A 144,179-nucleotide genomic window follows, 5' to 3' on the forward strand; every position below is an offset into this window, starting at 1 on the left:
GGTTTATGTGGTGAGGTTAGGGGAGCGGGCTGTGTGAACACCCAACCTATGCTCTCTCTGGCCTTGGATTTCCCTCCAGCCCCAGCAGGACTCCAACTCCCATGAGATCTCCCTCCAAATCTCCCTCCAGGACACATGGAGCATTAATAGCAGTAAACATTCAACAAACGGTCTTTATTAAATTGGAATACAATAGCAATAGTAATAAAGTACTGTACAGTATTACTGCATGAGAAAGAAGCATTAGTCCAACATCTTTGCCTTGTAATAACAACAAAGGAACCACAACAACTTGGATTTATATAGTGCCCTCCACGCCGGACGGTGTCTCAGAGCCCTTTACAGTAACGGATCCCGCCGAGCCAGGGGGAGGGGGAGGAAGGTGACCAAAGGCGCGGTCAAGGAGAAAGGTCTTCAGCAGTGACCTGAAAATAGGAAGAGAAGGGAGCGAGGCGAAGGGAGTGAGGAAGGGAATTCCAGAGCCTCGGGACATAGTGGCTGAAGACACGGCCGCCGAGGGTGGAGCGGAGGACTCGAGGGATGAGGAGGAGGCCAGACCCGGAGGAACGAAGGCAATGGGTATTGTTTTGAGGAGAGAGGAGGTCAGAGAGGTAGGGGGCTGCAGTGGAGTGGAGGGATTTGAATACAAGGGTGAGGATCTTGAAGTTGAACAATAAACATAAGAAGTCACTTACNAAAAAATTATCAAGTGTTGACTGCTTTAGTCAGTTTGTGCTCAAAAAGTGTTGTCAATTTTATTAATTAGTCCAAACTATTCTTCTGTATTTTGGAATGCTTGTAGCTCTAATGTAAACATATATTATTTCACAAATCATCTCTGTTATGCACTGTAGAAGTAATTTAATTTACTTTGATCGTGTAGAAACTGACTCAGACAATTTTTTTTATGATCTTCATTGATCTATCATTTGCATTTCTTGTGCTCCACTCAGTCTGCAGAAATATCTCAGAAAAATAAATATTGCAGTAAGTTCTCACAAGTCCAGTCCAAATGGTGTATCACAGTTGACACATCACTATTTAATTGGTAATTTCAGAAGTACTGAATGTATCTTTGGTGCATTATTTTGAACTATATCAAGTCTAGGATCGACAAATCCTACATATATTTTGCCTTATCCTACCAAATACTGTGGAACTATAGTATTTCATCAATCGGATATTGGAATACAGAAGAATCAAGGAACAGAAGGGTACGACATAGTACACGCTCTAGCATAGTGTACTCTTACCATAGAGTAAAACACAGCAAACTATTTGGTTTCCAAGGAGAAACATACAAATCTAATGAACAATAGAATTTATAAATTTAGCATTTTTTAAACTAGACTTATCAGTATCACAGCCTGTCTGCAATATCTTCACCTTAGATAAGGATTAAAATTGTGGTTCCACACCTTTTTCTTTAGGCCTGACTGAATCATGTTATCTCAATATAAAGGAGCTTTGTACCTTCTAATCCAAAATTTGTTTGTAGAATTGCACTTCAATACTTTATTTTCAAACTGATTTGCATCAGTGAAAATGGAGTGACTTCGAGCATTGCAATTTGGGTTGAAAAATGGGGATACCTGCATTTTGATTTTATTTTATTGCATTTTTATAATAATAATAATAATAATCCTTGCATTTGATATAGCGCTTTTCACGTTGGAAGGACGTCCCAAAGCGCTTCACAGAACACACTGTAAAGTGAATTGACTGTAAATTTGTGGGCGAACGCGGTAGCCAATTGCGCACAGCAATGTCCCACAAACAGTCGTAGATTGAAAATGACCAATTTTATTATTGTTTTTGGTTTTGGAGGGATTATTATTAGGCGTGTGGAGTAAGGAAACTTGCCCAAGGTTTCGCCCTGACTGGAATTGAACTCAGGTCTCTCGCTTGCAAAGCGAGTGGTCTAACCACTGAGCTACAGGGCTCCACATTATGAAAATTCACAAACTAACTATTTGTCCTTGATCATTCCCAGTATGTCAGATGTGGCATTAAAAGCATTATGAAGACACAAAAAATCAACAAACCTACTTCTTTTAAATAAGAAGAGCTATTCATTTAATGGTAATTTGAGGCATTAGAGGTTATCTTTCCATTGTGAGCAAAGGTAATTTTTTTTGCTTCTAGTCCTATGTGGAGACCATTCTGTATGCACTGTTATCCTGAGTGACTTAGATGCAAGAATGACTAATTTATCTTCTGACCTCACCAAATATGTTACCATAATATGACTTAAATAACACACTGTCTAGTACAACAGTACTTGATTTTAGAAACCTTCCTCCATATCAGTAAATCCATCAAAGCTGTTAGTTCTTGCTATTTTACAACAACAACAACTTGCACTTATAACGCGTCCTCCACACAGGGTAGCTTCTCAGAGCGCTTAAGATTGGTGGTGCCTGACTCCGAGCCGCAGGGGAGATGACCGTGAGCATGGTCGAAAAGGAAGGTTTTCAGGTGGTACTTGATAAAGGGGAGAGAGGGGGCAAGGCAGAGGGATTGAGGGAGAGTTTCTTTTACAACAACAGCAAATTGCATTTATGTAGTGCCTTCCACATCAGGAGTTGTTCCCAAGGCGCTGGACAGTGAATGGTTTGTACCCGAGCTACAGGTTGGGTTCAGTGATGAGTGGAGGCCAAGGGCGGTGGAGGAGGAAAGTTGACCGAAGGCACAGTCAAAAAGAAAGTCTTGGGATGGAGCTTGAAAGAGTCAAGGGAGGGGGTGAGGTGGAGGGCTCCGGGAAGGAATTCCCAAGAGTGGGAGCAGAAATCTGAAGGCCAAACACTCAGTGCTGCAGTGAGCAGGGTAGGGGACATGGAGCAGGTGCGTGCCCACCAAGCAGAGGGAGCAGACAGGTTGGTAAAGGTTTATTAGGTTGCAGAGATAGGAGGAAAATCTTGGAGGGCTTTAAATGTGATGTCGAGGATCTTGAACTCCATAATCTGTGGGATGGGGAGTCAGTGAAGTCGGGCAAGGAATCAATCACCCCTCCCCCATTCTTGCCTGAATATCCCATACACTGAAATACACTGGAAGAAATATCTTATCCTGACTTATAGCCTGGCCATGAAAACCAATTGTAAACTCAAACCATTTTCTGATAGTATGCTCTTGAATCTCCTAGGGCTTGCTTCCTAGAGAATATTTTTCCATTGGTATAAAAGCAGTGTTTATTTTTTCACTCTGTGCTACAATGCAGCACTGTTATTTTATAGTTCCTCCTGCTGCAATTCAGCCCGAGGTTAATATTTAAATGGCTTCATCCACAACATCAGTGCTGGTTTCTTTGCTGAATAGCTGTAGACCACAACAGTATAGATCCAAATGGCAGGAAAAGTTAAGAAATTCCACTGAGTCTAGCTTTATTCTATTTTTGCAGCATTTCAGACCATCCAGAATTAAGCAAGTTCTTAAATTCTAAAATTATTTTCAGAACAACAGGAAACCTGCTTCAAAGTTAATACTGATGTCAATAATAATTGCCTCATCACATTGTTGAGATGTCTCGAAGCGCTTCAAAGGTGTTTACTGTGAAGTGGGTGACTATGTATTTGTGGGCAAACAGTTTATAAATCAACACAGCATAATAGTTTATTAATGCTCTAAAAGTAATTACTTTTTATCCCTTTGAGAAAACAATTTTGTCTCATCACAATTATTCACAAACACGATGGCACCTGACTTGGTTGAACAATTAAAATCTGGCAATGACAAACAATGGCACTTCAGATTTGTTGTAAGAAGACCTCAATCAGGTGCTAAAACTGACACTTCAAAAGATAAAATAGTTTCTTTCATCTTCACCTTCGTCTGTTAATTTATGAGTTGTAAGAGCGCATAAAGATTTATAATCTGTAATTCTGGATTCACTTCGTTCATGATTCTTTTTGATATTCTCTAGGTGACTGCTAAATAAAGTTTTTTCTCCATTTCTCAAATAATAAATAGTTCTAGAATATGCAAAAGCAAGATACCATCTTAAGCTTTCTTCCACGATAATAATTTAAGTTTCATAATGCTGGGTAACGCCCAAGGCTACACCCGATCTAAGTAGTTCAGCTGGAGGACAGATAATTAGATTGACAGGCTAATAAAAATACACTGCCACCTTCTAGATAAGTATCACAGCTGTTACTATTGGCTGTTTTGCCTGCAGACAAAGAGCCTATAGTATGCCAGATAATATCTCTCATATGCAGTGTTACTGACCTATTTTCACTGCTACTCAAATGAGGCATGAGAGTACTGCAAAATGGACTGTTTTCCATGTACGTGACATTGGCTGCGTGTTCCCACCAGCTCAAGAACAATGTTAACCATGTTAGCTTCTCACACAGTAAAGATTAGAACACTTCTCGGATATAAATTGTTCTTTAAGAGGTAAATGCTTTTATGTGTCCCTCAGTGGAATTTTGAAGGAAATTCATCAAAGTTGGATCAATATAGATTTGGATTCCAGTGCAGTTTTTTACATTTGTTCTCCAAACTGCCTGTGTGGTCAAAACGTTTGCTCAGATCCATGTCTTGCATTTTGTCAGCTGGGCTCATTTGGTAGCATTCTCACCTCCATGCTGTGGACTCATGCTTCACTTAAAGACCTGAACTCCTAATCTAGGCTGACGCAAAGTGGAGTGCTGAAGGAACACTACATTTTTGGTGGTGCCATCCTTTGTAAGAGACAACATGATAACGCACTATATCAAATGCAAGCATTATTATTATTAGATAGAATCTGTAGCTCGACAGCTACAGTGTGGAGTCCTGTAGCTCAGTGGTTAGAGCATTCGCTTAGCAAGCGAGAGACCTGAGTTCGATCCCCGGCAGGGCAAAACCTTGGGCAAGTTTACTTACTCCACACAAACACCTGATAATAATCCCTCAAGAAAAAAATAAATAAAAATAATTTGGTCATTTCAATCCACGACTGTTCATGGACCACTGCTGTGTGCAATTGGCTGCCGTATTTCGCCTAAAAATATACAATCAATTCACTTTACAGTATATTCTGTGAAGTGCTTTGAGTTGTCTAGAAGACGTGAAAAGCGCTATATCAAATGCAAGGATTATTATTATTATAATTTGAGTCCTAAAAATAGTATAATTTACCACATAAAGGGACATTTTCTGAGGGTAAATGGGTCTTGTTTGTGATTGGAGGAATCATATTTTCATCGACAAATACATTTGAACTAATACAAACTACATTGGGCAAGTTGGCACCTCAGTAGACATAGCATAAAGTGTGACACAAACATGTCACTGTGTCTGAACCAGGGATTGGTTGGTGTCAAACTACAATGCAGCACTGTGTCTCTGTTTAATTTGTAGCATTTCCTAAAAGGATTCCTTAATAAGTTTATTTCAGTTTTCCTGACCAAAAATCCACCGATTAAAAAAAAATGAGCATTCATTTCATATGTTTATGGGACATTGTTGTGCACAAATTGGCTGCAGCATTCACCTACAAATAGTCACTGCACTTTACATAAACCTGAAGTGCAGAGAGATAAGAAATTACATTAAATGTAAGTTATTGTACAGAAACAATTATAATCTCAGCATTTTCAAAATGCTTCAGGCTGTCTCATATCTATGCCATGTTGAACCTTTTGACTTAATTATGCAGCATATTCAGGGCATGGTTTAAAGCACTGAAACATGTGGCTCAAGGAGAACTGGACAATTCTGGCGTCCAGAAGTTCAATATCTTGACAAGTTGCAAGTAGGTTCAAATAAATACAGTAGTAAAATGTCTCATTATTAATGATCTGAATTCCAATTTTTCTCAGTACTTAATATCTTTATGTACAGGATGTTTATTTGGTGCTGGTATGTCTGGAGTCAGCACAGTGTCGTGTAACTACTGGAGAGAATCTGAATCAGCAGCAGTTAAATGTCACCTTTGACATCTATCTTTACTCCGATGGGCCGTGAATGTGACTTTCAGCTCTTACCTCAGATTGTTTGTTCAGCTTCAATTTGTTTCTCTAGGACATTCGGTCTGAGAATAGCTAGTTGTGTATATCACACATAAGAAGTACAAACTGCATTAGCATTAAAAGAGTATCTAATAATAATAATCCTTGCATTTAATATTGTGCCTTATTACGTCATTAGGATGTGTAAAAGTGTTTCACAGAAGGTACTGTAAACTGAACTGAATGTATATTTTGTGGGTGAAACGTGGCAGTCAATTGCGCACAGCAGTGTCTCACAGACAGTTGTAGATTGAGGGACCAAATTATTATTTTGAAGGGATTGTTTCCGCCGGAAACCGATCCACCAAGTGACTAACACCTGGGATTCTAGTTACTGCTAGGCAAATACAGGGGTATGGTGTAAGGAAACTTGTCTACAATTTCATCCTGCCTAGCAATCGAACCCTGGTCCTCTCGCTTGCAAGTCGAGTGCTCTAAACGGTATGCTACAGGACTCCAAATAGCTAACAGTTAGCTAACATTACTGTATTTTTTCTGGAGCTTATTGAATCTACAGGGTGAAAAATGCAGTATGTAATCTGCTAAATATCACACTATAAGTGGTAGTAATGATGATGATCATATTGTGGAACTCTCTATGTCTAATGAAAGCTACCGTTGGGGGAAGATAGTTATACTTTTTTCACAAGATCACAAAATCACAAAATTGGTCTGGATGAAGAAAGCCCTTCGGTCTATCCAATCTCATCCCTCCAGAAGACTCACCCTGCTGCCCCCTATCTCTCTTCCTCACATCACTACATGAAGCTGCTTTTTAAATGAATCTAGTATCCTGGCCTCTATCACCTTTCCTGGCAACTTGTTCCAGTTGTTGATTACCCTCTGCATACATAAAAAAATTCCTGCTATCTGTCCTGAAGAAATTTCCCTTTGCAACTCTAAATCTATGTCCTCTTGTTCTACGGACATGATCCATCCTAAAGTATGGATCTAGGTTTACTTTTCAATTCCATTTAAAATTCTGTGCACCTCTATGAGGTCCCTTCTGAGCTTGTCTTCTCTCAAGACTGAACAACCCTAGCTTGTCTAATGGGAACACTCAGCAGGTCAGGCAGCATCTATGGAAAAAGGAAAGTGAGTCAAAGTTTAGGGTCCATGAGCCTGTGTCAGAACAGGCCTTTCTCCACAGATGCTGCCTGACCTGCTGAGTGTTCCCAGCGACTTCTGTTTTTGTTTTAGATTTCCAGCATCTGCAGTATTTTGCGTTTTGTCTAGCTTGCCTAATCATTACTCACAGTTCATCCCTCTCACATTGGGGATCTAATAGCTTTGAGACATCTCAACGACATGATAATGCACTATATCAATTGCAAGGATTATTATTATTATTATGTTCTAAATTGTTGTTATATTATCATCCTTGTTGCTCTCCTCTACACTGCCTCTAGATCCTAGATAGCTCCCTTATTTCACGGTGAACAGAATTGTATGTAGCATTCAAGGTTCGATCTTATTAGAGCACAGTATAGCCTGAGAATATCTGGGAATCTAAACTCAACTGATATAACAATATAGCCAGTATCCTGTTTACTTTGTTAATTACTGCTCATGCTGTTTTGATAGAGTGAGCAGTGAGTCAACTAACACCCCAGATCTCTTTCAGCTTCCCGCTTGGCAAGTTCAGTTCCATCCATGGAGTATTTGTGTTTCCTATTCTTGGATCCTATATCTAGTACCTTGCATTTATCAGTATTAAACTTCATTTGCCAATTCTGAATCCACATCCATATCTTGCCCTTGATACCCAGTAACCACAGATTGTGGAGTGGTGTTTCACAAGATATTTTGTCAAATACCTTTTGGAAGTCTATGTATACTAGATATATCATATGGCTTCCCACAATCGATTTGGGCTATTGTCTCCTCAAAACTGTCTATGAATTTGGTCAGACAAAACCTATCCTTTCTAAACCTGTGTTGGCTGTCAATTATTAGATTACTTTCATATAGGTAACCTTCCACTTCCTTTCTGATGATTGACTCCATAATTGTCCTGTTATTGAGGTCAGGTTACTGGGCCTATAGTTGCCAGGTTCAATTTTGACACCCTGGTTACGATATTTGTAAATCTGTTAATAAATACCGTATCACAATTTAGCCCCTAGTGCAATACTCTCTAACCCAGTATCACAGTACTGACTGTATATTCATTGACCTTACCTGGCAAATGTGAGTGACTTAACCATTGCTTGACTGCTGGCATTTTCCACCAACTGTTGCCATTATGTAATGGAAGAAAGTGAGTCAGCCAATTGTCTTTCTTAACTAATTGCTTTTGCAAAAGAAACAGGTTGTTATGGAAGGCAAAAAGGCCCTAGAAAAATCGATAATTAGTTCAAGAGGGCTGGATTGTACAATTACTTTATTAAAGTACAATGAAGGTGTTTGTGGGCAGCAAAGGTGTAAATATCTGTTGAATGTCATCTCTGTCTGTTGATCTGCATTCTAAAAAGCAAACCTCTCACTGACCTTTCAAAGCTTCTGTGGATTGGACTGCCATTGCGTGCTTGTAGAGATTTTTAAACAGCCTGCGGGATGAAAGCCTGGAAGACATTCTTAACACCCACACATTCCTGAGTACACAGAGAATAATTTATACAAATCAATGCATTTCTATTTTGGAAAAGTATTCCACTCCAAACACAAGTGTATATTCTGCCTAATAGAATCATAGAACAGAATTGTATAGAATTACATATGCTGTTACAGCATGGAAACAGGCAATCCAGTCTAACTACACCTTACCAGTGTTTATAGTCAAGAAGAGTCAAGACACCCTTCCTAATCTCCTCCCCTATACAACTCTCCTATACCCTGCTCCCTCGTTTATGCATCAAGTTTCTTCTTAAATACATTTTGATGCTTTTTGCTTCAGCCACAGCTTCTGGAAGTGAATTTCACATTCTCACATTCTCTTTGCATAAAGAGATTCTGATTAAATGCCCTTTTAGATCTGCTATTTTAGCTATTTTGTATATATGCTCCCTGAAAGTGGAAACAGGATGTCATTCTACTTTAATTTGATAGTGGCATCTGGAAGTAATCCTAACAGTACTAGCCACCAGGTTGTGTTTTTAAAATAGATCCTGCCTGCTTATACTCTCTGTCAAGGCATTCTATTATTTCCATGTAATTCTCACTCAAACTTAACCTGACTTTCCTTCCTCCCTTACGAAAAGCTTTTCCACCCATAAGTCTACAATTACTGTCACTGCACTAACTGACAATTGAGATATGTTGATGTTTAATTGTTTATAGGGGCTATGTCAAAAGCAAAGATCATTATTCTTATTACAGTATTATTAGTAGTATTATTGTCTCAATCCATGACTGTTTGTGAGACAATGCTGGGCACAATTGGCTGCCAGATTTCGCCCACAAAATATGCAGTCAATTTACTTTACAGTATATTCTGTGAAGCGCTTTAAGTTTCAATGATCCGATAATAATATAATAAAATAATCCTTGCATTTGATATAACGCTTTTCACGTCTTCTCAACGTCTCAAAGCGCTTCACAGAATAGACTGTAAAGTGAATTGACTGTATATTTGTGGGCAAAAGGCACTATATGAGGCACTATATCAAATGCAAAGATTATTATTATTATTATCATGTCCGTTATCATGAGACAATATATTTATATGGAATTTCTGGTTGTAGAATCTCCAACATTACCACATGTTTGATCTCCTGATTGCCTTTGAATATTTGCACATGGGGAACAGTTGTGCCGTGGTCTGTTTGTGTTATTGCTCATGGTTATTCTGATCAGTTTGTAAGAACCAGCTGTTAATAATGTACTTTTCATGTAAAATAAGCATTTGTGCTGCTCAAGTAATGCATCTCCGGCTGTTATAAATATCATTTGGCAGAGCTGCCCTCAGACCGAGAAAGAGCAAAAACACAATTTCAAATTTCTTACCAAATGTCAGAGGAGAGTGAAAAAATATATATTTTTGTACTAAAATAGAAATACTGGAAATGAACAACAGGTGAATCAGTGTCTGATTGAGAAAAATAGGCTAGCTTCTCGGAGTGACCTTTCATCAGAGTGTAATTGCTTCTGATGGAGGATCATATACAGAGCGTCATCTTAATTTTCTCTAAGATACTGACTGCCCTGCTATAGATTTCTAGCATTTCTGGTTTGAGTCTTGTCTGGTCTCATCTATGCACAATACAAATCTCATTACATTAAGCAATCTGAATGGGACTCGGTCTGAGTTATTCACTCAGCACAGTTCCTGATAACATCTAGTGCATCTAATGCTGGAGATATAATAATAATAATAATAATAAGAATAATCCTTGCATTTGATATAGCGCTTTTCACGTCTTCACAGAATATACTGTAAAGTGAATTGACTGTGTATATGTGGGCGAACCGGCAGCCAATTGCGCACCGCAATGTCCCACAAACAGTCATGGATTGAAAATGACCAACTTTATTATTGTTTTGTTCATCTGCCAGATCGTAGACAATTGACGGTACTGTACAAAATGCTAATCTTTGAATAAAGAATAGTACAAATAGTTGTGATCAGCATGCATTTATGAATGTTTATCAGCATTAAGTCTGTAAGAGTTGTATCATTGTTGTATTTTAATGTACACCTATATGTGTAAATGCTTATACTAAAATTGATTATACTTATAACTGTTTATGAAAGGACCTTTCATAGCATGAACATGCTGAGGTTTGATTAGATTATTTCCCAGCACCCAATTTGTTCAGAGGGTACCATCATGCAAGAAACTGACAATACTGTCAGTGCAACAATATGACAGCTGGATGAGGACTGGTAACATTCTATATACTTGTTGCAAACTAAGGCTTGGTTTGGGGAACCTGAACAATTGTGAACTGTTCGAAAGTGTTCGTTCTATTTGCCATAATTCAATACAATGTCTCCTCAAGGTTTTTATGAGTATCCTGAACCCCATGGAAAGCCAAGCCTCTGTGCAGTCAAACGAGACGCACAGAGAATGACAACCTATCCAGGATCACTGGCATTTACACACAAGCCTTTCATGCTGCAGTTGCACATTACCTAGGAAAGAATGAAATCCTTTTGCATTACGGTACTAGATTGCATTAATAAAGGAACTTTTATACCCATGTGAAAACATAACTGTACACCAGGCAAGTGACATTATTGTAAAATCCAATTGGTATCGCTTGTCATCATAACAAATGTACCTGGGCAAAATGGGCAAAACATGACATTGGTCATCTGCTCTCCACTTCTGCTAACTAACTCTGCATATGCTCTCCAGCTGGTCCCTGCAAGGATCCAGGAATATCAGCACAATTGTAATCTGCACTGCAACTGGCAAAACAATAGCAAGCATGAAATAATAATCCTTCCATTTGATATAGTGGATCATCACATCATTGAGATGTCTCAAAGCGTTTCACAGAATATATTGTAAAGTAGATTGACTGTGTATTTTGTATTTTGTGGGTGAAAATACAGCAGTGAAACTTACCTAAGGTTTCATCCTGCCCAGGAATCATGTCTGGGTCCTCTCTGTTCCAAGGTGAGCATGCTAACGATTACGCTAAGGAACTCCATCTACTACAACAACAACAAGATTCCATTTATAGAGCGCCTTTCACGTCGGGAGGACGTCCCAAGGCGCTGTACAGTTGGGTCAGGACCCGAGCAGGGGGGAAATGGTCAGGGTGAGGGGAGGGAAGGGAGGGGGTGAGGAGGGGGTAGAGAGTCGAGAGAGGAGCTGAAGGCACGGTCAAAGAGAAAGGTTTTGAGACCGGCCTTGAAGGAGGAAAGGGAGGAGGCGGAGAAGGCACTGGGGGATAGAGTTCCAGAGTCTAGGGGCTGAGAGGCTGAAGGCCCGACCACCGATGGTAGGGCGGTTGGGGCGGGGGATGTGGAGCAGACCGGAGCCAGAGGAACGTAGGGTACGGGCAGGTAGGTAGGGGGATAGTAGGTCAGAGAGGTAGGAGGGAGCAAGGCCGTGAATGGCCTTGTAGGTGAGGATGAGGATCTTGAAATCGATCCTCTGGGGAAATCGATCCTCTACATAAATATCCTTAGCCACCAGAGTGTAGAGTACCTCACGAGACTTGTAAACCTCGTGCAAACCAGGCATTAAAATATGAAGACATTGCTCCTCAGTCAATCCCAGAAAAGATGCTTTAAACTGATAGATTTGGCAGCTCCCTGACAGCATTCTATATTCTCATACATCAATCTGGATGAACTCTTGAGATGCCAGACACATTCCAAGGAATGAAGGCATAGTGACAAGCATGACTGAGTGTAAATTTAGAAATAATATGATTTTCTGAAGGTTGGTACTTTTACAGACCTTAACAGTTGAGAAAATTGTATTCTTTGCTGATCCATAAATTTACAGACCTTAGTAGTGTTCGTTTATAATAGGAAAGCTATAAAGACCAACAGAGAATGCTGTACTCTCACCTGCCAATCTCTGTAAATGTACCAATTTGGGAAAATTACTTCTTATTTTTTCCTACTCACTGCTCCCAACCATCATTACAGTTAATGATCTGTCCACTCATAAATATCACCTCTGCGGCTGGGTGGAAAATGGACTACAGTAGCACTGGTTGCTACAAGACTACAAGGTAATTTAATATCACACTGCAATTTGTGGATTGGGTTATTTTTGTGCTAACATACATCTATTGTCCTTAAATGTGTAATTAACAACCAAATTCACCAGTATGGCACAGGTGCATGGAATACTTTCCCCCGGATTGTCAATGATATCTTTAATGTCACCTGTATTTCCTTCTGTATGCTGGTGTTTGCCCAGTTTGCATAACCTGCAATTTTTAGCAAATGAGTTGTTAACCTAGCCCACAAAACACCCTGGTATAAACAATATTTAATGGTCTTCATGCTTAATTAAGCTAAAAGTAAATCGACAGGCTATCAACTTTACACTCAGAGTTACACCTCTTAATGTTCTACTCCAGCAACATCATTATTGAGATAAGTGTTCTGCATGGGATTGAAATTTTACTGAGCATTTTAGGGATCTCAAGCCTGGTCCACTTGCTTAAGATGTAAAATATTAATGTTTGGTTGGGGACCAAATTGACTTTGCCTCTCCATGGTAGATTGAAGTTGGAAACAAAATATTCAACAAGAAAAACTTAGAGGAGGTAAAATCCAGAAAATAAAAAGGGCCTGCTGAAACATGAAACAAAATGGTGGCACTGGGATCTGAAAGGTAAAATAAAATACGTACTTAGAGAGGTGTGCTGCCACCTGATGGACAGCAGTTTACACCAGTATTGCGTAAGGTATGCTGCAATTTTAATCTCATTAGGTTTTCTGCTAGCATGCACCATATATAATAATAATCCTTGCATTTGATATAGCACCTTATCACATCTTCAAGACCTCTCAAGGAGCATTGAGTCAAAAGCTAGACTTCATCCACGTTTCCAGTGTTATTCATAGACAGCCTGGGGTTTTATAACTTCAGGACCCTTAATGGGAAGGAAATAAATGTGACTTCTCCTGAATAGATTGTGACTTTGTGATGAACATTTTATTTTTAAAAATATTTTTATTGTGTGACACAACTCAGGATCTCACTTTCTCCCGAGCTTTAGTTGTGATTTTTGGCAAGTGTTTTTTACACGTGTCTGGGGATCGGAGCAGTTGTCATGTCAGTTGTGCAATGATTTTTTTTTAAGGAGTAATGTAATGTGTTGCCACAAAGTGGAGGGAGTTAGCTGGTGGAGTGCTGACCGACCAACTGCTGCTGTGCACCTGTGCACCTAATTGCTATCCCAGTTTGGGAGAAGGGGACTAACTTGGAATAATGTAAGTGGTACAGATCCTCTGAGTGAAACAGACTAAGTAAAATCTCTCAGCCTTGCTAAAACAATGAATCCAATTTATGAACTGAAATGCCCACTGCATCAAGAGTATAGTAGTATAACAACAGATCCTGTTACCACAATCTAAAGATTACGACGACACCACACTGAAGACAGCCCAGCTTAATCATTTTGTTCTCTTCTGTCATGCTACACTGTGGTGGCTGTATTCTATTCTTTTCTATTCAGTGGGATGCCTCGACATGTGGGCAGCAACGACAGCAGCAGTGCTTGGACTTTCAGCCCAAACCATTTTGCTGGAGTGAGGAGGAGGAGGATCGGAGAAAGGAGGGTTCACACCAAAAAAGAGTTGATAAGTAAAGATGACTTTGGACTGCAATTTTCAGTGATGTGATAATTATCGCTGGTGTTAATGATCAACAACAACCACAACTTGTATTTGTACAGAGCCGTTAAGGTGCTTTACAAATGCAATTTTGTTGTTGTTGTTGTTGTTCATGTAGAATAATGTCTCGGAGTGCTTTACAGGATGGGTGTATTATATCAGATTTTTTCACCGTAAAAAAACAACAAAATTACATTTAGATAGCACCTTTCACATTTGGAGGATATCCCAAGGCACTGGATAATCAGTGTTTCAGACCCGAGCTGGGACTCTGGGGAGGATGGAGGGCAGGGGAGGGAAGGAGGGTGATCAAAGGCTTGGTCGAAGAGGAGAGTCTTGAGATGGGTCTTGAAGGAGGCAAGGGAGGGGCCAAGGTGGAGGGACAGCGGGATTGAGTTCCAGAGGGTGGGGGCAGAGTTGCTGAAGCCCCACTCACCAGTGGGGGGATGGGCAAGGTGGGGGACATGAAGCAAGCTGGAGCCCGGTGAGCAGAGGGAGCGGTCAGGTTGATAGAGGGTTAGGTGGTCGCAGAGGTAAGGGGAGCAAGGCCATGGAGGGCTTTGAAAGTAAGGACCAGCATCTTGAACTGTATCCTCCATGTGATGGTAAACCAGTGGAGTCGGGCAAGACTGGGCTGATAGGTCGTGGAACCTGATATGGGAGAGAACATGAGCTGCAGAGTTCTGAATAATCTGCAGTTTACGGAGGGAGGAGTTTGCGAGGCCAACAAGCGGGGAGTTTGCAGTCAAGCCTGGATGATATGAAAGAGTGTATGAGGATTTTGGCAGTTGGCAGTGTGAGACAGTGGCGAAGCCGGGTGTTGTTGCGGAGGTGGGGGAAGGCAGAGCAGGTCATGACATGAATGTGGGATAGAAAGTATAGTTGAGAGTCAAACAAGACACCAAGGTTCCAGACTGGCTCAGTGAGGTGGAGTGTGCATCCTTGGATGGTGATGCTGTCAGCTCCTGAGGTGTGGAGGCACTGTTGGGAGCCAATCATGAGGGCTTTGGTCTTCTGACATTCAACTGAAGAAAATTAGCTCTCATCCAGGACTTGATGTCTGACAGTGGTCCTGGAGTCGAGGGTAGAGACATAGAGATAGAGTTGGGTGTCATGTTGAAGTTGACCCCATATCTGCAGGTTACGTCATCAAGAGGGAGCATATAGATTGAAGAGGAGGAGAGGTGAGAGAGGAGTGGGAGACTGGTTCGAAGGTGTGGAGGGAGAGATGGATAGGGGCCGGGGTTTGAGGGGGAGATGGAGAAGGGATAGTAGATGGAAGGGGAGAAGCAGCTGAATGGCTCCTCTCAACTTTGGTTTCAAGGAAGTCCAGCATCACCTCGCAGTTGGTGTTGGAGGAGAGGATGGGCGAGGCATGAGAAGGTGGGCGGAAGAACCTGTTAATGATGGAGAAAAGGAACCTGGAGATGTCCTTGGCCTCCAAGATTGTCTTGGAGTAGTAAGACGATTTAGCGGAGGTGAGGGCGGAGCAGTAAGTTTTGATAAGGTCTGGCTGATCTGCCGATGGACCGCAAAGTTTGAAGTTCACAGATCCTGAATCACCCTTAAGGTTTTTAATAATAATAATCCTTGCATTTGAAACAGTGTCTTATCATCTCGTTGAGATGTCTCAAAGTGCTCCACTGAAAGTTAATTGACTGTATATGTTAGCAAAGAGCTGATTGGTCTCATCACTGTATACTACTACTAATAATAACAATCCTTGCATTTGATTTAGCGCTTTTCAGGTCTTCTAGACGTCTCAAAGCACTTCACAGAATATACTGTAAAGTGAATTGACTGTATATTTGTGGGCGAAATGCGGCAGCCAATTGCACACAGCAATGACTCACAAACAGTCGTGGATTGAAGTGATTGATTTATTATTGTTTTTTTTTCTTGAGGGATTATTATCAGACGTGTGGAGTAAGGAAACTTGCCCAAGGTTTCATCCTGCTGGGAATTGAACCCAGGTCTCTCACTTGCAAAGCAAGTGCTGTACCCACTGAGCTGCAGGACTCCACTGAATGGCACTTGGACACTAGCTTTGCGCAGTCACCTTTTCAAAATTTAATATACTGCTTGTTTATAATAGAGCCATGCAGCTCAGCAGCTGGCTCCAGGCACTGTATCGAACTACTGTCTGTAGTATAAATGGACCATAAAGTAACTTGAAGAGAGAATGTTTTCCTGCCAAGAAAAATAGCTGTGTTAAGAAGGGACTTGAGTACAGGTCACCTACCTTTTTCTGTTGAATAGAGCTTTGTGTGACACAGCCAAATTAATAGATCGGAAAAATATATAGGGAAATAAATATGTTATCTGATGTGACAATTATCACATCTTGTATTTTGTTTACTTTATATCACAATAATTGCCAGCTGGATAGAGGTGGAGATGGTTCATTCTAATCAGTGATAAAATTTGACAAGGAATCTGTCTTTGTATCCTATCAGTCATTCTTAAAGGTCAGAGCTAAGTAAATCCACAGGAATCAATGTGGGGAGTTTGCCATAATTTGTACTGTGTGCACTAGATATAATAAGAAAGTTTAAGAAATATGTTTATAGCAAATTTTGGCAAGATTTACGTTTCATAATTCAAAGCGGTCTATCAAATCATTGAATAGTCTGACTTACCATGTCATCTGTTACCAATATCAGCATTTAAAATAAAATATAACAATCCTTGCATTTGATACAGCACATTATCACATTGTCAAGAAATCTCAAAGTCACTTCACAGGTTATACAGTAAAGTGGTGGGGCTGTGTGTATTTTGTAATGAAAGAGGATGATGGGAGTTCACGGTGGAATAAATCTGGGAAGAAATTTGGAATAAGTCTTTTAAAAAACAAATTATATTTGTGTAGTGCATATTGTGATGCACAATGGCAGGGTTGGATGGCGAGCAAGGGAGGACGGGGAGGGTGATAGCCATAGGCACGGTCGAAGAGGTATGTCAAATCATGTTTTGTCATTTTATTCTTGTCTTGGCTTCAGTGCAGAAAGTATATATTGTGTGTGTAGGGTCCACCTTCTCCTTTAGTAGTCAGTAAGAAGAAAACCTTAATTTGGCAGCTGACTTAACCACTTACCAACAACTTTTCATAAAAAACTGGAACTCAAAGCAGAAATGTGCAGTTTTTGCAAAAGAAATGGATCACTGTTAAGAAATCATGTGTATTGCATACTGATGTACGCCCCATTATCAGAGGGCAAGCCTTTGGTTATCTTGCTTACATTGTCTATAACTCTCCCTCGTCCCTCTCAAATAGATCAAATTCAAGATCCTTGTTATCACAATCAAATCTCTCCATGAACTCAACCCACCCTATCTTTGTGACCTCCTGCACTCCTATTGCCCCTGCTAACCCTCTGCTCCACACACACAACTAGATCCATCCTCCCAATGTGAAATGCACAATATAAATGTTGTAGAGTGCTGAAGCTCAGTGGTTAGTGCGCTCGCCTCACAAGCAAAAGACCTGGGTTCGATTCCCAGCAGGGCGAAACCTTGGGGAAATTTCCTTGCTCCACATGCCTGATAATAATCCTTCAAGAAAAAAACACAATAATAAATTGGTCACCAATCCACGACTGTTTGTGGGACACTGCTGTGCGCAATTGGCTGCTGTGTTTCGTCCACAAAATGTACAGACAATTCACTTTAAAGTATATTCTGTGAAGTGCTTTGAGACGTCCAGACGACGTGAAAAGCGCTATATCAAATGCAAGGATTATTATTTATTATAAATGTATGTTGTAGCTTTTGTAAATCCCACGGTGTACCACCCTCCCACTCCACTTTCAAAACTCTTCTAAAAACTATTCTCTTTGACTGTGCCTTACATAATTTCCTCCCGGAACCTCCACTCCCCACTCCCCCCCCTTCCCCCCCCACACACATACACACACAACCCTGCTACCCCACCTCCAGGAACCAACCTTCCCATCCTGCTTGGGCTCCCACTCTATCTTTGTAAAGCACTTTGAGATCTTTAACTACATGAAAAACTCAATGTAAATGCAATTTGTCATTGTTGATGCAATTTGAAAAATGTTTCGCTGAATGTAAAGAAATTGTTTTGGACAATGAGAGGAAAGCGTTTCCGATGCTGATGAGCATAAGATAACAATATTACAGATCTTTTTGTGCACATGTTTCTGTTTATTATGTGGGTTTATTGAAGTTACATAGCCACTCTGTTTGGTACATTAATGAACAATCAGACACAATCAGTTCCCCATGAGGTTTGCTTAACATTACATTATTACCTGCCATTAAATAACTAGGTAAGTGTTGTTTTGTTTTACCCCCTGATTTAACAGCACTTGACTTACAAAAACAATTCATGCATTCATAGGCAAGTGGAATGAAAAATCTAATGTTGTGATGTATTAATTAGCACCTATGGTGTTAAATAGCACATGCAATGGATTGAACAACTGAATGATACTTAACAAATCAAATAAAGAGGCACCCTTCCTCCTTCCCTCTCCCCATAACACTCTCTCAATGGCTGCACCAAGAGGCTAGCCATAAGCAAAAGAAAACAGAGAATCTAATATCCTGTTAATTTACAATTGAATGCTGTGAACCCCGAGCCAAATGTTTATTGAAGGTTGTAGACATTGAGAAAGATTTGAGGGATAAAGATTTTCCTTCAGCATATCCGAACACCGGGCAATGTATTTAAAATTGCTACTGCAATTTACTGCTTGACGTAATTTGTACCATATGTATTAAGTAACACTTCACAACATTGCAAGTGTCATCCATGGCTCCTTAATAGCAAGTAAAACAATTAATATTCTATAGAACATAACGTTATTTACACATATTATCTATCAAAATGTACCAAAGAAACTGGAATCAATTTCTGTAGACATCACATGCAATTGATTGATCTAATAGTGTTTTCATGCTCTTAGGTATAAAGTCACTGCAACAGTAATACTGTTTTACAATATTATCAAAGTGGGAAGTATTTATCATTACAATTAAAGAACTCATTTTTTTATTTGGTCGGCCAGGAGTCAAACACATTTGGAAATCTCTCACTGTGCTTATGATCCTTCAACTTCTGAGACTCAAAACATTTCTGTTTGCTAAATTAGAGTCTGCACTCTTTCCTTAGTGAGAAGAGGATAGTTTGGGAAAAAATTGCATGCACTTTTCTCTCCTTATCTGTTTCTAGCAAACACAAGAACACATTAGCAGAAGCATTAAGGTTCTGAAAGTGCATATTGGAGTTCTACTGGAATTAAACAAACTAAATCAGGTGTCAGCCTGACTCAATTGGTAGCACTCTCACCACTTAGTTGGAAGGCTCAAACCCCATGTCAGGACTTTAAATACACATTGTCCAAGCTGACACTACAATGCAGGGGGCTGTGAAGCGCTTTGAGACGTCCAGAAGACGTGAAATCGCTATATCAAATATATCAAATGCAAGGATTTTTATTATTATTGTTGGAGGTGCTGTCCTTTGTATGGGATGTTAAAACAAGGTCCATCTGCTTGTTCAGTTAGGCATTAGAAACAGAGAAATTAATTTCTCTCGGTTTCCTGGCCAACTATCCCCCAGATATAACTGGTTATTCACTTCGTGGCTGTTTGTGAGACATTGCTATGCACAAGTTGGCTGGTGCATTCATCTGCAAAATAGATTCCCATTGCTTACTCATCCAGCACAACCCTATTTAATATGGATTCCTGTAGCTCAGTGGTTAGAGCACTTGCAAGCGAGAGACGTGCGTTTGACTCCTGGTAGGGCGAATTGTTGGGCAAATTTCCTTACTCCACACACCTCTGTTTACCTAATAGTAAGTAGGAACCTGGTTGTTATTTGATTGGCGGATCGCTTTTCCGAGGTAATAATTCCTTAAAAAAAATTGGTCACTTCAATCCATGACTGTTTGTGGGACACTGCTGTGTGCAATTGACTGCTGCGTTTTGCCCACAAAATACAGTCATTACACTTTACAGTATATTCTGTGAAGCGCTTTGAGAAGTCTCAAAGCCTTGATAAGGCGCTATATCAAATGCAAGGATTATTATTGTTACTAGGATGTTGACTGGCAGTGGGAAGAATCATGTTCCGTCAGTGACATGTCGACCTGACCAGGTATTAACATATTGAGTCAACAAAGGAAGATGACTCAACGCTACTTTCCCAGATCAACTCGAGAAATCCCAGAGAGAAACTATACCAGGGAATTCTTGATTGGAATTGTGGCAGCTGAGACCCACCAGGTTAAAACACCTCAAAGCTGTAATATTTTTTAAAAAAAAGAAAAGTTCACCGAAACAAATGGATTCTTGATACTTCTTGCCAAAAATATTGTTTTTCACCAGGGAAAGGGACAGAGGGTATGTATTAGCAACAATTTTTCTCTTCCCTTGTTTTCTTTGCATCATCTGACAGTAATTGAAGACATGGTGGTGAATTGCTTCCTCTCCGTGAATTCACATTGTGCTGTTCTCCTCAGAGAAGCTGCACGCTTGACTGTTTTCTGGAAGCAGAGTAGTGTGGGCGCATTAAAATTCCGTGTCTTCAGACCAGCCTGTGATTCTTTGTATGCTGTGAACTTGAAGGCAGTTAGGCCAGGAAATAAAATATTTTGAAATAAAGGAGGACACAAAGACATGAGCACATATATTCTGTCGCTATCAGTTCTATTTTGCCCAATGTCATTTTATGCATCCGAATCAGCTTTTATAAATACACATTGTCATGTCACCCATCGCTTTTCTAGCTTCATCATTTCCAACTTTATTTCAATAAAATTTTACAAAAGCTATTATTAAAAATAATGTGATTTGTGCAAGCTTGTAAAAGCCAGGAGGGGTGTTCCTCAGTTTCCTATTGTCTGAAAACTCCTTGTGAATGTAGCAACCCAACTGTGTAGATGTGATACCAGTTATCAGAAGAATTCTTATGTTAACATTATCCGAGGTGGGGTGGGGGGGCGAATCGTAGGCTTAAAAAAGTTAACTTGGACCTTTTGTAAACTCCTGGAGCAGTTACTTCTGGATCAACTACAATATATTTGATTTTTTTAAGAGATTGGATGAAATAACTTTGATATACTTCGCTCACAAAATATAGAATCACTGCATTTTACAGTATATTCTGTGAAGTACTTTGAGACATTTTGACAATGTGATAAGGCAATATATCAAATGCAAGGATTATTATTAATTCTACTTGATATTTGGGACAACAAATCAAGCACAAAAATAACTGCTTAATGCAAAACACCATCAATTAATAATCCTTGCATTTGATATATCCCTCTAAAACCAAAAACAATAATAAATTGGTCATTTTCAATCTACAACTGTTTGTGGGACATTGCTGTGCACAATTGGCTGCCGTGTTCGCCCACAAATATACAGTCAATTCACTTTACAGTGTGTTCTGTGAAGCGCTTTGGGACGTCCTCCCGATGTGAAAAGAGCTATATCAAATGCAAGGATTATTATTATAGGGTTTTATCACATCTTTGAGAGACGTGATTGCAGGACTCTACACTCCAAATAGTGTCGCAAGCTTGTACAAATCCATCCATTTTCACATGATTAGCACATGCACTTGTAAATTAGACCTAATTGCTTTGTCCTATAGAGTGTGGATGGGGGTGGGGGGGTATCATCTCCCTCCTTTGCCTCACAAAAGACCCTCTTTATCTTGCTTACTTATTTCAGTTTGACGATATTGTTTGAGACTACAGTGAGCTCTTTGTTTCTCTAGGAGGTTATTTAAGATACCTGCCACATGACCTAGTAGTGCTGCACATTGCTATTAAATCTAAAACATACTTCCAGTATTTATCTTGATGGACACCAATAATGAAAAAAAAATTACAAGACTCTCAATATATAACCTTGTGAGTCACTTCTTCATTTGACAAGGTATTGAGGCAGAAGTCAATTTGAAGTCAATTGGAAAAATGTTATTTTATATGTGTAGTTTGGTTTCAATATCAGAGTAATACTTCTGAGGTTTATTTCCCAACTCTCTCCTTGCAGAACTCTAAGAAGTGCATAATCCTGCAATATCTGGGACTGTATAATTCTAGCCTGAAGTCACATCATAAAATCAGACATGTTTTCATCTTTAACAGCAGAATCCTGCAAAATTCATTACATGTTAAGAGAAAGACTGCAGTGAAATCATAAAGACTAAAATGCATTTTCCCAGTAAGATATTGCTTTAGTTTCTTTCTGCAGTTTTAAAGACCTTGATAAAATAATAATTTGATTACTGGGTCTCCTTTACAGTATTCTTGCTTTCCGTGTCACTGCACTGTTTTTATAGTCTTTAAATTGTATCAGAAAATAATGTGCACTTAAAGTTACATGGTGTCAGCTGCAGCATAGACCCCTAAAAAATTACAATACAGAAGAAGGCCATTTGATCCATCGTCTCTATGCTTACTCTTTTACAGAGTAATCGTTTTTGAATCCCATTTTACCTGTCCTTTCCCAATACTCTTGTAATTCACTCCTTTTTCGATATCTTATATGGATTCTGTCTCAACCATCGCTCCAAGCAGGCATTCCCAAATCCTAACCATTCCCAGCGCTCAATGCACATGTATAAATAAGATTATTGATTGGTGCACTATGAACTTAAATTTATTTACTGACACTTGTCCTCTTTGTTCTCGTTTACTTTTTACCTCGTGTTCACCTCATTGCACATCTCTTGGATGCCTGGGGACCTCAAAGAGCCAGTTCAGCTCCAAGGAGACCCTGCTATTCCCCCCACACTTCCAGAAGATAGTCACTAGATGTTCACTTGACATACAACAACCGCAGATTTGAACCTGCTGTACAGGTAATCACTTCCAATCTACCTTTTCAGTTTAGAGACAGAACCCTTTCACTATTGAAAGGAACCTGTGTCATAAAAATGCAGAGTGAGCGTGATAGCCAGAGGAAGAGTTGATGCGACAAAATTCCTCAAAAAAATCAGGTGTGGTTACCAAACTCACCTCAGCCATTACATCCTTTCATTATTTTGTCATAATTACATTATTATTTCATAATTACATTATTATTTCAGCCATAAAATACACAATCAATCCATTTTACAATATATTCAGTGAAGTATTTTGAGACAACAACAACAACTTGCACTTATATAGTAGCTTTCACGCAGGGTAGTGACCCATCCCAGAGACATTTCAATGATGTGATGCAAGGATTGTTATTAATACTATTATTACAGAGGGGAAGTATCTAACCACTCTGTTGTTCCGAGTGTTTAGCAAGTTATGCCCTGGTGCTCCTGCGCTCTCCTGAATTGCCAAGTCACACTTTCCTCCTTCAGATGCTTGGACCAATCTGTTCTGGATGCATTAATAAAGACTGGTTGCACTGGGATAGATATCACAGGTGTCATAAAAGCTTATATAAAAGTGAATTGTATCTGCACATAATAACTAGCTGAGTTTGTATTTTATAAGCTATTAGCAGTAATTGCTTACTGTTGAATTAAGCTCATATTGGAAATGCTACTGAGTGTTAAAATTACAAAATTAATATTAATGCCAAGCTTGCTAATTTCCAAATGGCATGAAATACATCTAAAAAATTTTGATACCCTGAAAATAGCTTCCCTTATTACTTGCCATTGACAAATATGTTTTACACTGACCTCAGCTAGATTAAACAATAACAGCAAATCAAAAGAACAAATATCCATTAATTTAATTTTCAACAGAGTTGTTTCATATTTTAAGAATTTGAAAAAAAAGATTATGTTTTCATCTGTATTATTTCAAACCCTGTCTGCTTAGTATAAGTGGGGCACACATCCCGTGTTACAAATTATTCTCAGCATCTTATTAAGAATTTATATTAATGGGATGTGACTCCATTTAGTTTGCTGTCCTGTTATCTTTGGGATTCCATTAACCTTTAAGCTGTTGTCAGGCTTATGGAGACTCAGTCTCATGAGTTCTGTAGATAGGGTATGGGCAAAGGAGAATAATAGGACTAAATGGATTTAGAGAGCCACCACAGGCACAGTGCACCAAATGGTTTCCTTCTATGTTGTCAAATTCTATGGTTCTTTGATTTTTAACTCACTCACTGTTACGCTGAAAAGAGATCATGTTACAATGATAAAGTCATTCAACATCAGAATTACTTTATTTCTGTAATACTGATTTTAAAATACTAAAACAAAATGTTAAAAAACGCATTTTCAAATACAACTTAATCACTTTGTCAGCTACTACAAGAACAGGAAGAACAACTTGCATTTATATAGCATACGTCACGCAAGGTAGCATCCCAGAGTGCTTAACAGTGGTGGAGCACGGCGCCAAGCCAGGGGGAGTGGGGAGGTGACTGTAGGCATGGTTGAAGACGAAAGCTTTCAGGTGTGATCTGAAGATCGGTAAGGAAGGGGCAAGGTCGAGTGATAGAGGTCATTGTCAACTGTCATTGTTCTCTCCCCTTAAATTACCCTTTCTGTCCTGTTTTTACATTCTGTTTCCCTTTTTTTTATCAATTCTAACCATTTTACTAACTTTAAAACCTGTTTCCTCCCTTTCTTTTTCTGCCTTCCGGTTTACAGTATCCATTTCAGAAGGTTGCAGCCACTGGTAAGTTTTCTGCTAGTTTGAAAACTGACTTCAGTTGGTCGAAATGCCAGTAATAGTAGAGCTCAGTAAACTTTCAAAACAGCCTGTAATGGTGTAACTGAGAAAATTCAGCTAAATATCATTCTTAATTTGGTTTGTTAAAAAAAATCAATAATTTTCTCCATTTAGATTTTGAAACATTGTGTATCCGTGAAACTTATTGAATTCTTATTCTATTTGACTCAGCATCAATTAACTTAGGAACTGACTTTCATACTGCATGTGTATAAATAGAATATAAATAAACCAAATATATTGCATTCAATTATACTCCATTACACCTTATACTTATTCCCACACGCAGGTCACAAACACAGATCAGTGAGGAACTCAATGCAATGTGTGTTGCATTATTTTCAAAGAGCATTTTGCTCCCTTGTCAGACATGCCACATCAGTTACAAGTAATAATAATAGTCATTGCATTTATTATAGCGCCTTTCACATCAAGAGGATGTCCTAAAGTGCTGCAGGGAAATATTGTAAAGTGAAATGACTTATGTGTGTTGTAGGCAAACGCTTATCCTGTAGCTCAGTGGTTAGAGCACTCGCTTTGCAAGCGAGAGACCTGAGTTCAATTCCAGGCAGGGCGAAACCTTGGGCAAGTTTCCTTACTCCACACGCCTAATAATAATCCCTCCAAAAAAAAACCCCAAAACAATAATTAAATTGGTCATTTTCAATCTACGACTGTTTGTGGGACATTGCTGTGCGCAATTGGCTGCCGCGTTCGCCCACAAATATACAGTCAATTCACTTTACAGTGTGTTCTGTGAAGCGCTTTGGGACGTCCTCCTGACGTGAAAAGCGCTATATCAAATGCAAGGATTATTATTATTATTATTATCTGTTGAGGTATTTAAAAATATTCTGAGTGACAAGTGTTTCAGAGTCAGTTGAGGAAGACTCCGCATCCACAGGATTTTTTTTTAAACGTAATACTCATTTTATTTAATTTGTAATGGTAAATACTGAGTGTACCAAAGCTACCTGGGATGTTCTGCATCTGTTACAGATATCAGATTTATTGACCTGTATTTTCCAGGTTATTTTTATTCCCCTTTACCAATGTCATTATGTTTTCTTCTCTAATTCTCAGTCCCCAATAGTATGTTATTTTTTAATTATCCCAGTGTGCAGTCCATTCGGCCAGATGTCCCTAGCTCGATTGTCAACTCTATTTGTAATATCTATGATTCCGTGTAGAGTCCGCTCTCCGCTCATCAGGCTCCAGCCTGCTCCACGTCCGCTGCCCGGGCCTCCCCACCATCGGCAGTTGGGCATTCAGCCTCTTTGCCTCCACCCTTTGGAACTCTATCCCACATTCCCTTCACCTCGCTCCCTCCCTTGCCTCCTTCAAGGCACACCTCAAGACTCTCCTCTTTGATTGCACCTTTGGTCACCCTCTCTGCCCTCCACCCTCGCTGATCCCAAACCCCTCCTGCTCGGGTCCAAATCCCTGACTGTCCAACGCCATGGTTTCCTTTGTGATTACTTATTCTGTACGGTGAAAGTTTAGAAGAGAAATAATCTGTCTCTGAATGATCTGTGTTGTGGCATTTGTTTGTGGGGAATTATTTCGTTTGTTGGAACTCTCTATATATATGATAACCTAATAAGTGGCCACCAGAATGTTAGAGGGTCAGATCTTGCCCGATCAGACTTTTAACAGATGACATCCCAAATGGACAGTGAGAAGCCATACGATGATACCAAGATTCCAAAAGGTCTTTAATAAAGTACCTTATGAGAGATTTCTTTACAAACTAATATCAATGAATTTCAAGATACCTTGATGGAAATTCATAACTGACAAAAGGGTAAAGAAATAGAGGGTAGTTGTTAGGGGAACTAAGTCGAAATAATGGACATATTGTAAGCCACCTCAGAAGTCTGACATTAGATGATTAACTGATGGAGTACAGAATATGTTAATGCAACAATATGATAATGAAGCAATAATTTTTAATTTATTTAAATATAGATTGTTTAAAAACTAAATAGTGTTCTAGATATGAAGATCCAGGAATAGAACAGCATATACCCAGCATTTACCTTTAACTAGCCTATAGACTTCATATAGGCCAGATGTGCTTTGCCCTAATAATGGGGTTAAATGTGGTTTGTGATAATTATCACTGATTTGTGTACCAGTACCTCCTCTAAACCCACTTCCCCACCTTACACCATATTACTTAATATTTTTATTAAGTAGCTATCCAACTCTTGGGTCCTTCACCTATCTCATTTATAACTTTCTGGGACAGTGTATTCCAGCTTCTTATTTCTTTGTCTCACAATCCGTCAGATAAACATAGTTGTTTACGCCATGGCTCGTTTGTCCACAAAACACACACAGTCACTTTATAGTATATTCGGTGAAGTATTTTGAGTCGTCTGGACAATTTGTTAAGGTATTGTATCAAATTCAAAGATATTTTTGTTATTATTACAGCAGCTCAGGGGAACCTTGCAATGTACAAATAGATAGGTTTGTCTACAAATACACTTCACAGCAATTTTCTGGCAAATGTTTTTTTGAACATTATAGGCACTATAACAAATACAAGGATTTATTAGCATAATGTAAGAAATGTAGGCCTCTAATAGCTGCCAGGAAGAGGGAATCTCCAAATAAGATTTGAACTCAGAAAACATAGCTGAAGAGACAGTTCACACCATCCGGCATACCCTCAAATATAATACAATTCAGTTCACATTCTTAAAGCCATGTTTACAAAAGTACAGAGTTTTCCACTAATCTGCCCTCTGCCTCTCAGTAAATAGAGCAGCTCCAATCTTTTCTGCAGATGGTACTCAGAGTGACCTGAAGCTGATACTGATGTAAACATAACAGAGAGATCTGAGCCAGCCTGAGCTGGACACAGTGTGCAAAGCAATTTAAGTTCACCTCAGAACAACGCATTTTGCATGAACGTAAATGACACATCCAGTAATGAACAGAAATGGACGCAGCATGTGATTCAGTGGCAATGTGAAAGCAGCATGAGATTTCAATACAACTCGCCTACTGAGAAGTGTCACATATACATGTCAGTTTCAGCGCAATATTGCTATTTACCCATTGTCTGTAGTGTTACGCATCAACTTTCCAACTTTCAGACATGTTGCTAACTTTGTTCTCCTGGGAAGCTGAGAAATCACAGGACCTGTCATTTCGCATTCCACTGGTTTGGGGGGAGTGGCATTCCTTAGCCTGTAGGGTTCGTTCCCTAGTATTGGAGTGTGCTTGCCAAAGAACTGATCATAAAGCAGACACACAGTGTCCACATATAAAACTATGCCTCATTTGGTGCTATTTTGTACCACAACTGAAAGACATCTCTACCTTGACAATTCTGTCGATAAAGATTACACAAACATAGTGTCCAAACTATTTTGGTATAATATTTATGGAAGTTGTCATGATGCAATCTAAAAAGGGAAGTGAAGTCTAGAGAAAATAACTTCTATTTTTGGTACTACAACCAGCAATAAGAGAATATACCTTTATAATTCAAACATTTTCATACAACAGCAATCTTCGCTTTTGATACTATAACTCGGATCTAACTGCCGCACTAGGCTGCTCTTTGTGATGTACATTACATGGAGGAGCTGCAAACATCCTGGAGCCACTGAACTGATATAAATAGATTGGGAGACTTGAACCAGACAAAGAGTAGACCTGAGCTACTGAGCTTCATGACAGTTTAGTTTTGTATCAGCTGTGTATTTATGTATACAGTACTGTGGAGTCATGTAGTGTACAGGTTAGAATACTCACCTCATAAGCAAGACCCGGGTTCGATTTCCTTAGGCAAGTTTCCTTGCTCCACACACCTCTGTTTACCTAGAAGTAAGTAGAAACCCATTTGTTGGTCAATTGGTGGATCCCTTTCCGGGGGTAATAATCATTTAAAAAATAATAATAATTTGGTCAATCAATCCATGACTGCTTGTGGGTCACTGTTGTGCACGATTGGCTGTTGCATTTCACCCACAAAAAGATACCATCAATTCACTTCACAGTATGTTTTGTGAAGGCCCTTGAGATTTTCAAAGCTGTGATAAGGTGCTATATCAAATGCAAGAATTATTATTATTATTGTTTGTACTTTCTGAAGGTTGAGTGGTTCTGAATCAGCCATCAGCCTGATGTGATCCTATCCATAGAACTCTAGAAATTTCAGCACAGAAGGAGGCCATTCGGTTCATCGTGACCATGCTAGTCTTTGCCAACTCAATGGAGCTGTACCAGCTCTTCCTAAAACATATGTCACAGAGCAGTGTAATACAGGAGGACAATATTTGCTTAGATGATAATATCTGCACGTATACCTATAACCAAGAGTAGATTGAGAGGAGCAAGTACTCTATTGGTCACATTATGTTTTGTAGAGCAGGAGTCTGGGAATGGCAGTGTTGTCTGTGGAGTGAAGCGAAAGCTGAATAGTGGAGATATGAGGATGGCTAAATATTTTTCATTTGATCATCTTAATTATCAATAATAATCTTTGGATTTGATCTAGGGCCTTTTACACTGGGATATCTCAAAGCGCTTCACAGGATTTACTGTAAAGTGGAGTGAACTGTGTTTTGTAGGCAAATAACCTTTAGGAGTCAAAGAGAGTTCAGAAAACTCCCAAAGAAATGGAGTGTGTGGGCAGAGTCCATAGTGGGGCTTTATGTTGTCTGTAGAGCAAGCACCAAATGTCTTTTTCTTCAGTGATTCTTGTTTTCACATGACGGGATAAAACTTTGAACATTGCATAACAGATTCAATGAATTCACCCCAATGCTGCCTCTAAGGCAAGGTTCAAAAGCATAAAAGTGACTAAGATAGGCCAGTCTTTCACATCTACCATTCTTTTAACATTTTGAATTTGGTACATTTAAGCAGAATGTATTTCTTTAGTGTTTCAATTGTGAGAAGCTCTCCTAGAAATGTAATCTTCTTGAAAGATATCAATCAGCTAGCTAGCCAGCAAAACACTGTAGTCTGCTAAGGCAATCAATGGGGTCTATTCAATTGTCTAATATTGATCTGTTTAGGATTTGTTTATAGTGGGATGAAATAGCTTTTTAGAAAAGTAGTTGATGACAATAACAACAACATCAAGATTACAATAAGCCCAGTATGAACACAAATTCTCTGTAAGAAAACTGTGAAATAAAGTTATAATAATAATAATCCTTGCATTTGATATAGCGCTTTTCACGTCGGGAGGACGTCCCAAAGCGCTTCACAGAACACACTGTAAAGTGAATTGACTGTATATTTGTGAGCGAACGCGGCAGCGTTCACCCCTATGTGAAATAGGTGCATAGGCTATTGTGACTTAGTTGACTCATGGAAAGAATGTGTCTGCTCCACATGAAAATGAGTCTCCCTATCATCCCAATCTCAAAAAATGGATGGCATGCAGACTTACATTTACAAGACAGGTTTGTACTCCACAAAAAAGGCAAAGCATAAATGCTCTACATGCATTGGTTTAATCTTCAAGACTTAGAATTTAGAGTAAAAGGCAAGCAGACGAGCAGATCTGTTCCTCCAGAAGTATTACATTATTATTTTTATTTGATATAGCACAATTCATTTTGGGACAACATCTCAAAGTGCTTGATAGGATTTATTGTAAAGGCCAATTTGTGCAGAGAAATATCTTGCAAACAGCCATGAAGTGAATGACCACTTTGATCTGGGGGCTTTGTTGGTTAAAACACCAGGAGAAACTCCCTTTATGTGATAATAATAATAATAATCCAGCTGGAAAAAAATTCCCTCCGCTCCATCTCTGCTGCCTTGGACTCATCTGAATTCCTCCCCCTCTGGGCTTCCTCCTGCAATTAACTATCCTCCTCAGTCACTCTCCTCTACAACTCCCTCCACCACTCTTGATGCCCTTGCTCCCCTCACACCCTGAACCACCTCCTACTCACAGAAGTCACCCTGGTTCACCAGCCACTTCCGCTCACTTAAGGCACATGTGTGTGCCACTGAATGCACCTGGCTCAAATCTAACTTAACAATCCATTGACAGATCTGGCTGGATCTTATCAAATCTTACCACTCCGCCCTCGCTTCTGCTAGATCGTCATTCTACTCCAAGACAATCTTTGAGGCCAAGGACAACCCCAGGCTCCTCTGCTCCATCACCAACCGGTTCATCCAGGAGTTCATCCTCTCCTCCAACTCCATCTGGGAGCGATGCTGGACTTCCTCAAACCCAAAGTCGAGGGAATCCGCTCAGTTATCTCAGCCCTTCCGACTACTACCCTTCCCCATCACCACTCACACCACTTCCCCTACCCATCCCTCCCTCCACACCATTGAACCTGTCTCCCCTTCCTCTCTCATCACCACCATAACCCACATGAAACCGACCATCTGCTCCCTTGACGCTATCCCTACCCCTCTCCTTACTTCCCAGCTCCATCTCCTTGTCCCGCTACTCACAGGCATCATAAACCTCTCCCTGTTCATTGCCACCATTCTCACCCCTTCAAAACCAGCCGTCATCACTCCTATACTTAAAAAAAAACACATCCCTGGACCCATTCCTGCTCTCAAACTACCGCCCCATCTCCAACCTCCCTTTCCTCTCCAAGGTCCTAGAATGAGTCATTGCTTCCCAGCTTTGCTCCTTCCTCTCCTGCCGCTCCCATCACAAACCCCTCCAATCGGGCTTCTGTGCCGCCCACAGCACAAAAAACAGCTTTGGTCAAAGTGACAAATGATATTTTGTCCATCTACAACCAGGGCTCCCTCTACCTTCTCGTCCTCTCTTGACCTCTCTGTTGCCTTAGAAACCGTTGACCACTCTATCCTCCTCCACCACCTCCTCCACCACCTCTCCTCTCACCTCAGTGGTCTCCTTCTGTTCCTGTTTTCCTATACTCTTCTATAGAACCATAGAAATTTGCAGCACAAAAGAAAGCATTCAGCTCATTTGTCTGCTGGTTCTTTTACGAGAAATCATTTCAGTCCCATTTACCTGCCCTTTCAACATATCCTCCTGTACATTCCTTAAACTTTGTGGATTTTGCATCAACATATGTACACCTCAAATCTGTCTCTGAGCTTTTGCGTTCCTTTACAATTGCTCGCCCTCTTGATCTATTACTTTAGCTTTCTGACATCCTCTTCTCTTTCTGCAACCTTTGATCCTTTTCACATGATTTCTATCTCATTTTTTTCCACTCCCCTGCCATATTAGTTTAAAACTTTCTCTGCAGCATTTTTAATTTTCCCAGCAAGGAAACAGTTTCTGAAATAAACATTATTGGTGTTTTACCAGCTTTTGTGTGTCAACTTGGCCCAATAGCAGTACTCTTGCCTCTGAGTCAGAAGATTGTGGTTTCAAATCCCATGTCAGGACTTGAACTCACGTAGTCTAAGCTGATATTCCAATGCAGTGTCGGGGGGATTTGTCAGAAGTCCCATCCTTCGGATGAGATTTGTAAAGCCTATTTAGGTGGATATTAAAGATCCCATGGCACTATTCGAAAAAGAGAAGGGAGTTTCTCCTGTTGTCCTGGCAAATAAATACCCTAACTAAAATTGGTGATTCATTCCACGGCTGATTTGGGTACACTGTTGTGCACAACTTGCTGCCACGTTCCCCCACAAAATACACAGTCAATCCACTTTACAGTATGTGCTGTGAAGCGCTTTGAGATGTCTTGATGATGTGATAAGATACTATATCAAATACAAGGATTATTATTTCCAGTGGCACAACATAAATTATGTTGCCATGACTCCAGCATCAATTAATTGGATCATAATATTCTACCTTACAGTAAATTCCTAAAAATAAGACCCTGGTTAAAGTTGTCACTACCACTTAAGGCGACATGCTGTCAATATCCCAGTTTCACATGCAAAATATTAATAAGGAGGCCGCTATACTTGTAACTCTGCTTAACATTTAACTAGTCACATTCTAGAAAATTTTGTAAGTACTTATTTTGGATAACTCATCCTACAAGATCGTATCTTGTATCATAGAGGCTTCCCGCCCTATCAATAACAACCACAACTTGCAATTATATAGCGAGCCTCATGCAAGGTAGCATCCTGGAGTGCTTGACAGTGGCGGAGCACAACAGAAATTAATATGGGTGAATATACGGGCGGCAGAGTTTTGGATCACCTGGATTTTGTGGATGGTGGAGCTGGGGAGACCAGCGAGGAAGGCATTTGAAAAGTTGAGGCGGGAGGTGACAAACCCATGGAAGAGTGTTTCAACTGCATCATCACTCCCACCCTCGCTCGCTTCCACTGGCTTCCCATCCCCCAGAGGATCGAATTCAAGATCCTCATCCTCACCTACAAGGCCATTCACGGCCTTGCTCCCTCCTCCCTCTCCGACCTACTATCCCCCTAATTACCTGTCCGTACCCTCCGTTCCTCTGGCTCCGGTCTGCTCCACATCCCCCGCCCCAACCGCCCTACCATCGATGGCCGGGCCTTCAGCCTCTCAGCCCCTAGGCTCTGGAACTCCATCCCCCAGTGCCTTCACCGTGCTTCCTCCCTTTCCTGCTTCAAGGCTGGTCTCAAGACCTTTCTCTTTGACCGAGCCTTCAGCTCCCCTCTCGACTCTCTACCACCTCCTCGCTCCCTCCCTTCCCTCCCCACACCCTGACCATTTCTCCCCTGCTTGGGTCTTGACCCAACTGTCCAGGGCCTTGGGACGTCGTCCCGACGTGAAAGGCGCTCTATAAATAAAATATTGTTGTTGTTGTTGCATCTGGGGTAAAGTATGGTTGGAGGTGGGCAGAGGTGAAGGAAGACGGTCCTGGTCAGCGACCGGATGTGGGGTAGGAAAGACAGCTGTGAGTTAAACCTGACGCCTAGGTTGCGCCTATCCTGTGACTGGTGCGGACACTCGGTGGAGGTTGTACGCACATGCTCAGATGCATCACAGTGGCCTCCAGTCTAGTCTAGCGCGGTGGTCTCCATGCCATGCCACAGCCCTCCAATAGACCAGAGGCCTCTGAGATGCTTCCGAGCACACTTATTCATCACTGAAAAACACTTAGAAACTACTTCTCCGAGTGATCTAAACTGCAATAAGATCATCATAATTATCATAATCTTTGCATATTGATATAGCAGTATTCAAGTCAAGAGGATATTTCAAAGCGCTTCATAAAATACACTGTAAAGTGTAGTGATTCTGTACTTTGCAGATGCACAAAACAGTCAATTTGTACACAGCCGTATGGTAAAATTATCAATTTTAACTTAGGGATTGTTGTCCAGGACACCGGGAGAAATTACCTTTTCTTTCCAAATAATGCCATGGGATCTTCAACATTCACCTGAACAAGCGACAGGACCTCAGTTTAACATCTCGTCTGAAGGAGGTACCTCCACAATGCAGCCCAGCCCAGCACTGCACTGCACCGGAAGTTAACCATATGACCAAATGTAATGGTTTTGTTATTGGTTTGTTTGAATAAGGGAAGAATATTGACCGGGGCACACTACTCTTTGAGATGCCTTTGGCTCTTTATCATTCACATAATCCATCAGAACTGGCAGATAGATCCCTGTTTAATGTCTCAGGAATATTATAACCTGGTTTTGAGCGCTAATAAGTGTTTTTGAACCACTAACTGCTTAAATTCTTAAAGTAAATATTGTTTTTAAACCACTAGCTGCTTAAATTCTTAAAGTAAATAGTTTTCCAAACTAAATATAAAATGATCTTAAAATACACACGTCACACAGATAAGGAAGAATTTGATCCTTTGGTGCATCCGAATCTCCAGAGACTATCTGATATTTATAACTCTTGAGAGAGATTGTTATCAGACAAAGCACATCTGCCAATAATAACTAATACCTCACCTGGAGACTTTGTATGACATTTGCCAAACACTCAACAGATGTGTAGCAAGTCTGCAGACTTCACAACACCATGATACTTACTTATGACTCTTGTCACCCCACTGCCTGAAGAAATCTCACTTTGCTTTGTCTGGAGTGTGTACTCTCTCTGTGGAGGGACATACCTTGCTATCTAAATGTGTAATGCTTTAGGCACAGATTGGGGAGACCCCAGAGTATGGTTTGGGTATTTCTGAAGTTTAACCAGCTAAAACTATGACTATTAAGGGTAAACAAAAGCCTAGTGGGAAGAATCCCTACCCCATTGACTAATCTGCCATTCCAAGTCCTGCTGATGAGATCAGTTATTAATGCCTTGGAGTTCTGTGGACCCACATGGCTCAGAAACTAACCCTATAAAATTGCCACAGAGAATTAGCTTGATTCTGATATTCTACTTGCTGAGCATCCAACCTGTGTGCAACCTACAGCTTACTTACAGCTGTCCTCCCAAGTTTTAGTGGTTCCTCATGACACATATCTACCTTCAGCATGGTGGAAAGACCTATATAGGATAAAAATTTTTGATGTGTTACCTTTAACATCCTGATTTATATCCTGAATCAACAAAGTAACCCTTCTTTCTTTTTACTTTGTCTGTCTGTTCTGAAAATGTTACATGTAAAAACATTTAACCCTTTAGGTAGTAATGATAATTCTTACATTTGGTAAAGTATCTTTCATGTATGCAGGACATCTCAAAAGGTGCTTCACTGGATTTACTATGAAGTGTAGTGACTGTGTATTTTGCGAGTGAAGTGGGTAAATGTCTTAAAGTACTTCACAGGGATGGAACAGTAATTTGAGTAGGTTGGTAGTTGGAGGAGGAGGAAGAGGATGAGGAGGAGGGGGAGGGAAGGTAGGAGAGAAAATGATCAAAGGTACAGTTTTAAAAGCAGAGAGGAAGTGTATGAGTCCCAGGGATTTCAGGACAGAAATCTAGAGAGTAGAATTTAAGGAAATAAATGCAGTGCAACAAAAGTGTTGAAACTGTTCTAACTGATATAAAACTATTGAGACTGTTGTTCAGTACTTGTTGGCTATTCCTTCCTTTGGCCATGATTTGCTTGCTGCTTATTGTATGGCTCTGGATTCACATATATTTGAGAACACAGTAGTGCCTCACTGTAATGGACTGTCTGGAGAACAGCCAAATGCTGTGTTATGTAGTTGCCCATGTTTGATTCATTTGCTGTGGAAGGTAATGAATCAGGTAGAATGTATTTTCTGTTATAGCATTTACACTGTCAGGCAGTGGTATAAATCAACATACAAAGTTATGTTTTGCTGTGTTATATTTGGTGCTCTTATTACCTTTTAACAAGTCTATATATTTAAAAAATGTGTTGTAAAGGAAAATATTGGCGTGTTGATGAATCTCCCTAACATATTTTTGCTACAGTCTGAATTGGAATGCGAGGTGTTTCCCATTCCCACCAAAGTAAAGCATTTTGCATGACTAATATTGCTTCTCAATCAAGAATGCCAAGTAATTCTAGACTTTTCTGTTGTTGCTTCTACTGGTAACAAACAGGAGGCTGAGAGGGAAGCCATAACTCACTGAATCGATCAACACTGAGATTGAGTTGGTGAGTCTGGCCAGTCAGACAGTAATTCATTCTTTTGTTCCTGTGCACATTTGTTATCTGAAGAGAATCAAAGAAACATAGGGGTGAATGCAAAGTTCAATATGACAGTTATCACATAATCAGAAATTCCAACCGCCCATATCTCAGTTGATGTCTAGCTATGGTAAATATCCCTGATTTTCATCAAAATGTTTGGGCACAAAGCTACCTGCACCGACAATAATTATCACATACAATGTTACAATATTCACCCCCATATGTGTAGGAACTCTTCAAATGCCTTGGATTATTTTATATTTGTGAATAAGATTAGCATTGCAATCTGATTTACAATTATTTTCCCTTTTACTCAAGTAGTCCCATAAGAACATATATAAGTATATATTAATTTCACATCTTCCATTATAGTTATAATGGATGTACATAGTACAGATTATTTAATTAAGTGAGCAGTTTTAAGAAAGATCTGGTTGTAAAAAAACATCTATGTCATTATTGACATTACCATAAAATTTGTTAATTCAAGCAAGGAGATTAATAGGAAAATGGAAGATTTACAAAGTTGATAGTGAGAAGGGAGATGTTCATCATCAGCTTGATAACGGGACTAACCAGATTTAAAAAAAAGAGGAGCCAAGAGAGACGAATACAAGATAACAACACATAAAACCAAAAACATCTTCTGATATTGGGGTCTAATTTTCGATATAATTCATAGAACTTTTAGTAAAGAAACTTATTTCTGAAGTAGATATGTAACATATGTGATATGTCTCTGGTTACCAAAAGGAATATTCACTCAGATTTGGTATTTACGAAATTCAGTAAGGAACACTGGAAATTAGACTCCATTATAATTGCAAGGGAATAGTTAGGGAGGAAATGAAAACCTTAAGGGACCTTAATGGAGAACAAAATAAGAATGAACAGGAGATAATAAACATATTAGAGGAAAATTGTTAGAGTTTTTGAAGGATGTGTATTAACTATATGGGGGCATTACTTAATATGCCTTACAACATCCAACATATGTTGCATAACATTCAATACTTTGAACTTAAAGAGGCAGAGGTTCACTATAGACTTAATAAGCTAAAAATCAATGATCCTTTGGGACAGATAAATCACACCATATGGTACTTAGAGAGACAGATTAAGAGATTTGTAAAGAAGCTTTGACAGATATTTTGAGAGAGTCAATCAATATTGGGGAGGATCAACAGATGTGAAATTAACAATTCCCATTTTCAAGAAAACTAACAGAGCCATAGACACGGCCACAGACCTGTTAACCCAAACTCAATAAGTGGAGTGAAAGGAATGAATTATCAGAAGCTAAACCAGGATAAGTCACCTTATGAAAATAACCGGATAAATGACAACAAACATAGTTTCAGAAAGAGCAGGTCAAGCTTGACTAACCGCATGGATTTTTTTTCTCAGGAGGCAACATCCCAAATTGTGAGTGAGTGAAAGAAAAGTAATACGATTTAATGTATCTAAACTTAAAGGTCTTTAATAAAATGCCACCCATTAACTACTTTCGAAATTATGGTGGAGATCAAGGATAAACATTGTCCAGACTAACGCTGCAGTGCAATAAGTAGAGGTGTTCACTTTAAACCAAATTTCAGATGGATGTTAAAAATCCATGACACACCAGTAAACTCCTGATAACTCAAACTTAACTTGTCGCCACCACTTAGGGCATCATGCTATCAATATCTCAGCCGCATTTAGTTATGTATTTATACACATGCCTACCTTGCCACACTGGATAACTCATCACTGGGTCCCTTTCCCTTAGAGTCACAAGTTATCAGGAGTTTACTGCATTTGAAAAGAGAAGGGAATGTCTCTGAGTGTTTAGCTAGCAATACTCCAAATTAATTGGACTTCCACTTCAATTAGATATTTCCTTTTAGAAGTGACCCTGTGTGGACTACTAAACTTAATGACAAATGTAGAATAAGCACCTAAATGTCGTTACTCCCTGCTCGCCAGACGTCCCAATCCTTCCCTCCACAAGATGCACATTATTCAGAATTCTGCAATTCATGTCCACTGATGCACTGAGCTCTGACACTCGCCTGCTCCATGTCCCCCACCCTGCCCACTCCATCATCGATGGTCAGGCCTTTAGCCTCTCTGCCTCCACTCTCTGGAACCCATCCCAGAGCCCTTCTGCCTTGCCCCCTCCATTGCCTGCGTCAAGGCCCACCTCAAGACCTTCCTCCATGCCTCTTGTCATTTTCCCATCTCCACCTCGCTGGCCTCCACCGCCATCTCCAACCCCCAGCTCGGATGCTAATCCTTCATTATCCAGTGCCTTGAGATGTCCTTCCCAGATGAACAACAACAACAACAACATTACATTTGTATAGCACCTTTCATGTCAGGAGGACATCACAAGGTGCTGGACAATCAGTGTTTCGGACCTGAGCTGGGGTTTGGGATCGGGGAGGGTGGAGGGCAGGGGGGAAGGAGGGTGATCGAAGACATGGTCAAAGAGGAGGATCTTGAGAAAGGTCTTGAAGGAGGCAAGGGAGGGGGCAAGGTGGAGCGGCTACAGGATGGAGTTTCAGAGGGTGGGGGAAGAGTGGCTGAAAACCTGCCCACCAATGGTCCTAGGCGAGGCAGGGGACATGAAGCAGGCTGGAACTCCACTGAGCGGAGGGAGCGGACAGGTTGGCAGGGGTTTAGGAGGTCACAGAGGTAGGGGCAAGCAAGGCTTTGAAGGTGAGGACCAGGATCTTGAACTGTATCCTCCCTGTATTGGAAGCCAGTGGAGTCGGGCGAGGATGGGGGTGACAGGGCCATGGAGCCTGGTGCGGGAGAGGACACAGGCTGCAGAGTTCTGGATGATCTGCAGCCTATGGAGGGAGGCATTTGGGAGGCCAACAAGCAGGGCATTATATGCAATTCATTGTTGTTGTAAATAGGAAGAAAACATTTTTTGACTTAAGTTTACATTTATTAATTAAATTATGACCATTTCTTTCAGTACTCCCTTCCTAGTTTGCAAATAACACAACTAAAGAGATACATAATACATTATCTTTTTCGCTTGGGCTAGAATTATTCCTATTTATGCTTACTTTTCAGTAAACCCAGTTTGAGCTTTCTTGCTCTCTCCAGATCTCTAGTCATCGAAAAAAATTAGGACTATCATTGGTGCCCTGTTGCATTCCTATTACCATTATATCATTATGTAATAATAATAATAATAATCCTGGCATTTGATATAGCGCTTTTCACGTCGGGAGGACGTCCCAAAGCGCTTCACAGAACACATTGTAAAGTGAATTGACTATATTTTTTGTGGGCGAACGCGGCTGCCAATTGCGCACACCAATGTCCCACAAACAGTCGTAGATTGAAAATGACCAATTTATTATTGTTTTTTGTTTTGGAGAGATTATTATTAGGTGTGTGGAGTAAGGAAACTTGCCCAAGGTTTCGCCCTCTGCCTGGAATTGAACTCAGGTCTCTCGCTTGCAAAGCGAGTGCTCTAACCACTGAGCTACAGGACTCCACTGTAAATAGAGTGATTACATAATAGTGTATGATATGCCTCATATTTGCTCTATAATCTTTATAAGAATGGCAATATTCACTTCTTCTTTAAACTACATATATATATATTTTGGTCAGCTCTATCATAATAAACTATAATAATATCTCAACTACAATAATAATTTGATCACTCAATCCACAACTGTTTGTCAAACATTGCTGTGCAAAATAAGCTGCTACGTTTCACTCACAAAATATACAATTCACTTTACAGTAAATTCTGTGAAGCACTTTGAGACGTCTCGACAACGTGATAAGGCACTATATCAAATGCAAGGATTATTATTATTATATTCAATGGATGATGAAGGAAGGATTAATATAGGAATTAAATTGAAGGTTAACTATATTTGGTGGAATTGTGATTTTGGGGCTGTGAGTCTTGTCCACATAATATCACTATTATGCAAGAAACATGGTTATTACAGTGCTGATCAAAGGTCATACCCATTCTGATGAAGAGCCTGAACTGAAATATTAAACTATCTTACTTTTTCAGATGCTGGTTGACCTGTTTTGCATTTCATCATTTTCTATTTTTATTGCAGATATCTAGCATCCTTGTTTTTTGTTTCTTATTTCTTTTTATTTCTGGTTCTCAAACAGCACTGCAGCTCACCTGAGAGACATCAAAGGCTCGACTCAACATTACCATAAAGCTAATGGATTTATAATCAAATGCAGAATATAATCTTTATATAGGCACAGATGACTGGGTAGGTAAACCCAACTTTCAGAATTATAGTGGCACATGCTAAATAATGTTTCATTTCATATTCAAAATATTCTGAAGTATTCAAACAATACTAAGTGTAGTGATGGTCATTAAGCCACAAATGTGGCAGCTGTCCATTGACCGTGCTTATGGTCACCTCTTCCTTCCCCCCCAGCACGGCGTCAGGCTCTACCATTGTTAAGCATTCCGATACCCTGCCCCGTGTGAAGGGCACTATATAAATGCAAGTTGTTGTTCTTGATAGAAAGTGACTATTGTTAGTAACAGTAAAGCAGGCAACAAGAAATATTAGCACTGAGCATTCTTGGTCTCTCCAAATAAATGTGCTTGTCCAGGCAGTCAGATCCCCTCTCGGGTCCCTCCATTTACTAGCTTGAACCACTTTTTTACTGAGTGAACTCAACATATCTGATATGACCACATAAATCATTACAGTCTGGGTTCTTTACTGACTCGAAAAGCAATGTCTAATCCTGAGCTTTACACAATCAAAAGATTAAAAAAATGTTTACTCCCACTTCTGCATATAATGTTTGCATAGAAAAACAATGAATTAAGGCTGGGTGAGAAAAAGAGAAATTAAACTCACATCTCAGAGTACCCTAAAACACAAAGCACGAATTCATTATGGACCAACCATGTACAATTGCATCAGAGGCCTGAAGTTCCATCTAATCTTATCTGAAAGACAATTTTTACTTAAAATTTAAGATCAGACAGAATTGTGGAAAATGTTTAACTCCAGTCTTAATTCAGAATGCTTAAAAAATAAATGGATTCATAGAATCATAGAATCGTACATCACCAAAAGAGGCCATTCGGCCCATCGAGTTTGTGCCGGCTCTTTGAAAAGAGCAATGTAATGTCAATCCCACTCCCCAGCCCTTTCCCCATAACCCTGCAGACCCATCCTCCTCAAATACCCATCCACAGCGTTTTTAAAAATTGTTATCGAATCGGCCTCCACCACCCTTTCAGGCAATGCGTTCCAGGTTCGAACAACGCGCTGTGTGAAAAAATTTCTTCTCACCTCCCCTCTGCTTCTTTTAGAGACTATTTTAAATCTGTGACTCGAGTCACCGACACACCTACCAGTAGAAACAGTTTTTCCCTTTCTAACCTATCAAATCCCCTCAAACTTGGAAATTGTACTTGCTATACCTAAGTCCAGATCATTTATGTATATTAAGAAGAGGAGTGGTCCTAATACCTCATGAATTTGAAGACCTCTATTAGATCTCCTCGTAACCTTCTCTGCTCCAATGAGAATAATCCGAGCCTCACTAGCCTTTCCTCATAATCAAGGTCCCACATTCCTGGTACCATTCGTGTAAATCTCCTCTGCACCCTTTCCAATGCCTTAACATCCTTCCTATAGTGTGGTGCCCAGAACTGGGCGCAGTTTCTAACTGAGGCCTAACCAGTGTTTTATATAGGTCAATCATAACCTCCTGACTCTTGTACTCTATGCCCCTATTTATAAAGTCTAGTATCCCATATGCCCTTTTTACAGCTTTATCTACCTGTCCTGCCACCTTCAAGGATTCATTTACCTGAACTCCCAGGTCTCTCTGTTCTTTTACCCCCCTTAAGATTGTATTACCAGCCTATATTGCCTCCCCTCATTCTTTCTGCCAAAATGCATTACCTCGCATTTCTCCACATTGAAATTCATCTGCCATGTGTCTGCCCATTTTACCATTCTGTCTATGGCTTCCTGCAGTTGCTATCCTTCTCACTGTTTTCCACCCTACCTAACTTTGTGTCATCCGCAAACTTGGAAATGGTACTTGCTATACCCAAGTCCAGATCATTTATGTATATTAAGAAGAGCAGTGGTCCTAATACCGATCCTTGGGGGACGCCACTGTATACTTCCCTTCAGTCAGAAAAGCAGCCGTTCACCACAACTCTCTGCTTTCTGTCTCCCAGCCAGTTCTGGATCCATGCTGCCACTGTCCCTTTATACCATGGGCTTCTATCTTTCTTACAAGTCTTTCATGTGGCACTTTGTCAAATGCCCTTTGAAAGTCCATATACACTTCATCAACTGCACTACCCTTATCCACCTTCTCCGTTACTTCATCGAAAAATTCTATTAGATTTGTTAGACAAGATTTGCCTTTAACAAATCCGTGTTGGCTGTCCCTAATTAACCCATATTCTTCTAAGTGAAGATTTATTCTGTCCTGGATTATAGCCTCCAGGAGTTTCCCCACTACTGATGTTAGGCTGACTGGCCTGTAGTTTCCAGGTTTGTCCTTCTGTCCCTTTTTGTACAGGGGAGTAACATTGGCCACCCTCTAGTCCTTCAGCCAAGTCAACCTTTTCAGTACTTCCTCTCTGTTTATACTTATCCTATCCATTTCCTCTACCCTCTCCTCCAATACTGCTGCATTTGGTGCATCCACTTCTTTTGTGAAGACAGATGCGAAGTATTCATTCAATACATCAGCCATGCTCTCTGCCTCCACAATAAGATTTCCGCCTTAGTCCTTAATTGGCCCCACCCTATCTTTGACTCACCTTTTTTTTTGATATGTTTGTAAAATATTTTAGAATTCCCTTTAATGTTACCCACTAACCTTTATTCGTATAATCTTTATACCCCTCTTTTTTCCTGTTTTACTTGTCTTCTGCGCTTCCTCTATTCTATTTGGTTGTCTTCTATACCTTGGGTTTGACATTTGTCATATGTCTCCTTTTTCTGCTTCATTCTAGATACAATTACCTTCGTCATCCAGGGAGGTTTGGATGCCCTACTTTTCCCTTTTGTGGGAATGTGTTTATTCTGTCCCCGAGCTAGCTCATCCTTGAAGACTTCCCACTGCTCTTTAGTTGTTTTACCTGCCAATCTTTCTTTCCAATCCACTTGGCTAGGTCCCTTTTTAACTCAATGAAATTTGCCCTCTTCCAGTTGAGTGTCTTCACCTTAGATGGTTCCTTGTCCCTTTCCATATGCACTCTCAATCTAATGATATTGTGATCACTATTGCTCAGATACTCTCCCACTGAAACCTGCTCCACTTCCCCTACTAGATCCCCAGAACTAGATCCAACACTGCTTACTTCCTTGTTGGGCTGGAAACGTACTGATCAAAAACGTTGTCCTGTATACATTTTAGGAACCTTTCCCCCTCCTTGCCCTTTGCGCTGTTGTTTTGCCAGTCTATGTTGGGATAATTAAAGTCCCCCATCATCACAACTCTATTGGCCTTGCATCTGTCTGAGATCTGCTTGCAGATCTGCTCATCTATTTCCTTCCCACTATTTGGTGATCTTTAGTATACCCCTACCAGCATAACAGCTCCTTTTTTGTTCCTTAACTCTAACCAGATAGATTCCGTTTTGGGGCCCTCCAGCACCTCAACCCTTTCCACAGCTATAACCATATCCTTGATTAACATTGCCACACACTCCTTTTCTTCCTTCCCTATCCCTCCTGAATACATTATTGCCAGGAATATTCAGCTCCCATTCCTGTCCTTGTTTGAGCCAGGTCTCTGTTACTGCTACTACATTGTATCCCCCTATGACCACTTGAGTCTGCAGCTCACCACTCTTGTTTGCTAAACTCCGTGCATTTAGGCACATGCACTCCAAGAATGACTTGACCTGTTCTGCACATCCCCCCTGTTTTATTTCTCCATTTTCTAGCTTTTTTTTTGCATTCCCTTCCGCCCTCAAAACTGGTTTAAACCCTCCCCAACAGCATTAGTTAGCCTGTCTGCAAGCACATGCGCCCCAGCCCTGTTTAGGTGTAACCCATCCATATGGTGCAGGTCCCACCTGCTCCAGAACTGGTCCCAATGATCCAGAAACCTGAAGTCCTCTTTTCTGGACCATTTCTCCAGCCAAGCATTCATATGTTTGATCCTGCCATTATGGCACTCATTTGCCTGAGGCACAGGGAGTAATCTAGAGATCACCACCTTGGATGTTCTATTCTGTATTTTGTTCCCCAGCTTTTGATATTCACCTTGTAGCATCTCAGCCCNTTTTTTTAACCTGTATCATGGATCCCAACCTGGATCACCACTTCTGGATGTTCCCCTTCCCCCTGAAAAATTTTATCCATTATGTCTAAGACTGTTTCACCAGGGAGGCAACATATCATCCTTGACTCCCGTCTTCTGTTACAGAAACACCTGTCTATACCTCTCACTGTTGTATCCCCTATGACAACAACATTCCTCCTGTTACCTATGTCCCCTTGTTCAACCAATCGTTTTTTACTGTCCTCCCTGGAGATATCAGCACTTTCAATGTTCAGTACAGAGTACTGGTTTGAGAGAGCTACACTATTGGGGGCATTCTGCCCAGCCTTTCCCCCTTCCTACCATTCCGGACAGTCACCCAGTCATGTTCCATCTGAACCCTCGGTGGCTGTGGGGTGACCACCTCCATAAGTGTCTGGTCCATCAAATCCTCACATCCGTTGTGTAAGTTTGAAGCCCAAGGCTCCATCACCCCTCTCTCAGTGGTCCCATTATCTGCAGGACTGATAAAACTATCCTGTCCCTGACCATTAACCAGATGCAAGCATCTCCCGAGTCTCAGGGGAGTGATGGTTTCCTCCATCATACTGTCAAGGAACCTCTCACTGTCCCTGATGGAGCGATGCATCTGCACCTCGGCTTCCAGCTCAGCTACTCTCAGCTGGAGTTTCCTGAGTTGAATTGGAGCTTCCAATTCAAATTGTTTGAATGTCAACAAAGTGCTTAACCTAATTTTACTGTGAAATGTAGTGACTGTGCATTTGTAGACAAATGTGTCAGCTAATTTTGTGCCCAGCAAAATGTCCCACAAATGAAGTGAATGACGAATTTTATCTGCGGGTTTGTTGGCCAGGAGACCTGGAAAAACTCCCTTCTCTTTTGGAATGTGGGACCTTTAATGTCCACCTGCAGATGGGACCATGGTTCATCGTCTGACACCTAAGATTGCTAAAATTGCAATCTCAGCAACTCAAGCATAGGAAGAATAATATGATGACAGGAGAAGCTTAAGTTGGGATGTGTTAGCAAAATATGTTTATTACATTTATTTTCCTAATTTGGGGCAAACATTAAAATAACAAAAGAGTATTGAGAGTAGCTTCACTACTGGGGTACAATATTCTTTTCAAAGTCACTGTGTGTGAGCTGAAAATTTTTAAAACTGCTTAGCCTAGAGGGGAACATGTTTCTAAGTGATAGTCAAAGTGTTGAAGGGACTTTATAACATATATGGGGAGAAATTTCACCTGGCTCTAGATTTACTCTATTTATGCAGCATTTTAGAGAGTCCAGAATTTTGGCAAACTGTTGGATTCAGGCTTAACTTCAAAGTTATTTTTGTAGTTCTTCTCTCTTCCCCCCACCACCCCCTTATCCTCCCACAGCCCCTCACCTTCCCTCAGCTCCCCCCACCCCCAACTCCTCCTCTTGTCCTCAGCTACCCTGCCTTCAGTTCTGGCCCCCTGCCTTCAGATTCTCCCCTGCCCCCACTCTTAACTTCCCCTGTCCTCATCCCCCTGCCCCCACCTTCCCCCCCCCCTCCACCCCGAGTACTTTGAGATGTCCTCCTGAACACAATTGTGTTCTTACAGGAAGCCAGTACCAAAATTAAAGATGTATTTATGAATTTGCCAAAGTCCGATCATTCTGAAGTGCTAAATAAAGTACAGTAAATCTAGATTCATGTGGAATTTCTCCCCCACAGGCTTTTAATCAAATAATCAGATAGTGGATTAAATGAGATGTAGAATGATTCATGTATGCTCTGACCCTTTCCTGGTATTGATTAATGATCAATCATTTGAGTTTGAAGTGCAAATTGAAAAGTATTTTCTGTCCTCTATGATGCAGAACAATCTATTTAGCTGATAAACCTGGAGTACTTCTTCCCTTCTGAAGAGTCTTGCTTTTCTTCTCCTCTGCTTATGTCTCAAGACAAGAGGCAGATACTTGTTCAATTGTAGGCGAAAAATTGGCTTGGATGTGATGGAGTTTGCAAGTGCTTGCTGAGAAACAACTCACAAACATGGGTGCAGCTCTATAACATAATCCGCAGAGGTAGGCTTTCCAAGGTAACTTGTTATTATTTCAGACTTCTACTTTTATACTTGATTTGCAGGAGAGAAACTGAAATAATTGGACATCTGGATGCTCATAATTAGTGATTATTATCTTTTGAGGTTTGAAAATAGACAAAATAAAAAACTATTTTTTGTGTTTTCATGTAATCTCACGTTATTTGTATTCACATGAATAAGGGTATTAATAAGTCATCCAGAAAGTAAAACCTGACCCTCACAATCCACCTTTTATTATTATTATTCTGACCCAAGCCCCCGTTCCCAACCTCCGTTACTCCGAATCAGTTCTTCTCTCCCACCGGCCTCCTTACCTTCTTCCTCACTTGGACCACCTCACTGTCTCCCTCTGTTCCAGTCCAGGCATCCTCCATCAGCCCATCATGGCTCTCGGTGACATTTGTATCAAAGCAGCCACCTTAACTGTCCCATCGCTCACAAGTGCTCTGGGACCCTACATGCATGAGGAGCATTATATTGCAAGTTGTTGTTGTTCTGTTGTTAAAGTGTGAATGTTTAGGTTATTTGTCAACTGTGTTCGAGCTGCGCATTTGGCTTTTTATATTTTTTTTACAACCTGTTCATTGTCTATACAAATGCTTATTTAACACTTGATTTATACTATGTGTAATGGTTAGGTCTTTACCTTTTTCTCTTCTTTTTTACCATCTGTTTCTCTCTTCCTACTTACCAATGCTCTCCTGAAAGCGGTGATTCATACTGGAGCAGGGTTCAATAAGCATTGTCAGCTTTCACTTAAAGATCACAAGATCAAAAGATGAGCTGCGGATGAAGAAAGCCCTTCGGCCACCTGGTCTTATCCTTCCAGAACACCCACCCTACTATCTTCCCATCATATCTTCGAGTTGTGTTTTTAAATTAGTTCACTGTCTGGTAAAACTTTGGCAGTAACCCCGCATTCTGTGGTCCCCTGTTCTTCCCCCAACCTATGTAATTTTGCTTTGTTGTAAATAAATAATAATTCTTGGATTTCAAAGTGCTTCATAGGATCTACTTACTGTAAAGGGTTGTGACAGTGTATTTTGGAGGTGAATGTGGCACCTGATTTCCACAGAAGCAATGCCCCATAAAAAGCCATGAAGTGAATGAGTAAGTTATTCTGCAGAAATGTTGGCCAGGACACTGGGAGAAAACTCCCTTCTCTTTTCGAATGTACCTGAACACAAGACAGGACCTTGGTTTATCATCTCATCCAAAGAACAGTACCTTCAATAATGCATCGCTCTCCGAGCAATGCACTGGCGTGTCAGACCACCTTATGCGACTTCAAAAGTCTCAACATGTGACTTCAACCCACAACCTTCTGCCTCAAAGATTAGAGTGCTATCAACTGAGCCAGGCTGACACCAATAATGTGAAGCCAAAGTAGTGACGGAATGTTTGCATGAGATGATTCACAGCAATTCTCTATATTGATCTGTGGAGCTCACTAAAGTTAGGATATACTACAAGGTTTGCATTGGTTAGTTGGTTGTGAGAACTAACAAAATTGAGAAATATATTTGACCTATTTTCTCGTTTTCTCTCAAGGATATTAGAGAAGAGGGAACATGTGCTGAATCCAAGCGCTGGCAACACCCCAAGGTCAAATAGACTGAGAAGAGTCCAGAAACACACATAAAGTAGAAATCCATTGAGGGGTGGAGGAGAAAGAGAGGTAGGTCACAAGTGGCGTGTGAGTTGAAATGTTTAAACGTTTCATAAATAATGGAAAGGCCAAGAAGCGCAGAATTGTTGAGCTGAATGGATTAAAATATTACTCCACAATACAGTGTTTTAAGGTTTCGGACAGATTGCAAAAATCTGCAACTATTATCTTCAGCCTGAAACCTGTGATACATGCTCACTCCCAACACAGTGCATAGTGTAATAACCTATTCATTATACCTTGGAACTGAATTGAATGGGGTAATTAAATCTTTTCAACTGGATTGGATTTCAGTGTAACCACTGCCTCTCTTGCATTACCCACTGATTCCAGTCTGGGAAATCAAAGACTGGCTGATATTAATCACAGGGAAATAGTTAAACGTATTTTGACTTGGCAGTCAATATGTTTGGTTGTTTGTAGGCAAAGTGCATGTGTGCTCCCCTTCCACTCTTAAGACTGAAGCAACTAAAATGTCCTGTTTGCATTTATTATTTATGTGCAATTTTACACACTATCAATCAATGCTTTGTCAGATGAGACAGCAAGAGAATTAAATCAAGCAACATAAATTATGAATTTGTTTGCTTTTATATTTCTTGATGGTGTGTAAACCACTTCTGTCCATCCATTCTTTACTGATTTATTCTGTGTAACATTGCTGCTTAACTGAATTGTTTATCCATTGCAGACCATTGAGACCAAGAGAGCAAACAAGCAAAAAGGAATCTTGCCCTGATAGGAATAAAAGGCAAAGTTGAGAAAAGTGAGGAATTCAGTTATCCATTTATGGAAATATTAAGACTCATAGAGATGGCAAATCATGATAATTGATTTGTTAATGGTAGGGAAAGAGAACTATTATTTTGTCAATATTACACATTTCAGAGGTTTGTATAAAACAATACTTGGCAACTTTAAGCATAAGAACAATTGTGACTTGGCATGACATCTCTAGTAATCCTTCAAACTCTTTTGATTAGTGATATTTTAAAGAATCTTTGGATCAAATTTTACCACAGCTCAATTCACCTAAACATAACGTATTTAGCTATATCTATGAATACATGTAATAATGATATGTAAAAGTATTTAATGACTTCAAAAATATATCACATTTGTGAAAACCTAGAATTTAAAATGGACCTTGTGTTTATTCCTGAATTTGACAATTTAATGTTAAATGGGTGGGAGGAATAATGACATCAAAATTTCACTTGTACCTTCGTGCAATAACCCACATGAAAATCCCCCCCAAAAACTTGCCAATCTTAATATCTTAAATAGACTGAACTTTAAAAATGCTGTGATCACTTTGAAGCTGCAATAATTTTCAGTGACATTAATGCACATTCCTCAATAGGAGTGATACAGGTTTAACCCTCATGTAGAACTTGGATTTCATCTTCAAGGATACAGAACAATGTACACAATAGTGATAATAGAGCACTTTACCTCTCAAGCAAAGTCACAGGAACACATGGTGTATCTTCACCAACACCTCTTTTCGGCAATTTCAAATACTTTGATCCATGATGTGAACCTTAAAAGTTAGGACAGGGAACATTCAGTGACTATCCCAATGCCCAAAAGATCAAGAATTGATCATTCCCAGGCGCCCACAGAACAGCCACATGTTTCATCCACATTGAGCTTCGCAACTTCTTAAATAAGTATGATGTAAATATCGATCAGGTAAAATAATACTTTATATCTCATACTGATCAGAAATGTTATGTGCATTATTAGGGACCAAGAAGGCTATTTTGTTTTAGAATATATTTAAAATTCCCAGTTTTGAATCAAAAAGCTACATTTGAATCCTTTCATAAAAACTCATACCTTTCATAAAAGCTCATACCTATAGTTATATTAACACCTATTTTTGAACAAACCCAATGATTTACTAATGCATCATTAACCTGACTGGTAACTTACTCCAAATATTTATCACTGAGAAAAATTGTCCCAAATATTGAGGCAAAATTATGATATTCCTTAAAGTGTTCCTTGCCTCAATTGGCACAAGGCAAACTTTAAGGAATGCAACAATTTTTTGCCTCAGTTCATTCCAGACGTTTGCAGTCATGTCCTCTCATCTCATTTTGCCGTCAAGTAAAAGACTGAGTTTACCTTTTCTGTATTATGAAGTAATTTGTGTCAGACTGGCTTAGTTGGTAGCATTCTCACCTCTGATGCTCACTCGCACAAAACTCCATAGCCCATCACACTAGTCCTTGCTAGGCTCCACTAGCTCCTAATTACTGAACAGATTGATTTCAAGATTATCTCATTCATTTTCAAATCCATTCATGCTGTTGGATATCAAGAAAGTTCACCCAGCTTTCCGTTTAGGCAAAATCTGTTAAGCCAAACTTTACTAGTTCCATAAAGTTACACCATGGAGGGATTACAATAAAGCAATACTACCCCGGGTCGGGACGTTCAGCAGCCGAGGTTCCAATCTGTCTTGTCTGGGTATTCAAGCTTTTTGATCTTCCATCAAGTCTTCCCTCATGCTCCTCCGATCTTTTCCTTCTGTTTTTCCTTCTTTGTTCTCCCTGACTTTATACTCTCATCCCACTCCCTCTATACCTTCCTCCAATCTCTTATCAGTCGTTTACAACCTGTTTTTAACATATCCATCATGTTTCCTTCAACCCTCTTTCCTTGTACTGACTCCATATGTTCCATGGCCTCTCATTCCTTTTGACCCATTGTTAGTATGTTAATTCTGCACCCTTATGCTAACAATGCCCTTGCACTTCCCAACCTATCCGACTTGCTTTACCCCCACTCCACCATCCGCTGCCTCTGCTTGGCTGGCTCCGGCCTCCTGTTTGTCCCTCATCCCCTCTACCGTCGGTGGCCATGCCTTCAGTCACTATGTCCCAAAACTCTGGAATTCTCTCCCTCAATCCCTCTGCCTTGCCCTCTCCCTCTCCATTTTCAAATCCTGCCTAAAGATCTTCCTTTTTGATCTTCTTTTTTGACCACCTCCCTCCCTCTCTCCCTGGCTCAGGGTCAGATCTGCCACTGTCAAGTGCTCCGGGATGCTACCTCACGTGAAGGGCACTATATACATGCAAGTTGTTGTTGAATTCCATCCCCCAGTCACTCTGCCTTGCCCCCTCCTTATCCTCCTTCAAGTCCCACCTCAAGACCCTCCTCTTCGACCATGCCATCGGCCACCCCCCTTCCCCTCCCCTCCTCTTCGACCATGCCATCGGCCACCCCTCTTCCCCTCCCCTCCCTTCTCCCCCCTGACCCCAGCTCGGGTCTGAAATGCTGTAGCGCCTTGGGATGTCCTCCTGATGTGAAAGGCGCTATACAAATGTAATCTTGTTGTTGTTGTTCAATCAGAAGGTTGTGGGTTCAAGCCACACGTCGGAATTTAAAACTCATATAGTGTAGGCTGACACTCCATTGCAATTCAGTGCTGTATTGTTGGAGGTACGGTCCTACAGATGTGACGTTAAAATAAGATGCCATCTATCTCAGGTTGACGTAGAATATAATTATTAGGCACTATATAATGGCACTATTTCAAAAGAGAAGAAGGTTTCTCCCGGTATCCTGGCCAACAATCAACCAAATAAAAGTAGTCATTCCCTTCATGGCTGTTTGTATGGCATTGATGTAATGTTATTTCCAAGCCCCTCACTGCAATTCATAATGATGTATTTTAATATATTAATGATGTTCTTTCTGATGAACTATTGCTTTGGATTAATCACTGGAACACAATCTGATCCTATCTACAATTTAATTTGTCTAGTTAACTGGTGGTATTTGAAATTAAGCATATTATCCGTCTGGAAATGAAGTTATTTAGTAACAATGTATTCATTACATTTAAGACATTTCATGAGAACAAAAGGTTACTTAGCTTAATTTGTTAATATCTTACAGAATGCTAAATTTTGTAGTCAATCATTTTCATATCACCCTCCTTTTGCATTTCCGACATATCTCTTCTTCTCCTGTCTAACAGAGCTATTGTTAAACAGGTCCTGTAGATTTTATATTTCATGAAGCATTTGATCTAGCTCCACAACTGATTGATAAAAACAGTGAAAAATAAGAAATAAGTTTGATTTTAAACTGACTCAGCAACGGTGATCTCTACCAAGATAATAATTCAAATCTGTTATCCACCAACAATGTCAGAAAATACCCTCCATCTGGTAGCTGGTGAATTCTTATGGGAGGGAAAGGGAAGTCTCTTCAGTGCACTTAAAGGGAACAAACTCAGAAATGTACTTATAATATGCATTTTAGAGTGGAGTCCTGTACCTCAGTGCTTAGAGCACTCGCCTTCCCAGCAGGGTGAAATGTTGGGCAAGTTTCCTTACTCCACACGTCTCTTTTACATTAGCAGTAAGTAGGAAACCAGTTGTTAGTCGATTGGCAGATTGCTTTCTGAGGGTAACAATCCATCAAAAAATAATAATAATAGTTTGGTCAGTCAATCCATAACTGTTTGTGGGAAACTGCTGTGCTTAATTTACTTTACAGTATATTCTGTGAAGCCTCGAACATGTGATGAAGCGCTATATAATATACATATACATCAAATGCAAGGATTATTATTATTATTTGTTTGTATGGAAGTCATAGTGATACACTCCTGTGTGTGACAGTTTAGGTTGTCACAATGCGATCTATGATGACACATTAATCCAAAATTCACTATGAAATGTATTGTGCATGGCATGATACCAATTAACAAAAATCAAATACCTCCATTAAAACATTGTATGCTAGGATGAGAATTGATTTCTTTCCAAAAAGGAACCCATCCAATTTCTGGAGTACATTTGCACAGCCACCTCAACATTACTCCCCAAATTAGATGTGCTAATTTCAGAATGATAGAATGCAAAATTCACCCAATATGCTTAAAACCCTGAAAGTAATCCCAAAGTAAATGAATATGCAGAAGAAATACTGCAGATGCTGGAAATCTGGTATAGACACAGAAGTCACTGGAAAATGCAGCACCATCCATGGTGAGAGGAAAATGAGTTAATGTTTCAGATCTATGACCTTTTTCTTCAGACCTTTCTAATGAAAGGTCATAAACCTGAAACATTAACTAATTTTCCTCACTTCATGGATGCTGCCAGATATGCAGAAGAACCTGTTTGACAACCTCCTCAATTGATAGGGCTCTTCCCAATATGTCAGAAGATTTTGGTTTCAAACCCCATTTCTGAACTTTGAACTTACAGTCTAGGTTGATACTTCATTATTTTCATCAGCCTGATACATAATAATAATAATAATAATAACCCTAATCCTTGTATTTGATACATTAGCAGTAAGTCACGTCTTCTAGATGTTTCAAAGCACTTCACATAATATTCTGTAGTGAATTGACTCTATATTTGTGGGCGAAACGCAGCAGCCAATTGTGCACAGCAATGTCCCACAAACAGTCGTGGATTGAGTGTCCAAATTATTATTGATTTTTTTTGAGCGAACCGCCAATCAATTAACAACTGGGTTTCTACTTATTGCTAGGTAAACAGAGGTGTGTGGAGTAAGGAAACTTGACCAAACATTTCCCCCTGCCGGGAATAGAACTTGGTATCTCGCTTTCGAGGTGAGTGCTCTAACCACTGAGCTACAGGACTCCACAATGGTTTGACTGTGCATTTTGTGGGTGAAACATGACAGCCAGTTGCACATTTTAATGAAGCACAAATAGCCATGGAGTGAGTGACCAATTTTATTTGAGAGATTGTTGACCAGGACACTGGGAGAAACTCCTTTCTCTTTTTGTATACTGCCATGGGATCTTTAATGTCCACCTGAACAGGCAGACCTGACCTGGGATTAACGACTTATCTGAGGGAGGGCACCTCCAACAATACAATACCACCAGCACTGTATTGCACTGTGAACTTGGAATTTGCGATTCCAAGACCCAATGTGGGAGCTGAATGCACAACCTTCTGACTTAGAGGAAAGACTGCTATCACTGTACCAGGCTGACATAAAGGCTTACACCTTCAAATCTCTCATGGTGTAAGAAAATTATCCAACCCCATTTGTAATAGATAATCATGTATTTACTGTTACTAAGTTTGGTAAGTTGATAGATAATAATGTATTTGCTAAATCAATAGCTATAATGTAGAAAACATCACAAAGCTGAAGAAATAATGACACCCTAATTCCATCTCTTTTAAAGGGACTGGAGAAAGGACTGGACTCCAAGATTTATGATCACCTCCGGCAGTGAATGACTGTCTCTGAATAATGTAATGTTAAGGTCCTTTTATGCAGAGTAGTAATAACAATCCCTCCAAAACCAAAAACAATAATAAATTGGTCATTTTCAATCCACGACTGTTTGTGGGACATTGCTGTGCGCAATTGGCTGCCGCGTTCGCCCACAAATATACAGTCAATTCACTTTACAGTGTGTTCTGTGAAGCGCTTTGGGACGTCCTCCCCACGTGAAAAGCGCTGTATCAAATGCAAGGATTATTATTATTATTATTAATATCTGTGTATAGATTGTGTATGCGCGGCTCAGGATATCGTCACGCAAAAAGCATTGGATCTTAATTGATACCTACGTGGCTCTTGCACTCGCGGCACCTCACACTGACACGAATTCAACTCGTGCTATTTTAAAGGTGTTGCAACCCATTATTTGGACTATCGTGTGAGCGCAAAAGTCGGCGTTTCGTTTCGTTGGTCCCACATGCAGCAGTTTCGATGCAAACGAGAGCTTTAAGGAGTGCGCTGTGCACGCTTTGCCTGTTACAGTAGTCCTGTCTTTCTGATCAGCTTGAAATGAAATCGTTTGCTGCCGCTGTTGGGGGCACTTTTAGTGCCCCCAACAGCGGCAGCAAACGATTTCATTTCAAGCTGATCAGAAAGACAGGACTACTGTAACAGGCAACCATTCAACTCCAAAATCCAAAAACAATAATAAATTGGTCATTTTCAATCTACGACTGTTTGTGGGACATTGCTGTGCGCAATTGGCTGCCGCGTTCGCCCACAAATATACAGTCAATTCACTTTACAGTCTATTCTGTGAAGCGCTTTGGGACGTCCTCCCGACGTGAAAAGCGCTATATCAAATGCAAGGATTATTATTATTATTATTATTATAACTCATGGAAAAGACAACCTGGGCATGAAATGCAGTAAAGGGCGCACACACACACACACACACACACACAGCAGTTACCAGCCGTGCCAAACGTCATGGATGTCATGGAAATCATAATAAGTGAAAATAAACAGAAATGGAAGAGCGTCATCTTGCTTCACGTCAACAGTGATGTCTTTGCAAGAAACTCGAAGGACGCATTTTATTTTAAAAGGTACCAACGACCTCTCTCTCTCTCTCTCTCTCTTCCCCCATCTCTCTCTCTCTCTCTCTCTTCCCCCAACTCTCTCTCTATTCCCCCAACTCTCTCTCTCTCTCTTCCCCCAACTCTCTCTCTCTCTATTCCCCCATCTCTCTCTCTCTCTCTTCCCCCAACTCTCTCTCTCTCTATTCCCCCATCTATCACTCTCTCTCTCTCTCTCTTCCCCCATCTCTCTCTCTCTCTTCCCCATCTCTCTCTGTCTCTCTCTTCCCCCATCTCTCTCTCTCTCTTCCCCCATCTCTCTCTCTCTCTCTCTTCCCCCATCTCTCTCTCTCTCTTTCCCCATCTCTCTCTCTCTCTCTCTCTCTCTCTTCCCCCATCTCTCTCTCTCTCTCTCTTTCCCCATCTCTCTCTCTCTCTCTCTCTCTTCCCCCATCTCTCTCTCTCTCTCTCTTCCCCCATCTCTCTCTCTCTCTCTCTCCCAGCTCGGTGTGATGAGCCTGGATGTGTGTGGTTGGAGTGCGCATGATCCGCTCCGTGTTATTGCTCGGAGCTTGTGATGAAGTGGTGACAATCGGTGTGTGTGTTTCTGGGGGAGATCTTGAGTACCTGTTCCTTCAGTTTCAGCAAAGAGCTGCTGCAAAGAGTCTCTTTCAGAAGAGGTTCTGTTGGTGTGTGTTGGTGTGTGTTTTCGGTGCCAGAGAATCCAGATCTATATTCTATCACGTTGTTGAAGTGATGGATGTTTGAAGCATTCTGACTGGACCGATGGGGCAGTGGGAGAACTGAGCTTGAGCCCCGGGTTTATTCCAGCAGCAGCATCTGTGAGGTTTTTTTTATTTAGGGACTCCGATCTCTTATCTTTCCTGCGCAGCCTTCTTTTCGGTTCCGCAAACCCTGGACAGCTCAGGAGTTTGTAGGGACGCCACGGGAAGAAGAGGAAGGAGAAGAAGAAAAAGAAAAGAAAAACGACTGATCCTGTGGAGTTGCGAGAAATTGAGAAATCATTGAAAAGTATCAGACCCGAGTCAGTCCCGGGAGGTGTTGATGGTCCAATTTAGCCTTTCTCAGGACACAAAGGATGGGCTGTGACTTGCTGGTATAAGGCGACCCTTTGAGATGGACTTGGCAGAAGTTCTCTTGGTGCTGTTCATCGCTGTGGTGCTGATCGTCTCTCTCTTGTCGAACTTGTTGGTGCTGATATGCTTCATCTACAGCTCCGACATCCGCAAGCAAGTCCCAGGCATCTTCATAGTTAACTTGTCTTTCTGCAATCTGCTCATTACAGTTCTGAACATGCCTTCGACTTTGCTGGGGATCGTCAAAAGGCAGCAGCCGTTTGGTGACTGCATTTGCCAAACAGTGGGCTTTTTGGAAACATTTCTGAACACCAACACCATGCTGAGCATGGCAGCGCTGAGCATAGACAAGTGGATCGCTGTGGTGTTCCCCTTAAGCTATGCCAGTAAGATGAGATATAAGGACGCTCTGCTTATGATGGGCTACACTTGGATCCATTCTCTCACTTTCCCCATCGCCTCAGTCTTCTTCACCTGGGTCGGTTACAATAATGTTTACTCAACCTGCACTTTGCATCTCAAAGAAGAGATGGAGAGGAGACGGTTTACAGTGTTCACCATCGTCTTTCACGCCACCAGCTTCATGCTTTCTCTTGTAGTATTGTGTTTTACGTATTTGAAGGTGTTGAAAGTTGCACGCTTTCATTGCAGAAGAATAGACATTATCACCATGCAGACTCTCGTTTTACTAGTGGATATCCATCCCAGGTAACTAACGCCTTTCGCCTTTATATTTGTCGCTCACCATAGTCTCTATAATATGGAAAACGTAACCGTTGGAAAAGAAAACTGCATTACCTCAAGGAGTTGTTTTTGGTGATTTTAAATATGCATTTCATGTGATTCAAGCTTTCGGTGTTGGACTGTCTTAAACAGGACAGTGTGTTAATAGTGGTACAGTTACATTTTCGCATCCACTAGCAAATCATCAGGGTGACTACAATTCGCATGTAGTTGTAGCATAAAGGTTCAACGTTAATACATTTTAGGGAAGTACTTTGATACTGCTGTAACGATTGGCAGTATTAATTATCCTGTAGTTGATACTCATGATTTTTTTAAAAAAAACACTCAGATAAAGGCTGGTTAAAAAGTGCTGTGAGTGATCTGGGAAGGGCATTCTATCAAATAAAGTCATTTAGCTTTGCATAGTGTTCTGCGGCTTCTAAACTCTCCAAGATATTAATTATTAAATACACTCTGTGCTGTTTTGTTTGCAGCCATATTTTCTGTGGAGACCTGTTTACAGATACAGCCGTGCTACATAAATTTAACTTCATTGTGCAGTCATATGATTCAATTACCTGTTTGCTATTTGATTGTTTTTGCCCTTTCTGATGTATTGCTCAAAGCATTTTATAATTATACTTCTCTAACAGATGAGATGTTTTACTTACATGTGACTATTTATGTGCATATCTATTGACCTTCGAGTAACTGATCTATAAGACCATGCTTAACTCCTTTTTTTTGGTTGAATCATTAATTTCTATTCCATCTGCCTTGTCATCCAGGTAGATTAATTCAGGTTAAGGGTTTCTCTGTCTGTGGGGAGTTTCACTTACTGTCCATCTTATATCCTTTCTGGGAATAAATGCATCCCAAAATTTCTAATTAATTGGTTAATCATCTTATTGCTGTTCATGTTATTTCAAATTAATCTCATTCTGTGTGAAATGTGTGATTGAGTCACTATGAGATTTTTTTTATTGTGAAAGGCACTATATAAATATAAGTTGTACTTTATCATACCCATATCCGCACCAGCAAATTAATATTTCTTTTTGTTTCTACACGTTTTTCAGTGTAAAACAGCGTTGCCTTGCAGAGCAAAAAACTAGAAGACAGCGTGCAACAAAGAAAATCAGCATTTTTATAGGGTCATTTATAATCTGCTTTGCTCCTTACGTTATAACCAGGTAAAATATTTCACTTTCAACTTTGTTAGAATTCCTTTTTGTCTGTTGGATCCACTTCAGTTTTGTGAAACAAATATCAGAAATATCACAAGTATGACTGCTTGCCGTTCAAGAAAACAATTCAGTGATGTGTTACACAAAAAAATGCTTCCAAGAAAATGTCCATGCCTTTTCATGATTAATTGTCAAGCTGGTTCTCAAGGGGATGTGTTCACACAGATAATCAATTATAGTTTCTGGTCACATTAGTTACTGCGACTGCAATCTGGGATTCCACTGTGTGCATGTCTTTAAGAAGTCTATTTAATGTAACCCATATTAACTGGAAGATGTCAGCCTGGCTCAGTTGGTAGCACTCTCGCACCTCTGTGAGATGGCAGCACTTCAGAATCAGAAGGTTGTGAGTTCAAGGGACTTTGCACTCGGCTATATCATAGGATTCACACTCCAAAGCAGTCCTGTGGGAGTGCTGCATTGTCAGAGGTGTCATCCTTCAAAAGAAACATTAAACTGAGGTCCCATGTGTCTGTTCAGGTAGACATTAAAGATCCCATGGTTTTATTAGAAAAGACAGGTGTCCTTGGCAACAAAGCCCCAAATAAAACTAGTTATTCACTTCATAGTTGTTTGTCATTGCTGTGTGTAAATTAACCGCTCTGTGTGACAACAAAACACAGTCAGCACACTTTACAGTATTATTATAGTTATTATTATAATATCCTGTGAATTGTTCAGAGACTTCCCCCTGACATAAAATGTGCTAAATCAAAAGCAAGGATTATGTTATTTTAAATGTTGTATTTTCCATATTCACTCAGCAACGGAACATTACATTTGGTTCATTACTTATGGGGGAGTGGAGGCTGGGGGAGGGAACAGGTACTGTTTGAGAAATGAAAAAAATGCTGATTTTTTTAAGCCATTCCACTTTTTTCATCTTCACTAGAAGCACAGACTCCCTTTGTAAAAATAATAATTATTTTTGAGGGATGGCTGGCACAGATTTTGCTGGCATATTTGTCTACGTCATATGGCATATTAAATATAAGATTGTTGTTTATTTATAAATCTTCATCATTTTTAATTTAGGTCCTATCTACTTTGTGATTCAGGTGGATGTTAAAAGACCTCCCCTCTCTCCATGCTCTACCTCCCAGGAAATTTCAAGGAAACATGAATTTTGTTTCTCAGTGTTATCCTGGTTTAAATTGCTTCCGATTCAGTCTCATCCCATATTTAAATAAATTGGCTTCTCATCTCATTGTTGTTTTAGGACATACTATAGTTGGCACAAATTAGGTTGCTTACAGAATGGGATTTTATTTTATAAAGCACTTTGAGACATACCTTTTACATAAAAGCCACTGTATAGATGCAAGTTATTGTTTCAATAAATTGCCCCATTTTCATTGTAAATATTAGTCATTGTAAATGTTAAACATTTTTTGTTCTACTTAAATTATATTCCCACTGATACAAGTGGGCAGAAACAGAGTCCCATTGACTTTGCTGTAAACTTTGGCAAAGGAAAACCCTGCATTCCCATCCATACCAATAACCTTATACAAACTATGACTTATCAGCACAGGAAAAGGTTAACATTTTAATTATGTCTTCATACTAACACTAAATATGTAAAGGTAATCCAGTGGATAGCCTTGGAGCTTTTAAAATGTTAATTCTGAAGTGTAATGACCCAGTTACACGATACAGGTTATCCCAATTTACTGTGGATTTTCACATTGAATTGATTTCACAAGATCTCTTTGAATGAAGGCTCTGAAGACCATTTGATTTCATCCTTTCAGAATACCCACTGAACCAACTAAAAATAATTATTATTTTCCATTACAGCATCAGGCTATTTTTAAATGAGTCCAATGTCTTGGCCTCAACCACCCTTCCTGGTGGAGTCCTGCAGCTCAGTGGTTAGAGTACTCGCCTTGCAAGCAAGACACTGGAGTTCAATTCCAAACAGACCAAAACCTTGGGCAAGTTTGTTTACTCCACACGCCTAGTAATAATCCCTCCAAAAAAAAAATTGGTCATTTTCAATCCATGACTGTTTGTGGGACACTGATGTGTGCAATTGGCTGCCGCGTTTCGCCCACAAATATATGGTCAATTCACTTTACAGCATATTCTGTGAAGGGCTTTGAGACGTCTAGAAGACGTGAAAAGCGCTATATCAAATGCAAGGATTATTATTATTAATCTGTTCCTGTCATTAATTACCCTCTGGGAAATGAAATATTTCTTGGAATCTTTTTTGAAATAGCCCTTTGTAATCCCAAACCTGTCTTTTTATTCCGTTGTCAGTGTATCAATATAAGTTCTGTGATATGAATGTACCATAAAAGTTCACTGCACTGGTTTCATCCAAAGTGATGTCTTGGAGCTGATCTCAAACCACTTCTGCTAAATTGAATCACTACGAATGCACTAAACCTAAAGTTATACAGCAGAATTGGCTGCTGTCTTGGTTTTCATGTTAAATGGATGCAAAATCTGCCATAAAACTGGTTAAATGTAATTGTACAACAAAGATGTATTACCAGTGTTCCAGTTACAGGTTTACTGTAAGCTAGCTGCAGGTTGAATTTAAAAATATTGACTCCAACACTGTCTCGGTTTCCATTAGTTTTAGATGCTGCATATGTTATCTGCAAAGTGTCAGTGATCAGAAAGATAAGCTTCTTATAAACTACTCATTGTATCAAAATGGTATCTGATAACATTTTCTATTGGGATTCACAGATCCAGTCTAAGAGTCAAATTACACTATGGTAGGCCAGCATTCCTAACTTAATACCAATAAACCCCAATCTGTATTGAAATACAGGCAAATATATTTTTGTATAGTCTGTGGGCTTTTGGTATAAACTATCCTACTAACTCGTGGTTACTCCTAATCTCAGTAGCGCACAGCATTGATTGAATAGGTGGCCTTTGCACAGGCAACTGTACTAATTATTCATTGCTCAAAACCTCAGGCCTAGTTGGAAATATAACCATTGGCTTCTTTCCACTATTGACTTCACAGCTGGTCTGCCAGATGTCTTTTCGATCATTAAAAAAATCATGTCATACAATCAGGACAGCTACAACATCACAATAGAAAAGTCTTTTATCTGTCATTCAAAAGCCCATAAGTCGTAACCCAGTGCACAGAACTGTGGAAAATTCTTAAACTGAATCCATGTTTGGAAGCTGGTTTTCCAAAACTCTTCAACAGCCTGAATTTAAGAATTTTCCACAATTCTGCAATCTTAAATTGTAGGTCTTACTTTGCTGGCTGAGAATAGGTGGAAGTTGGGCCTCAGACATCAATCACTATTCTAATAACCTGTTAATTATCTCATATTAATAACAATATTCCTTGAATTTGATATAGCGCTTTTCACGTCTTCTAGACATCTCAAAGCGCTTCACAGAATATATACTGTAGAGTGGACTGACTGTATAATTGTGGCCGGAATGGGGCAGCCAATTGCACACAGCAGTGTCCCACAAACAATAGTGGATTAAAGTGACCAATTTATTATTGTTTTTTTTTCTTGAAGGATTATTATCAGGCGTGTGGAGTAAGGAAACTTGCCCAAGGTTTTGTCCTGCCGTGAATCAAACCCAGGTCTCTTGCTTGCGAGGCGAGTGCTCTAACCACTGAGCTACAGGACTTTACATTAGGGGATAATCATTAAAGAATGTACCAGAGGAAAGCTCCATGGCAGAATTTACACTCGCTGCCCCACATACTTGCTCAAATCACCCTCTCTTCTACAATTTTGTATAAAATCACTTAAGATTACAATAATAAACTTATGAAAGTGGCTAGGTGGATGTGCAGATTTCCCCATGACTGTGATCAGAGGATTAATCTACAGAACAACTGACAGAAAGTGAGCTCTGCGTCACAGCTGCAATTCTGCACAATTCCTAAGTACACCTCGATTTTAAAGGTTTAGTTTATATACTTTAATTGTATGTTTCAAATTAAATTGATCTTAAGGTTAATTTTAAGCATTGTGCAAGTACCTCCATATACATTTCCACATGCATTATATGTAAATTATGTTTGCAGTTTTTCTCTTTTTATAATTGAAAATTCCAAGGTGAAGGGCCAAAATCCAGAAAAGCAGGACGCCACAAAAGTTGGGAAGAATAGGAACTTTGCAACCTCTCTGCTCAGGTGGTAAAGCTACTGCCTAGTATGAAGGCATTCAAATCCTGAAGGTCACAGGTCCAGTCTCTAGTCTCTGCTGAATTAGCTGAATTCTGACGTTGCAGCAGCAAGCACATTGCAATTGGTTTCAGGTCTCCTGGCTAGAGGGAAACTCAACCAAGGGTTCCTGATCACTATCCTGTGATCATTGCTGGAAACAGCATTATATCAAAACAGCATTGGTTGTGATAAACTGAATAGTTCCACTTTGTAAAGCTATTGGATCTCAAGCGACTGTCCTATGGTGTGCTCTCATCTTGCAAAAGGAATTAGTGGAGTCTAGGAGAGGAGAATTGGAGGGGTGGAGGCTCGTGTGGAATGTAACCACCATCATTGGGTTGAATGCTTCCATGCGATAACATCTGGCAATGAGCTACGTACAAAGTAATTTGCTTACCAATTTCTTGCACTGGAACCTTATCAGACAATTATTTAGGTACAATAATTTGAGGTAAACTGGATTTATGAGCAGTGGCACTGTGCATGTGATGTGTACCTCCTGTAAAGTCAGTTAAGAAAGGAGATGATCTGGATTTGCTCAATCCTTTGAATCAGCATATCTGTGTTTAAAATACTTTCTGCATTTTACTTTAAAAAGGGATTCACCCGGGAAAACAAACATTAATTATATCTGTAAGTCTTAGCTCGGTAGCTGCCTGTTCCTCGGTTACAAAATCAGGGCAGCCCCAATTTGCATTTTAATTGCAGTCTCTGCAAAGTGCTGATCTGCCTGTTGGGACAATTGCAGGTATTCTGTTCTTCCGATGCTTGTTTCCGGATTTTAGAAATGAGCACAGAAAGAATCTGAGGACAGCAATCACCTCACGAAGTTGAGCATGCCTGAGCAGAGTCCACTCTTTTCTGGAGTTAGCAGATCTGAACACTGACCCAATATTAAAAAAATCCTGCTAACTGCAATTCCATCAGACTGTCACAATAAAGGTTTCTTAATAACAATCCTTGCATTTGATATAGAGCTTTATCACGTCGTTGAGGCATCTAAAAGCACTTCACAGAACATACTGCAAAGTGAATTGACTATATTTTGTGGGCAACATATATCTTATAGTTTCTTTTAAAGGATATGCAAGGATTAAGATGGACCAGACTTTGCCAGCTTTGGCAACCAGATAGTTTAGTTGTGAACTGCAGACTTCAGATGCCTGGGACATGTAATTAAGATTAGGGCTTTCCTCGAGCACTAACACTGCAATCAAACAGGTGTGGTGCGTGACTCTGGGCTGTGTGCACTCTACCACTTGGTATTTTTTCACTACTTTCACAGCAAGCAGTAAGAAATCATGCAATATTCTGAAATCTGATGTTAGAGACCAAAACAGTGGCTGTTTAATGTAAATGCAACACCTCACATTCTTGAACACACAAAATATGTATATGTGTTACACTTATTAGTCAAATTAAAGCCTTGGTGCTGATTTAGTAAACGGAGTAAATCTAACCAGATCAATAGCAGTTTCTGTGCTTTTGAAGATTGTTCCTAGTCGTTTATGCAATGTTACATTTGGAGTATCAGTGGGGAAATATACTTCTGGGACCTTGGCACAAAGTCCTTTAGGTGTGCAATTAATCCACTGCTTCGGAATAACAGCCTGCTGAAATGATAGTCAGCCTTTGCCAGGAAATATAAATCATGTGAACATTTATAGATTTGCTTAACAGGCACAAAAATGTCTATATAACTCTTTGGCATCTCCTCATTGTATTGCTGAGAACACAAGTCAGGATAAAATCCTTAGTGAGACAATTTTACTGGATTCCCATTTCTCCCTCTGCCAGGGTATGTTAGTTATGCCCCACTTAAAAAAAAAAGAGGACAAAGTGGCTGAGAATAGAATGCAAGAGGGTTGCTGCAAAATGTATCTGCGAAGTTAGATGAATGTGGGAGGTGCCCTGATTTCTGAGAAAGAAAAGAAAATATGAAAAGTTAAGGGCTGAGACCCACAGGGACACTTCACACAACCTGCTTTAAGTAGGTAAAGCGAAGCTCATCTGAGCTGTAAATGGTAGAATTGTATCACACCTGCCTATTGTGCATGATATGAAGTGCATGTCGATCGAAGACACAGAGGAGAAATGGCCTTGGGCTTTGGTACTTACTTCACCAATCAATACAACTGATGGTTCTTGAGTGAGATGAGAAACTGAAGTCAAGTCAGTCACCAGATAATGATAATAATCCTTGCATTTGATATAGCTATTATGCCGTTGAGACGTCTTGAAGTGCTGCACAAAATATATTGTAAAGTGGATTGACTGTGTATAGTGTGCGTGAAACGCAACAGCCAATTGCGCACACTCACCCTTGACCATTCCAATCTTACAAATTACCATCCCAGTTCCAACCTGCCCTTCCTCGCCAAAGCTCTGGAACGTGTTGTCGCTAACCAGCTTTGCTCACACCTCTCCCTTCACTGGCTCCTCGAGCCCCTCCAGTCTGGTTTCCACTCTGCCCACAGCACAGAGAATGGCTCTTGACAAGGTCACAAATGATGCCCTTTCTCTATGTGACCAGGACTCCCTCTGCTTCCCCATCCTCCTGGACCTCACCGCTGCGTTCAACACAGTCGAACATACCATCCTCATCCATCGCCTCTCCTCCCTAATCCACTTTAGTGGGATTGCGCAAGCCTGGTTCGAGTCTTACCTAACAAACCACGTTCAGTTTGTCTCTTCAAGCGGTTTCTTCTCCCATCCCTGGTCGGTCACCTGTGGTGTACCCTAGGGCTCCAACTTTTACCCCCTCCTCTTCCGCATCTATATGCTCCCTCTCGGCAATGTCATCCGGAGACATGGGGTAAACTTCCACATGTATGCGGATGACACACAAATCTACTTCTCCTCCTCCAGCTGTGACTCCAGCTTCGTGCAAAGGTTTTACAACTAATATTGACAAGATGGAAACCATACTCCTTGGTTCCTGACAATGTCTTCAGTCCTGTGGCTCTGACCTCCTCAACCTCCCCAGCCTATCCCTCAGATGTACCAAACCGGTGCGCAACCTTTTGTTAGATCCACAGCTGTCCTTCCTTCCCCAAATCTGGTCCCTGACCAGAACTGCCTTCCTCGGCCTCTATAACTAGGGCCGCCTCCGGCCATGCCTTACCTGAAATGCAGCCGAAACACTCATCCATGCGTTTGTCACCTCCCAACTTGACTTTTCAAATGCCCTCTTTGCCGATCTCCCCAGCTCCACCATGCACAGGATCCAGCTGATCCTGGATGCTCCGCCACCTGCATACTCACCCATACTAAACTCCGATTATACCAGTTCTAACCCGGCTCCATTGGCTCCCTATCGCCGAATGGATCGAGTTCAAGATACGCACAATCATTTTCAAATCCCTTCATTCCCTGGCACTTCCCTACCTCTCCAACCTGCTTACTCTCCAACCCACAACCTGCTGCCTCCACTCGACTGGCTCCGGCCTTCTGCATATCCCTTGTGTTCTCCTTTCCACCAAGGGTGGCTGTGCTTTCAGCCACTACGCCCTGAAACTCTGTAACACTCTTCCTCTCTCCCTCCGTCTTGCCCCTTCCTTCCCCATGTTCAGGTTGTGCCTGAAGACCTTCCTCTTTGACTGTGCCTACAGTCACCTTCCCCTCTCCCTAGCTCAGTGTCATGCTCCGCCCCTGTCAAGCGCTCTGGGACACTACCCTGCATGAGGGGCGCTGTATAAATGCAAGTTGTTGCTGTTTAGATATTCAATTGTCTAACATCTCTGACAAATGCAAACCAGGACCATGTCATCATGCCTCTCCCTGAAATAAAATAGACTGTCTTTTGAATTCTTGATGCAATTTGATGCTGTACTTTTATAATAATAATAGTAATAATAATCCTTGCATTTGATATAGCACTTTTCACATCTTCTAGAAGACCCAAAGTGCTTTACAGAATATACTGTAAAGTGAATTGACTGTATATTTGCGGGCGAACGCGGCAGCCAATTGCGCACAGCAATGTCCCACAAACAGTCGTGGATTGAAAATGACCAATTTTATTATTGTTTTTTGTTTTGGAGGGATTATTATTAGGCGTGTGGAGTAAGGAAACTTGCCCAAGGTTTCGCCCTGCCTGGAATTGAACCCAAGTCTCTCACTTGCAAAGCGAGTGCTCTAACCACTGAGCTACAGGACTCCTTATTTACAGTGAAAAATAAACCTAGGTCATTTGCTCGATCTCCTTATCATTGCTTTTTACAGAGAAAGAGGTAGACAGAGAGCAGTGGCACACAACAACGGAATGCATCAGTTTGGGCGATCAATAATTTCACACATCACACGATTGGTTTTAGCAAATAAATCATGTTACAACTAGGCTACTGGGATGCATTGAGGGTTATTCATTTATCTATCTATCCCCGAGGGAGGGAAACTGCTCTATGTGTGTGTGGGGGGATGGGTTGTAGGTAGCCAAACAAGATTTCTCCACCTTGTGGAGCAGTTGAGGTCTGTAGCAGAATATTGATAGGTGAGGATGGAGCTAAAATGGATGTTTGGACTCCAGTATTGCTTTGACTGTGTGCCTTTACTAACGAGGCAGATTTGATTTCCCCGCAGGTTGATAGAGCTCCTTCCTTTCGTGGCGATAAACTACTACTGGGGAGTGCTGAGTAAGTGCCTAACCTACAGCAAAGCCGCTTCTGACCCTTTCGTCTATTCACTGCTGCGGCAACAGTACAAGAAAGTCCTGGTCAACATTGTCAACAGGATGTTGAAAAAGGATTTATACCCTTCTTCTGGACACAACAGCTCATTGGATACTGAAAACGATTACTGTCTACAGAGAGCCACCTGAGGACACCTTTCCCCAGACTGGGATTTCTGTCAATGAACCCAAACTGAGACCACATGACTGACTACGTGCACTTTTGATCAGTGTTAAGGGATGGGGGTGGGAGAAATATGAGAGCCAAAGGCAAACATCTTTTTATTCTATATCAAATATTTTAAAAAGAAAGAATGTATTATTATTGTCAGAGTTTAGTCTTCAGTACATATTTGTATTCTCGCAGTTTTTTGTGCAAATTGTTATGATTATTGAGCTGAAGAGTCTTTGTATATTGGGAGAGTTTTTTTTTGTGTTGGCGTCATCTGCACTGTTATCACTGAAACCCTGTGAAAGGCTTTGTATAGACTACAGAGGCAATACCCCTCTTGAGAGGAGGGATGTAACTCGTTCGTGGTTTAGAGTATAATAGATCCTGTGGCAAAAAAAAAGTTTAAACTGTTTGTGATTCTGTAATAAAGAAATGTCAAAAACGCGAGTCGGAATGTTTGAGCTTTTAATGGTGTTCCCCATCCTGTATTACGCTAAAACAAAATCGTTGGGTTAGACTACAGTTTAGGGAAGAAAGCAAAAAAAAAATAACGTTGTGAGATTAATACTGTTTTTTCGTGGTTACATTTCGTGTGTGATCTTCGCTATGGAGAGCGATGCAACAATAAAAGTTTAATGAGATGACTGGACAGAGGCAAAGGACATGATTTCATTGATGCATCATCTTTATTAGGAGTGAATAATAATGTGTGTGTGTGTGGGGGGGGGAGTGGGTGGGGGGCAATGTGCACAATGTGATGTTGATCTGAACACTCACGTTTGGTGCTGTTCGGGTAGTAGTGAGTTATTGCGCTCTGAGTGTGTAACTCATTCCAAACTTTCGACAGTTTCCAAAACTTTTCGGGGAGGGGGTGGGGGGAGGAGGGGAGGCGGGGAGGGGGTGAGGGGGAGGAGGGGGGAGGGGGTGAGGGGAGGGGGAGGGGAGGGGGAGGAGGGAGGGGGAGGGGGGGGGGGGGGGGGCGACCGCGAATTCCGTGCAGTTTGGGATTTCGGGGCTGAACCTCCACGTGGCAATACGGTAATATGATATTCGGACGTGTTTCTCCTAAAATGTGCGCCGTTTTTCCTTTCGCAACTGAGCGCCGGTATAATAGGGACCTGCGGTGCAGCACCAGAGAGCGAGAGCGGAGCGGCACGAACCCGGAGCCATGGACCCGGTGGCGTTTCTCCTGCATTTGGTTCTCGTCACCGCAGCGCAGGGCGCCCCGCGCTGTGAGCCCGGGGACCGGGCGTTAGGTAAGCGGGAGCACAGCTCCGGTTGCGCGTTGCACTTTTAACACCGCAATATGCTGATGGACCCTGTGCCCGGACCCTCACTTAACGCCGGGACAGCCACAGGCAAAGGCTATCACACTGCATTAATTCCACACAAAGATGCTCGATACTCGGTGGAGACTTCCAGGTGTTTTGATACTGAGTATCTTCTCGTATCGCCCTCCACCCTCTCGGGGGTCTTCTCATCTGCGGTCGTTATAGATTGCATTTAAAAGTTTGCAAACTTTTATTTTGTTTTTTTTAAAAAAAAACCGCAAATGTATTGGGGGCAAAGCGATCTGAGATGCAAAGTGCCCGTTGTGTGGAGCGTAATGGATTTAGCAATATACCAAACTTTTTTTTTTGGGGGGGAAATAATAAAATAAATGTTGATGCATCATCCCTGTGGCTTCGTACGCAGACCGGGGGGTGAGTGAAAGTCCCCCCCCCACCCCCACCCCCCACCCCCACCCCCCCAAAAAAAAAGTGAAGTCGAGCGGCGAAAAAGTTCTATTCTGAGGTCAGATTTGGTGATTTGGGATCGCACTTCTGCTCAGGGCGGAGGGCTCCCAAAGGCAATCGCGTTACTTGAGGGAATCTGCTTAAGAAAAGCCATAGATGTTACCCACCAGGAGAGCAGAGTGTGTGTCTGTGTGTTGGGAAAAAAAAGCCCACGATTTATAAATCAAATGAGTCCCCTCTTGTCAGTGTGTGTGTGTGTGTGTGTGTACCCCCGAGTCAGCAGAGCTGCTCATACAGTGTTATCCACATCCCCTCTCCTGTGATCCTCCAGTCAGATGGATGGCAAACAATGTGGTGTTAACTGCTTAGACTCCAGCAGTTACCCCGACTCACACTCTGGAGTCCACAAGCCTTGGCTCTCACCAACCTGCGCCTAATGGTTTCCCGAATTAGGTAAACAGGATTTGTCCCTCCAGGGAGAGAGAGAGAGAGAGCGCATTCCATCCCAACAATCCATCTCTGGGATTTCCATGTGTAGGTGGGATGCGCGCGTGGAAATAATAATAATAATAATAATCCTCGCATTTGATATAGCGCTTTTCATGTCGGGAGGACGTCCCAAAGCGCTTCACAGAACACACTGTAAAGTGAATTGACTGTATATTTGTGGGCGAACGCGGCAGCCAATTGCGCACAGCAATGTCCCACAAACAGTCGTAGATTGAAAATGACCAATTTATTATTGTTTTTGGTTTTGGAGGGATTATTATTAGGCTCTGTGTGGAGTAAGGAAACTTGCCCGAGGTTTTGCCCTGACCTGCCAGAGATTGAACTCAGGTCTCTCACTTGCAAACCGAGTGCTCTAACCACTGAGCTACAGGACTCTCAGTTTGGTTTGGATATCTGGCTGATCAGAATCGAACTCCAGCCAGCCACATCCCCATACCAGGCAGCCCTTGCAATGTGGCCAGAACGGGCGGGTCTACACCCAATTGTGTGAGTTTTTTGTTGCTCTGCCAGTGAAAATGATGGCTTTAGGCAGGTGACTAACTTCTACATTTTTTATTTAAACCTGTAAAATGTTGTTGTCTCCTGCTCCCCTGAAGACCCTCTTCTCATACAGTTTCAAAAGCATTAAGCTAAATCAGCTACTCTGCTACCCTTTGCAGGTGACGCATAATATTGGGCCATTTTTGGGCAAGTATTTGATCGACTTTGGGCTACAAAATTATTTTAATTCCTGGCATGGCATTCCTCAGTACATCTGTTACTGGATACTCAGAGAGCTGCCCAAATAATAAAGTTCCCCCTGGGAATTGCTTCCAACTTCCCCACCTTCAAGATCTGTTTCGTCACGCGTTCATTTATTGATTTATTTTGCTGTTTCCAACGAACCTCTTAAACTATAATTGTCTTCCAAATAGAGGATTTAACGCGTTTGCAAAATAAGCAAGACTAAATAAGAATTGTAGTCTCTGTGGGTCAGTGTTACAATGGCACAATTAACTTAACAGTTGGTCTAAGGAAACAGTTGTTTACATGCCTACTAAACATACAATCGCATATTTGCTGAGGATCAACCATTCGGTGCAAATTATGTGCTTCACCTTTCAGCACTAGTTTCATGTTTCTCTTCTGTTCTGATCAAAGAGAATGAGTTAGATTTAAAGGAATGTAACAACAATGCCAGTGCACAATGTGTTCAAGTTAAACTGAAACACATACTCCTCTTAGATTCCTTTTGGATTTTGGAGGCTTTCATTCTGAAATGTAATGCAATTTTTAAATTGGCTCATTTACAGTTTCCATTTGCTAACAAACTAACAGTTGTCTCTGCTTCCACCTAGTGTCCCTTTGCAGTACACTTTTTTTAGGAAATCCAAGAAATAAATTAAATAAATGATTCCAGAAAGCACCAGCGTTCTGAACTTACACAATATACATAATAAAAAGAACTGTGGAATCGACCAAAGTAATTTTGAAATGTGTACATTACAAAAATGGGTACTGTCAGCATTCCATCTGGGGACATAATGTTAACATTCAGCCACTGCACGCCTTTGGCCAGCTGTGTTCTTCACCCAACAATCTGCTTTAACCATAAGCTTTAGGAGAGCACCCCCTTGTGACCCGATATATTTTTCTCCTGTTTCTCAGAGAGAAAAGCATGTTCTGTATAATTGAGTAATGGCTGGCATTATTCATCCTGAGGAAAGATGCTGCAGATAGGTTACTCTGCAGAATTTATGTTATTGAAGTACACAATGATCTGTAATGATTCATCTGTAATAATAATAATAATCCTTGCATTTGATATAGCGCTTTTCACGTCAGGAGGACGTCCCAAAGCGCTTCACAGAACACACTGTAAAGTGAATTGACTGTATATTTGTGGGCGAACGCGGCAGCCAATTGCACACAGCAATGTCCCACAAACAGTCGTAGATTGAAAATGACCAATTTATTATTGTTTTTGGTTTTGGAGGGATTATTAAGGGTTACAAGTGGTTACAGAGGTCAGGGGGGGAGGTTATCACAATAAGCAAACAGTGTAACATACTTTACAGATATCATTCAGATTTCAGTTGTACTCAGGGAAAGATGAAAATCACATGGGCACCATATGATAGTTAATTTATCCTTTGTAAGTACAGTTATATTTGATTCCAACTAACAAATCTAGGAGGCTCTACAGTGAATTTGTGTATGGAAGGATTATCTTGTTTGGCATCAATGAGTCATGATGACAGATACATACAAGTATAAAAATAGACAGCTTCTCAAGAGAGGTACAATGTGTGCTATTGCTACTGATAATGAAATAAATCAAACTTCAGCCTGGATTAGCAGACAGAAAACTAATGTAATGTCTTTTTAACTGACCTGGGAAGGAAAAGCATTAATTAACGACACCCAATCTTGCTGGACAGATTGCATTGGCTGTACAAAATTGGGCACTCTGGTATCCTTTGAAACTGAAAGTACAAATTAATGGTAAATTTGTGACATTTCATAACAGGTTTGAGAGATGAAATTTTGCAAATTTACCCCCATTATCACATTCATTGGATATACTTCAGTGCTCTCATGCCTGCCAAAATGACAGTAATTACCTTAGCAATAGTATGATAGTAATTACCCTGTAAAGTGTTTTGAGATGTTTTAGTGTTATAGGCAAATGCAAAGAATATTGTGTTTATTGTAATTATTATAAGTTACAGAAGAAGCCAGAATGACCAGTGTGCATGGCTGGTGCATGGCAAGTGCTCTGGGACGCTATCCTGGGTGAGGGTCTCTATATAAATGGAAGTTGTTGTTGTTATTGTAGTTAACCAGCCAATCATATATTGAACCTATCTACTCGTAGATTGACCACCAGATTGAAGAGTTATGTAGTTTATCAGTAGCAAGTGATGAACATGTGGCGTCAAATTTAATAGACAGTAATGGACTCAATGGGAGCTGCTTTACTTCTACCAGCTGAACTTCCTCAGCGTTAGTGATGAGTTAACCTGTATAGCAATACTGTATATTCAGAAAGCAGGTTGACTTTTTCTAGCTTGTGCAACCTGATCAGGAAGACTGGAACCAAATGCTGATGATTGTTTTTTCTTATGGAGTTTCTTTCATACAGATATTACGTCATGTGTAAGGGTAATCCCTCAACTAGTGAGTCTCTCAGGGAGGGATTGTGACTATTGTGACTAGAGATCTTCCACAGGGTAAAATTTGTTTCATCCAAACGTTGATCTTATGTAGCTGGAGGAATGGTACATCCAATGGCACAGTGACAGCATTTAAGTACAGTAAGCTTTTACAAAATAACTGAAATAATTCACCATCATCTTCAGCTTGGATACACAAAGGCTGTAATCAACTCCCAAAATACACTTTCGTAAATGTCCAAAGCAAATTTCTTACCCAGTCACCTCAGCCACGTAGTGTGTTGGGCCTTTCGGAAACGTAGTATTAGTTCTGTGAGTTTCTATCATTGTGTTAGTTCGGTTTATACTATTGTCTAGTTTATTATTAAGGTTCTTCAGTCGAAGAGAAGGGAGTTGCTCAATCTGTATTCACAAGAAATATAGTAATGGGGTTTTCTCTTTGGGAAAATTGATGTTTGTTGCAAAAAACACATGCTCACACACAAACAAAAACTTCTTGAATGCTTGTTGAGATAAGTGTCAAAGATGTTATGATGATACTCTGCCAATATTTATCTGAGAGCTATTTTCTTCTCATCTGTGTTGTTTTATGGTCTGGAGTCCGATATAACAGCTGTTTGGTATTATGCTTGTTGCAACACTTACATGTTATCCCAATAGGGTTTACATGAACTAAAATGACAGATTCTGTGTACTCACAAATTGGCACAGAGAATGAGCTCTCCTGTGTCTCATTGAATACCAGAGCAAGTGAGTCCTTGGACAAAAACATATATAATCTGCATTGCTTGTTTTCTGCTTGTACCATTCTAAATACAAGTGAACTAAAACTTCTTGAAAAATGCAAAGTGGCAACATTTGGAATATTGTATGGAATTTTGGGCACAAGAAAAATATTAATGTAAGCACAATTCCAGGACTTGGATCTGTAAACTGTGAAGAGAAGCTTACACAGTTAAACGTCTTTTGGAGAAAAGAAGATTGAGTGTAGATGATCTAGGTCTTTCAAATCCTGACTGGCAGAGATGACACAGATATAAGCAGAATATTTGAGTTAGATTGTGAGTGCAAAACTAGAAGATGAAGTTCAAGATTAACAAGCGATATGAGAAAATAGAGATTATTGTTTGTGGGACATTGCTGTGTGCAATTTTGCTGCCACATTTGTCTACAAAAATACATAGTCACTACATTTTACAATAAATCCTGCAAAATGCTTTAACATGAAAGATGCTATATTAAATGGAAAGATTATTATTTTATCGTTATTAATAATGATAAATATATAGGTCCAGATTTACATAGATTATACATGGCCTGTAGAATTATTTGACTTGATGGATCAATCAGATATTTTGCAAAATGTTATATCATAATGAGTTACTGCTACATCACATAATGGTGTGACAAAATTAACATATTTTTCTCCCTTTCTCCTCAGTCACAGCCTATACAGTATATCAGGTTACCTGAGTGACTTCAGTAATATCAATCTCTAAAGTTGCCCTGGTGAATCAATTGACTTTCATCATATTAAAACTAGATATGTGTGATGAAAATCTGTGAATATTGATTTTAAAGGTATGGCAGATTTCTAAAATTGGGTGCAGCCTCAAAGTTAACGCTTGCTATACTTTGTATTTAAAATAAATAGATGAAGGGTTATACCTAATGACCATGATTATTATGATATTCAGGTCCTGAATCTTTTACACAAAGGAGAGATTTCAAGCCTGAAGTCCACCTTGTCTTAGACTGTAACATAATTTTGACTTAAAATTTAAGATCGCACAGATATGTGGAAAAAAATTAATTTAGTCTTAATTTGGAAATTGATTTTCCATAATTCTTAAAACAACATTATAAGACTGAATTGAAGAGTTTCCACAATCCTGCTTAATGTAAAATTTTAAGACAAAATGGCGTTATGGGCTAGGACTAGGTGAAATTTAAGGTTATGGCTTCCTGTTTGCCTCTACATCATGTAATGGGGTGAAAAATGTGATATTTCATGAAATATGTCATTTTTCAACCCATTGAGAGAATTCAAGAAGGGAGCCCACTTTTTTTAATGGGACTCATTTATCTGAACTTTCAAAGTGTTGGTGTTTATCAATGTAGATGGACGATGGTCTAAAGAGAAAAACAGGAGAATGATAGGAATTTGAATAAAAAGAGAAGTTGCTAGAAATACATAGCAACAACAACGACAACAAGAACTTGGCTTTATATAGTGCTCTCCACGATGGACGGCATCTCAGAGCGCTTCACAGCAAAGGATCCCGGGGCCGAGCCAGAGGGAGGGGAAGGAAGGTGACCAAAGGCGCGGTCAAAATGAAAGGTCTTCAGCTGAGACAATAAAATAAGAGAGGGGGCAAGGTGAAGGGAGTGAAGAAGGGAGTTCCAGAGCCTCGGGATGTAATGGCTGAAGACACGACCGCCGAGGGTCGAGTGGATGATTCGGGGGACAAGGAGGAGGCCAGACCCGGTGGAGCAAAGGCAACGGGCACTGTTGTGAGGAGAGAGGAGGTTAGAGAGGTAGGGGGGTGAAGAGGAGTGGAGGGGTTTGAAGACAAGAGTGAGGATCTTGAAGTCGATCCTCTCTGGGACAGGCAGCCAGTGCAGTCTTGCAAGGTGATCGGGGAGCGGAGTTTGTTGCGGGTAAGAATGCAGGCGGCAGAGTTTTGGATGATCTGGATTTTGTGAATGGTAGTGGAGGGGAGACTGGTGAGGAAGGCATTTGAATAGTCCAGCCGAGAGGTGGCAAAGGCATCGACCTGTGTTTCAGCGGCTTTTGGAGTGAGGTATTGGCGGAGACGAGCGATGCGATGGAGTGGGAAGAAAGCGGTCCCGGTGAGGAACCGGATGTGGGGGAGGAAGGATAATTGGGGGTCGAACCTGATGCCTAGGTTGCATTTGGGTTCGGAGAGTTTTAGGGGGAGGTCGGGTAGGTGGAGGAGGTGAGAACCATGTGATTTTAGATGTTGACGAGAGCCAAAGAGTATGGCTTCCTCCTTGTCAACATTCAGCTGAAGGAAATTCGCTCTCATCCAGCTCCTGATGTCTGACAGGCAGGCTGACAGAACATCGGGGGACTGGGGGTCGCAATGTGAGGTGGAAAAATAGAGTTGGGTGTCGTCTGCATACATGTGGAAGTGTACCCCATGTCTGCAGATGATATCCCCAAGAAGGAGCATATAGAACAGAAAGAGGAGGGGGCCAAGGATAGATCCTTGGGATACCCCGCAAGTAACCGGGTGAGAGCGAGAGGAGAAGCCGTTTGTGCAGATCTACTACTGGCAGTTCGTGAGGTAGAACTCGAACCAGGTGAGTCCGGTCCACTGAGGTGGATAACGATGGAAAGGCAGTGGAGGAGGGAAGCGTGATCGACTGTGTCGAAAGCGGCGGAGAGGTCCAGGAGGACAAGGAGGCAGATGGAGCCCTCGTCACAGGGAGAGAGGATGCAATTTGAGACTTTCACAAGCGCAGTCTCTGTACTGTGGCCAGGGCAGAAACCGGACTGGAGGGGTTTGAAGAGGGAGTGGGAGGAGAGGTGTGCGCAGAGTTGATTGGCAACAACTCGTTCTAGGACTTTTGGAGGAAGGGCAGGTTAGAAATAGAGCAGTAGTGGCTGGGGTTTGAGTGATGCAGGGAAGATTTTTTGAGGAGGGGGGTGATGACAGCAGTTTTGAGGGGGGCAGGGACTGATCCAGAGGAGATGACATCAGCCATTGTGGGCAGAGGAGGGGGAGCTGGGTGACCAGCAATTGGTGGGGAGGGGTTCAAGGCAGCAGGTGGTGGGTTTCATTGAGGTGATGGTGGGTGAGAGGGAGGAAGGAGAGTTGGGGAGTAACGAATGTAGGATGGGGGTCGTGATAGAAGCTGATGATGGGGAGGGTGAAGGGGACGGAGAGGTGGTGGTGGGTGACAAGAGCCAGGAGGATGAGGCTGCCTGGATGTTATGTATTTTGGATGAAAGGAAGTCCATGACCTCCTCGCACTTGGCATTCATTCATTGATTGAGTCATTCATTTATTCATTCATGCAAATCATTCATTGCTATCAACCTGTGAAACAGTATGAGACCCTTTATCATGATTGAGGTTCAGACAATTTCAGAACATTTTTATATGAAAACATTGATTGCACCTCTGGGTACAGTTGGAACAGTGGCTCTGTCTGTTGACTAAAACTTAATTTGGATCTGTTTATTCTAGAGTATTTTTAAGAACTACAGAAAACCAAATTGCAAAACTAGACTAAATTTAAGAATTTTTCAAAATCCTGCACAATTATAATTATAATTTTTAAGTTAATGGGTAAGAAACATTGAGCTGATATGTGGGCAAGTGTACTTAATGCGGCAATGGGATCGCTCGCGTGGGAAGGTTAGAAACAGCCAGATTTTCATCTAGCTATATTTTCTGCTGCTGCTATTGAAGTAATCAAATAGAAAATGCTGCATTTCTCAAGATCACAAGATTGGTTTGCATGAAGTCCCTTCGACCCGTTTGATCTCATCCTTCTGGGGACATCTACTCTACCATCTTCCAATCATCGTATCAAGCTGTTTTTTGTTTCTGTCATTAATTACCCTCTGAGTAAAGAAATATTTCCTAGTGTTTGTCCTGAAATTGTCTTTGTAAACCTGAACATATGTTTTTGTATTCTACTGACTTGGTGCATCTGAATACATTGTTCTGGATTTATTTTTCAGTCCCATTTAAAATGTTACATGCACAATTATTGACTTACCTTGGTAAGCATAATTGTATTTAAAAAAGATGGATTTCTTATGACTTTCAGATAAGTGAGGTCAGACACATGCATTGAGATTTTTGTTCAATGTTTGCGATACCAAGTATTATCTTTAGTGCAAATACATTATTTTTTGTCATTCTTTGTCAAAGTGCAAACATAACAAAACATCTTAGGAGTAAACTCAATTTGTGACATGATAAACCTATCGCATTTTATCTATGTTTATACAAGATGTCTTCCAGTTGAAAATGCTTCACAGACCACCTACCTTAATATTTCAGTCAATACAGTTTCCATTTGAATGTTTGTCAATTGCATTTCTAATTCTAAAGAAAATGAAAAAACAACAGCAAAATTACATTTATAGAGCGCCTTTCACGTCGGGAGGACAATCCAAAGCACTGAACAGTTAGTTGTCGGGGCCCGAGCATGGAGGGGGGGTGGTGTAGGGGTGAGGGAAGGCGGAGAGGTGGGAGGGAGACCAAAGGCACAGTCGAAGAGAAGGGTCTTGAGACCAGCCTTGAAGGAGGCAAGGGAGGAAGCGAGGGGAAGGGACCGTGGGATGAAGTTCCAGAGTGTGGGGGCAGAGAGGCTGAAAGTCCAGCCACCAATGGGTGGGTTGGGCGGGAGACATGGAGCCGGCCGAAGCCCGCTGAACGGAGGGAACTTAAAGGTGAGGACGAGGATCTTGAACTTGATCCTCTGGGGGATGGGGAGCCAGTGGAGTCGGGCAAGGGTGGGAGTGATGGAAGCCTGGTGCGTGAGAGTACACGAGCTGCAGAGTTTTGGATGACCTTCAGTGTTCTCACACACGTGACTGATTAAAATATCAGGGGCAAAATTTATGGCGTTTAATACTGTGTTACCTGTGCTGATTAACACAGAATGTGTTATCAACCATGATAGATTTTGCCTTAAAATGTGTACAAATGCCATATTTTGTTACTGTACTAACTAGGTTAATGTACTTTTAAAACTTTTTTTGAGATTTTTATACTAATCACATTGTGTGTGGGGAGGGGATGGGGGCTTGGCTTTTCCTACTGCTGAACAGCAAGTCTCTCAACATTTAAATGGCTATTTTGATACAGAGAGGAAATTTCAAGTTTCCTCTGAATAGCCCACTACTTTCCAAGTTCACAACACTAGCCATCCTCTGGTCCTTCTGCATGAAGTTGGCAATTTAAGGGAACTGTGAACTGCTGTGAATTGATGTTTATAGGACCTGAGCTGAGACTTCATGAGCTCTTTTGATATACTGTAGTAAATGCAAGGATTATCATAATTACTCTCATAGCCAACAAGCAGAGGAAAATTCCATCTGAACTACACAGGTTGAATTTGAGCCAAGGGTTTAGAGTTCTAACCCATTCTGATCGTAGTTGATTTTTTTGTAAGTGCTCATGGACAAATTCACGAAGCAGAGTGGAATATTAGCAATTGGATCTGCTGACTATAACTCAATAGTAATTAATCTCATCATTTTCGCTTGTGAAATATATCGAATCCCACAGCTGGCCATGTCATCTCCTTTGTGTACAAATCATAACACATACTTGGAAGGAAACTGAAGTCAGCAATCCAGTCTTAGGGTTCAGGTTACATTCACAATCTGCTAAAGCAACACTCCCAGTTATTATGATTATTGATAGTAACTGAATCTTTGGATTGGATTCTTGGAATTGCCTTCCAAGTATACATGCTTTTCTGTACTGCAGAACCTCTTATTTGTTATTTATGATGATATTCTCTAATTATTATGATGAATATTCATAATTATTCAAACAATAAAATCAGATGCAGTAGAAAACTTTCACTCATCAGAACAAGAACTTGGTTCTCATTGCAAGAGTCAATCACTAGATGATTGAATGCTACATTGGATGTTTTGTTCATTATCTAATAGGCTTGACTCGTGTTACAGGTATTTTTTATTGGATTATTTTTGCAGAATTAGCTAACATATTCTATGTGAATCAGATTTTAGGGATTGGAATTGGTTGCTCCTGGGAATGGCGGGTTGTCACAGATGCATCAACAACTCACGGATAACAGAAACTGTGATGTTATTAGACACACGTGACTATGTGAAACATTAAGGTTATCAATTTGTGGTGTTCAATATTGTGTTACTTGTGTTGATTAACACTTGGTTGGCACTTCATTAACACTTTTCTTCATCAATGAATTGTGTATTTTTTCTTTCAGGACGATGTCAGGTTAAAGATGAAGAGAAAGGTAAAGCTGGAAGCATTCAATTTCCCACTTCTTAGGCCTGAATCCCAGCCAGTTTTAGCCTGTAAGACAACTTGGTCTTAAAAAATTAAGATCATGTGGAATTGTAAAAAAAAAAAATTTACTCCTCATTTGAAAGTTGGTTCTTTTTAAGAAAGGCAGGAATCCAGCTTCAAAATTAAAAGTGAATTTAGGCAGTTTTACACTTTTTTCAAAATCTTGCATAATCTTTAATTTTTTAAGACAAAATTACAGCACTTTTATGTCAGTAGGTTTGCAGTTTGGAATATGTATTAAAACTTAATTTAATTGAACAATGATGTAAATCGTGACTCTCCTGCCAAGGTCAGATTCACACATCAAGTCAAAGAGAGAAAAGGAGGAAGAAACTGTTTCAGACAATTTGATCTCATCCTTTCAGAGGACGTCCCCTTATCCTCTTCCTATGATGCTATTTCGTAAATGTTTCCAATGTCCCAGCTTGAACCACCCTTCCTAGTGTTTCTAGAAATACTTGCAGATGGTAATCAACATCCACTGGAGGGTTGCTTGTCAAACTCAATTCATGTGTACATATAAATGCTGGACTCTTAATTGTTTGCTGTCTAAATAGTTCAGCCTCTATTATTTATCTTAAAGAAGTTCATCTTGTATTCAGACTATTTGCATCATGATAATTCACCAGTTTTTTATATGTTGATTTTATGTTGTCATCATTTTCCGTTACATTTTCTGTTGGCATCATTTATTGCTGTGTTCCATTACTTCTTCCCCACAGCAGAGTGATGTAATGGAATTAACTTGTAATCTAAAGAATGCATTTTATTTTCAGCGGCTGATTGTTATATGAAGTGTAGCAACACACTATGAATCAACTATGTTGACCAAACCAATTTGCAAATGGAGAATATTGAACTGGGCTTGTTACCAAAAGCTTGAAGTTTTATAACAATGTCAGCCAACCATCCACTCAGATGGCTGGAGCCAAGAAAATTATCTGAACATACTTTCTGATAGTTAGCTTTAATCACTAACCTAATGGAAGTCCATTGAAAGTTTGAGCCATAGGCAATGCATTAAAATCTTCCGACCAACATAATTCTCCCAATTATTAGTACATATTAAAGTACACAGGGCTTGCATTAAAACAAGTGTGTTTGCTTTCTCTTAAAAAAAACATTGCTTGCAAACCATCTCAAGGTGCAATGATAAAAACTGAACTACTGTTGCGTTAGCAATACCTAATGATATAAAAATGCATGGAAATCCTGCATCTTTAAGTCTTTTCCCTTCTCGGCGATGAAGATAGTCTCAATTTGTAAACAAACAAAACTGTAAATTAGCTTATCTAAGTAAATTAAACAAATGCATAACTTGCTTTGAATTCTGTCGCAGATTTGGCTTCATCTCTGTACTATCCATTTAAAAGCAGAGCCTTAACAGTTACTCTCAGACCCCCAGTATAAAGCACTTTGGTTATAGCGTGGTCATACTATGGACTAATGGTATGCTGGGAGCGCTGTCCACCTCCAGTCAATGACATTGACTGGCTCAATTCCCTTGATGCGTCGCAGCTATCAAGCTACCGGCCCGTCTCCAACCTTCCCTTCCTGTCCAAGGTCCTTGAACGAGTTGTCGCCTCCCAGCTGCGCTCTTTCCTCTCCACCCATTCATTATTCGAACCCCTTCAGTCGGGTTTCCGTGCTGCCCATAGCACAGAAACTGCCCTGGTCAAGATCACCAATGACATCCTGACCATCTGCGACCAGGGCTCCCTCTGCCTCCTCGTCCTCCTCGACCTATCAACAGCATTCGATACGGTCAACCACGCTATCCTCCTCTACCGCTTGTCCTCCCACCTCAACCTTCAAGGCCCTGTCCTTGAGTGGTTTAGGTCGTACCTCTCCCACCGTCTTCACTTTGTTTCCATGAACGGCTTTTCCTCCAGCCCCCGCACTGTCTCGTGCGGTGTCCCTCAGGGCTCTGTCCTCAGTCCCCTCCTCTTCACCCTCTATATGCTCCCCCTTGGTGACATCATCCGCAGACATGGGGTTAACTTCCACATGTATGCGGATGACACCCAACTCTACCTTTCCTCCTCTACCCTCAACTCCACGACCACCGATGTCCTGACAGCTGCCTGTCAACCATCGAGTCCTGGACGAGAGACAACTTTCTTCAGCTCAACGTGCGTAAAACTGAGGCCCTCCTGATTGGCTCACGTCAACGCCTCCGCACCTCTGGCGCTGACAGCATCAGCATCCAAGGCTGCACTCTCCACCTCTCAAAGCCAGTCAGGAACCTCGGTGTTCTGTTCGACCCTGAGCTGTCCTTTCTCCCTCATATCCACGCCACAACTGGCACCGCCTTCCATCACCTCCGGAATATCGCCAGACTATGGCACTACCTCACCCCTCACGCTGCTGAAATTCTGGTCCACGCCTTTATCACCTCAAGGCTGGACTATGGGAACTCTCTCCTCACCGGCCTTCCTGGCACCTCCCTCCACAAGCTGCAGGTCATTCAGAACTCTGCAGCTCATGTACTGTCCCGCACCAGGCTTCGGGACCACATCACTCCCACCCTCGCTCGCCTCCACTGGCTCCCCATCCCCCAGAGGATCGAATTCAAGATCCTCATCCTCACCTACAAGGCTATTCACGGCCTTGCTCCCTCTTACCTCTCTGACCTACTATCCCCCTACCTACCTGCCCGTACCCTCCGTTCCTCTGGCTCCGGTCTGCTCCACATCCCCTGCCCCAACCACCCTACCATCGGTGGCCAGGCCTTCAGCCTCTCAGCCCCTAGGCTCTGGAACTCCATCCCCCAGTGCCTTCACCTTGCCTCCTCCCTTTCCTCCTTCAAGGCGGTCTCAAGACCTTTCTCTTTGACCGTGCCTTCAGCTCCCCTCTCGACTCTCTACCCCCTCCTCGCTCCCTCCCTTCTCTCCCCTCAGCCTGACCATTTCCCCCCTGCTCGGGTCCTGACCCAACTGTACCACGCCTTGGGACGTCCTCCCAACGTGAAAGGCACTCTGTAAATGGAATCTTGTTGTTGTTGCATGCTATATATACACAGAAAGGGTTGTCGGCAGTGCTTCCTTAATATACTGTGTATGTGCAACACGCAGGAAATAAATGCAGTGGTGACCTGGTGACCCTGATGTTGGCCATTTATTGCCTTGGGAAACTGGTTATTCAGTGCTGATAACCAAGTTAGCACAGATCCAAAGTGGTGTCGTAATATAAGGGCTATGTTGAAGGGCACTGCATCTGGGTTCCTTCGTACATGTTATGTAGAGCATTGAAAGAATAATTGAAGTAACCTATTTTATTTTCTGTTTTCACAGCACAGTGTGTTACCAGTCATTTGGGTTACTGTGATAGTCTGCCTTATGTGAAGACTATGTTTCCTAACTTGATTGGTCAGAAAACAAGAGAAGAGACTGAGTTAAGTGCTGAGTATGTTCTTATAAGTGTTTTGAACAACTTACTAAATGGAGAGTGCAGCCCTGACCTCGAGCTACTGGGTTGTTCCATCTTAGTGCCACGTTGTGAGAAGAACGTGATTCTGAAGCCTTGTCGATATGTTTGTGAAGCAGTTAAAAAAGACTGCCAGCATGCATTTGAGATGATACATATGGCATGGCCATATTTCATGGACTGCGATCGCTTTTTTGTCAGTGAAGAAGAGGGTTGTTATGACCCTTTAGGAAGAGAAAGAGGTAAGACTTTAATTTGTTGAAAGTAGAACGCTATACAGAGTAACCTAAATTTAACAGGAGAGATAATAGTGTAAACGGAATGGTTTTCACATTTTGACTTAAGTTAAGGTCTATTTCCTAACGCTGGGGTAAAATTATACCGGAGTCGAGATTTACTCTTATTTTCTTAGCATTTTAGGACATCAAGAATTTGTCAAAATCTTAATATAGCCTTAATTTTGAAGCTGGTCTTCTGTATGTTCTTTTATTGAAAAACCATTTCAATGTTACGACAAATTCAACAATTTGCCACATTCTGTGTGCACAAAGTTCTGTATAAATCTAGAGCCAGGTGAAATTACTCCCCGCTTGTATTTTACACATCCAGTACATTAATTGACCATCAAAGGGCAAGGGCTAACTTCATGATTGAGCCAGCAGGAGGCATTATGAAACAGCATTGGAAGGAAACTTGGAGGGTCAAGAATACCTGCACCAGTCCAAGCAAGCACGTGCTAAAGTTCCAGTAGCTACCGAGCCATAATACATAATACCAAAGGTGCCGCCATAAATGAAGAAAAATTCAAAAAAGAAAAATTATTTTGTTGGTCAACCACAAAGGTTGGTGACCTCTTCCCGAGACACTTCATCTGGTGTTGACCAAACTCTACAGAGTCTGAGTTTATTTAGCATGTATGGGTCTAAAAGAGACACAGACTGGAAACTAAAAGTACCCACATCGAATTGGCTGCCAAATGAATAGAGTTGTTTTTGCTTTACTTTTTTGCCTGAATTGACAGTTTAATTTGAGCCTTTGATGTCTGCCTCTGACAAGTCTGCAAATTGCCTGTTTATTTTACCAAGAGAACATGAATGTTATGCATGGATCTTAATAGACAATCTCAATGTCATTCCTCTTATTTGACAGAAATGATCACAACAGATGAAGCAGAAGCACCTTTTACCTTGCTACAGTTTATACACCACAGCTATGTTGATATGACAAAATTATTGAAACGAACAGCATCCGTTTGCTCACATATCTCAACACTGTACACCATTGGTCGCAGTTTTGAAGGCAAAGATATTTATGTAATTGAGTTTTCAGATAATCCGGGGGAACATGAATTGCGTAAGTATTGTGCTCATTCATCTTTCTATTTTATTCCCCATTCTCTTCTCACCCACTTTGAGCAGCACTCCAAGACACAATTTATCTAAATGGCTCTATGTAAATGCAAGTTGTTGTCATATCAGGGCCTTCAAAGATTCAGTATTTGAAAGTTACATTGATAATAGTGATAGGTACGAAATAGGCTGTGCTGCATATAAACATGTAGAATAATTTAAAACTATCAGAAATAAAAGTAAATGAAATAAATACTTTTTATATCATTCTTGTGCAAAAAGAGAAGGGAGCTTCTCCCATTGTCCTAGCCAACAATCCTCCAGATAAAGGGTGTTTCGCCCACAAAATACGCAGTCAATTCACTTTACAGTATATTCTGTGAAGCGCTTTGAGACGTCTTGACGACGCTATATCAAATGCAAGGATTATTATTATAAAACTGGTTATTTACTTCATGGTTGTTTGTGGAACATTGTCTACCACATTCACCTACAAATACAGTCACTACACTTCACAGTAAAAATTCTGTGAAGCACTTTGAGACATTTCAACCATGTGATAAGATGCTATAAACCAATGCATCTAGTGACCATCCTCATGGGGAGCGGGGGAATGTGGGGGGCTAAGGTAAGCTGAGTCTCTTCGGAGCTGATTCGGTTTCCAAGGTGACCCAGCTTGGCAACTCAATGTTAAAATTGAGTCAGTCTTGTGTGGTGGTCTCTGGAAGTCGGTTCCTGAGCCCGGCGGGTCTGCAGTACTCCAGGGCACTACTGATGACAGCCGTGATTTTTCCCTCTCGGCTCCTGTTAGCCCTGCAAACCAGTCCTGCCTGACAGGAAGATTGGTCCTAGCTGGATAAGTATCAGAAAGCTTGCCTTTTCAATGGTAAGCTAATTTGTTTTAGCTGGTTATACTCCAGTAGTACCCCAACCCACACTTGGGATCCCAAGCTTGGCTCTTGTCAGTCTGCACCTAATACTCCCTAGAATTAAGTAAGCAGGATGCATCCCTCCAGGGAGAGAGTGCACATTCCATTTCAAAACACAGGAATTCCCAAGTATAGATAGGATGTATGGAACTTTTGATCTGGTTTGGATGCTCTTGAGCACAGTGAAAGGTTTCCGCGTGTGTCCGACTCACCCGGCTAACCAAAAAAAGTCAAGTGAAAGAATTATTAAGGAATGTTTTTATTTAAAACGTTATCTATCTTTTTTTTCCCACAGTTGAGCCAGAGTTTAAATATATCGCAAACATGCATGGTAATGAAGCATTGGGAAGAGAATTGTTGATTTATCTTGCACAGTATCTGTGCTCCGAGTACTTAAATGGAAACCAAAGGATTCAGGCTTTAGTGAACACAACCAGAATTCACCTTCTCCCTTCTATGAATCCTGATGGCTATGAATTTGCAGCTGAAGAGGTAATTATTTCTCTGGTTCTCTGAAGACCTTCCTATTCGACCATGCCTACAGTCACTTTCGTCTCCCCCCCCATCTTGGAGTCGTGCTCCCCCACTGTCAAGCGCTCTGGGATGCTACCCTGTGTGAGGGGCTCTATATAAATGCAAGTTGTTGTCGTTGTTAATACATACAACTTTGTTAGACTATACCTTGGTAGGGCGCAAATTCACTGGATGGACTGTGGATTTAGCTTCCAGAGCTAACTAACCCACTTCCTGCACTAAAAACTGGTCAATTTCCAGGTGGCCAAATCAACCCTGAAGTTGCTTTCCACACATCTACAAAGTAAAAGATATCACGGGGATTTGACAGCCTGGAATTTGGCTGGAGAAATATACAGGCTAATTGACTTACCCCATAAGCAAAGGACTATTAACCTTTAAAGGACCAGTGGATCTACCATGTCTCTTTTGTGGATGGATATCTTAGTTCATTTGGCTTTCAAATCACATACTGTAGTACTATAAAAATATTAGACATATAAATAAAATTAAAATAAAGCCATTGTACAATAAGATAGCTTCATTACTATATTACACTAAATTACTGCAAATAAATCCATAAAAAAAAACATTTTAAAAATGGTGCTGATATGTTGGGTTGACTTTCTTAACAAAAAATTATTTTTCCTATCCTATACTTATTACTAATTTTACCTTTGAAACCTTCTATCTCCTTGCTCCTACAGTCCATTTGGAAGTCCTCACTTTCAAAATAGATTTTTTTTACTGACTGAAAAGTGTTTTTGTAGGTTGGTTTTCACAAAACCACAAGATTGGTTTGGATGAAGAAGGTCAATTGGCCCATCCAATCTCATCCTTCCAGAACACTGACCCTGCCATCCCCTCATCACAGCATCAAGCAGCTTTTTAAATGAGTCCAGTGACCTGGCTGGACCAACCACCTTTCCTGGCAACCTATTGATTACCCTCTGAGTAAAGCAGAACTTTCTCAATCTGCCATTTACAACTCTAAACCTATGTCCTCATTTGTGGGCAATAGAAAGCTGAATAGTAGACTGATAGGGCCAAGTCATCAGAGCGATGAGGCGAATCATTGATACAGAAATGGCTTTAGATCAGGAAATGGGAGGTGTAGTCTAACACACTTATTAGTCCCACAGAGATTGTGTTGGTTGAGTGCTTATCTGTGATCTTCCAAGAATCAAAATTAACCAACTCGTCGAAGCAAGACTGGAGATCAGAGGATTTTTTTGTCCCTACAAGAAGGTGGATTTCTAGAAAAATCTGCTGATGCTGTTAATTTGCACTTTCAGCTGGGAATAATTGGCTGGGAACAATATTGGAAATGATGAGGACAGTGTGCAACTAAGATGAACAAATATACCACCAGAAACAATAATTTTTGTACAGCTGCAACCAGGAATCAGGGAAACAATCTAGTGATTTTACTTGGTTGGAGATCGGCTTTGCAGAGTAGTTTCCTGTAAAAAATTGAAGGGGCAGTTGCAATTTGTGATTTGGTAGGTTATACGTAGTGTATGGAAAGAATGGGATAGATTGAACTGTCTTTTCTCATTTCATGCTTTCGTATTGGTGTCACCATTAAACTTCAAAGCACAGGTGCATCCATACCCACAGTATCAGAATTTTGTTGCTTCAGGTATTCAGTAAACTAATACAAATCAAACCAATTTCACCCATTTTGAAGTCATAGTTCAACTTATTACCCATTGTCATAAGATCATAATGATTCAGATAAAGAAGGTCCTTCAACCTATTTGATCTTATCCAGTCCTTATCATCTTCCCACCACAGAATTAAGCTTTTTGTCAGAATTCTGGTCCTAAAACCGCTTCCTGGTAAACTGTTCTAGTCATTAATTACTTTCTTGTTTTAAAAAATAAATTCCTGGTGTCTGTCTTGAAATTGCACTTTTCTATCCTAAATCTGTACCCTCTTGTTATGCTCTCCTACTATATCTGAAAGTATTGTTTTGGGCTTATTTTCTCAATTTTATTTAAAATCCTATACAGTATATCTCTATAAGGCTACTAAGGTGATACCAAGGCTGACACTTAATGCTATCAGGATAGACTGAATAGATTAGGCCTTTTTTGCTAGAGATGAGAAATTTAAGAGGGTACCGAATAGAGGGTTTGATAAGGTTAGCATAATTAGACTCTTTTCACTGGTTGGGGAGCTGGTAATACAAGTATAAGGGGATCTAAAAGAGAATTTAGGAGGAACTACTTCACGCAGAGGGTAGTGACATTGTGGAACTTGCTGCTTGAAGCGATGGTTGGACCAAATAATATAGAAGTATTCAAGAGGAAGCAAGACCTTCAAGTGAGGGACAGGTGATTAGAGGGCTATGGGAGACAGTAAGGAATCGGTGGAGACTCATGCAGAGTATAAACACAGGCATGAACTGGTTGGGTTGAGTGGCCTGTTTCCATTCAGCTGTACATCCTTTGTAAATCTTTGTGAAGACCCCTCTGAGAAATCTTTTCAAGGCTGAAGAGTCCTAACATTTCTAATAGTTGGTCATTGCTCTGCCATTGGGTATCATACTTACAGCTCTGCTCTGCATTGCCTCTTCTATGGCCTGCACTGTCAGTAATGCTTGTTTGTGTGAAGATACCTGATAGAGTTCATTTCACCTATAATGCAGGGTCCCGGCTACAATGGATGGGCAAATGGACGGGTTAATGCTCAAAGCCTCGACTTGAATAGAAATTTTCCAGACCTCACATCAATATTTTATCGAGAAAGAAGGAGAAGAGGAGGCCGGGTTGACCATATCCCAATTCCAAGGTCTTACTGGAACGGTAAGGTATGAACTGTTAACATGATATCTATTGTATTGTGGCCTGTTTTGTTAACATGTTTCCTGCCTAATAAATAATAATCCTTGCATTTGATATAACGCCTTATCATGTCTTCAAAATATCTCAAAGTGCTTCACAGAATAATACTGTTCAGTGAATTGACTGTACATTTTGTGGGCAAAATGTGGCAGCCAATTGCACACAGTAGTGTCCCACAAACAGTCGTGGATTGAGTGACCAATTTATTATATTTTTTTTGAAGGAATTATTACCCCCAGAAAAGCGATTCACCAATCGACTAACAACCAGGTTTCTTCTTACTGCTAGGTAAACAGAGATGTGTGTAAGGAAAGATGAGTAAGGAAACTTGCCCAACATTTTGCCCTACTGGGAATCAAACCCCGGTCTCTCACTTGCGAGGCGAGTGCTCTAACCGCTACAGGCCTATTAGGAATAACTTCAAGCAATATTATTCAATAGGCATTACATTTTTTTTAATGTTTCAAGATCACTAGTTATAATATTATTTTACTCATTACATTGAAGGTGGACTAGAATCTATTTTCCTCCTTAAAATCACTTGTAATAAAATAGTGAAGTGCACCGTTTACTGAATATTAAAAAAAAGCAAGGTTAATTTATTTCTGTAGGATTAAGCTACTCTTGGCATTTGAATAGCTCTATTACTCCAATCTTAGTGTTTGTTTTTGTGCTATGGTCAAAAAGGAGAGGAATTGGCCAGACAGGGAGCTTAGAATGTTCCTCGACTTGTCAACTGAAAATAAAAAGAAGTTGGTTGCTATTTATCATGCACCTAAACAAACTGATACAACAAGAAGCCTGAATAAATGCAATATTTTACACCTTTACTCATTGGTATAAAAAATAGCAAATTATGTTAAATCAAAAAAGGGTAAAATTATGTATTACAAATGATATATGTATTTTATGTAAAACACTGATTTTATTTTAAATCACAATGATTCCTTTTTATACTTCAATTGTAGACTGCACCTGAAACGAGGGCCGTTATAAAATGGATGAAGAAAATTCCTTTTGTTCTGTCTGCAAGCTTGCATGGTGGAGATTTAGTAGCAAGTTATCCTTTTGACTTATCAAGGCATCCAAGTGAAAATAAGTTTTTCTCTCCAACACCGGATGAAAAGGTATATTGCTTACTACATGTGACATGTGTTTTGGAAATTAAAAACAAGCTGAATGGAAACAAGTTCAGTGTCGTATTTATAATTCCAGATGTTCAAGATATTGGCTAGAACATATGCTGATGCACATCCTCGTATGTCAGACCCATCGGAGTACAGATGTGGAGGAAACTTTGGTGACAAAGGAGGCATCATAAACGGAGCACAGTGGTACAGCTTTTCTGGAGGTACATCACCATTACATGGACTTAAGCAAAATTAGATACACATTTTCATTGCCTCACTTCTAATGATATTCTGCAGTTCTGAAAAATAATAGTTTCCCTGACGCTTTTCTACCCGTCAAACACCTCAATTGAATCCTTTGCCAAATTGTTATCTAATTCCCCTTTGAAATTGCTGATGTAATCTGCTTCCAATTGTTCCTGTGGGACAGCTGTTTCACACGTCCACTCTACTTAAGCCAACCAATGCTGAGTTTGTCTGGATCAGGGTCCAACTGGCAGCCTGCGGGCCAATCTTCGACTCCCCTCCCCCCCCCCCCCCCACCTCCCCCATTGGGCAGGGGAGTTAACCTGAAATGATAAACTTTGTTAAGAAATATCATAATCCATAATATTAGATTCAAAGGATTTTACAGCACAGGAAGCCATTTTTGATCGATTATTATCATTTTATATCAAATGATATTTTATATCAAATACCTTTCCAAAAACTATTATAGATTCAGCCTCAGCCATCATTTTGATGGAGCCAAATGCAAATGAGTGCAAATGAAATCCTCTTAATCTTTCCTTTTGTCTTTTTTGTATTGATGTTAAATTTAAAGGCGTCAATGTAGAGATTCTTCTTACCTTCACTCCTTGCCACAGAGAGAATGACAGCTAGATCTGTCCTGAGAAATTTGCAAAAGGTTCAGTCTGAAGTCTTCCTACCACAAGATGACATATCATCACTCAACTAGAACATTAGCCAATTCCAGGCATCAGCTAGGTTGCAGTTTCCCCTTTATTCAAGGAACCCATTATTAATGCTCTTCAATATAATGCTGCTTCTTAGAGAGGTAATCAATGCTGACATTCTGTGTCCTCATCATGAAAATTCTGTTGTGAAATTAGCATTAATAGATTAGGATGCACATTGTAAGAACAGTGCAATATATAAATACAATTTACATCGAGAGGATATCTCAGAACTTTACACTGCATGAGAGCTGCCGGCTGATTTTCAGTGCCATTGCCGTTGACCTTATGCTGTTAGCTGCCATTAGTTTGAACCCTCACTTATATAAGGCAACTCCCAGCTCAGGTCCAAAAAACTCTGCCTGTCCAGTGCCCTGGGACGTCTTTTTGATGTGAAGGGTACTATACTCAGTGCAGTCCTGTAGCTCAGTGGTTAGAGCACTCGCTTTGAGATCTGGGTTAGATTCCCGGCATGGTAAAACCTTTGGTAAATTTCCTTACTCCACACAGCTGATAATAATCCCTGAAAAAAACAATAATAGATTGGTTATTTCAATCCACGACTGTTTGTGCGTCACTGCTGTGCACAATTGGCTGCTGTGTTTCTCCTACAAATATACGGTCAATTCACTTACAGTCTACTCTGTGAAGCGCTTTGAGACATCGAGAAGATGTGAAAACCGCTATATCAAATGCAAGGATTATTATTATATTATTATTACAAGTGTAATTTGTTGTTGTTGGAAGTTTCTGGTTCCCAACACTCGCTAGTACCATTCTATTTTGGAATTTGTGATAAAAACAGATCCTTGTCATATTGCCTGGGCAGAATGATTGAATAATCAGAAATCCAATTTTCTTAAATGTTAATTGCAATGCTGAAGCTTTAGGTAATAAAATATTGTCCCTCAAATTTCACAACTTTGGGCTTATTTTTTCTCTATGTTGTTTTATCCCTATTGTTGATATGTTACCTTATTAAGCACACACTAGCTAGCGAGATAGATAGATTTCTTATTGCAAAAGGGATTAAGGGATATGGGGAGAAGGCAGGGTCAGGTTATTAGCTGGTGTTAGATTAGAAGATCAGCCATGATTGAATGATGGGGCAGGCTCGAAGGGCCGAATGGCCTACTCCTGCTCCTACATGTTATGTTATAACTTGTTTCCCCTTAAGCTGCCAATTCTTGTCCTCCAGTTTTTCCAACTACCCTCCTTGAAATCGTTTGATTATTTGACTACCCATAAAGTTAAAGGATGCCTGTCTGCTCTCTGGTTCTGTGCCCAAATGTCCATTCTTGTTGTGGGAGCCTTGACAGCAAATATTGGCAGGCGATTGAAACTCAGGGGGTTTTGCCAATTATGTCCTCACCTGCTATCCACTCATGCACACTTTCCAGCAGGGGCCTCTGACATCAACACTGACTGATTTTCCTTTCACTAACCCAAGGGTTCTGAAATTAATTGTAACACCCCTATTGATACCCTATCTCAAATCAGCTAATTGAGCACAAACTGGAAGTGCAAAATTTCTTTGCACCTTACAATAATAATCCTTACATTTGATATAATGCCTTTCATGTTGACAGGATGTCTCAAAGCTCTTCACAGGATATACTGCAAAGTGCAGCGATTGTCTGCAAACACGCAGTTAAAAAAAGCCTGATTATTCGCAATGAGAACTGAATTTCTATGCTTTAGATAGAAAAAGGTTTATTTGCAACCTTGGCAACTGCAAGCATGTTGCCATAAAAGAGTCTCACGTAACCATTTACTTGTTATATAAACTAACTTCACACAAAAACAAATCTTGTAACATCTATTATATCATTTCAGGAATGGACGATTTTACTTACCTACACACAAACTGTTTTGGAATAACATTGGAAATAGGGTGTGAGAAGTTTCCTGTTAGTGATGATCTCTATCCAGCCTGGCAAGAAAACAAAGAGGCACTGCTGACATATATGGAATTGGTACATTGCTTTCTTTCATAATTTAATTAGTCTATCAGTTAAGAAATCTGAAATAAGGCTTCTGTAAGTAAAAGCTCTGAGATGAATTATAATGCTGCTATTGTGTCATTATCAAAGTACTAACTAGGCAAAGAATGATTTCATGGTGTCAGGCCATTAGTCAACCTAATAAGCTTAGGTTGAATGAAGGCTTGCCTGAAGCCCTACTGCCTGCTCACACCTGGCTGGAGCTCGCTTGTCTCCTCATACTTGGCTGACATTTATACTGTTTGTATGTTGGAATGCCAGTGCTGAGATGCGCAAAATATCACAGTCCTCCAGGAGGTTATATAAAATGACAGTTCTGTTTTACATTCACAATTTAGCATTTTATATACAATAGAGAGCTAATTATTCACAATAATTGGGACTAACACCTTTGTGGATAACAAAACAGTGTAGATGATTGGACATTGTACAAAATGCAAATTGGCTAAAGTGACAGCCCAAAACTTCTTCCATCAGGAGGTACATTGTCACTTTGCCTCCAAAATGGGAAATATTAATCCATGGCTGATGGTTATGCAAATGAGTAGTTGAGATAATAGATGTTGAGAAGATACAACTATTTGTGAGTGGAATTACTCTAGATGTTTTACACATTTAAAAAAGATTGAGTTGTAGAACTGGAGTGGAGTTCTGTAGCTCAGTGGTTAGAGCACTCACCTCTCAAGCAACAGACCGAGGTTCGATACCCGGCAGAACGAAACTTTGGGCAAGTTTCCTTACTCCACACACCTAATAATAATCCCTCAATAAAAAAACACAATAAATTGGTCACTTCAATTCACGATTGTTTGCGGGACACTGCTGTGCGCAATTGGCTGCTGCATTTCGCCCACAAATATACAGTCAATTCACTTTACAGTATATTCTGTTCTTGAGATGTCTCGAAGACATGAAAAGCGCTATATCAAATGCAAGGATTATTATTATTAGAACATTTTGTTGTAAAAGTACATTAAACAATGAGATCCACATACATAAATAGTGAACTGTTCTCGATTATGGATTTTTAAAAATACTTTTAATAATTTCACAATAACAAAACTGTTAGGGCTAAAGCACTTCCTTCCTGCTGCCAGCTTCCTGCTGTACAGGCAAATTGCAAATTCAAGCACAACTGGACTTCTACTGTCAGTATTGCAGCCCCATATTCACTTTCACATCAGAGCCTGATGTGAATAAGTGAACAAGAGAATAATTGATGCATGGAAACGTGACTATCTATATATCAATAAAAGGTAGCCTCAGATATTTCTTTTCAAAATTGACGAGCACTAATTTATTAATTAATCCTCCAGCTCATCCCTCCCTCTAATAATACTTATTGCTCTCCTCTGAATTGTCTTTAGGGTCAGGGTAGTATTTTATGTTGTGGCAACAGTTGCTTGGCATGGAACACAGTATGCAGTTCCGGTTACCAGAGGAGCCTTGCTCAGTTTGCTTATTAAAGAATCCCATTAGAAATCACTAGATATTAGATGCTATGTCAAATTTTTTTTAGTGATAGTCTGCTGGTGTGTTACATTATGCATATGTTTTGATTTGGGAGAGAAAATTATCTCACGTTTCCCTAAATATTTATTCTACACTGTATTGTTAAAATATTAGATAATAATAATAAATAATAATAATCCTTGCATTTGATATAGCGCCTTACCAAGTCGTTGAGACGTCTCAAAGTGCTTCACAGAATATACTGTACAGTGGATTGACTGTGTATTTTGTGGGTGAAACATGACAGCCAATTGCATACAGTGTCTCATATACAGTCGTGGATTAAGTGACCACATTTTTTGAGGGATTATTACTCCCGGAAAGTGACCACTTATTGCTAGGCAAACAAAGATGTGTGGCGTAAGGCAACTTGCCTAAAGTTTTGCCCTGCCGGGAATCGAACCCAGAGACTCTCACTAGCAAGGTGAGCGCTAACCACTTCGCAGAGGATACCTCATTTTAAGTTTTCTGATAAAACACTGAATTCCATAGTTGTGTAACACATTAACAGCTGATACCAAATCAGAACTGTATGTTCCTTTTCCAGGTACACCGTGGAATAAAAGGAATTGTGAGGGATGAAGGTGGACGAGGGATTCAAGGGGCACGGATTTCAGTGAGAGGAATCCGGCATGACATCTTTTCAGGTAAACTGGAACGAAGAACCTGGAAACGGTTTTAAAAATGGCATGAAACTCAATAGAGTAAAACAAAACTTTAGAAAATAGAATTTCATCAAAAGTGTAGTGACAATAAAATTCGCACAAGGCTGATCTGTATAAATCCTACAAACACCTAAGTCGTACATCTGCCCAAGTCCAGTTCAAGAGTTTATATTCCATGCACGTTTGACATAACTCACACTTTGCATAAATCATATTAAATTGGGACTGGTGATGTGTTAATATTCACTAGTGGTAATTATCGGAAAGTAGAAAATTGAACTCTTTCCTTGTCTTTTTCGCTGTTGGATATCAAGTCCTGGATGAGGGCAAATTTCATATAGTTGAATGTGAACAAGACTGAGACCCTCCTGATTGGCTCGCACCAGAGCCTCTGCACCTCAGGCTCTGGCAGCATCAACCTCTATGGTTGCACACTTCAACTCACCAAGCCAGTCAGGAACCCAGGTGTCTTGTTCGACCCTCAACTGTCTTCTCCACATCCAAGCCATGACCCGCTTTGCCTTCCCTTCCCTCAGTAACATCGCCCAACTCCGGCACTACCTCACCCCTCAGGCCGCTGAAACTCTTGTTCATGCCTTCATCGCCTCCAGGGTTGACTATGCAAGTGCCCTGTTTGTCGGCCTTCCCAACTCCTCCCTCCACAGGCTGCAGATAATCCAGTACTCTGCAGCCGATGTCCTGTCCCGCACCAAACTCCATGACTCCAGCTCCCCCATTCTCGCCCGACTCCATTGGCTTCCTATTCTTCAGAGGATCCGGTTCAAGATCCTGGTCCTCACCTACAAAGCCTTCCATGGCCAAGCCCCACCCCATTTCTATGACCTCCTAGACCCTACCAACCCGCCCGCTCCCTCCGCTCAGCCGACACCGGCCTGCTCCACGTCCCCCGACCCCTCCCGCTCCACCATTGGCAGAAGAGCCTTCAGCCACTCTGCCCCCAATCTCGAATTCCATCCCCCAATCACTCCGCCTCACCCCCTCCTTAGCCTCTTCAAGTCCTGCCTCAAAACCCTCCTCTTCGACCATTCCATCGGTAATAAATAAGCCATTACAACAGTATGACCACTATCAGGAAAATAACCCTCTATCGGACAAATATTCTTACTCCCAAGTAAAATGCATAGAAACATCAAGAGGTACACTTACCACCAAACAACAACTCTAAACTTTAGTGATTGATAATTGTAATATATATATATTAAAATAAGAATAAATATACAGGCTTTTCAGCTTGTATGAAAACCTTTCAATGTTGAATGATATTTCATAGATAATGTTGAATTTCAATGTTGAATGATATTTCAATATTATTGTGTTTTTCTATTTTTTGACTCTAGTTGCTAATGGAGAGTATTGGAGACTGTTGCCTTCAGGTACACATTTCGTAAGTGCTCAAGCTCCAGGCCACTCCCGTGTTTTAAAGAAAATATTTTTACCAGCAAGGATGAAAGAGGCAGGTCGTGTGGACTTCATTTTGCAACGCCTGGAGCCTGATCCGGTTGATGTCCTTGTTGATGAAGGAGTAGATGATTTAGATCTGATGGAGCACTTAGATAACATTGACCACAGACGTGGAGAGCCTGATGATGAATATTTCTCACCCCAAAGGGAAAAGCCTTGGTGGTGGTCCTTCTTTGTTGTTATAGGAGACAACGCACCAGTTTGGCTCTTGAGGGAAGATTAAACTACCAATATTGCCACCATATCAAGTGGAGTGTATATGTTACTGAGATGGCATTTGTATTTCCTGTGACTCTTTCATTGTCTTAGATTACTTTAAACCACCTTGATAATGTAGAAAAGCAATATCTTTTTGAAACATTCTTATATTTTAGTCTTGCATAGAGCAGGAATGGTTATGAGCACTGAATATAAGGGATCGTCATATATCACATCACAGTACATGTATTACAAATTGAGCACTAGCCAGCCCTCCTGCATTGGGTGTGAATGCTGGTAAAACTGCCAACATGTTGTGGTGCACATTATGTATCTGTAATGAAGAGGGTGTTTTTGGAAAGAGAATTATCTTATATTCTGCCTTGATAATTAAATATATGGAAAGTTTGAGTTAAGTTGCGAATTTTAACAAATGACTTGCTTCGGTGGAATAAATATTTACTTCTTTAAGGGCAGCTCATCACACTGTTAATATGACGATTGCTACATCAGTATAGTGCTTCAGATCTGTCTAATGAATGCAGTCCATACATAATGAGAGTGATGCTGAGCAGTGTTGCCCATCAGGAAACTCGCAGACTTCCTGGTACCTAGCAACCACCTAGTTGAGGGCTCAAAGACACACGCTTGTCGGATGTCAAACATCTAGTGACTATCCTTGGAGTGGAGGTAAGCGGGCTCTACTGAACTGACTCCAAGGTGATGTATTTGGCAATGGAATGTTGAAATCGAGCTATCCCCTCTGTGTTGATCTGGGTAATCCGGTGCCTGAGCCATGCGGGTCTGCAGTACTCCAGTGTAATGCTGATGACAGCACAGCCAGCCTGGGTCATCAACACGACTTGGAAGGACAGACCAGTCACTGGGGACAGGGAATCAGCCCACTCTACTCCTGTTCACCCTGAAAGCCAAAGCTCAAACTGGAAAGGTGCTCCTAGTAGGACAAGCAGCGGGAAAGCTTGTCAGACAGTGCTATCAATGGCAAGCTTTGCGGTTTAAGCTGGTTAGACCCAGTAATACCCCATCGTACACTCTGGGGTCCCCAAGCCAACCTGCGCTAATACTTCTCGCAATTATTTAAACAGGATGTGTCTTCCAGAGAGAGGGCGCATTCCATTCCAACAATTATCTCTGGAATTTCCATGTGTAGGTAGGATGCATGGAATTCTCAATTTGGTTTGGATACTGTTAAACATTGTGATGTGTCAGACACCCGGCTGAACCCCCCCAAAAATAACACTGAGCAACGACGCTTTACAACAACAACAAGATTACATTTGTGTAGCGCCTTTCACGTCGGGAGGACGTCCCAAGGCGCTGAAATTCAGACACAAGCTCAATTTATCCAACCACAACCTCAGCCAGAATTTAACTGCATGCAAGAAAAAAATTTAATTTGCATGATGGGCAGAAGAAAAAGTTTGCCACCAATTGATGCGAAACATTGAGTCCTTCATAAGTGAACATAAACAATGTTTATTTTCTTTCTTGTCTTATGAATATAAACTTTATACTACAGGCAAAACATTAGCAAATAATACAACTTAAGTTAGTCAAAGCTAGCCATGTGGAAGTATACCTATTTAAGTTGCACTCATTTTATTGCTATAGTGACTTTTTTTTCAGAGTTTTAGCCCTCTTAATAAGCTTCCATCTCCTTGTTAAAAATGTTAGTACTCCACTGTTAAAAGTGCAATTTACAAATGTTAATTATTTACCTTTACTTTGTTTTTTGTGCTGTAATGTAATTGTTTCAAATATATCAATGGCAAATATAATTTTCTTAAATATAATAAAATTGAATATTGTTTAATATAAAACTGGAGAATGTTTTGTAAAAACCTTTTCTTGCAAGTTTTGCTTGAAACATCCAAGCTTCAAAAATACTGGGGGGAAGAAACATTGTAACACTGGTTTCTATTGTGGATTCGAGACCACATCAAGTTTTGAAATCATAATCTAGAATGACTGCCAGTGTAGTACTGAGGGAGCATTGTTTAAAATCCTGCCCCTCAGGTGAAATGTTCAACCGAGGTCTTGTAACCTGGCTGTGGTGGTTCAGTTCACAAGAGCACAAGATCATCTGATAGCATCTCTCCAGAATACAACCTCACTGTTCTCCACTCACAGCATCAAACTGCTTCTTAAATAAGTGTCCTGGCCTGAATCATCCTTCCTGGCAGCCTGTTCCATTCATTAATTATCTAGGGAAAGAAAAACTTCCTTGTATCTGTCCTGAAATTGCCTTTTGCAACTCTAATTTATATCCGCTTGTTTGACTGTGGGTGCATCCTAAAGTATTGTTCTGGGTTTACTTTTTCAATTCCATTTAAAATGTGGTGGATACTAAAGATCCCATAGGATTAGTTTGAAGAAGGAGTTTCCCGATATTGTTGCCAGTATTTATCCCTCAGCCAAATTCATCAAACAACTAGATTTATCGGTTCTTCATTTTTTTTGTTGTGTACTGTGTTTCACTACATGGTAACAGTTATTACACTTCAATTAACTTTTGTGAATCTCTTCGTGATATATGAAGCATATAAAGTACAGTACTCAGATTTGTTTGAAATCAATCAGAATTATAGAATAACTAATGGTTTCAAAACTTTTCTAAACATAATTAAATAAAAGTGACAAATGGAATGAATTGGTCACCATTCACCTGGATGTGTGCAGCAAAAATAATACCCGAGAAGCTCAAACTATCCATGATCTGTGCAAGAGTTATTTTGGTTGAGACCTCTCATATTGTCACAGCGTGCTCTTAGAACATATAGAAAGATATAAAAGGATGTCACCTTTCAGAGTGCTTACTAGTTGTCTGAGTAAGGGAAGGAGGTTGGAAACAGAGGAGAAAGAGAGAGAAAAAGATGGGAGAAAAGTTTTAGAGAAGGAAAAGGGTAGGTGAAAATTCAATCCCACCCGCTTTAACTCAGTTGAGTTAAAATTCCACCAGGGTCTAAATTTAGTCTACTTATGTAACATTTTAGAGGTTGCAGAGTTTGGCAAATTGTTGAATTCAGAAAACATTGAAGCAGGTTTCATGTAATGCACAGAAGCAGGAAACCAACTTCTGTTTCATAATGTTTTTTTAAAAGTTATGCATCATACCTGAGCAATGGTATTCACTACAATACATTACAATTTGCATAGCTTGAGCTCTTAAACTTAATGCAGAATTTGTTATTAATTATTTCAAGATTAAATTACCTTAATGGAAAGAAGTCAGATGCAATGCAAAGAAAATAACTTACAGAAAGTGGTTTCAAAAGGTATGAGGTGTTTAAGATGTAGAAAGATATTTGAAACCCAAACTTTATGGAGAAAGGGCAGGGAAATTGAACTAGACAATTAAAAGAGCTTCCATAAAATTTATAAAACGGAGGAAACAGACTTGATCCAATCTGTAGAAAGTCTTGTTCTTAAGTGCTTTGAGAAGACATTCTGAATTTGAGCTTGATTTGTGTGTGAGGGTTCTGAATGAATAACCCATTAAGGTCCAGGTCACCGGACAATGCAATTTTGCAGGGGTAGATTAATAGACAGAAATATATTAATCATTGTGGAGTCCTGTAGCTCAGTGGTTAGAGCACTCGCTTTGCAAGTGAGAGACCTGAGTTCAATTCCAGGGAGTGCGAAACCTTGGGCAAGTTTCCTTACTCCACACACCTAATAATAATCCCTCCAAAAACCAAAAACAATAATAAATTGGTCATTTTCAATCCATATGACTGTTTGTGGGACATTGCTGTGCGCAATTGGCTGCCGCATTCGCCCACAAATATACAGTCAAATCACTTTACAGTGTGTTCTGTGAAGCGCTTTGGGACGTCCTCCTGACGTGAAAAGTGTTATATCAAATGCAAGGATTATTATTATTATTATTATTGTGTGTATGTGTGTGGGGGAATTTCATTTTTTTTTGCCCAGGGATGTCAGTTGATATATTTTTTATATTAAAACAAAGGAATTCATTCCCAGAATTAAAAAGGTCAGTCACATAATAAAATGGCCTGGAAGTGCACACAGGCAGAAAACCAACTTCTGGTTCACGGTGTTTTTTTTTTAATTTTGCATCATAGCTGAGCAATGGCATTTAGTACAATACATTGCAATTTGCATGGCTTAAGATCTTAAATTTAATGCATCATTTGTTATTAATTATTTCAAGATGAAATTAGCTTAATGGGAAAAAGTCAGATGCAATACAAAGAGGCTCAGTCGTTGGCTTAGTGAACTGGTTGCAGCAGTAAAATTTATTGATGTCGTGCCACAGTTAATTACTTACAATTGACTACTTAATAAAGCAATCAGAGACTAAAATGCCTTCCAGGCATAACTAGCATATCAACAGCTGCAGCCTATTATAACACAGCGATGCAAGATGCCGTGCAAAGCCAATCTGTACATTTCTGGACAAAATTTTCAGACAAAAAAGGAAAACTCCAGCACAATAAAATGCCTCCACTAATTAAAACAAATCTATGGTTATACTTTTTATGCTCAGTTTGATTTTAAATCTGTGCCTTGCTAATTGTTGGGCACAAATCCATTTCAAGCTGAGGGATGATATTGCTGGAGAATGGAACACATTTCTCTTTGCATCTGAGGACTGTATCAAGGGGTATTATGCAGAGTAGGGGTGAAAACATGGGACTGGACTCAAAGGTTGATCCCAAATGAACTTGGCAGGTTTGATCAGGCTGTGTTACAATGTGGCTTTAAATGGATCAGTTTTAGTTGGCTTTGGTTCTCTTGTATACAGCATAAAAATGGGCCGCAAACTGTTTGTTTTGAAGCCACATGGTGATCAGGCATTACGTTCAAATGCTTAGCTGCTGATTTTCTGATCAGCTTGCACTCACAGACTGATACTTATCTGTAGTCTGTCCACACTATTCTCTTCCCCCAGTTCAGTAATGTTCTCAACTAAGTTCACCAAAAGTGTTTCCCACAACTTGCCTTTCACAAGCATTTCCTTTTGGTCTCTGGAAAACGAAGTTCATCCTACAAAATGCATACTGCATATTACTAAAATTTACGGTTACAAAGCAAATCATGTAATGCATTAAGTTATTAATCAAATAAAAAACTTATCATGTCAACATTAAAATATGGAAACAATTTAATAAGATGACAGATCCTGATTAACATAAGTATTGGAAGTATGAGGGTATAGCAAATTGGTGGAAGAGGATAATGGGAGAAGGAAAAGAAGAAGGATGTTTCTTGCATACAATCAGAAGATAAATGATAAGGTGTCATTAACCTATAATTAAAGTGATAATTATTGAGCTACAAATAGATAATTAGAGTCATGCAGAATTGAATAGCAGGTTGTAAGCAGCAGTTGCACAGGACAACTCTGGCCAGCATAATATCGCAGAGATCATTACCCTGTTTTGTTCACAGTATCGATGCAATAAATCATCTCAGTGAGGATAATACAAGCAAAGGGTACTGTATCTTTTCGACTTGCCAATAAATTAAACCACTTTGCTGATGGGTTTCACGTTGCATATCTCTCACTTTTTATATGAGGTTTAGTGCAATTTAATAGCTCGTTGCAGTTATCTCATCTGCTTTTGTTTTTCCATCCTCCTCCTAGTAATAGAAATCCACAGTCTGTTAATGGTCCATAAAACAGCCTCATTTAAATCATTTTCAACCTCTTTTTAATGTTTTTCTGTTCCTCATCTATACCATTCTATTATTTTGTAAAATAAATTGATAAACATTTGAAGAACAAAATGTAGAAGGGCATGGAGAAAGATAAATTAGAAAGTATAGCTCCAATAGGGGAGACAGCTCCAGTATATGATGGACCAAATGATATCCTTCTGTATTGAGATTTCCATGATTTTTTACCAATGGGAAAGTAACAAGCTAAAGGTTGACCAGTCAGCAACCAATTTTGTTCAAACATGGATCTGCCTGGACTTGACATGCGCCACAGGTTGGCCACCACTGGCTTAGCCTATATGAGTTCCAAGTCTAGACATGGGCATGAACCCATAAACTTTTTGACTCAGAGGTGAAAGTGTTACTACCCAAGCTAGGCTGACACCCAGTAAAGTTTGTATATAATAATCCTTGCATTATGATATAGCATTTCAACGTGCTGTCAAGACATCTCGAGTCTTCACAGGATATACTGTAAAATGTAGTGACTGTATTTGTAGGTAAATGTGGCAGCCAATTTGCACACAGTAATTTCCCACAAACAGTCAATGATGAGTGACCAATTTTTTTGGGGATCACTGGCCAGGACAAGAGGAGAAATGCCCTTCTCTTTTGAATGGTGCTGTGCTATCTCCACTTAAAAAGTCTGATGGGACCTCAGTTTAACATCTCATCCAAAGGATGACACCTCCAACACTGCACTGGAGTGCTGGCTATGACTTGTATTTGATAAGGTGCCTTAGTAGAATAAAATAAAATAAACCCTCCAGGGTGTCTTTGATCAATATCTTGAAATCTCTTATTTCCATGCTCAATGTCCACCACAATAACAGCGAAGGGCTATGAGATGTTCGTTGATATGAAAGCTCCTACATAATTACAAACCATTATTGATAATTAGATGGTCTATTTGGCAGCATAACTGCATTGAGAGTTTCATGTCAGATGAGTAACCTGCTGCCTTTGGGTTACAATAAACTTTTGTTCATTCTCCAATTTGTGTCTTGCACTCCATTCAAACTTGGTTTGGGGCAGAGGGTTTTCGGGAAACACAACTGTGATTGATAACCACCTGGGACTCTAGTGAGTACCATCGGAAATACTTTGTGAAGATATTTCTGGGAGCAAGTAAACTTTTCAGAAATTGAAAGTCAGCATTCATTTTAAATTTTTTTTGATGAAGCAGCAATGGACTTAAGTGTTTTTTCTCCCCCAAAATAATGTTTCTGAAAGTTACTTAATCTACTTTGTAAGTGCTAACCTTAACACTTGAGTAACTGTTTAAGGGCTGTCACTTGGATTGAGCTAACAGCTTCAAATTCAATTCCGAATTTTACAGAAATTGGCAATATAGTGAAACTAGAACACAATGTGACTTGAATTTGGCTAGTTTGGGCTATAGCGAACTTGTAGAAACAATGACAATTTGCATATGCCTGTCTCATTTTCTAAAAGAATATCATACCATACCAAGTATGTAAAGATCTGTGCATTTGGAATGGCAAGTTGCCTAGCCTACCATAAGTTTCTCAATGGCAGTGATAAATATGCGGTTCATGTGTGTTCATTTTCATTGTTTAGCCTGTTACTTTGATATCAGTGTGGTCAGAAGGGGATTTGTACTGTTTTGATTATTTGGGGAAGGAATTGGAAACCAAGCTATATTCCATGTTCCTTAGTGTAGGGACAATGTTCTTTTAACACCTGTGGGATGTATGGAACTGTGTTTGCTTTGGATACCCATGAGCCTGGTAATGGCTTTCCCCATGAGTCAGACACCCAGTTGACCAAAATAAAACATAAGTCAAAATGACAGACCTTGTCCTTCTCATGATATTTGAAATAGATAATGGACTCTGTTGTTTTAAAGATGGTTCACTTCCCATAAAGACTGAGTAAGAACTGTAGGTGTTTGGACGTACACACTGAATTCGCATCTGAGACTATGGCACAGGCTGTGTCTACTTTTTAACATGTTCTCAGAAATTTAGATTAGATTTATATTAAGATTTGAAAGACTTTGAGTGTTGTGGTGTAGTCACAGGCATTTATGTGATCAAGAGTAACAACAACAACAACTTGCACTTATGTAGCACCTTCCACGCAGGGTAACATCTCAGAGTGCTAAAACAAGGCTTGCTTACAAATAATAAAATCACTTTGAAGGATCAGTGGTCAGCCCAAATTAAATACATCAACTAATTTAATGGCAAACAGCAATAAAAAACAAATGAATTGAACTGGGTGTTTCTGAAAATTATATATTTAAGAGCTTTGAAGTATCTTTTATGGTGGTGGAAATTGTCTCAGAACACATCATCATTTTGGTATATTGCAAATAGGAACACCAATGTAAAAGCAATATGGATTTATGAATCGGCATCTTTCGATTCTTGATATATTTTCATAGAGCCAAAACCAACAGCTTCTTTAATATCAGCAAAGTGTATCATTTATTGGAGACAATAAAAGATATCACCCCAGATTTTTAAAACATTAAAGGGGCACTGTCGTTGTGAAAATGTGATCTGCAAACATGTTTGTAGTTCAGGCAGGAAGGAGAGGACTGTGCATTTTTTTAAATGACAGGAAGATGGTATAAAACCAGCAGACAATTGATGGGCCGAGTATCCTGATATGTCATAACATTCTGTAATTCTGTGACTGAATATTACTTTTGTCCCCCCTTGCAAATAATTTGATTTGTTTTGAGGCCCTTTATGTCATCACGTTGTAGGTTTGTAATCACACAAAAAGAGGTTTGCCTTTTTTGTGTGTAGGGAGGTTTTTAAGGATCAATAGAAGGCTTTTACATAGAAATAATCCACTTTGAGGCCCTGATGAATGAGTTAAAGATAGACATTACTCACTCTAAGACTCACTCCAGATATTCTGTATTTGGCCAAGACAATGTCCAATTATTTGACTTCTCGCTCAGGCTCCACTTCTCAGTTTAAAAAAATGCTCTTTTTCTTTGGCAATGTGTATCAATGCAATCATAAATACGTCTTGGCAACCTTTCACAGGCAAGCTATGATCAGGCCAATTACAATGGCTGACTGCAACTAAAGTAGAAAGAGGCCAGTGAATGAAATGATGGTAATCATATTAATTGTCCTGTATTGCATTTGATAGATTAGTGGCAGTGAAATGAGAGATCAGCTTAAAAATTTGAAAGGTATTCCACAAAGCGAAACTTTATATGCAATTCCTAGGTGCTGACTCTTTTCAGTCACTAAACACCCTTTTCAACTTGATATTCCTTGCACTGTTTTGAATATACCCTGGGTCAATCAAGTCAGTCAAGTCCTGTCTCTTGCATAATGTTACTGTAAGAACATTGGACATTTCAGTATTGTCAGAAATCAGAACTTATAACTTTAATAATTAAAGTGCTGGCACTTCCATGGAATATCAAGATCCCTGCTGCTATTTTTATTTACAAAAAGTGTCATGCATTGTGATATTGAAACAAACTTAATACTATACCAATAGTCAGATGTCAAGGATGGCTTAGTTATTCTAATATTATAGCCACTCATGCAACTAAAATAGACGCAACTTAAAAGATAAATAGTTAATAATAATAATAATAATAATAAACCTTTCATTTGATATAGCACCTTATCCCATAATTGAGATATCTCAAAGTGCTTCACAGGATATACTGTAAAGTGGACGAAACCCGGCAGCCAGTTGTGCACAGCACAGTTCAGTTAATAAATCAACTGCCAGTGTAAAATTATACTATACATATCTGTGAAATCCCAGATATGATCTCTGGTCTGTGTTTAGTTAGCTAATACTACTACTACTATTAATAATAATCCTTGCATTTGATATAGCACTTTTCACATCTTCTAGACGTCTCGAAGCGCTTCACAGAATAGACTATAAAGTGAATTGACTGTATATTTGTGGGTGAAATGTGGCAGCCAATTGTGTACAGCAGTGTCCCACAAACAGTCGTGGATTGAAGTGACCAATTTATTATTTTTTTGAAGGATTATTATCAGGCGTGTGGAGTAAGGAAACTTGCCCAAGGTTTCGCCCTGCCTGGAATCGAACCCAGGTCTCTCTTGGGTAGGAAGAGAGTAGGAGCTGCAGAGAACTATGATGCCACTAATATAAATATCTTCCTGCTGCTCACTTCCTAGACTCACACACAGAATTGGCCAAGTTATCTGTGGGCAGGTAGTGTTTATGAAACTGTACCCCAGCATAAGTCAATGCCCTTTGGGGGAAAGGTTGAGGAGAATAATCACAAATAATAAAATGTGAATAAAATCACAAAAAAGATACTTTTTCACAGCTCTTCCTTTCCAATTTTTTCCCCATCTTCCTTTAACCTCTCATTTATTTTTTTCTAATAATAATAATCAGAACCTTTGTATTTGATATAGCGCCTTTCATGTCAAGAAGGTATCTCAAAGTACTTCACAGAATTAAGTCACTAAACAGAATTAAGTTTAGTGACTTTGTATTTGGCAGGGTGAATGCTTAATTTTCTCTTTTATAGTACATTGATTTTAATTTATTTATTAATGTAGATTTTTTTTAAGGTTAAATGTTCTGATTCCTTTTTCCCAGAGCCTCCGGACATGGCGAACACATCATATAAAACTGGTCTCTGATGAGTTCAGATTAATACTGACTATTCAGTCCTTCATAACTAGTTCCTGAGTGAACTTTCCTGAATTGTCAAAGAAGATGGATACATTGTTAAAATATCCCAATATATTGTTAAAGATTGACCTTCTACACCAAGTACACTAACACCTGTCCCTGAGACTTCCTTGACGTTTGACACATTTGACATTGAAGGTAAATGGTCTATGGTTGTAAGATTATACCTTTCATTCCTTTGTCTGGAAAAAAAGCTAAAAGTTTATTTGACTTCTACTTGAATGAATCAACAGGACCATGAAAGAGGTAGCCCAGGGCATCAGCAAATTCACTCAATAGGGCTTCAAGCTCCTGAGCCTTTATCACACTGGAACCAATTTCTGGGATGATGCATCTTAAAAAATTGTTCACCTTCTCCTGCGACATTTTGATGCATTTCAATAAAATATTTGGTACTTTTCCTTCCTTGGTTTTCAGATAATATTTTAACAAGTCTGGCATTCAATAATACTATCTTATCCACACACTTGTGGGATAGGGCCACAGGAGGAGGAAATAGTGATTATTTCAGGAGGAGGAAATAGTGAGATCTAATGGATGAAAAATGTCCTCAAGAAAACAGTGTGACTGATGGCATGATGCCAGAAAAAGCAACTAATGGTATAAACTGCATCTCCAGCACAAAATCACATGTACATCATGCCAATGTGTGGGATCTTGGTTCTGAGACAGTCTGGACAGAGGCAAGGCCTTCTGAGTCTATATGTGGTGAATGAGGTTTTGCTACTGAAGACACAGTACACACCGGAAACATCTTTCCTGGAGTCAAGACACCAATAATGGTTTCACTTTCCTCAGGATGAATTTATCAACCCCACCCCATCCCACTATCCATCTGAGTAGCCAGCACTATCATCTCTAGTTCAGAAGATTGTGGGTTCAAGCCATACATCAGGATTTGAGCTCATGATCTTGCCTGACACCTTACTGCAGGATGTTGAATTTCCAACAGTGCCGTCTTTCAGATGAAAAGCTAAGCCACGATAGATGTTAAAGATGCCATGATCTCAAAAAGAGAAGGGAGTTCCTCATAGCATCCATTCATTGGTTGTGCACTTTAGGGGCTGCTGAAAAAGCAACAATTATTATCGTTATTCAACCAAGTGAATTGGCCTGTGGTAGCTTTTTCTCATTTACTGAGATAAAGCTGGTTGTCTTCAAATGGTGGTCTTTCCAGCAATCCAGCCAAAAAATGATTGAATTCACCCAACCAAAGAAAGCAAACTGATATGATAGACAGCCCTTGGGACTTGAGCACACAACCTTCTGGTCTTTGAGTCAAGAATACCTATTGATTGTAATTTCAAGACATTAATTCCCAAGAAGCTAATAAATTAGCTGAAGTTTTAAATGAGGCAACTTGAAAATAAATGGAGAACAGGGTCAAGTAAGGATTTAAAAGAATTATGTCTCCATATTCATTTGAAAATAAAACCGACAGAGGCAGTATGGAATTCAAGCATCATTTCAATCCTACTTTACATCTGTTATAGTTGCCTAAGCATTATGGCGCAGTTTGTGGAAAAATAAAGAACAAATTCTAGTAATTGTATCAAATTGTCTAACATTATAAAAACTTGCACAAAAATCATAAATCCATAAATTCTTGAAACTGACAATTATCAGCTGAAGTTCCAAGGCATTACCTATTAATAACTACTATTTAAAGAATACAATAGATTTAATTCATCAATAGGTTCATTTTACCACCGCCCTCCCCCCACACCCTCAATCCACTGAAAAAATGAACATTCATCTCATGCTTGTAGGACCTTGCCATGTGCAAAATAGCAGTGCCATTTGCCTAAAAACAATCCATTTGAAACTAACTATTATAAAAGTATTTTAGGGCATTTCAGTGTCATGATTGAAATTGGCTGCGGAATTGGTAGGACAATACTGCCTGGTTTGAACATTCATCAGGGAATGTTTGATTCCAAAATATGTAGAGAAGTCTCGAAGATGTGATAAGGTGCTATATCAAATGCAAGGATTATTATTATTATTATTATTATTATTATTATTATATGACAGAAGAGTTTCCTGTTGCAAACACCTATTTTTGATTATAACTTTGTAAGTGTTAGCAGTGTATATCAGAGATTGGTAACAGTTAATGTTTGGTACTGGTCACACTTAGTGACTGATGAATGTTCAGAAGTATTCAAAGTAGTTTAAAAATACATAAACTATTTAACTCTCCCAATAGCTCTGAGTGGTTGTCACACAGTTTTCCGCAAGCAAATGTAAGAATTAAATTGCTCTATATTTTTTAACAGCAATATGAAACATATAATGTTTTATATATTTATAGCAGTTCAATAATTTGAAGTCTTTTTTAACCAAATGAAAGTTCAACATTATTTGTTAAGCCTGTTTTTGGAGGGGAGTGGAAGAGTTACTTTAGTTAATCACAAGGTCATAAGACTGATTTGAATGATGAGGCCATTCATTCCAATTGATTTTATTCTTTCTGAATAACAACAAAAACAACAAATTACATTTATATAGTACCTTTCCCGTCAGGGGGATGTCTCAAGGCACTGGACAATCAAGGATTTGCAGCTGAGCTGGGGGTTGGAGTCAGTAAGGGTGGAGTACAGGGAAAGGTGGGAGTGCAAGGGTGACCTAAGACGCAGTCGAACAGGAGGGTCTTGAGACAGGCCTTGAAGGAGGAGGCAAGGCAAAGGGACTGTGGGATGGAGTTCCAAAGGGTGGGGGCAGAGAGGTTGAAGGCCGGACCGCCGATGGTGGGGCGGGCAGGGCGGGGACATGGATTCCCACTTAATTACTTCCCATTACAGTATCAAGCTGTTTTTTTAAAAATGAGCTCAACATCCTTTCCTCAACCTCCCTTCTTGGTAACCTATTCCAGTCATCACTCACCATGTAGCTATGCTGAATGCATTGTACATGTGATAATCTTGAGAGGCAATGTGTTCGATGAATGATATTCACAAATATTATTTGATGTGCTGATTGCTATTTCCAATTTGTGAACATCTGAACTTGTTTGATGTGTGAGATTCACTAAACAGCTAATTGTGAATCCTGAAGAGTAGTCTTTTGCTTGGGTTTTAGTGGATAATAAATGAGCAATTTAGCAATTAGCGGTTTTGCGAATGTGGTAAATTAAATGGCTTTTGAGAATCACAAGCCTGAAATTGCAATGAACACATCTAATCCTGTTTGCAAATACTGAAAATTAGATCCCAAAATCAGAAAATAGATCGACCCTTCAATTTTTGGGGGAATCATTCGTGTAGTCGTGTGTCTGACACATGTGGAAACCAATCACCACGCTTAAGAGTATCCAAACATGTGCCTAAGCTGCGGACAGAAAGATGGTGACATTTCATGCATTTCAATCTGAGATATGTTGCCCAGCGGGAAGCTTGCAGGGAGTTCCTGGTACCAACCATCTATCTAGTTAAGGACACAACCTTGTTGAATTTTGAATGACCAACTAGTGACTATCCTACTTGGGGGTGGGGGAGGTAAGTAGGGTTCTCATTGGAGCATCACAACACATCCCTAGAATAAAGGGCAAACTAATGGTGAAATAGATGACATGCAACAGAATGTCGGAACTTTCTACTGAATATCACTTTGTCAAAGCTAAGATACATATATCTCCATTGTATGTAAACTGTAAGAGTTGAAAACGAAACATAAACCAGATACAGCAGAGGTACATAGCTGGTAGCACTTGTTTGAAACTTCAATGGCGGACTTTGCTTTTTGCCTCAGAATAATTTATAGAACATTTAAAAAAGTACAGTTTGAAAAATAGGAATATAGGAACAGGTGGAGGCCATTCAGCCCTTTGAGCTTGTTCCACCATTTAATTAGATCATGGCTGATCCATAAGACCGTAGGAAATAAATCCATAGGACATTCTAATATGCTTTTCAAATGATGTTATAATAAGCGAACAGTAAAGTAAATCTGACAGGGTCAGCATGGCATCCGAGTTTCCATCCTGTTACTAACAGATCCAATCATCTGTTTCACTTGCTTCAGGCACAATGATACAGTTGAATGCTATTTGTTTAAAACATGAAGAGTTATCTAAGGAACAACCTGGCAAAAAAGATTTCCGTAATCCTAAAAAATATAAAGCTGTTACTTGTAGAAATTCATAGTTGGCCTGATCTACTTTATCTGTTTTAAATGTTTTTCAGATTTTTACAAAGAATCACATATTTGCTTAAGCTGTTTTCATTTGCAACCTGTACGCAGGAGCAAACATCGTCACACTCATGTTGCTTAGCAATGTTTACTTTTGGACACTGAGGAGCATCAAGATGATTTGTTGTGCGAGGCTCTGAGGGGTTTAGTTGGTAGTTGGGAAGGCAGATGGGATCCTTCCAATATGTTCTTGGGGGAGCTGCTGAGGAGGAATTGCTATCTTTCACTGGATTTGGGGAATTTTTTAAACTTATTTTTCAGCTCAAATTAATTTGCCCTTTATTATAGCGATGTGTTGTGGTGTTCCCAAAGCCACAATCTTCTGGTCTCTTATTGCTTAACTAAGTGAGCGATCTCCAGTTCCAATGAAATGGAATTATCCCTGAGTTTTAACTGGTTCTAAGGAAGGCAAAGGCAGATCTGCATTGATGCCAAGGCATTGTTGATGGTAACGTAACCTGTCTGGATCTTCAATGAGATTTTGCATAAAAACATATCCGGCACCCCACAAGGCAAAATGTAATTTTTTTGGTCATCCTGGTGTCAATTACTCAGATGCGAAATCCATCACCATTCTTAAGAGTATCAAAACTCTACAGAAAGTTCTACACTGACTGGTAGAGCTATCTTATCTGGATGAATATTGTAATACATAACACTACTTTGTACTCCTACTGTGCACTATTACCATTATATTTCAGATACTGTTTGATATTATTTTATAATATGAATAAAATGTGTTTGAAGTGCATGAAATGTCAGGTTGCTGAGATCGTGTGTTGGAGTCGTCATTGATGGTGGACAGAAGTCCAGTGTTCCTCAAGGACAACTTGTTGAAGAGAGAAACAAGGTGAAAACTGAAGAGAGGGAAGAAGTTTCAGTTCTCAAATGACTGCGTTCTGATGAATGATGCGTGCATCTCCATACAGAGAATGAAAAAATAGAATCATAGAAGTTATAACACAGAAGGAGGCCCATCGGGACTATGCTGACGTGAACTACTCCAATCTCAAATATTATGGTAATTAAATATACAAACATGAAAGCCTATTTTGACTGTTGCGTATTACATTTGTATGTTGTGCTGCTGATTTTCCAATTCAGCTGCTCTGTTGAATGATAGTGACAAAGCTCTCACATAAGATGATGGCTCAGTTACAACAACAACAAAATTACATGTGTATAGCACCTTTCACGTTAGGAGGACGTTCCAAGAAGCTGGACAGTCAGTTATTCGAACCCGAGCTGGGGGTCGGGATTGGGGAGGGTGGAGAGCAGGGAGCGGAAGGAGGGTGGTCGAAAGTACGGTCAAAGAGGAGGGTCTTGATATAGGTCTTGAAGGAGGCAAGGGAGGGGGTGAGACGGAGGGACTACGTGTTGGAGTTACAGAGGGTGGCGGGCAGAATGGGTGAAGGCCCGCCTGCCAATGGTGGATCTTGAACTGTATCCTCTGTGTGATGGGAAACCAGTGGATTCGGGCGAGGATGGGGTTGACCTACAAACCCCAAACTGCAGCTTGCAATGTTTGCTCCCTCAGGCAGTCAGTTATATCATGCAAATCGCTCACGCTGATAGATAGGCAATTTGCTTTATGCACCACAAGAGGGCGCTTGTGTCACAAAGATCTCAATAGTTCCTGTCCCTGTTGCCTCTGTTCCCAATTTCTTCAGTCCAAATTGGATTATTTCATGTGCAATTATTTAAATTACACATAAGATTTAGTAAAACATCAATTGTGTAAATGAATCAGATTATGCACATCTGTTAAACGAATGCCATTGAGTAAATTGTATAATATGCACACAAGCATAATGTAATATAACCCTTGTGATTTGATGTAGCACCTTATCATGGCTTTGAGACGCCTCAAAGTGCTTAACAGAATACTCTAGAGAATGAATTTACTGTATATTTTGTGGGCTAAACGCGGCAGCCAATTGCACGGTGTCCCACAAATAATTAATTAAACAATTAATTCAAGTAAATGTAGAGATCTACAAAAGACTAAAAGAGGAAGACAGGCTAACATTTTGGAATGCTTGTTGAACAGAATTATAAATAATTATTATTCTTTATGATTTCCCCTGGTGATATTTAAATAGTGTGCTTTCTCAATGAACACCTTGTACACACTGCCAATTACATTGGTTTACTGAGGTCCTTGGATCTTCCCTGCTGATGTACAAAAAGCCCTGGGGGAGCAAAATGGAATACGGGAGAAAGAAGAACTTACAGGAATATGGGGACAGGCTATAGAGGGGGATTAGGGTGCATTGGACCCTCATGTGACGTGTAAATACCAAGCAAGGACCAGTTGCCAGAAATGGCCTGTTTTGGTTCTGAAGATTCTATGTAATTCTATGATATTCAGGAAAGAATTGAAGATTAACTTAATTTATCTTGCAACCTTTTCTTAATGCTGCAACATATAATGCTGGTACTCAGTTTATATTCCATATTTCTCACTTGCAAGTGAAAGGTTAATCATTGCAAATGACAACTGTAATGTCTATATTGGGAGGTGGATTATTGAAAGTTGCCACTTAATAATAATAATCCTTGCATTTGATATAGTGCCTTATCATGTATTCAAGACGTCTCAAAGCGCATCACAGAATAAACTGTAAATTGACTGTATATTTTGTGGGGGAAACATGGCAGCCAATTGTGCACAGCAGTGTCCCACAAACAGACGTGACCAAATCTTTTTTGAAGCACTATTACCCCCGGAAAAGTAATCCACCAATCGATTAACAGCTGGGTTCCTACTTACTACTAGGTTAACAGAGGTGTGTGGAGTAAGGAAATTTGCCTAACATTACGCCCTGCCGGGAATCAAACCCAGGTCCTGTCACTTGCAAGGTGAGTGCTATAAACACTGAGCTACAGGACTCCACTTGCCCAAAATATGAATAAGAATGTATAGGAATGGAGGAGGCCATAAAGCCCACTCCACTAACATAGATTTAATTTCCAATAGTGATAGGTATTGTAGCTGCTCTGCTCTGCTTACCAAGAGGTTCAGAAAAAGCATTGGCTGAATGAAGTTGTGAGATCAATGGTGGCATGGGGGGTGGAGAGTCAATGATATGGTCTGTGGACAGAACAAACTTGACGGAACAAAAATGACCTTCAATTTTTTCCCAAACGGATATGTCTGCACTTTCTCTCAGTGAATCTTTTTAGTTGTTTTTGAGACACTGAGGTGTTCATTGAACCTCATCTGTTTTTTTCTGTTAAAATGCGTGTGACTTTATGACCTGTTCCTGAGGCATATTCAGATGGTGTCAGCTGTACTCAATGGACATTTTACACAGTCAGTTAGCATTTAGTTGTTCACACAGACCTGACAGACTTTGAACTAATAGTTTAAAGTCAAGAGTTTATTTGTCATTTAACTACTGAGCATTTTTCCAAAATGATCAAAAGATCATAACATCTCTTGCATCAGTCTTGTGTATTACCATCAAAACCCTATTCCTTTCTTCTTATGTCGTTGAAGTGAAAACATGTTCAGAAAATGTGCTGTCTATCACATTACTGAAAATTGCAGTCAAACCAGTCTTTATCTGTTGACTGTTTTTGGTTGTGAACACCCTCCCTTCCCCAACTTAGGAGGATGGTTTGTGACTCTGACTGCCATCATTGTTGTTGCCACTGATAAAATCTGAAATGCTCCCAAAGCCAGTCAAAGAATAAAGATTATTGGATTGCAATAGTTGGCAATGTGACAATTAGCACGGGTCATATTTTGCATTGAAGTGATGAAATTATCACTGCTCTCCTCACATTTTTTCATTCCATCAGGGGCTAGGGTATGTTAAAGGGTAAAATCAAACAATCCATAGTTAATGTTCAAACATAGTGAAAGAGTAATACTCAGAAGGTATCTATCACTTTCTTGGACAGAATACTATGGTGAACATAATGCAGTGGTGAATGTAATGCAGTGGTGAACATTATACAGTTGGAACATGATATAATAATAATAATCCTTGCATTTGATATAGAGCTTTTCACATCTTCTAGACGATTCAAAGCGCTTCACTGAATATATTGTAAAGTAAATTGACTGTATATTTGTGGGTGAAACGCAGCAGCCAATTGCACACAGCAGTGTCCTGCAAACAGTTGTGGATTGAAGTGACAAATTTATTATTGTTTTTTTCTTGAGAGATTATTATCTGGTGTGTGGTGTAAGGAAACTCACCCAAGGTTTCACCCTGCCAGGAATCGAACCCAGGTCTCTCGCTTACGAGGCGAGTGCTCTAACCACTGAGCAGCAGGACTGCACATGTAATGATGTCTGCCCTGAATTGCCCTTTATAACTCTAAATCTTTGTCTACTTTTTCTGCTCTCTTGGTGGATCGAAAAGTATTGTTCTTGCTTTTCACGTGGTGAGCGTTGAATTATCTAACACCGCTAGATCTCTTTCCGCTTCACCTTTGGCACGCTCTAGCCCATCCACGGAATACATGTGCCTTCTATTCGTTCTTGCTGTATTGCAGAGGCTTGCATTTATCTGCATTGAACTTAATTTGCATTCATAGGATTTAAGGAAATCCTAGTCAAGAAACTATATAGTTTTTAGGTGAAGACAGCATTCATTTTACACGCAACCAATTTATGCAAACTAACAGATCAGACAGACATTAAGTCCTGGCTGAGTTGTAACTTTTCAGAACTCAACATCAACAAAACCAAGGCTCTCCTCCTTTGCTCCTCTCAATGTCTCTTAACCTAAGGCTTTGACTTCATTGACTTGCACGGATGCTCACCACCTCATTGAACCTACTCTCACTTCTAGTGTCTAATCTCTCTCTCTTTTTTTCTCCACCACAACTGCTCTTGTATTTCTTTATCAATATTATTACCATGCAACCTTTCTTGCTCTTGATGCTCCACATATGATAACCTACATGCTCCTCCTTCTTACATCCTCACTGGGTTGAAATCAAAACTCATTGTACTCGCCTAGCTCCTACTTTAATTCTTTGTTTCTCCATGTATTAAGCCTGTGAATTTCTTATCTCATTCAGTCACCCTTTCCTCCTATAGGCCTTGAAAGTCAAACTTAATGTCTCTAAGCCGCTTCTGTTTAACTTTGCCAATTTCCTCTGTTATAGCTTTGCGATATCAGGAGATTCATATGTGTTGTTGATTGAAAGGTACTATCTATTTAAATTTAGCATGAATGACTGATTTATACTTCACAGATCTGATATGTAAGTGGAGGTACCTCAAGGTGAGTTTTGGAGCATTTATGTCACTTGATCACTTAGAAACCCAGCCGAGAAAGAGACAAGTTACAGTGGTCTGACTGCATGTCAGGTATAAACACAGGATATCCAGTGGGTACCTGTGGATTGCTATTGTAGGTCACAAAATATTATAACAGTTGCTCTCCTGAAAGAGTAAATGAATATTCCGTTTCTAAAACAAATCAAGCTTGTTCAGTGTAGATTTTTTTTAAATTTCATTAAGACTGCTTAAACTGGATAGAGGATATGTCAACAGCCTTTATAATGATATAAGACTGTCTTTATCTCCCTTCAGTTGAAAGATTGCGACAGAACTATAGATTTCCAACTCTATAACTCCTTTTCCCTATATACTGATTCGGGTGAAATTAAAACACATAAACTGTCTCATACTCTAACCCATTCTTTTCTAAGATCTCTAATGCCTTTCTGCCAGTTTATAAACCTTTACAATCCATACTTATTGCGATCTGACCACTTCTTGACTTTTCTTGCTTTTCTTGTTACTCTTGTCAACCATTACAGTGTTATGAATTATTAGCTACTGCCTCGTTATTATAATCTAATAATAATAATCCTCGCATTTGATATAGAGCCTTATCACGTCTTCAAGACGTCTCAAAGTGCTTCACTGAATATACTGTAAAGTGAATTGACTGTACATTTTGTGTGTGAAACGCAGAAGCCAATTGCGCACAGTAGTGTCCCACAAACAGTCTTGAACTGAGTGACCAAATTATTATTATTTTTTTGAAGGGTTATTTTCCCCAGAAAAGAGATCCGCCACTCAATTAACAACCAGGTTCCTACTTACTGCTGGGTAAACAGAGGTATGTGGAGTAAGGAAACATTTCGCCCTGCCCAGGAATCGAACCCAGGTCCTCTCATTTGCGAGGCGAGTGCTCTAACCAATAATGTACAGTACTCCCTTTATTGACTTATTGAAGTCTCTCAGTACAAAAGTAATCAAGCCTGGAGTTTGCAGTAACTTTGTTATCAAGGTATTTCCTTTTTAAAGCAACATTCTTTCTTTTGATTTTTGTTGTCTTCATGCGTTGGATTCTATCAGCCACTCATAGATTATGAAGGTGTCTTGCTGCCAGCTCTTTTCACACTCACTCTGTGTAGGAAAGCTGACCCTTGTGGCTCTCTGTACCTTCCTATGGGAAATTGCTTGATTTCTGCTCGACCCATCCTTGGGATATCATGGCTGAAATCAAGAACATTGCCTAAGGGGATTGTATCAACACAAGAAAACATGGAATGAGAAATACAATTTGTCCCATCAAGCAAGTTTCCTCTACAGTCCATGCAGAGCCCAGTTTATAATGGATATCCCCCATCCACCTGATCCCTTGGGGAAAAGCTCAGCACAGCAGTTTCCCATAGGAAGATACACAACTTCCTTGAGGAGCATTTAGCTCAAGGCTTGATTTCTCTACCTGGCCGTATCCAGCTGCAAATCTTGAGTGTTGTTGCCAGAGCTTCCACTCAGCTTTTACACAGTTAGTGAAGGTTTCAAAGTGGTCCATGGTCGATCTAACTCCTGGGAGCTTTCTCAACCCTCAGCCGTTTATCCCAATCTCCAACCACAAAAAGAGCAGCTCAATCAGAACCATCTTACTTCCTCTAAGATGGAATTTATTACTGTCATGTGGTGCTATATCAAGCCTGCTGAAAACTGAGTACAAACAGGACAATTTATGTGACAAATCATCCTTTAGACTCAACCGCACAGTTTTTGTTTTTGATTTAAACACTTGAGGTACAGGCAGGCATGCATTTTGCTTTTTAAAACCCAGACACCTATAATAATTTGCCTGTGTCAAGGCATTAAAGTAGGATGTTTTTTTTGACAGTGGAATGTGAAAAGGGTATGTTTAATTTAGGGTGCTATGGTTTATGCAGGAGTGAAAACTGTTTTTGCATAATGCGTTATGCAGTATTTTTCCATGAAGTTAAAATGATGATGGTTTTACAGATTCCACACCAACAGCTATAAGGGAGAATTTGACATTTTTTTGAATCTATGATCTGTCTAAATTGAAAATAAATGCATAAGAGCCAACTTCCTGCCATGCAATTTAACTAAGTTGGGTATGAATGTTTTGTATAATTAGTAGAATTTAACATCTGACTGTTTAATAGCACAAAAGTATCAGCACAGCCATATAAATATGTGCATTTAATGAGGTTGAGATCGCCACAATCCTACAGGCAAAAGAACAAATATTGCTTTTCTACTGGATCCTGTACAGCAATTTAGTTCCACTTTGAAAATAGATCCAATTATGCACTTTTTCAGAGCGTTGTGGCCATTTAAAATTTTTGTGTTTTGCAAAATCCAAATGGTAGCTATCAGTGAACATTAACAACAGTTGATCCCAGAATTCTTAATAATAATAATCATCCTTGAATTTGGTATAGCTCCTTATCACATTGTCAAGACATCTCAAAGCACTTCACATGATTTTGAGGGTTATGTGTAGTTACCCTGTATTTGTAGACAAACACGACAGCGAAATTTGCACACAGAAATGTCCCACAAACAGCCATGGAATGAATGACCGCACACTGGGAAAAGAGAGCAGTTTAAAAAAAGCACCTAGATTAGAGAATAAAGTGGTATGGGGGGAGGCTCATGTGGAGTATAAACACAGGCATGGACTAGTTTGGCCAAATGGCCTGTTTCAGTGTTGTACACTCTATGCAATTCTATGTAATTTTAGATACTAAATCAAACAAAGATAGAGAGAGAGAGGGGGAGAGACTCTATTGACTGGTTAGGCTTGAAACTGTCCTAGATGGCCATTGCACTTTTGACCCATAGACTGCGCTATTTAAAGTCTTGGTTTGCAGGATATCAGCAAACTGAGCTGCATCAAATAATTCTGTATTAAGCCACTCCAATGGTGCACTCCTATCTAGACGTAACATTCCCCAAGAAAATGGATTGGGTGGGGGAAGTTCACAATAGGATATGTAGGTTTAGCATTAACTGTGGAAGAGGTGGGTTTGATTGCCTGAATGCCTTCAAATTATAATAATAATAATAATAATAATAATCCTTGCATTTGATATAGCGCTTTTCACGTCGGGAGGACGTCCCAAAGCGCTTCACAGAACACACTGTAAAGTGAATTGACTGTATATTTGTGGGCGAACGCGGCAGCCAATTGCGCACAGCAATGTCCCACAAACAGTCGTAGATTGAAAATGACCAATTTTTATTATTGTTTTTTTGAGGTTTTGGAGGGATTATTATTAGGCGTGTGGAGTAAGGAAACTTGCCCAAGGTTTCGCCCTTCCTGGAATTGAACTCAGGTCTCTCACTTGCAAAGCGAGTGCTCTAACCACTGAGCTACAGGACTCCACAATGTATACAATGTATGTGGAGAAGGAACAATTTTCTCAATGTGTAAATCAAAAACATTTTCTGAAAGTGATCATTTGAATCCAAATTCAACCAACATTTCATAGTGAACCCAAACTGCCTTAACTCTGAAAGGCGTTTCATTTGTACCATTTCCCTCATCAGAAAAGGAAACATTCATCGGAATTACTGATCTGAGTTTCACTAATGTGGAGAGTGTAAGGACTTTGGAAAACTCCATAGACAACTGTAGGTCTTTCCGCTCTACTGCCAGATGCCACAGACAGAGAACAAATGCATCCGTCAAACAGACTAAATAGTCTCCAAAATAACTAAGACATATTGTGAATCCGTGTAGGAAAACCGATAAAGCAGAATGTTAATCATCTTAAAGGAAAACTACAACTACAAATTAAAAGGAATGAAAATGGTATCTTGTCTGATTATCAATCATTCACTAAATGTATGGCAAAACAGAATCTATTTTTTCTTGGGATCCATAATAATCATGAATGAAAGCAGATCCATATTTTCTTCAAAGTTCCAATGCACGGCTGCATTTCTCAAAGAATATCTTCAAATTCCCTCAAAATTTTTAAACCAGTGTTTTATTTTGTCCAGCAAGAACCTTCAGAATGGATGATCTTTAAGGAATAAAACAATTAACAACACTAGCAGGACAAAAGATGTATAATTAAAACATTAAAATCCAGTCATCACACAACTACCCTTGCCTTAAGGTTCCCTCATGAAAACTTATCACTCAGCTTCAATGAGCTATTACGACACCTCAATTCATTTTTAATTTGTAGCAGGATTTAATTTTTATGCTTTGTCAAAGAGGAGATTGTGTATGAAAATTAGAATTCAGTCAGTGCTTGCAGAATAGCTGAACGACAATCACTCAGTTAGAGTCGTTCTCATGTGCTATTTACTGTTAAGAATCCAAATTGTTGGTACATGCTTAATGAAGTTGCTATTTTTAAAGACTTTATTTATATAGACCAAAACATATCAGAAGCCTTGCAGGATGAAGCCTTGGGATGCTATGCCTCCCAGTCCCTCGAGCAAAGCAGAGTTCAATGTGGCATGGATAATTTGTTTGCTTTGCAATTATTTTCCGTCAGTGGAGACAAATTGATTCATACAGCAAGATTGACTGTCACTGGGAGGCAGTTGGCTCCCTGAAGTGCATAAGAAACTGACAAGGTTGCGAAAAGCTGTGTTTCTCATACACAGAACATAGGCCAGAGCAAAATAAAAGAACACAATGAGGCCCTCCTTTCTAACTGAACAAATACTGTTTGATTCCTCACTCTGGCTGATCAAATCTGTTTGATAAAACATGGCTGAGGAATGAAGTGAAGACCAGCATTGCTTGGTAAATGCATTCATATGAATGGCAGCTTGCTTGTCATTTACTTTTTTTTTAAAATGGGGGTTGTTGGGGTTAAAGACTTGAGAGCGAGAGCTAAAGGCTCTCTGGAGCTGGGCAAGAGCATCAGTGGAGAATTCACAACCCTCCCCTGAGAACATGAAGCAAAGGTTAAAAAGGGAGTTACATGCATAGCTGACCTGACTAATAAGAAAGATAAATGAAATTGTACGCACACTGATCAAAGCACAAATTCAGGGGACGATGACATGCACTCTACAACAACAACAACAAGATTCCATTTATTGAGCGCCTTTCATATCGGGAGGACGTCCCAAGGCGCTGTACAGTTGGGTCAGGACCCGAGCAGGGGGGTAATGGTCAGGGTGAGGGGAGGGAAGGGAGGGAGCGAGGAGGGGGTAGAGAGTCGAGAGGGGAGCTGAAGGCACGGTCAAACAGAAAGGTCTTGAGACCGGCTGTCTCAAGGTGTCAGCAAGAAAGTTCTGAAGAGGGGGTCATGTGTTCTGAGGTTCAGACAATCTTGCTTTGGAATGACCTGTGTAGTTTGCACAGAGAACGTCTTCTCCAGCTACCCATGTGAGAGGGGTTCAAGGGTCAGTAATTATTTAGGGAGGCTGAGAAAGTTGTATGGAGCTGCTCTTGGCTGCCAGTTCACATTAGTGTCAAGAGTACTGCAGGTAGGCAATTGCAAGCATTGCTTCATTCATTTCAGCTCACTGAGTGTAGGATGTGCACTTTAGTCCCGCTGCATTTCTGTACTATTGCCTCACTTACAATCAGTCCCAAAATCAGTTAGAACAAGTATTTTACTAATTATGAGCCTCTAAGATACATCTCACCCAAGCCTGTAAGATACATTTTGCCTAAAAATATAAATATTTNAAAAACTGAGATATGTAACGCAAGAAGCATTTTTTAATATTTATTGTTCACAGAGGCAGGATTCAAATCCCAAAGCATAGCGAATTTGGACATTAACGTCACATGATATCAGCATTCTCATTGAGAATCTGAAATATCCTACAGCAAGAAGGCAAGGCAGTTTCACTGAGACAACCAAGATTTTTTTTTCTGCCCAATTATTTTTGTGTTATTAACTGATCTAAAAATGTTCCAAGGCAATACATACAGGAGCTGAGCGCTGAAACGTGTAGCAGTTTGCACATTTATAATAAATTAGCTTTTCCTACGGAACCAGAAAGCAGGAGGTGTACTCTGCTGTGCTCAACCAAACCCACATAATTGCACAAATACCATTTGATTCTGTAATAATGGTGCAGTGTCATCTTCAATTTCATCTGTTTGCTTAATGGCAACAATTACAGGCCTCTACATGTGCAGACAGCTAGTACAGCAAGTGATAATAAGCCACTTTCTTTGTTACAGACCTTGAGCAAACTTAAGTAAATCCTTGAAGCAATTCTAATGTGACCAGTCATGCATGCACCTACACAAAAACTAAAGATGATGGTTGTAAGGAAATTCTTGAGCCACAACAAAGCAGCTCTCGCTAGGTTAAGGCTGAGCACCAATTCCTCTGAATGACATAGTAGCCTAGAGCAGCTCAGCAGAGAGAAGTGGGGCCACTTAATGTTCTGAGTGATGTCATGCGTTTGTATCTCACAGCTGCCAGCACCGTTAAAATGCACCCCAACCCCACGCTGGCAGTGTGTTGTCTCTCAAAGCATCAATCGAGTTGTACTAATTGATTAATTATTGTTTAATTTGCTACGTGTCTGATTTTTTTTACACAATGGAGTCTAATTTTCGGTATTTCTTAATGGGATTCCTTAATGGAGTCACACAAATGGGAGCTGTTTTTGATACCGGAAGCACGTCACAATGACACACCGGAATGCCACTCCCTCACAATCTACTCCTGGAGTGGGATATTCACGACGTGACAGTAATTCTAACGGGATTCCTTATGCTGGACTATCTGTAAAGAAATACAACGAGTAGTGTAAAGTCAGTTCAAGATCAGAATCAGAATTTATTATAACAGTTTCCATTTATATATCACTCTTCACATAAGGCAGTGCCTTGGAGTGTTTTATTTTCATGCTTCATATATTGTACGATTAATTCAGAGTGGCCTGTTTCAATGCTCTACATTCATTGTAACCTTTGATTTACATTGATACAGCTCATTTCACGTCAGAAGGACCTCCCAAAGTACATTCACAGTACAGGATGGATACCCAAATTGGGGGTGGTAGCTGAGGGGGTTGGGAAGGGGAAAGAAGACTGAAAGAATGATCAAAGAGAAATATTTTGAGATGTGCCTCGAAAGAGGAGAAGGAGTGAGTGAGTTCGAGGGACTTTGGGATGGAACTATGGAGAGAGTTATGGAGAGAGCAGGATTTAATTAAGTATTAACTTAATTAAATAATGGTCAAAGCAGCAGCAAAAATAATACAAATGTGAAATTACTTCAAAATTAGTTCTATATTTTATTGTACTGTGGCTTGCAACAATCGAGATGATTACTGAATATTCCAAAATATAGTACTTACAAACTGAACCTTGAATATTAATCAAATGCCAGTCATGTCCCCCTAACATCTGGCTGCATGATTCATTGAGGAAAAAGAGCACACAGTTGACTTTTCGCTCACTGCTCATTTTGTATGATTTACTGTCAAGGTCTGATGGAGTAACTGGGCCGGTTACTGTGCACTTTTGTAGGTTTCTTGTTTTTTGCTGGCAGTAAAGGAGCTTGTTCTGATTTACTGAGAATATCAAATAGATGCAGCATTGCAGCGTCCGTAGAAATGGTGTTCATCTGCAGTAAACCTTCGTATAGTATCTGTTCTGGGCAGATAATGAAAATGCATAAGAAAGATGAAAGAACTTGCTTCAAACTGCAACAAATTACATTTATATTGGGCCTTTAACATTGGGAGGACCTCCCAAGGCACTGGACAGTCAGAGATTTGGACCCGAGCAAGGAGATTGGGATCAGGGGGTGTGGAGGGCAGGGATGGTATGAGGTAAGACGATGGTCGAATACGCGGTCGAAGAGGGTGGTCTTTAGACGTGCTTTGAAGAAGGCAAGGGACTGTGCGAGGTGAAGGAACTGTGGAATGGAGTTCCAAAGGGTTGGGGCAGAGAAGCTGAAGGCTCAACCACTGATGCTGGGGCACGCAGGTACCTTACCACTTCAAGGGATCTTAAAGCGTTTCACTAGTTTTACTGTCAGGTGCAAACCCCACAACCCCACTGTGAGATGAAAGATTAATTTATCTGGGGATTATTGGCCAGGATAGCAGACAATACTTTCATGAGATCTTTCAGTGTCTACCTGAACAAGCAGACAAGACATTGGGTTAACATTTTATCCAAAAGGCAGCTCCTCTGACAATGCAGAACTCCCCAGTAGCACACATGGAACCTTAACCCACAACCTTCTGATCTAGAGGCAAGAATATTATCAATTTAACTAAGCATATATGATATGCACACGTGTCAGCTTTGCCATGTTATGTATCATAGCATCACAAGCCTGACATCATGATGATTGACAGCAATATCACTCAGACTGAAATCCAACACGAGTCTCTTACGCAAAAATGATGAGCTCTTTTGGAATGAAGTGGGCTCGAATCACAAATTTATGGTTGGCTAAGTTAGACAATTTTACAAGCAAACATATAGATTTCATATTTGAACTGTGAAGTTCTGAACTCTTTCTATTTGCAGGGTGAATCTGCAGCGATAAAAACAAAAATGTAAGTAGTTCCAAATTGAGAAAAAAATGCAAATTATTGAAGGTTTTTGCTTTCTATGTTTGTGTTTTTAACTAACTTGTTCTTGTTTGTTTTTGTAGTATAAACTGTGCATTGTTACAGAGTATGTGAAAGCTTATTTACAGCTGTCCCCTGGTTTGTGCATGTACCTCATGAGGTAACCATTCCATTCAGCAATTGCTTGCATCACCTTTGACAATATTGGCCTTAATATGACTTTTTAATCTGTGAATTGCCAATTGCACTGCATGTAACACTGAATGGAATTTTGCCCACATACACATGTGGTAGAACCTGAAATTAAATAAAAGATAGGCTAGCAGGTAAGAGAGTCAAAAAAGGGTCCATCAAAAGGTGTGTTGCGTGGTCGGAGGTGCTATCCTAAGGATGAGATGTTAATCCGAGGCAGCCATCACAGATGCCTGTTCAGGTGGACATTAAAGATCCTTGGCACTATTTGAAAAGAGGATGGAGTATCTCCCAGTGTCTTGGCCAACAATCCCCCAAATAAAATTGATCACTCACTCCATGGCTGTTTGTGGGACACAGCTGTGCACAATTGGTTGCCGCATTTCGCCCACAAATATACAGTCAATTCACTTTACAGTCTATTCTGTGAAGCACTTTGAGACTTCTAGAAGACATGAAAAGCACCATTTCAAATACAAGGATTATTGTTATTAATTAAATCTATAATGGAATCTTGCATTTTTTACCCCTATGTTTTGTATTCATATTTTTTCATAACCTGAACCAATCTCAGCTCTGTGTCATGTTAAAGGTGCACAGTGGCTATTATACTTATTATGCTTTTTTTAACATTGGGATCAACCTTATTTTAACACTGATCAATAACATTAACAACTATTTTTGTTATATTATTATGATAAGATTGTTAGCTTTAGTCATCAATATAAGTTGGATGTAGCTCTCCAGGAAGCTCAGGTGGTAAGGTTGTTGCCCAGTGTAAATAAGAAGCATGTCGTTTAAAAAGCTGAGTTAGCTGCTCTAAGCAAGGGCACAGGAGCACTATTGTTAGTCTAAGCATCACTGGGCTAAAGGGGAGAGAGAATTCAGCCAGTGTCCTGCTCCAGGATCCCTTTCCAGTTACTTATTCGGCAAAGTGTGCAAGTAAGGATGCTAAGTAAAGACAAGATTGGGTTTCACTGTGATGCCACCACCCCACCCACACTCTCCTCCATGATTAAAGAGCCTACAAACATTTACCATTGACAGATAGAAAATTGCCACTTGAGTAAGATAAAGGAGAATGACTGACGTCTGCAGAACCATGCTCAAGCACGAGTTAGTATCTTCAGGAGGGGAGTGTAAAACAAAGTGGAAGAAGAAATTCAAAACCGAGAGCTGATTCACATTGAATATCAAAGTGCAGAATACGCAGAAAATATCATTTCACTTCCATGTGATCTAGATATAAATTTGTGCTCAATGTGATATTTTGCCTACAAACTACATGGTCACCACATTTCACAGGAAATCGTGGGAAGTGCTTTGAAATGTCCTCCCAACACGAAACACAATTAATCAAAAGCAAATATTATTATTACTATTATTATTAATAATATATTTTTGACATTGAAAGGACCAGACAGGATATGTTTCTTAATGATGTTCTGAATCCTAGTCAAAGAAGGAAGGCTTGGATTATGGATTTCAACTGCAAATTAGCAAGATATTAACTTTTTAACTGAATAAAAAATTCAAAGGCCAATATCTTGCTAATAAGCAGTCGAAAAGTCCAATGATGCAATTGTGGCTTCTTCAGTTTCATCATTGAGAATAATGTCAGATCTCCCTCTGACCTATTTCATGAGATAAATATCACATGTTCTGCAAATTTGACTGCATAATTTCAAAATAACATTTAAGCTGTTCAGCCTCATTTCTTCCCCAGATAACAATTACAATGCCTCTACAAACAATTGATATTCTAAATACAATACATACAATATATTTGTTTAATAGATATTCCAGATAAAGGTTTGCCCCAAACTTTGAGTAAATAGACATGTAAAACATTCAACATGTATGAAAATTAATTTGACATCATTGATTATGAAATTTGGTTCTATAGACATTTCTAAATTTATATTTTTGTCTATTTTTAATCTTCTTGGCTTGAAAACACACTGTTATATAACGAATGGGCGATTTAACTTTTACCATAGGTTTAAAAACTACAAGTGATTCATGTGCTGTCCGAAAATGTTTTCAATGAAGCATACAAGAGCATTCATATACGAAGTTTGGTATAAAAGGGAAAACAGTCACAAATCTCCCTAAAGGCCTGCAGTCATGTGACAGGATCTCTTGTGAACTGACAGGTGTGGGAGTGCCTGAGGCCAGGAAGACATTTTTATGAAATGGTATTTCTCCCAAAGGACAGCTTGGTTCCCAGACTTTGGTTACAGCCAAGTACCTGGCATTGTCTTAAAAGGCACACAGTGAAAAGAAAGCATTAGTTTCCTTCTTTCAGGAAACAGAATGGTGAACAGTCAAACAGAAGGCGTGCTGGGCCTCGAGCAACACTGACTCCTGATCTGATTTCATTCTAAGAAACATCCGGCATCTAGGATGGAGGAACATGAATGGATTTGAAGCAACATGTTTAAATGTCTAATCTTTCAGGCTGTCTGAACAGAACCTTTAGGGAATAACCTTATTTCTTGTTTCTTTTGTTGCCCTTGAGGATAAAGAGATAACACAGACGCAGACACCTGATAGGAAATAGTAAGAATAGCATTAGTTCTATGTAAAGGAAACCCTTCACATAGAATTAATGCTAATCTTACTTTTAATTAAACAGAGATTTCAGGTAAATGTAAGCAGATTAAAAAAAAATCCTAATCTCTGTCTCAGAAATTAATCAAAAAATGCATACCGCAGAACTACAGGCTAGAATACTAATACAATCTTTGCTAAAGTATGACTTAGTTATTTAAGTATTTGATTTTATGCAATTAAATAATTATTTGTATATTTCTGATTCCTTAAAAATTCCCTTTTCACAAAAAAATACACATAACCTCCTTAGCTGAAGAGTCAAAGCCACGCAGGCCACAAACTTCCTCAGAGTGCTTCACATTGAGATGAAAGTATTTACTAATGTCAAATCTTAATTTGTAGCTCTTGCCTTCCCAGAGAATAATGCTCTGATATGAAGCAATCGTACCAGACATGAATTTTATCCGACTAATGGCAGCTGCATTCAATTGATAGACGTCCCTGAGTTTCAGGTCTGACCATCTGGTCTGGAAGCCAGCATTGAAAGCACAACACTTCAGCTCACTCACTGTAATTGATGTTTAATTATTAGACAGTAACAAAACAGAACAATAGAGTTGATCATCCGTTTACATTGAGGATTTAGCCATTGTCTTAACTTATGTTATACACTGGCTGGACACCAGGCAGAAAGAAGAATGTAGGAATACAAAATTACAAGTAAAAATAATGAATTATTCTTCTGTCATGCTATTCTGTTAATTACATACCTCCTAATGAGATATTACTCTGGGAAAAACACCACAGGATATTAAGCAGGTCTCCTCCAGGTATTGCATGTATGTCACATCAACCCACAAAAAGTTGGCTCCAAGCAGTAATCATGTCTGAGCTGAATTTGCAGTGGGAGGTAGTTTACACTGCCATTTTCATGATGTGTGCTATTTCAATCCTCCCAACATGAAAGGTGCTATATCAAATGCAAGGATTATGTTTATAACTATTATGTGGCAACTGGTTGAATTATAGATTACATCAAAACCGTAAATTCTAATAGGAATCATGGATAACAGTTTGCACTTACACAGCACCTTTCACTTAGAATAAACATCTTAATGAGCTCAACGATTACAATGGAGAGCATCAAGAAGGGAGGAAGAGGAAGTAAGGATGTTGATCAAAAGCCGAAAAGATAGGAGAGTTTTGATGGGACGGAGAAAGGAACCAAGGCAAAGAGATTTTTTAAGTGAATTCCAAAGGTCAGGTGCAGTGCCTGAAGGCTCAGCCACAAATTGTGGAGTGAGGAACAGATAATTGAAATGGGATTGGAAAAGCACAGTAATAATAATAATAATAATAATCCTTGCATTTGATATAGCGCTTTTCACGTCGGGAGGACGTCCCAAAGCGCTTCACAGATCACACTGTAAAGTGAATTGACTGTATACTTGTGGGCGAACGCGGCAGCCAATTGCTCACAGCAATGTCCCACAAACAGTCGTAGATTGAAAATGACCAATTTATTATTGCTTTTTTTTTTTTGGAGGGATTATTATTAGGCTCCGTGTGGAGTAAGGAAACTTGCCCAAGGTTTCGACCTGCCTGGAATTGAACTCAGGTCTCTCGCTTGCAAAGCGAGTGCTCTAACCACTGAGCTACAGGACTCTACATGGGCAGAAGAGTACGTTGGAGGAGATTGTATAAATAGGAAGGGGTGATATATTAATCCACAATTTGTGCAAGACACTAGGAATGTTATACTACAATATTTTTGTATCAGGCAGTGATAGTATTTGTAATTCGTTGCATCTATATTCATCTCTTTCTTAGCTTTTCAATACCACATGACTTAAAACAAAATGTGCAACAAGGTAGAAGGTCAAACCTCACTATGAGGAAAAATATGCAACAACATATAACAAATTTGATCTGGAACCTTACTGAAATGTCATATATAAGTGCTTAAATATTGGTAGCGCAACGCACAAATTAGACCCAATTGAAGGTCTTCAGGTGCGATTTGAAGACAGCCAAGGAGAAGGCAAGACGGAGGGATTGAAGAAGGGAGTTCCAGAGTTTCAGGGCATAGTGGCTAAAAGTACGGCCGTTGATGGTAGAGTGGAGAGGACAAGTGACGTGCAGCAGGCTGGAGCCTGCTGAGCGAAGGAGGCGGCTGGAGAAGTGGGATATGAGCAGGTTGAAGAGGTAGTGAGGTACTAGGGCACAAAGTAATTCGTGAGTGAGTGTGAGGATTTTGAAATCAATGAATTCTGCAATAGGCAGCCAGCAGAACCTGGTAATGACTGGGTTAATGGGGGTACAAAGTTTCATATGGGTACAGCCAGCAGAGTTTTCAATCAGTTGGATTTTGTCATTCCAAATTGTTCCAGATAACATTCCAAACAATTTTAATTATCTTTTTCTGTTCTTGCCTATAACTTCCAACCACATTGCTAGTCAGCAATGTATGCAAATTTTTAACAATACAATTGAGTCAATCTGAGTTACCCTGTATCCTGTGAAATGAGGCACTCCACAATTGGCAATGATGACCTAATGATGACCACACCAGGTCCACCCTGAACTGCGTAAGGATTACAAGGAATGCAATAAAAGTTAACTGTGTTCAAAGAGTTACTTAGGGTTTAAGTAATTCAGAAATACATTACCCATTCATTGCAAATAAAAATGTAATAATAAAAGTTAGAACTGAGACATAACGTTAGACCTGAGACACTGCCTTACATCAAATAGCACCTTTCACTTTGGGAGGATGTTCCATGGTGTTGGAATTTACCATTTTATCTTTATTTCTAATGCATAGCAATTGCATGATATTTAACAGTAGTTTATCTTGTGAGGTTTGATGTCATACACCACATATACATTTACATTCATTATGAGTAATGAAATAAGTACTACTTATGTGTCTCAGTGGGCTTCTACATTTTGTAAAAACAATTGAATATTCTGACAAGAGTCCTTGGGGAACTCATTATATACCTTTTTGTATTGCCTTACAATCTCTGTGCTTTCTCTGTGTTGCTTTCTGACTTGTCTCTGTCTCTTATTTTTCCAACTCTTTGCACTTGCCAGACAATTTCTCTGTATCCCTGCATGATTCTTTCCATATTTACTCAAATACAAGGTTACCCTGAATCTAAGGTGCTGATAGATTTTAGAGGGTTTGTGAAAAAAGAGAACATTTCTGTAGTTCAAAGATGCCATTGATTGTGCCTGACTCTGGAGGTACTTTTTAATAAAACAAAACACGCCTTCGAGATTCTAGTAAAACAACAGCAAAAAGCATTCTCAGCTGTTACCATGAAGCTGAAGCAGGGATTGGTTGGAATGCAGTGCTGATTGAGCACAGTCTTTCATCAGATGGAGACACTGTACCAAATCACTTGACTATCTCATAACTTTGATCTTACTGAAATTCTTCTCCAAATCCTCTAACTTTCAATCAAGATCTTTCTGACTCCAGATGGCCTAGTGTGAATTTAGAAGCCAAATATTTATAACTGAGATTGTAATGTTGGAAATCCCAATACAGTGACTAATATCTCAGTATTCTAGCATAGATTGCTGTCCACAGCAGAGATTAGATAAAGAAAGTCCTTCAGTCCGTTTAACGTCATCCTTCCAGAATACCAACCAAACTACCCATTGCAGCACCAACTTGTTTCTTGGAATGAGTCCCATGTCCTGAGCTAAACCATCTGTCCTGGTAACAGTTTCGGCATTTGAATCTTTTATATAAATACATACTTCCTGGTCTGTTCTCATTTTGCCCTTCACAATCCTGAACTTGTGCCCTCTTGTCCTAGATAACATATCTTTGTGGTTCTGAATCTATCTCATTTAGTATCCTATAGATCTTTATAAGGTCCCCTATGATACATCTCTTTTTGAGGCTCAATAACCATAGGTTATCTAACCATTCGTCATCTGCAGGGAAATTGGTTCTGGAGTTATAGCAGCACAGCACTTACACTTATATGTACATATTTGTTCTGCCTTGGGAGAAAAATCTATTTTAATCTATTTGAGATATGAAATCAATTGTGTGTTTAGTATTATCATTGTTAGCCCTAAGTGGTGGGAAGTATTATCCAAACAATCCATCATTGCCAAAGTGGCAATATGCAACAATTTTAATCCTGTCAGATCGTGTGGAAATCATTGAACGTTAAAATTAGAAGAAGACTGAAAGCTCATTCAGCATGGTTAGCATAAAAATGTGGTTACAACCGGATGATATCTAAATTGTTCTCAAGAATGAAATACAATGAAACATATAACTGAGAAAATATAACACAATTTACAATACAATTTGTATTTTTACAGTGCCTTTCATTCAGGAGGATGTACTTCATACTCTTGGCTGGGCACCTGATATGGTAGGTGAAACTTCCGGCTGAACAAAAACAATTGGGGGGGTGGGAGCTGAAGAAAATGAGGAGGGAAAAGATGGAACAGAATGTAATATCTGGAGCATTGCTGGTCATGACTCTCTTCTCTTTTCCAATAGAGTTTTGGGTTGTAAATTACTAGTAAATTGGATCAGAAGAATTAATCTTCCTAATTTTAATTAGGCAAAATAGAGAGGCATTTTAAACTACTTAAACAACCCGCAGACCAGAACATGCAGGGGCTGCTGATCTTGACAACGTAAAACCGCTTTCTGTATTGTCATTATTTATTGAACAGCACCAAGAGTGAATCTGGTACAATCATTTTAAAAGGAAAATGCGGATGACTTCTCTGTAGATGCATTATGGGTCTGGGCAATGTGTAATTATTTTTAAATTAAAATTTGATATGTTATTAAAGAAGGTTAACTGAATCAATGCATCAAGTATTATGTTCTGTCTATTAAATGTAAAGTTCTATGTATTCAACTTCCAGGTGTGTGTATGTTGTCATAGATATCAAAACACATACATAATACCTCTTAAATGCAAATAAGATTCTCAGAAAATATTTTGACAATATAATTCACTATTTGATATCAAATGTAATGAAATCATTCCCAAAGTGTATTATATCATAGATTAAAGATATAATACACTATAGGTTTTACATTCAAAATATATTATCAGTTTGGCTCAATTGGAAGGACTCTCATCTCTAGGTTAGAAGGTTGTCAATACAAATCCCATGACGGGGACGTTGAATTTATGCCATAGGTTGATACTTCAATGCAGTATTGGGGGAGCATTAATTGCTGGAAGTGCTGTCCTTCTGATTATACATTAAACTGAGGTCTGTCTGCCGAAGGGAGTCTGGATCAACAATACTCCAAATGAAGTCACTACCTGGATTTTCTGTGCAAATTGCCTACAGAATTAGCTTACAAATAATAATAATATTAATCCTTACATTTGATATAGCTCCTTATCACTTCTTCAAGATGTCGCTAAGCACTTCACAGAATATACTGCAAAGTGAATTGACTCTATATTTTGTGAGTGAAAGCGGCAGCCAATTGTCCCACAAACAATTGTGGTTTGAGTGGCCAATTATAATTGTTATAATTTTTTTTTGACGGGATTATTACCCCGGGAAAGCGATCCACCAACCGACTAACAATCGAGTTCCTACTTACTGCTAGGTAAACAGAGGCGTGTAGAGTAAGGAAACTTGCCTAACATTTCACCCTGCCTAGGAATCGAACCTGGGCCTGCTCAAATACACAGTCACGATATTTAACATTGAGATTTCTGCAAAAGTTCTGAGAAACTTCAACATTGTAGACTCTATATCAGGTACAAGGATTAATATAATGAGGGTCAAAACACAACCTGAGTTCCAATTTACATTTCTAGAACTGTGTTCTAAGAGAATATTACATACAAATATGGGTTCCAGAAATATATGCTATTATGAGATATCCTATAAGTCCAGCAATACAATACAGTTTATATATATATATAGTGCCTATCATGTTGGAAGGATGTCTTAAAGGGATTTACACAGATCCAGGTCAGGTGGCTACATTTCATATTTTTTCTTGTTTCCACACAATCTACAGTGTGATGCATTTAACTAGTTAATTTTTAATACCAAAACATGGATCTGAACATAAGCAGAATGCACAGTCTCTGTTCTTTTACAAGTAAGATCTGTTTAGGAAAATTTCAGTAGAGGCTGAAGTTTTTCTTTTATGCCTTACATGTTAACATCTACCAGTCAATTTGCATGACTTAAACCTCCCACATCGTCCAAATGAAAAGAAGAAAGGGAGTGAAATTTACAACTTCAAAACATTTCACCATGTTAATTATAACATTAAACATGTTATGAAATACAACAACATTTCCTCCATTGACTTATGAGTGCTGTCATAATAATTTTAAGAACAACTTGCATTTACATAGTGCCCTTCACACCACATACTTTTGAATAAAGCAATTGTGACTTGTGAAGCTCTTTTTCACATTGCTGACTAACCGAGCTCCAGTTTCTTCAACTTCGGAGTGAAAATGCTTGCAGCGTAGATGCTGAACCCTGTCATCAACCCCTCTGTCAACACCACCATATCCTCCATGAAGCTTACCACCTGCTCCTTGGACCCCATCCCCACCCCTCTCCTTAAATCCCAGCTCCACCTCCTTGCCCCACTACTCGCCGACATCACCAACCTCTCCCTGTCGTCTGGCACTGTTTCTTCCCCCCTCAAAACAGCCATTATCACTCCAACCTTGATGAAACCTTCCCTTGACCCATCACAGCTATCCGGCTACTGGCCCATCTCCCCCTTTTGTGTCTAAGGTCCTTGAGAGCCGTCGTCTCCCAGCTTCGCTCTTTCCTCTCCTCCCACTCCCATGAACCCCTCCAATCGGGTTTCCATCCAGCCCACGGCACGGAAACTGCTCTGGTCAAGGCCACAAATGACTTCCTGACCATGTGTGACCAGGGCTGCTTTTGTCTTCTCGTCCTCCTCAACCTCTCCACCACCTTTGATACTGTGGACCACTCAATCCTCCTCCACTGACTCTCCTCCCCCCTCAACCTTCAAGGTTCTGTCCTTGACTGGTTCAGGTCCTACCTTTCACACCGCATCCACTTTGTCTCTGCAAACGGCTTCTCCTCCAGCCCCCGCACCATCTACATGTAGTGGTCCTCAGGGCTCTGTCCTCGGTCCCCTCCTCTTCACTCTCTACATGCTTCCCCTTGGTGACATCAACCGTAGACATGGGGTAAATTTCCACATGGATGCGGATGACACCCAACTCTATCTCTCTGTCTCCATCCTCAACTCCAGGACTACTGGCGTCCTGACCGACTGCCTGTCCGACATCAAGTCCTGGACGAGGGACACCTTTCTCCAACTCAACGTCAGCAAGACCGAGGCCCTCTTGATTGGCTCGCGCCAGCGCCTCTGCACCTCGGGCGCTGGCAGCATCAGCTTCCACGGCTGCACACACAACCTCACTAAGTCAGTCAGGAACCTTGGGTGTCTTGTTTGACCCTGAACTGTCATTTCTTCCCCACATCCACGCCATGACCGGCACTGCCTACCACCATCTCCGCAACATTGCCAGACTCCGTCACTGCCTCACCCCTCAGGCTGCCGAAACCCTCACCTACGCATTCGTCACATCAAGGCTCGATTATGGAAACTCCCTCCTCATCAGCCTTCCCAACTCTTCCCTTCACAAGCTGCAGATCATCCAAAAATCTGCAACTCGTGTGCTCTCACGCACCAGGCTCCGTGACCCCCATCACTCCCACCCTCGCCCGACTCCACTGGCTCCCCGTCCCTTAGAGGATCAAATTCAAGATCCTCGTTCTCACTTTCAAGGCCATCCATGGCCTTGCCCCCTCCCACCTCTCTGACCTGCTATCTCCCTACCAACCTGCCTGCTCCCTCCGTTCAGCAGGCTCCGGCCTGCTCTATGTCTCCCGCCCGACCCACCCTACCATCGGTGGCCGGGCTTTCAGCTTCTCTGTCTCCACACTTTGGAACTCCATCCCACAGTCCCTTCGCCTCGCTTCCTTCCTTGCCTCCTTCAAGGCCGGTCTTAAGACCTTCCTCTTCGATCATGCCTTCAGTCGCCCTCCCCCATGCTCGGATCCTGACCCCTGACTGTCCTGCGCCTTGGAATGTCCTCCTGACATGAAAGGCGCTCTATAAATGTAATTTTGCTGTTGTTATTGTTGAACTCAGTAGTAATCTTCATTTTCATAGATAATAGAGAATTCTTTATTTTTATTTTGCTCCCTCAGAACATGATAGCATTTTATTTGTTGTCAAATGGCTTCAAAAACAATACATATCTCAAAGATCAACAAAACAAGTGTGACATCAGTCAATCCTGAGGGATGTCTTGTTTCCATAATTCAAGATTCCTTTACCACCAAGAACAATGAATTCTTATAAAATTAAACAACCAAAAGCTATTTTGTTCTCCTCTGCCTTTTACTCTCCAATTGTACACAATCCTGGCTCTGTCAAGATGTGTAATATAGTTACAAAAGACTTCCATGGTGCAAAATGCATTGGTGAACAGTGCAAAATTAGTTCACTTGAATCTAATATGAAGTGTCTTTTATTATCTTCTCAATCCCAAGCCAATGCAAAAAGATGTAGGCAATATAAAAGCCATTACGAGCTCAGCTTTACTGCTTTACTGCTGGAAGCAATAGTGCTTTGCATCCATCAGTAGAATCAGGGCAGTAAATTCAACTCCAACCATTAGAAGTCTTGTAATCTGACGCAGATTCAAAGCAAACCAGAAATATGGATGAATTCCGATCTTAGGAGCAAATTACAAGATCTCAATATCTCATTTATGTAACTGTAATGAATAATCTTTTCACTCTGAACTTGGTGCACTCTGGAACGCTACCCCGCATGAAGGGTGCTATATAAATGCAAGTTGTTGTTGTAGATAAATATCTAAAATGAAGTAAACTACAGAGATATGGGGAAAGGGCAGGAAAGGATTTCTCTTTAAAAGATCCGGCACAATCACAATAGGCCAAATTACCTTCTTCTGTGGTATGAATATCTATGGGTCTAACATCAAATGAATTATTGCATGAAAAGTTCCCATTGTATATGTGCAACATCTAAATAAGATCACGGTAAAAAAAATGGGCAAATCTGGACATATATTACCATCAAAAGCAGAAAGAAGATCTTTTTGATGCATTTGTCTCATAACACATGTTCAGGGCCATCTATTTACAGTAGAGAAGTGCATCCATTAAAATAAATGTATTCACTTCCATCCACACCTAGCCCTCTGCTTCCAATGGCTGTTCTGCCTTCTGGGTATTGCCCTCAGCATCTTATGCCAGCATTGACAGCTGCTCTCAGAAAGGCCTTATGGGGTGCCACTCCGCTCAGCAATGCTCTGGAGCAAATACCACACAACAGTTATTTTTGCTGCTGTTTCAGGGACAACTTGTAACTTTGTCTAACATTTCCTCAAAAAACAGCTGAAGTATTACTCCAGGATGCTGAATGTTTCCTCAGCAAGGATCTTGGGTTTGGCCCCATACCTGGTTACATCAAACCTTTGCTGAGGAGGTCGGAATCCACTATGGCACAATCAGCCATGGAATTACTGCTTGACACATGTCATCAAATAACATTATCCATTATTCTTTACCAGAATTTCAAATTAAACTTACTGTTCTTAACACTTGGATGTCTTCAGCTCTTCCCAGGCAGAGGGCATCAACATGCATGATATACAGGGTAATCAAAAAGTCATGATACCATTACAATGTCTAATAAGTCTTAAAGAAATTATTTTTAGATAATATGGTAGTTATCATGAATTGTGGTCACCATGTAGTTCCTTTTCACACAAACTATTCATGGAATGGAATCTCATGCTCTGACACTAAGGAACATGGTTACGTTTCTGAAAAGAACAGCTGTGGCAACCTATGCAGTCTCTGATGCCTCACACCTTTGGGAAACCAGCAATAGAATAGAACTGCTGCTGCCTAAAAGTTGCTAAATTACATCAATATATAGGAAAGAATGCATGGCAGAAAGTTTGCTCACACTTTCACCTCATTCCCGCTCAGATGCCCTGCTAGCAGCATTCAGCACTTTGATGAATGGTGTTATAAAATTATAAATTGTATCATATTGTAATTGTATTTATATAGTGTACTGCATGAACAGCAACTTGTTTTATTTATGGTATAAAACCCAACACATTCCTAGTTTTTTTTTGCACTCATGCGATCACAGAGACCTTACAACTAACTATATTTTCTTGATCTAATGTTAATTCTGTACACATTTTCAACATCTGTATAAGAATCATGCTCACTTCACAGCTGAAGTTTGAGCTCACACTAATGGATATTTTCTGTATCCTATATTTGTGGTAGACCCACTATTGACTTCACATCCCCACTACGATTCCCACCAGACATCGGTGAAAGAGTTTATAACAATAGTACATCCTTTTTCAGAGGAAATGGAGCAATAATGTATATTGATCATTTCCTTCAAACTGGTTAATGCCAATCCCATTAATAACCTCTGGTTAGTGTTAATGTAGTTAATCTTGGGATTCTTCATACAGTAAGGTGCCAGGAATTTTAAGGCAGTACAGTAAAGTGACATTTACACTGTTTAAGGAGAACCCTTTGCTCTCCTTTCATGTGTAAGGCAATCTCTAATCTTTAGTTTCCAATTAGACCACTTGTATCTTGCCATGTCGGCGATTGTCCTGATAATATTTAGGAAAACAAAAATCATTTAAAACATGAATTTGATCTGAACAGTCAGCCGTAGAATATAAATTTAGCTAAACGCAGCGAGTTGTCTAATTAATGAACCTAATGCTTTCATTAAACCAGATGTCAGCTTGGCTTTACTCTGCCTCAGGCTAAACAGTGAAATTTCCTGAATATAAATTATTATAGGTCAGACAGTCCATTTTGACAACTTCCATATAAGTGAACATGTAAAGCATAAAATTTACCATAATAACCCTTGAGTGACATAAATGATCTGAAAAAGCATATTTTTGCAAACTAAGGAATTAATAGCAAATATTCAATGTTTGGTGAAGGTTCACTAAACAAATGAATGACCTGTGTAATATTCTGTGTAAAAGTAATCTTTCTCTGAGTTTTTTAAATAAGAATTATGGAATAATGTGAGCAGGTTTAATGTAATCTAACTTACCCGTGCTATGTTGATTTAAGCATTCAAGAGTATACTAACATTGGCACTTAACAGCATTATACTGTTTAACTGGGTTAAGTAAATTTGCTGTTATGAGCATAGATGACAAGTGCACTCTCCTGCATGAAAATTTGATGAGGTAATTGTTCAACTTACAATGATCTCAACTGCTGCGCTATTTTGGAGGTATGTCTACCTGCTTTTTGTGAGCAGATCAATGTTTGACACATGCAGAAACTCATCACCTCATCATGCTTAAAAGTATCAAAATCAGATTAAGAGTTCCACATATGTATGCACCCCCACATGTCCTGGTGTCTGAAATTTAATGTATCCTCTCCCCAGACGGAAGCAACCTGCCTTCCTAAATCCCAAATTTCTCATGGCATTAGCCTTAAGTTCATTTATTGTCTTCACATTAAAGATTATTGTAGATTTGGGGAAATTATTCATTAAAAAAAACTGTGGAAAACACCTTCCAAATTGGAACTGATTAGAGAATTTTCCAAAATTTTGCACAATCTTACATCTTAAGATGATGTTGTTAAAAGCTAAAAGCACATGGAATTTCTGAGGTCCAAAAAGGTGATCTGGATCAAAACAATACAGAGCAAATTACATGTATGTAGTAGCTTTCACATTGAGAGGAAGTCTTAAAGTGCTTGACAGTGCTGGCTGGGCACACAAGCTGGGGTTGTCAGAGATGGAGTAGGGAGGAGAAAGATGAACAAAAGTGGAGTCAGAGAGATACATTTCAGAAAAACTGATCACATAATAAATCAGTTTATATAACAGATTTGATTGAATATATACTGTGCTGATATAATATACAATATAATACTGTGCTGATAGTTCTTTCACTTCAAAATAATGTATCTAATGCTTTTTCCTAACTTTCCTTAAATAATTAATTCAGAACAGTACAAACTGATGCTCTTTTTCTAACTTTCTTTAAATAATTAATTTATCATCAGTGATAGTTATGAGATGTTACAAACTTTCTGCCAAACTCTTTCCTCCACAAGGCCTGAAGGGAGATGCCAAGTCCAGTGTTTCTGGATTAGTGATAGGATTGGATATAAATGATTTGGAAGTGTGGTTGAGGTCAGAATTTTTAAAAAAATGTGATGCTGTAATGGGAGGATTGTAGAGTGGGCCTTCTGGAGGGATGAGATCAAATGGATCAAAGCGCCTTCTGTGTCTGAAGTAATCTTATGTCGATCTCGATGGTGTAATTAGTTGAAGTAACTTTTCTATCCACCTCAAAAAACAGGCTTAACAAATAGCAATGTTAACTTTTCATTTAGATTTAAAAAATCAAATTGCTTAACTGCTGAAAAAATTTATAAAACATCCTAATTCTTGAATTCTGTTTGCAGAAAATTGCATGATAATGACTCAGAACATAACTAGCTGGACAGAACAGACTCCCGGGAAAGATAGTTGAGGCCAGGACATGGGAAGATGATAGGGTATTTATTCTGGATGGTTGAGATCAAATGAGTCAAAGGACCTTCTTCATCCAAACCTCACTTACTTACTACCATTCAAGGTCCTAAAATTTTGATAAATCTGTGGTGTTTTCATTGACCTGAAGCCAATGTGGTTACCTAACACTCAAAAATGAGTTTCTTCTCTGTATTTAAAATACACACAGGGAGATTACTTTAAAACTTTTTTTTTAGCAGATATAGTATCTGAGGCAGCAAGTACAAGGATTTATGTTTCTGTCTTTGATTAGTGCTGCCTTAAATCTATAATGAGATCTTGGTCACTGAACCTTTTAATGTATGATGTGTTAGTCACAGAAAGCACTTAAAACACAGTTGCTACCAAACTGAAAGTGCCGTTTTCCCTGTGTTACTTGAATTTTCAGGATTCTTTCTCCATTCAAAAGCTTTTTCCATTATTAATGAACTGAAATTTTCATATACTGGTTGCTAGCACTACGGAAAATTCAAAACACTAGAACAGTAATTTCAACAGAGTGAAATTATTACTGTATATTAAATAGCCAAGAGAACAACATCTTTCTTATCCCATGGATTGTGAAAAGAAACAATTTATTTTCCATCAGATAACTTTCAATTGTGTGTAGTTTTGATTGATAATGTTGTTTCGAGGGTCACAGTGGATAAGAACCATTTAGTTTACAATACATAGCATCATACAAGCATGAAGATTTGATGGAAGTGCAGGATTGCAAAGTAGTTCTGTCAACTCTAGAGATGTTATTATGAATTAGTGATCTGACATATTTTAATTGGTGTGGAAGGGCAACATTTTGTATCTCTCATTCCTTGCTGGCATCATTCTTAAAGAATAGATACATAGTCAACCAGCGACTAGCAGAGACAATTAAATCTTAGCTATATGTTTAAATTTTGCAGCATCCACACAGGGTCACAAAATAAAGTGCATTTTTTTAACACAGTGAAAGCTCACATCTTTTTCATTTAGCCACATGTTCTTCGCAGAACCTAGGATTAAGTGAAAACTGAACCAAAAAACTGAACTGATCCTAATTTGTTACTGGGTCAGAAAAGCTTAAATTTGTGTTAAAAACAAAGGTTTTTTTGCCAGAAATTTGGAACCAGACTTTTATGTCTCCTTTTTTGAGAAGTATTGAACCTGAAATTCTACCTAGCTTCATAGCCTAATTAAGACTATTTTGTCTTAAAATTTTAATTAATGCAGAATTGTGAAATATTCTTCAATTCAGTCTTAATTTTTAGGAACTGTAGAAATCTGACTTCCAAATCAAGACTGGATCTAAGAATTTTATGCAAAACTGTACAAACTCAAACTTTAAACCCAAACTGGCTTAGGCTAGGGGAAGTTTAGTGCTTCTGAGTTCAGTGGGTATAAATAAATTTTAATTGAACCGAATACCTCAGCTCTTTCTCTTATTCTTGATAAATCCACCAGACACTGCGTGCCTGAAATATTTCTAAAACTGGTAATGCAAATACAGTGTTTACACTGCAATGGTAAAGGTTAAAAGTAGATTGCACAATGCATGGTCGGCACTTCGTAGCTCACCTTGATTAATCTACTGTACAAAATCAATACTAAGGTCACCAAGGTATAAACATGTAAATGCCAAAGTACTTAATATAGAAAAGGCACTGCAGTGTAAAATGACACACATTCACAACATTTAAGAAACTTGTCAGTCTGAAAGTAGCTTACGAGGGTTTAAATAAGATAACAACAGTTTAAGCAAGCATGCAGAAAGACCTTAGGGCTTTAGCTAATTACAATATCTAGACACAGTCTAATCACAGCATCTCACCTGTCAGATTGTACAATATGGCTGTTGTCAGAGGTGGGGGAATGGGATTACATGTGATAATCTCCTGAATTAAATTCTTGTCCTGGTTCCAGGTCAGTAATAAGATCTCTTCAGTGTTGATTCCTGCTTTGAGACAATCACTTGCAGCTTACAAAGAATGATTCGTTCTTCCATTTCAATTTGTTTCATAGCACTGCAATAAAAAAATGTTAATTTGCTTTTTATCTATTTTTCATAACTGAAACACCCAAGAATTTATGTCAGCTTGGCTCACACTCGCCTGAGTTAGAAGGTTGGCGGCTCAAATACCAGGGCAGGACTTGAACTGGCATAGTCTAAGCTTACACTCCAATGCAGTACTGGGGATGTGTTGCATTGTCAGAGGTACCATGCTTTGGATGAGACGTTAAACCATGGTCCTGTCTCCCTATTCGGATGGATGTTAAAGATCCCTTGATTATTCAAAAAGAGAAGTGAGTTTCTCCCGGTGTCCTGGCCAACAATCCCCAAAAATAAAATTGGTCACTCACTCCATGACTGTTATGGGACATTGCTGTGTGCAACTGGCTGCTGCATTTCACCCACAAAATAGACACTAAATCTACTTTACAGTTTTTCCTGTGAAGTGCCATGAGATGTTTCAATAATGTAATAAGGCGGAAAAAGGCATTGAATCCTGTAGCTCAGAGGTTCCCCCACATAACCTCTCCCTCACGACCCACCCCCCACCCATCCCCCCCATAGTCCTTCAACCCTATGTCACCCTCCTCCCTCACCACCACGGTCCGCAAACTCAAACCCATCCACTGCTCCCTCGATCCCATTCCCACCTCTCTCCTCATCTCCCAACTCCACTTTCTGGCCCCCTTCCTGTCCGATGTCATCAACCTCTCCTTGTCCACCAGTTCAGTTCCCACCCTCCTAAAAACAGCCGTCATCAATCCCATCTTGAAAAAATCTTCCCTGGATCCATCCCTCCAGCTACCGCCCCATCTCTAACCTTCCATTCCTCTCCAAGGTCCTGGAACAAATTGTCGTGTCCCAGCTCCACTCCTTTCTCTCTCCCCATTTCCTCTTTGAACCCCTCCAACCCAGCTTCCGCGCTGCCCATAGCACGGAAACAGCCCTGGTCATAGTCACTGATGACATTCTGAACATCTGTGATCAGGGCTCCCTCTACCTCCTTGTCCTCCTTGACCTCTCTGCCGCCTTCGAGCATGTGGAGTCCTGTAGCTCAGTGGTTAGAGCACTCGCTTTGCAAGCGAGAGACCTGAGTTCAA

General features: G+C 39.9%; 2 protein-coding genes, 1 long non-coding RNA gene and 1 other non-coding gene across 5 annotated transcripts; all 4 read left to right on the plus strand.

Annotated features, from left to right (window-relative positions):
• The first annotated feature begins 4,778 nt into the window (after positions 1–4,778).
• Positions 4,779–4,850, plus strand: trnaa-agc. The gene has a single exon. It is a non-coding gene; the product is annotated as a tRNA-Ala (tRNA).
• Positions 4,851–40,628: 35,778 nt separating this feature from the next.
• Positions 40,629–49,299, plus strand: LOC103177354. The gene is made up of 3 exons (XR_487715.2): positions 40,629–40,698; positions 48,346–48,472; positions 49,155–49,299. It is a non-coding gene; the product is annotated as an uncharacterized LOC103177354 (long non-coding RNA).
• A 7,620-nt stretch (positions 49,300–56,919) lies between these two features.
• LOC103177353 (G-protein coupled receptor 26) lies at positions 56,920–68,505 on the plus strand. Its single transcript, XM_007891476.1, has 3 exons — positions 56,920–57,587; positions 58,685–58,798; positions 67,602–68,505. Exons 1-3 carry the CDS (start codon positions 56,920–56,922, stop codon positions 67,837–67,839), a joined length of 1,020 nt encoding a protein of 339 aa, XP_007889667.1. The 3' UTR covers positions 67,840–68,505.
• Positions 68,506–68,847: 342 nt separating this feature from the next.
• Positions 68,848–99,164, plus strand: cpz (carboxypeptidase Z). Of its 2 annotated transcripts, none has more exons than XM_007891475.2 (11): positions 68,848–68,899; positions 80,232–80,261; positions 83,608–83,982; positions 84,890–85,093; positions 86,314–86,510; positions 89,185–89,346; positions 90,349–90,507; positions 90,596–90,731; positions 93,303–93,442; positions 95,529–95,628; positions 97,005–99,164. In XM_007891475.2, the coding sequence occupies exons 3-11, from the start codon at positions 83,664–83,666 to the stop codon at positions 97,349–97,351; spliced, it is 1,764 nt and encodes a 587-aa protein (XP_007889666.1). In that variant the 5' UTR covers positions 68,848–68,899; positions 80,232–80,261; positions 83,608–83,663; the 3' UTR covers positions 97,352–99,164. The 2 variants fall into 2 exon arrangements, with proteins under 2 accessions (XP_007889666.1, XP_007889665.1); XM_007891474.2 differs by lacking the exon at positions 68,848–68,899 and adding an exon at positions 68,927–69,117.
• The last annotated feature ends 45,015 nt before the right edge of the window (positions 99,165–144,179 follow it).

Source organism: Callorhinchus milii, unplaced genomic scaffold (assembly GCF_018977255.1).
Source record: "Callorhinchus milii isolate IMCB2004 unplaced genomic scaffold, IMCB_Cmil_1.0 Scaffold1, whole genome shotgun sequence".
Lineage (NCBI taxonomy): Eukaryota > Metazoa > Chordata > Chondrichthyes > Chimaeriformes > Callorhinchidae > Callorhinchus > Callorhinchus milii.

What these genes read in the sequence shown, in the direction of transcription:
- cpz (XM_007891474.2), top strand. Translation starts at nt 69,030, where the DNA reads ATGGACCCGGTGGCGTTTCTCCTGCATTTGGTTCTCGTCACCGCAGCG. An exon ending in TCCGGGGGAACATGAATTGC is followed by an intron (nt 85,094 to 86,313) that starts GTAAGTATTGTG and finishes TTTTTCCCACAG; the next exon opens with TTGAGCCAGAGTTTAAATAT. An exon ending in GGTCTTACTGGAACGGTAAG is followed by an intron (nt 89,347 to 90,348) that starts GTATGAACTGTT and finishes CTTCAATTGTAG; the next exon opens with ACTGCACCTGAAACGAGGGC.
- LOC103177353 (XM_007891476.1), top strand. Translation starts at nt 56,920, where the DNA reads ATGGACTTGGCAGAAGTTCTCTTGGTGCTGTTCATCGCTGTGGTGCTG. An exon ending in CTAGTGGATATCCATCCCAG is followed by an intron (nt 57,588 to 58,684) that starts GTAACTAACGCC and finishes CACGTTTTTCAG; the next exon opens with TGTAAAACAGCGTTGCCTTG. An exon ending in GCTCCTTACGTTATAACCAG is followed by an intron (nt 58,799 to 67,601) that starts GTAAAATATTTC and finishes ATTTCCCCGCAG; the next exon opens with GTTGATAGAGCTCCTTCCTT.